Source organism: Pleuronectes platessa, chromosome 16 (genome assembly GCF_947347685.1).
Source record: "Pleuronectes platessa chromosome 16, fPlePla1.1, whole genome shotgun sequence".
In the NCBI taxonomy this organism is placed as follows: domain Eukaryota; kingdom Metazoa; phylum Chordata; class Actinopteri; order Pleuronectiformes; family Pleuronectidae; genus Pleuronectes; species Pleuronectes platessa.
In genome coordinates, this window is record NC_070641.1 from 12,357,806 (window position 1) to 12,487,696 (window position 129,891).

Genomic DNA, 129,891 nt, shown 5'->3' on the forward strand with positions numbered 1-129,891 from the left:
TTTGTCAATTACTTGTTATCATGTAGCATTCTAACCTCCAGTCTGATGTTTTTTGATACCTCTGCAATCTTATGGACTTGATACTGATTCTGAGCCTGATCCTGCCTCAGAGTCTGTGTTTGAAGCCCTTGCCTCTGACCAGTGTGATACACTGATGGTTTCCCCCTCCATCAGCTAGTTGATTGCAGTCATTTGCTCTCGGATTAACCTGGAGACCAGTTTCGCTCTTAGGAATAAACACACCAGCCATGCATAATAACTGTCTTTTAGCTTTTGTCGTTCACGTTCAACAAAAAAGTGGATTGAAAGCACTATTGTGTGTGTCTCTGTGTGTGTGTGTGTGTGTGTGTCACAGAGAGAGAGAGCTGTTTTGTATTGTATCGCTTCAGGAGGAGGATGTAACGTGGACGACTACTGGGTTAATGGAATTCTGTTACCACTGGATTGCTGCACATTACCATAGCATCACAGTTTGAGGAGCCAATGGGATTTTCTGCCGATTTCATTAAACATACATTAATTATGTATGCTTAATTTATTGGTCTACAATATCAACTTGTTTATCTTTCCGTGATTACTGTTTAATTGGTGATTAGATGATAACTGTGTGCAGTGATGCTCAGTGTCATTTCCCCCCCCCCCCCCCCCCCCCTTCATTTTTGCTCTTTTGATCAACGGCATCTCCTTAATTAACAGAACACAGAAAACTGAATTCACAGAAAACAACACAAGGAGGGTGTGACGGGCTAGATAACAATGTTTCAATGAGCAAATCTGTATTTCTGCAAAAACCGCTGGCTATCGAACTGTGTTGGTCATCTTGGACGACTTTCTTTTCATCATGAATATCAGAAGTAGCAATTATGCTGATCACAGGGAGCACTCGAGGATTTGCAAAGACACACACTGCATGAATCAGATCTTCCGGCGTAGTAAAAACTTCACACGGGATTTCGTGCGAGACGAGGACGGTCTGGGAGAGTGGCGACGGATGTGAAATCGACCTAACAGCACAGAGCAGAAGATTGGCTTCTGAGTCACAATTTATGAGAGGCTGCTTTTCCTCTCCTGAGGTGGTTGAAGGGGAAGTTCCTGATTCGGGGGGGGAAGGAGCATCAGATGAAATGATGACTCCTGTACGTGACTCTGGTCTGCAAGCAACGTAGGGAGCGAGAGTCATCGGGAAATTTGAGACCCACGTGTAAGCGAAGACATTTACTATAATGATTTCCCTCCTGTTTATGTGGACGGTATAATGGCAACAGTCCTTGTTTCAACTCTGAATTTGGATGGAGCATCGTCTCCGCTCCACAAAGCAGGTCAACACTTGAACCAGTTTAAGATTCATGGGGAAATTCAGCGGATGTGGAAATGAGGAGTCGAGCAGAAGAAGCAGAGATAAACGTTTATGTCTCGCTTGTGAATCTCAATGTGCTCAGTCCTCGGCGTGCGGGTTGTCCTTGGCAACCGGCGCACGCATTGTCCTCGTCCTCCGACCCGTCTCACACGTCCTCACACATGAAGACAACAGCAGAATTAGAGGAAAAAAGGTGACTGCGCCCGGCGAGGAGGGGATTGTGCTTCCTCCTTAATTTGGTTGCAGGTAAAGCCGCCATCGGATACATTTCCATGCAGATGCAATTGCTGTATGGATAAACGGATGAATTTATTACGAGATGAAAAAGATGAGCGCGCAGGGGGGGCGCACAGTCGCATCTCATTTTGCGCTTATTCCATTTTGTGGATATTTGTTTTGCAGCGATTCACAGCTGCTGATAAACTCTTACTGTATGTGACCAGTGGACAAACACGCATTGTTCTTTTGCAGGATTTAAAGCCTCAGCAGTGGGCACCTTTTTTTTGGGGGGGGGGGGGGGGGGGGGATTTGGAAGTCAGCGGGCATTAAAAAGAGAACACTTAGAGACTAATTCATAGTGGAGTAGAGAAAAGTTAGTTGTGGGAGTTGACACCATTGTGCCTCTTTACACAGCCGGTAATCATTCACTCAAATGAAGTGAAAACCAATTAGTTGGTCATAATGGAGAGTTCATTACTCCCAACGTTTTTTTTTTTTTTGCAAACATGTCTCCATAGCCAAACTATTCACACTTGTTTTGCTTCAAACTGAATTTTTGGGGCCGAAACCCTTTCATTATTCCTTTCAGCAGTATATAATTATAGATCGTATGAATGCAAAGTGAAATAAAACACTTTAAAGCAACTCTCACACACAGATTATACCCGTCAACTAAAAAACATATACGCTCTACTAGTGCAAATTGGTCCCACGCTCACACGGGGTGACCTTTTCATACCGTGAAAACTGTTTCAGCTCTTTGCCACATTGTCTGAAACGAATGATAAATGTGAGTTTGTAACAGTTTTTCCTTAAAACAACGGCCCTTACGTGACAGTTTGATGAGAGGGCGATGCTCGTTTATCATCACAGTCTCCTTCGCTTGATGCTGCGAGCACCGACAAAACACAGTGTGACCCCCACCGGGAGGAACACAAGAAGGACAGCTTAGCATGTCTTTCATGTGTCGTAGCTCTCACAGGATAATATCACAGTGCTTTGCCTGAACCGAAAACAAGCAAGAGGGACAAAGGAAAATGTGTGTGTGTGTGTGTCTTCTAATGCCAAGTTTTAACTTTGGAGAGGAATTCCCTCATGCATGGGATTCTGGAATTGCAAATGACGGTACAAGTGCATATTCATAGAAGAGCATAGTCCTCATCTGTCCAAATAGCACTGCAGGGGGCCTTGTGCGGTTTCTTTGAGCATCTCGACACTGAGGAGTGAATCTCTGGTTTGGAGGGGTTGATTATTCATGTACTAAAGCTTGGGGGAAAATGCTAATAAATAAGTAATGATAAAGGCTTTTTGTGGCAATCTCGAAGATTTCAGACATGGTTGATTTGGCGACACCTGTAGTTGCCGGTGGTTTAATACTACAGGTCCCAGAATTCTGTGGGCAGCCAAACAAACCCCTGTCATTTTAATAAAGTAGCAAGGCCTTTTCTCCACTGCTCTGTGAGCAACCATGATCTGATTCTGTGCTGCACACAGCACGAGTCTGTGAGCACGCAGGGCGAAGTGAAAGGAGTTGGTCTGCCTCTTGCCGAGAAGCTGGAGGTGTGCAGCCTGTCGCCTGCAGCTCTTCATCTAACAGCTCACTGTGGCTGCTCCTTCTTGTTCCATTACTGCCTGCAATATTTCAAACTGACCTGCTGATGGAAAATGCCAAAAATGACTGTTGAACGATAGCGGTAAGTGCCAAGCTCCACTGATAACCACATTGCATTTGCTGTGACTCTGCATAGGAAAAGTCAGGTTTTTCTCCAGATAAATGCTTTCAATGCATCACTGCAGCAGTAGGAACTATTAGCTTATGATCAACATGATGCAAATATTACATGTATATAAATATTACAATGCTTTCATCAGTGAACCATATGCTCAATGACCATTGTGTTTCCTCATTTGGCAATAGACAGTGACCTAACTGACACTGGGTGCATATAAAGAGGCGATCTGGAAGATTTTCATTTGAGTATTAGCGAGTGTTGCTTGCAGTTTGCTTGTCTTCATACAGAGAGCTACAGCTTCCCACATATCCCATATCGACTCCGAGGATGACGTGTGTGGTGAGAAGAAAAGAAAGAGAGGGAGAGGAGGAAAAAGTGCAGAGACACTGAGATTGTCAAGAAAACACCAAGGGGATGGCTGTTCCCAAAACAAAAAACTAAAAAGGTCCTTAAAGTGGAAGTTGTGACTGCGGGATAGTAAGACTCCAAGGTAAGTGTTCAGGCTTGGTGCTACAAAGGGCAGTATAGTGCTTACTTTGATTGAATCAATTGCTCTGTGTAAGTAGCTGCTGGTGCCGGCCTCCCCAGGGTGAAAGAGAGGTCTGCAGAGAGTGAACCAATCCAGCCGTCCATGACCAGAGAACAGGGCGGATTAACAGAGCAATGCATCATAGCTGTAGCAACCAGTGATGTGTAGCAGACTGTATTTATTGACTCATTGACTGTATTGATTGTCTCAATTGATGAAAAGTCCAGAGACCACACACAGACGCACAGCGGGTTATGCAAAAAAAAATTGAAAAATAAAGAAAATAAAGCAGAGATAATGGGGTCATGTTGATATTTCATTGCATGTAATTGTAAAATAGCATTTCACAGCAAAACCCTGTTATCTTCAGCACAAACATCCGCCCAGATAGTCCTGCCGATCACAAGTTACAGCACGTTTCCCTGGCAGACATCAGCTCACTCAAGTTAAGCACACACAGTAATTACTTGGTAATTTACCTGGGCATGTATGTAGGGTTTTCCGCATCAGCAAATTCTCTCTGACATTGACACTGTTCCAGCAGCGGCGCTTTTTTATTTAACACGCCATTAATCTCTAATGACAGAAGACCACGTCGCAGCAGATGTTTGTGAACAAAGCTCTGCTCGGTCCTCTGCCGATGCTCTTCACCCTCATTGACATGTATTACTTCGACAAGCCGAGGGTCACGGGGCAAAAACTCGAGCGAGAGAGTTAGCCGAGGTTTTTTGGCGCATTTTAGTAACAGGGAATTGTTTACTTTTTTTTTGTCAGGATGCACAGTGAGCCCTCGGTATTTGTCGTACATGGATTCGCTTGTCAAATTATGCCAAAACCACTGATACTGCGCCACAACTGAGTGCGTGGTCATCAGTATGCTAATGTTCGACTATGCAGTGAAGCAATCCAATTATTGGATGACGGCCACTGTACATCAGCTCCCTTATTGAATATGTGTGCAATTAATGAGTGCAGAGGAGCTAGAACGCTGAAACGGAGTAAATTAACACTTTGGTAAACTTAGACTGACAAAAGGAAATAAGGATTGTCACTCAGAATATGGATGGCTGAAAAGATGAGCACATGTCAAAGGATTATTTAACTATATGTCTTATTTTTCTCTCTTGTAAAGCAGCTGGACAGTGTTGAAAGAAAAAATACAAAGCTCTTATTGGCCTTAGACACTGAAATAGAACATTTTTCTGTACTGAATGCTGGTGAGTGGGTGTGAGGGCAAGAAACCGCAGGGAAAGTAAAGGGAAAAGAAACGGGCCGAGTTTACCCTTAGGTCTCATGAGGTAAGGACACTTAACTCATCGCATGCATTGCCATAGTCAACATGATTTTTATATCAGCTCTATGCTTTGAAAACAAAAGGAATAAATCATCTCCTTTTCACAAATATAAATATATTTTATGTTTAGTATGTACAATAATGATTTGTCCATCATGACCATTAGAGTTGAAGGGAGAGGAAAAAGCATGTCAGTAAACTCTTGCTAATGGGTACAGACACTGCAAAGACAGCCATGACGGATTGGTGTGCTCGAGCACTGTCTCTGTAGACGAAGCGGGACAAGAGACGGTGTAGTGAGAAGGCTGGTGGTGTGGCTGCGCCGTGCCATCCTGCAGTCTACTAGTCCTGAGAGCTGCGGGACTCACTGTCGTCCTCCAGCTCCCACTCAAAGTTCTGTCCGGTCATTTGGTAGAACATCATGTTAAAGGGTTTGTAGAACTTGTGCAGCCGCCGGATCAGGTCCGCGTCAATTTTAGGGTGAGTTCTCCCCTTGGACTTGCCAAGGCATCTGGGAGTGCTGCTGTCCTCGGGCTTCTTCAGACAGGGAAATCCTTTCGTTTTATTGAAGTAAAAGTGTTTGTCCGTGACAATCCGCTTCAGTCCCAAGAAGTCTTGGACTTTGGCCATCTCACCCGCGGGATCCACGATCAGCCGCTCCCCGCTCACAAAGTGCATCTGGGAGAGAGGGAAATACTGCATCCAGCTCTCCAGGTGGAGCGCATATATTCCTATACGCAACGCACTCCACGAGGCGTCGATGAGACCCAGCGTCCGGTTCTTAAAAGCCAGAACCTCGAAGGTGGGAATCTCAGGTTTCTTGGACAACGTCTGCGTGTAGTCTGAAATGGCTCTGGTGACAGGATTACGCACCACTATAATAAGCTTGATGTCCCTGGCCATAGTGTGGATGCGCTTCGGGGCATGGTTGGTCACAAAGTAGCTGGGTGTCTTCTCCATGGTGATCTGCCCCTCCAGCGTCGAAGGCATCAGGTCTCTGGGAACACAGACAGCAGAAGGAAAAGAGCAGCTTAGCATAGTGTTATCCAGAGCACCTCTCGCAGTGCAAGCGGAATACCCAAAGACATGCAAGCAAATCTGGTACATTTATTAAGCGGTGCATTATTTGAAATTACAAGTGAAAATAACGGTTATTATCACCGGACATTATGTCGCAAGGAGAAACATACAGCTAATTACATCCGTGGAGTAATATGCGAGAGATAAAAGAAAGAAGATGAAACGGCAGGCAAGCAAGTGTGCTCATTGCTTAATTGACTCCATCTGTGTTACTCCAGGAGCTGTTTTGGAACTTTAATAATGAGTTCACTGCATATCATTAATACCGGGGTGCCTGGGGTATTGTTTTGTCATACATTTATTATGCATGCTAGGCTCACACTCTGTGCAGGCAGCTTCCCCTGCAACGGGTGCGCGCAGCTCCTTTCTGCACTGCATTTATGGTTCGGGGCAGTTCATTTAAGGCAGGAGTGATTAATTATCAGATTCAAGGTGATAATTTGTAGCACAATAGAAATGTCCCCGCTTTAAGAAATTTATCTTGGGGATACCGGGAAGCCATTTGCCATTGCCACAAATATTATGTTCAGCTCGGCCTCTGAGAATGAGTTGTAGGGAACGACGGTGCGGAGGCAAGTACATTACATGCACAGAGGCACGTCTTGTTTCTACAGCCTCTATTTTTGTATCAGTAATAAAGCATAGCATTTGCCTCAAGCAAATCCTTATCAAATGTTTACACTGATGCTCTTTCCAATCCGTGCTGTTCTCTTTGTTTGTAGGCTATGCGATTCCGTGCTAAATTGGTACATTAAATCCTCTGCGAGACACGTCATTTATTTAACTACTAACAAATACGAGCGCAGGAGCTCCACAATATCACGTAAAGGGAGGTAGAATCAAAGCACTCTGACGGTTAATTTCCTCCCAAATTAAGTAATGTTTGCTTTGAAATGAACGTATTAAAAAAGGAAACAGCCATCCAAAATCTCCACCATTCCAGCCCGGAGACTCGCAGAGTTAGCTGAAGGAAATTCTCCATCATTTTGGAATAAAACCTATCTCCCTCTCCCTGCAATATATTAATTTTTCCCATTTGGCTGCCCTGCAACACAGACCTGTGGTCGTAACGATATAGTCACATCAATCATTTGCATCTTGGACATATTCTAAATTAACTGTTCTCCAGCAAAGAATCCAATTTACCCTGCAAAACATAAGAGCTGTTATGCACATATCGACCACCCTCACACACATGCACCCATGGATTCCCGGGCTGAAAGTCTCACAAGTGGCCTGGTAATTGCATCTCAGTAACAGTATTGCCTTCCTGATGGGTAATTTCCCTCTGGATTATGTTTGTTCCTCGACGGATAGAACTGTGGTTACTTGTGGGCCTGTAATGGGATATTAAACATATCTACAGATAGCATGGCGACTTGAAAGAGTATTAGTTTTCATTATATTCCATCTTATTCTACACTTCCTCCCTCACAATAATGAATGGATAAAGATTTTTGTAACCTTTCAAGGACTTCAGCCTCCGTCTGCCACTTAACAACAGAGTGCGGTTGGTGGTCCGAGGGCGCAGCGTCACCATGTACGGTAATAAACAAGATGCTCAAATATACCACGGCGAATCACCTTGAAACAACCACTATCCTACTTTATGGACATGAGCGCCGGCATCTCACTGGTAATGCGTTGTGCATCTTTGGAGCATATCCAATTGACAGGACAGATGTGCAATGTTCAAGGTTACCTTTTGGAAGATGCGCACATAACAAGCTAATGCCCTCATTGAGCTCGATGCTAATCATCACACGTTTAATTATAAAACAATGGGAAACGCACAAGCCAAATACTTCTGGTGGTTTTGATTGGGAATCAGTCATGGATCATCTGCATCTAAAATCTCTGTGGGAGGGCGAGGCGGGATGAAACAAAATCAAAATGCTGATAAACAAGCAGATTTCTCCGTGCGTGGCAAACGACTCCTCTGGCCTTGTAGTCTTGCGGAGCCGGAAAAAACAAGTTAACTCTCGCTTTTGTTTTTCTTCGCATCAGCTGCTCAGCTGAACACAGGTCATTCAGGTGGGTAGGTAAATAAAAACTGAAGCGCTAAAGAGCCCTGGCAAACCATCTGCTGTTTACTATCCTACTCTCTGGCATTTCCACTCATGTCCAAAGCTTTATTTACATAGCAAACGGAAGTGTGAAGGCACAGGCGCTTCGAGCCTGGAGTAACTTTTAATGATCTCCACTGTGGGAAACCTGCGGCAGTATGCCTACAAGAGGATCGTAACATTGAGGGATATAGGGAATTATACACAACTATTCATATCCTCCCGTGCGAAACATGCTCGGGATTCATCACTGCTCAAAAAAAAGTTACAATCTTCCATTTAAATATCGGAATGCATTTTCATTTGCGTTCTACAATTCGCAAAAATACTGACAATAAGCCAGCTGCATTAAATATAGCCACAACATTTACCCCGAATGCGTCAAATATGAAATAATACATAAAATCGATCTTTAAAACCGGTTGTATCGACGTCCATTTCACACCGAGCCACGCAAAGCTTCCAATCCAGAGATGCCCAGTCGTCTCTAAGGGTTGATTTGTCATTCAGAACGCGCGGTGAACCAAATCGCAGCAAAGTTTTGTGTTTGTTAAGAAGGAAACCAATCTTCGCAGATAATCATAACTCTTCATGCCAAGTGTGCTGGAACATGCCCAGGCATTTAACTCAATGTTTCATTATGCTCTGTCAAACTAGTGCAGGGGGAATAGTTTGAGGCATGATGAGGTGAGGGATCACACTAATTTACATTCTCGGATGCTAATAGGTCCAAGCTGTTTCTGGAGGAATCGAGTTTCTCCAGAGGAGCTTAGTTGTTTCTAATAAACTCTGGCAGAGAAATAAAAGCTCCCCCAGTCTCTCATTTGGATTGATCAGGGCCCGACTGCAGAGTATCAATCCGCCGGGCTCCCTCCATGTCATGTCAAATACAATCAATTATTCTAAAGGAGTCCACTCATAATAAGCTGCTGAGTCCTCGGAGAGCACGTTTTGAAGACAGTGCCAGAGATGTGGGCGTGACTGAAACCACTCTGATCCTCTAAGTAGTTCCTTTAAAAAATGATATGATGGTTCGGAAGTGTGAAATAATGAAGCGTCTCATCTTTTGTGTCCTGTCATCAATGACTCAGTAACACGGAGTAATGCTTCTGTCAGGAAGGTGCAAGAATCTCTCTGCTTTTGTGGAAATATATAGCTTATTTTAATTAAATGAAGGACATGTTTAAAGATGAAACCATCGATCATCAATTTTATGAAGACTATTCTTTGCAAAAAAGTAATGGTGTGACCCCCCCCCCCCCCCCCCCAAAAAAAAAAACTGTTTGAGGGCACTTTCTCACCGACCTACGACTTTGAGTTCAGTCCAAACCATACAACAAGAATGAGATCAAATATTGGGTCCAACAAAGAAGGGGGTCTCAGTCCAGACCAAACAGACCTATGGTTTGAAGCATTTGCTGTGTGATGACACTTTTTGGGATAGTTTGGACTTTTCGGACCAATTGGGACTGAGACAGCTTTAGAGAACCGAAGAAAAAGAAGCGGAAGCCGAACACAGGACTCTTCAAAGTCTCTCCCTCGGACGATATAAAGTTTGAACTGTGGGGATTTTCATTTTACTGGTGGTAGTAAAAAAATGATATTGCAGTGGCAACTGTATTAACAAAGTGAACCGGCTCATTAATCTTTCAACTGCTTTTATTCGAAAAACTTATTGAATTAAATAGCGGAATTGACAAAACGCCGACATCAGACACACCTGTCTACCAACCAATCAATGACAAGTGTAGGTGGATGCAGCCCATTCGGGTGATGCAACAGGACGTATCCATGTCATTGAGAAGTCTCGAACCTGCTCCCTAAATTGCAACGTGAATTTAAAACTGAAGAGATCAAATGTTTACAACTGAACAAAGACTTTCAGGTGTGAAAACGCCCTCGGAGAAGATTTTCTCAACAGAACGAGGCCGTAAATCTCAGTGCGGGCGGCCGACAAAGAGGGAAACAAATGGTAATTGTATTTCAGTGGAACTCTTAAGTCCGAATGCAAATGCAAACATCAGTTGATGGTGTGAGCGGCTATTCGTCAACAACAGTCAGTCCGGACATTTGAAGTGAGAGACGTGTGGTCAGTTTTGCAATGAATAATCCCATTAAACCACCCTGAGTGACAAGTCTGTGATTGCAGCAGCAGCACAAAGAACAAAAAGCATGGGTTTACTGAGCAGCGGAGAAATAAATAAATGCAATAAAAGGGAAAGAAAAAATGGGAGGTCAAATGAGTCAATCCTCAGTCTGCTCACAACAAGTGGATGGGTTCTTGTTTGGCACACAGGAAAACAAGCCTACGGGGCAGAGCAAAGGGTCCTCGCGGGTCTGTTGTGGAGTGGGAGGCATTGTTTTCGTCACAGTTAAGGTGCAACTCTTAGGAGGAAAAACAAATACAGAGTAGCTTGCCCTTCTCAGTGATCAGATCAGGCTCCAGTAATGGCGGAGGGTTACGTTTGTTTTTGTTTTTCCTCGATCTCAATCTGACCTTTTCACCCGAGTGCGGTGAAAGGATCCTATAATTGGTCTCGCCCCGGAGCAACCAGTGGCCCGAGTTCTGTAATATACATACACCTGCTGTAGGTTAAATCCGGTGTTGTATAGTTTTTTCTTCAGATGAACCTTTATTTCCGTTGTCAGTCAGAGAGGCTCCATGGAGGTGCTCGTTATAATGATTTCTGTCATTTCTAATTTAATCTCAAACGCGAAACAGGAGCGTTATATTATGTTTCATTATAACTTACTGATTCAATTCTGCCTTTATTAAACATCCAGTAACTGAATAAAAGATCGTAAAGCTCTGTTGGAAATTCAAATATTAAAAACCAACTCGCTGTGACACTGCTCACTCAACACATTACTTCTCCATATAGTCTCCTTTAAACTAAATTATGACATACATTCAATACCCACTTGATTACAATTATAGCTAAAGATAATATGTGTGTAATATAATACTATATAGGAATACCATGATCAGTGCAATACAACAGTCCTGTAAAGCTTTAGTCTTGCGTTCTCAGATGGTTTTAGATTAGATTAGTCCTGTTCTGATATAAAATATGTAAATAGCAACACATCCCCATTACATTAATATAAAACATGGTCCAGCCACGATAATGTTTCAGCAAACATATTTGCTGTTACCTTCCAGTTGAATATTGATACAATTTACAGGAGACAGGGTTGTCTTGTTTGTGTTGCTGTTAAACTGCCTCATACTGATGCATATGAAAGCCTCAAGCTACTTCTCCCATTGCTCCAGTGAGACTACCACATAACATTTGCATTTTCACAAGAACAACCTTTCAGGTAAAAAGGAACATGAAGTCTTCAGGACCTTTTTTAAGATAACCTTTTTTCTAGTTCTCGACTCTTTGAGCCGCCTGATCCTACGTGAACACAACATTTTCTGCCCAAGTTTAGATTTCTTCTCCTGAGAGATATTTCCACAGTTTATTTATGCTCCTCGCTCGGCTTTCGGTGTAAATCAGTACAATGATATCACGCAGTTAGGGTTGTGGATTTATCTTTGTTAGGTTTAGGCACCAAAACCAAAAGAACTTGGTTACATCTTATCGAACGACCACCATCGTCTCATCTACACAGGCTCACCTTGAAAACTCCTCACTAATTAAAAATAACACGTTGGGCCTGGTGGTTGGGTATATGCCAAATTATCCTCTAAAAAAAGTCATTAATCAACTTTATTACAGTCGGTGTCTCCTAAATTCAGTTAGTTCTACTGACAAGCAAAGCATGTCTGCATGACAAGAAGAATAAAATGGTGGGCTTAATTAAAATCACAACACAGCCTCCCCACTCCAAGTAAGCCCATTATACGTGCACTGCTGCAGGACTGTAGGCTTTCACAGAGTAGCTGAGGACAAAAATGACAGCTGGTCCCGATCAAAACCTCATTCCCAGCTCTCTTCTTGGGATCCCCTGAAGACTGTCCCGCTTCCAACTGTGGGCATCGCCAGGTACCGCTCCCCCCCCCACGTCACCAGACTGCCGAGCCTGTGTGCGGATGCCCTTTGGACATAAAACGTGGCGGCGAGGGAAACCACAAGGATGTTTGGAATGCTGCATCACCCTCCATCATTAGTCTGCAACACTGTATATACAAGCCTGAGAGTTAGTCTATTTTTAACTATTTTCAAGTCCATGGAGGAATCGATGCAATCTTATCTCAAATCAAAGACTCAAAGGACATCACTGGGTTCCACTCTAGTGTGTCTAGTTGTAGCGTTAGTGTGACTATCAAGAGGCACTGGTTCCTCCTCACAGACCTAAATATACAGCACAGACCCTCCATATAAAACAATAATCTTTCCTATTGGCTCATCGTTGCTGGGACAAAACAGCGGTAGTCTGCCAGAGCTCCAGAAGATGATTTGCTTCTTTTATTGTTATTTGCTTGTGTGTTTAGTCGCCTTTGGATGTGCTGATGCGTGCACTTCAGGCTACACTCATTCAATTTGATCACAATTGCCCTCAATATTCTGTTATTGATGTTGCCACTACAAAAACAAGCGGTGGCGATGTGCTGGTCCGCCGCAGCAGCTCTCAGAAAAACAAGACCTCGCCACTTTCAACGGAAAAAACGTTGACGTGAAAATCCAACATGAAAACTGCGTATTGTTTAGCGTGCTGTGTCGACTAATGAAATATAATATCAGTTTAAACATACAAAGCTTTGTTCAGAGTTTTTCCATCCATCTCTGCATCTTCCATAATTGGAAGTCACACCTGAATACGTCAGAGTCAAAGGCTAAAATTTACATCCGGAAAATGTTGCAGATCCGGCTCAGTTAAGCAGAACCAATTAATATGACAGTTTGAACATGATAGATTTCCTAGCCTCAGAAAAATGTTCGGTTTCCTGCAGAATCCAATCATCTCGCCGGAGCTGACCTCGTATAAAACCTATGTATAAAAAAGCATGAATCTGACTGCATTGAATGAAGCAGCATTTTACACAAATGCCACGGCTCACTGATGATCTTGTGACATATTTGTTTGAACTGAGGTTCACCTGAGGTAACAAGCCCAGAACAAAGTGTGTGTAAAATTCAAAATTGTCATTTTTTAATAAGAGCATTCCTGGTGTTTTTAATTTCCAATTACACTCCATGCACCAAGCCTGCAGTCACAGAATGTCTGACAATGAATCAATAAGCATGTGGGTGCAGAAGATGAAATCAGAAGCTGCTGGAATAAAACAGGTCACAGCAAAGTAGAGAGAATGTGTCATTCTCTGCAACAAAAAATAAATAAATAAAGTGAAAATGTCATTATCTCACACAGTCCTGTGTTGGTGTACTATGTAGTGTTCAGCAAGGTGAGGCTGTCTGACTCTTTTTAACACACACACACACACACACGCACACATATATATATATATGGATGCATGAGGTTATATTTTGGCAGCCCAATCTGTTAAACACCTAAACATGAACCTTCCAAGAAATTACCTATCACAGCCACTTCTTTCCTCCATTTTTTAGTACACTTCATTACGGAGCTGTAGGTCAGTGTGACACCACAAAGGAGGAGGCTGCACAACCTCTTTCCCTTTTTCTGTGCGACACATTAGTGCATATACATAGTGATAGAGACGGAACTACACTACAGTGAATCAGCTGAAACTTGGCAGCTTTCTCCTTTTCGAGAAATTTAAGGTGATTCACAAAATGTCAGGATGAATATCAGTGAGAAGTTACGGCAGGCAAACTGGTTATTTCTGGCACTTCTCATATCGCAGGAAAGGTAATGTCCTAAAACTGTTGGGAAAACTGTCGCCATGTCTTTTACAGACCGTGGAACAGTAAAACTATCACTGCTCTTTACAGATTTTAGGAGTTTTGACCTATTCTGACTATGTAGTTATTATCAGGTTAATGTCAACCTAAATTAATTTGTTATAATACCAGACTAATACTCAGACGGATTAGAATATCAAAAGCTCAATGCAAGAAGAAATAAATCAAAATTCACAGTTTAAGAGCATGTCTCACAGATGAGAGCTCACGGTGGCTCCAGCTCGACGCTCGGCAGGTATTTTATCGTCAGGAATTAGTTGACCAAGATAAACCGCTGCCATAAATATTCATAAAATGATTAAACTACGTGTTGTGTTGCCTTGCTGAGTGAACTTGTCAAGCCATAAGTTTAAATTCATATTAATAGGCTGTGGGATATATTAAGATTTAAGAGTCCTTTATCTATACGGTCTGCAGGCTGCAGCTCCATGTTTTACATCCAACAATGAGCTGCCTCCAGCATCCAACTCTCTTTGTTCCTGAGCCAGTGAACATGAGGTAAGATCTTGATCATTTCTAGCTGCTTGCATGTCTGGCGAAAAAAAAGAAAAAGAAGGAAGATTTACTAATGGTCTTTACGTCACCTCGTTGTTATGCATCCATTAGGATCATTACCACTATGGGCCTTTAACTCCACTCTTCCTGCTCTTCCCTGTTTAATTTCTTTCTAAATCTACTTATTAGGGTGATTTAATGAAGGACAGCAGTGGACTAATAACTGAATGAAAAAAATGTATTGAATCATAATTCTTGTGCCGTCCCACTGCAGGAGCATGTCCGTCAGCAGAAGTGCCACCGGTGCGTCGTGACTCAAGTTTGACCCCCTCGTTATAATGGGGCACATGTGCCACAGCAGCACACCGACACGGAATACCAGCGGAAAGTGTATTGATCCCCTTATTAGAATGTGGGTGCAACTTCAAGGTCTTTAAAATGAGTTTTAAAAAAAAAGAAGCAGTGTTTGGTCAGCAGTTTGCCGTGACAAACGGAAATTATTTTACTTTCCCCATGGGGAGGGGTGAGTGTGTGTTCTGTCGGGTGACCAGCCGCCTGATTTCTTTTAGATGATTTCAGGCGGTCCACAATCATCTTTACGATACGGCACCGAGAGCCCTTTGTAAACTGTGTAATACATTTTTACAATGGTGTACATCTTGTGCGATAACTTACTATATAATATTATGATGCTGTCAGTAAATTGTCAGGCTGTTATTCTCGCTAGTGTCGTCCTCGCCGAGCACTGCAGGTTAATACGTTTAAATGTCATCTAGGCTCTGGGTATTTTCTGGAATATTTCCCGCATCCCCATGGCAGGCGATAAGAGAGAAAGAAAAGAGAGGGAAAGAGGAGGCATGAAAGAGTGTATCTATTACCTCTGTATGTGAATTTTACCCATTTTCCTGTCTCTATTTCTCTGCACAAAAATCCCTTACATGGATAGAAATGTGTATTCTGGAGTAAAGGCACTGGGGAAAGTCAACCAGTCAAACACTGTGGCACAAGTTAAATTCCTTCCAGCAGCCGTGGCAGGTCGCCTGGGCAGGTCGGCCCGTCCCACTACACTCGCTGTGAAATATTAATGTTGGCTAAGGCGTTAGAAGAGAAATGGGAGAAATGGGCTGGGAATGTGTCATCGGTAGAAATTAAGAAAACGGCTAAAGTGTGGTAAAAACTGACACTGGGATGAAACCGCTCGGTGCTGATTTTAGAAGCAACGGAAGCTTTTTAAATTCGCGGTTAACTAATATATTATGTTAGCCAAACTTTGATTATTCATGCAGATTGTCTAAACAATAAAAGGCATTCGAGACAGGTTTAAGGATTCAATCATTTAAGTGTCAGCTTGTCTCTAGCTGGTGGAGCATATCAGCTCTAATATTAACTAAAAAGGGCCTACAATAGGTTTGGACCACTTTTGAAATAAAATTGTCTGCAAATATTTACAAAATTATAGTCCAGTTTTTTCCCCTCATTCATTTATATGTTGTTTTTACCTTCGCCATGGAGGTTATGTTAACATTTCTTTGTATTCAAAGGTGAAGTTATAAGTGTTGTTGTGATGCATGTAAAGACACTATGTGGCCAAAAGTAGGTGGACACCCTTGATTACTCGTGGTTCTGGGCTTTTTTCCTGGTTTGGGAGCGACCCAGCAGTTGTAGACAGTTTTCTTTCTTCCTTCATTGTGTCAGTGTCATTGTTAACAAAGAAAAGCACAGAAGACAGAAGTCGTTTACCAAGTTTGTTTTGGACAATCTTGATGAAAATATGTTTGTTTGCATATTTGTTCGCAGGATTACGCAGAAGGCATATTTATAGGACTGATATTTAGGAGTGTGGGCAACTTGGTGCAGATAAAAAAAGTAAAAATGCTGTTTCATAAGTGGACTTTTAGGCCCTGGTGGAGGTAGACTCATACTGACATTAAAGTTCAGTCTGATACCAAATGAATTACAAGGTTTAAGAAGAAAAATTTACTTTCCTATGATAAAAGGACCTGCCATCTTAATCAGGAATTTAATTGGTTGCGACAGATTACTCCAATGAGCTTCTGCAGCGTCAACCAATTATACTAAGCATCCATCCATTGTTCCTGGATGTTCTGTAATTCATACAGCTGCAGGATGTCCTGTAGTGATGTGCTGGGAACATATTATAAGTTGGTGATGAGGTCCAAGTGAAGTGAGGGCTCTTCCTTAAAGAGCGACAGTGAAACCTGCTATAAGAAGGGTTTCTTCTTCAGCTAGACCTCGTGTTTTAAAAATGGCTGAGCACACAACAGTTCACACAAGCACTTGGACTGTCATTTGCAAGAAGAAAAAAAAGAAGTAAACTATTGATTTTTCGAGTAATCTTCTTTTCAACTGATTTCCATCAATGGGAACGTCGCTTATGGACCTTTAAAACCTTTAACCATGTCTTGAACCGGTTTATTGATTTTGCTGCAAAAGCTGCTGGGTATCACATTGTACAATTATTAACAATACACCCTTGGATTCAATTGACGCAGGTGAGTGCAGTCAAGTCTACACACAAACACTGGTTTCTACAAGGGGGAAGGGGGTACTGTGATTCACCTGTAAAGATGGAGCTCTTATTTAATGCGCAGCAACAAACCGAACTGTAAAATAAATGACAGCTGACAGGTTTGGGAAGTTTGGGGAACGAGAGACATCCGTGATATTTAAATGCCGAGTGTGCAACTAAATTGAGCAGCAAAATAACAATTTACTGAAAAGGCATTCCAAATTTGGTAGCATTTCTAAATGAAGTGTCACAGCGGAAATGTCTTGATAAAGAAGTTTTGTTAGAGTTGACATTATGCTGCTTTGAATCAGCGAAGAGATGGAACAAGTATGTCCTATATGCAAAGATATGTTTTAAAAGAGCGTGCATCACTTTGTGTCCCTGTGATCCAAATTTGTTTGGAGCTTACAGCGAGGCATCGATGTTTGCACTGTAACATCTGGATGCAAGAAAAAAGGATGCTGAGAATGTTACAATCATGCAAACAAGGTCTAAGCTGCTCCATTACGGGCTAAGCTGACCTATCAGCGGGGCTTTTGCTAATCCAAATTGTGCTTCAGCCGGCAGAGATTGCTCAATTCAGACAGTCTGCTGGGAGGGGAAAACAGCTAAAAGCTCAAATAGTTCACCTGCCATATGAGCTATCATTTATAATATATTTATCTCCGAGGATCATGTGTGCACAAAAGCTGCACTTTTTTTCCTCCTCTTTTTTTCCAGCTAGAAAAGTTCATTTTCATGGCAGATATTCCATTTGCTCACCATATAAACGTCAGCTCTGACCAGTTCAGAGTGCCTTAAGCATGTTTCATTTCACACAAGCTTAATAGCCACAGCTGCCATACTTACATCATGCTTAAATGAGCTGAGTGACAGTTATATTTACTACTGCAGACAGCGCAAATCACAGGGCATGTTTTTTTCATGGAAGAATTTCTCTGTGTTTTCCCTTATATCGGACAGAAAGCCTTTCTAGGTTGCTTCTGTTTTGATGGTGCCACTGTTGGGGATGCAAAAAGGTACATAGCTCACCATCCTGTCTTTCTTTGGTTTCAGGGGGTCTTCCATTTTTACTGTGACATTTTTGCAGAGGCCAGACTAGGTCAGGTTAGCTGTTTCGTTCTAACGCTGCAGCTAATATCAGCCGCTCACAGTTGGCTCCACAGGTGCCACTGTGTTAGCCAGGCATGACACAGGGGAAATTAATTTACTACAACCATATAATGGTTAGTTATTTAATCACTGTTAGATTTAATCTAACACCCTAATCCCAGAGGGTTTCTTCTCCTCGTTCAGATTCATAACTGGAATAGACTGAAGGCATTAGAGACAGAGTCCACCATGAAAAGGACCCGACTCAGCGAGTGGGTTGAACCTGCTGTCAGGGAAAACACAGCCACTCCATTAAATCACTCTTTATAGAGGCATGATGGCATCGGAGCTTTGTTGGTTTCTGTCATGTATATTTAATGTTCTCAGGATCAAAGTGTGGCAAGTGCCGTCCTGCTCTCTCTAACTCAAAGACACCGGGCAAAGATCTCCACGTAATGCACTGAGAGCCTCGGTGGCAACCTCCGACCTCTTTACCGTGGCAGTATTCCGCAGTACTTACGCTGGTTACAGCCCCAAAACCTACAGGAAGATATTCTTTATCGTCGAGGAAATGGACAGACAACACCTCAGCTGTGAAATGGCTGCTGCAAGTCATTGAACATCTCGCTGCTTTTCAATACTCAAGATGGGAGAAGATACGAGGCTGTAATCCTTGAATGGATCATGGTATAGCCCTCAGCCACGAGCAGCCTGTTTGAGCACTTCCAGTAAACCCCTGCTCACACACTTAATCTCCCCGACAGAGGTGGTTTCACGCAGCAAGTGAACACGCCATAAACACACATGACAAATGCAGGATAATGTTTTAGAGATATACAGATTAACTTGTGTAATCCAGGCTGCCAAAGGGAGAGCTTAAAGAGAAATGTGTCAAATGTTTATAGATAGAATAAAACCAAATAATAAACCTTAATCTCCAAAGGCTCTTTTTTCTTTTGTCATCATCATATGTTCTGTTCTATTCTGGGAATGTAAGAGAGATCAATTAAAATTCAATTAAAAAGGTAATGGTGTAAGTAACGTCAATAAAACCCTTTTAATGAACTCCTGAAAAAAAAAGAATGAAATGACACATTTAACTTAAACTACTTTCATTCATCTTCCTGCTGCAGAAGAAGTTAATGTTCCTGAATCCCAAATCGTTGTGCAAATTGATTTGAATTTAAATTAACTCAAAAGACAAAATACTTTGGATAGCTGCCCTGTAGAAAACAACCAGGTACAAAAAACAAAATCCACTGACGGAAGTGAAGTGGTCTTCGTGCACATGGTTTTTCAAGTGATTTAATGAAATGACCGAGTGCTTCAGTGTCTCACAGCTATCTGCAATTCATTTAGAAGACAAGGCTGTTAAACACACAGTGTCCACTGCCCTAAACAGACAACAGACCATATTCTTGTGGGAGGATAAAATGCGCACTCACTCCACTGCTCTCATTTGCTGTAGGCTTCATTCCTGAGCCCTTTTTAAATCGAAAATAACAATCTATGTCCATTGTTTAAAATGTTTATGTACATTACTGACATATTAACGTGGTTTTGTGAAAATGAATCAAAATACTTAAGTATTCCGTCTAGATGGTTTAGGAGAGGCCATGTGGGGAAATAGAATGAATTTCAAAATATAGGCGATGATTAACTTCCTAGCTGAAGCGGTCACACTCGATCGCTCGCACAAAGTGCTGTGAGCATCGTGAGGTTGCAGTTCCGCTGAAAGCGAGTCTGAGGAGAGGAAACTAAAACAAGTGCTGTGGTTTCTGAAATGTCGGGTCTAAATTATAGTATGGTTGGCCACATGAGACAATTTACTGGCAGAGTTGGCGGAGAAACGGCTTTGCTGATACATTTGGGCAATCGGCACATATGTTTCAGCCATACCGCCATACAGCCTAGATAAGAGCAAACAGCTGAGGGGGCCATGTAGTATGTGGTGTCACTGTGCAACCCTGGAATCCATTATGCCTTCAGGCAACATATGGTTGATGCTCAGGAAGCCACCTAGCAAACCTGCCGCAGCTGCACCTCCTGCACCTGAGGGGGGGGGGGGGGGGTACGATTGTGGTAATCCATACTGTACCTCAACAGGATCAACGGTGCCTTTGGTAGCGTCTGTGCTAACACAGCTACACTGTATTTTTTACTAGTTTCCTCTGGATTAGGGATGGATTTTAAATTTCTGCAAGAAGTCCACGTTTTAGCCACAGCAGATATTCCCAACAGGTTTGGTTTTGGTAATGTTGGGACAGTGTTATGGTTCCAATTTGGCCTCCGTGCTAAAGCTTGGCTGTTCACTTGGCCCACGTGTCTGCCAAAGTAAATCCGCTGACTGGATAATGCACTGGGAGACATACTGTGCACACCACTGTCCCCATGCGCTTGCTTATTAACTGATAAATGCATGCAAAGCACCGTATAGACTCCATGGTCTGTTGAATCAAAGTTCCTGTTGTCCTTGTACCGTGTTTGTCAATATTTACTGTGTTAAAATGTAAATTATTAGTGTGTTCCTGAAACTCTGCTACTGAGCAAATGTCTGTACATTGATCGTATCTGAATATTCCTCACAGCCACAGGGGAATGGCCCTGATTTCGTTTTCTGATGGAATATATCTTAGAAGTCCACTTCGTTAGAACCTGTCTAATTATAACGCTGCTCCAACACTGCATCTTTCTGCTTATTTTCAAATGCCGATTCCAACCTAGTGCTGGAGATGAAAATCCCTGATCTACCACCAAGACTTAAAGTAGACACGCTCCCCCCACAGGGGATAGATGAGTTAAAGCAAACTGTCCATATGGGCTGAGTAGCAGGTTTTAATTATGTGTAAATGCGCCTCTGCTATATCTCGAGCTGTGTGCATTTCACATCAGTATTCAATTAAGCGCTGTGATCAGATGATTTGGCCGAGCAGACGGCATTGCGGCTTTTTATTGCCTCTCCCAGGGTAATGCAAGAAAAAAACTAAACACTTAAAGTTAATATTACTGCATTTATTAAATTAAGCTTGTACCCAATATGTAAAAACATTTTTTTTTAAGACATGTCATATTCAATAATGTCATTTAAATCAACTGTTTGCCTTAAACACTTGAAAAAGTCTGCATCTGTGAGTTTGTCACCATACTGTATTTGTTGTGCACACCAGCCACGACGGCCAATCCTTGAACTTGCAACGCTCCAGTTGACGTGGACCCTCCCCTTATATGAAAGACAGCTCAGCTCATTTGAAGAATATAATCCCACTATTAATCTCCTCTCATTAATCGAATCGGACACCAGGGTGTGTTAAACTATACACTAAATCTGTCACCTAATGATTCTTGTACATCCAAGCGATATATATACTCATGATGGCAGTGATGGGATGATGGGAATCTAAAAGGTTGAGGTCTTACACAAGCTGTGATCTTACACTGGCAATTCAGATATCAGTTGTTACACGTGTGATTTTTTTTTTTTGTCAAGATGTTAAAGCAGTAAACATGTGAAGAAAGCTCGAAATAACTAAGCCAGAAGCCGTCTCCAGTGACTTTATCAGCTCATTCAAGTGTCAGTGAGGAAAACAGTTTGTTTGTTGAAGTGACACATGATTATATGCTCCAGTAACATTTTGTGTAAATGTGGCTTTGGTGTGAAGTGCGAAAATGAGGGCAGGGATATCGGGCTGCTATTTCATTTCACAAATTAATCGGGTGTTGCACCTTTCTTTTTGTTTTTGAATAAACCATTACTGGGAGATCAGTTGATTGGGTTGATTGTGTTATTCATATAGCTATAGTGTATGTTTTTATTCCCTAATTTGCAGAATATGACAATAATTCCATCCAATATATAAGTTTTATATTCCGGGTGTGAATTTCTCCTTGCAAATGTTGGACTTTAATCCTAATTGATTCATAACATTCATTCAGCAAATATTAGTGTGGTTAATTATGATCTGGGTAGGATTTTTAAAGGTTTGTGTTTTAGGCAACTTCCAACTCTCACAATGCACAATCAGGTATCCACCACCCTTCCACCCTCCGATCACTCCCATATGACCAGAGGACAGTACAGCTCCTGCCTCAAATATCAAAAAAACATTCACAAAGCAAGTACTCTACTCAGTGGAACAGGAAGTACAAATGTACCTAAGTCATCTTGAAGATGAGGTTGCAAAAGACTGATCCTTGAAGAAACGGGTTCCCAGGTTTGGTGTGGAGGAACTTGACCGGCCGCTGCAAAGATCTCAAAGCTTCAACCTCTACAAACACCTTTGGGATGAACTGGATTTGCCGATTGTCTTATCGCCCAACACTATCAGACCTCACTAACGCTCTCATGTTGGAACCGGAGCAAATCCTTTCAGCCAGGTTCTTAAATCTCATGGAAACCACTTCACAGGAGAGAGGAGGCTGTTTCAGCAGTAGATGAACAGTAATAGTTTTACAATAGAATGTCCACGTATCCTCAACTTGAAAAATTGAAATACAGGCAATACTTTAAATCATATTCCACAATATTCTTCATCTTGACACAATGCACATAATATGCTTTGGGTTTGTCTTGTTATGTTTTTACCCTTTTTGTATAATTGCATTCCCAGTGCATTCATTCTTGTCACTTCCTGCAGTATCCCTAAGCAGATGTTGATATAATTAATTTTACACACCACACTCATCTTTCCCACAACATGGTTTAAAGTGGAAATGACAAACTCTTGGCCTCTCACACTACTTGTGTCTTTGAGAAATGAGGGAACTGAGAGCGACTTCCAAAGGGATAATCTCAGATGAACTGAAACGGGCGTGGAGTTATTAATGTTCTTAATGGACAGTTTTTATATCAGAGCATGGCAGTTAAAAGCCTGTCGGAAAGAATTTTCCCCTCAATTAATCCTCCGCTCAGTTGTTCACATGATCAACTTGGAAATGTGCGTTTTTAAGTCAACAGGCACCACTAATCTTTACAAACCCGGTTGAATGTTGTGTGCAGAAATCTGTGGCAAATTGCATGACTCACGTTAATATTCAGACACTGCAGAAGCATGTAATGCGTTATAGTTTATTTTATTTTTTTTCAGTTGTAACAAGCTCAAGCAGTGTTTTACTGTTGGGGGGGGAAGGTTTTCTGAGCCTGGAGTTTTTCAGGGCATATTACGAGAGACAATAATATCACGGGGTCCACCTGATGATTGCCTCATTATAAATGGTCTCCACATTAGTTTTACCACAGCGAGACAGAGGGCTATTAAAAGATGCTTTATTCTCTTGCTGGATGTTCCATTATTTCTCACAGTTAAGGCTGTTGACGTCTCAAACAAAACAACCTGAAGTGACCAGCCTCAGGCCTGTCAGAGGGAGTGGAGATAAGCCTGCATATGAATTCACCCTGTTTGTATTTGGCTCAAATGACCAAGAATGATGGGGTACCTTCATGATAATGTCATTTTTGCCAAGAGGCATATTTTTTATTATTTTTTGTCTAACCTGGAAGCACAGAAGAGGAAACAGACGCAGCTGCTTCAGACGTTTCTGGGACAGGATGATGAAGCCTGAGAGATAGACGTATATTATTGATAAAGATATGGTACGACTCCCTGTTGGACAGCTCTGTAATCATGATGACTTAATGCACAGCGTGTGACAAGCACAGCCTCTCTCATGACCAAGTTGTCAGGCATTCCCAATAAAGACTGTAATTATTAATGTTGCTTAAGAGCACCAAAGCAGAAGAAAAAAGTATTGGGTTTGATTTACTCTACTGAGGGAAAGAGCTTGCTAGACAGAAGTTGAGCTTGTTTTCTACCCGGCACAGTTGAAATCCATATAAACTTCAAAATGGTTTCCTGGGACAAAAACCAAAGGGCACTAGCAATACCAGGAAGTCTTCAAATTGTTGAAGGGTTGACTCGAGGCGAATACTTCTCAGTTTATGACACATTCAAACTGCTCCCAGGTAATTAGGATTTGTAACGCGTGTGTTTCTGCCCCTCCAAGGATAATTTTTCCAGCATAGACTGTGCTTTTTGTTGATGTCCCTGACATGCTAGTAATCAAACAGACAGTTATTATGTTGATCTGATAAGTATTTAGCAACTGAGTGTACCCAGGATATTTCCTTGTTACTCTCGCAACAGATGTTCAGTCCAATCTGATGGAGCACCACAGGCATCTAAAAGAAGCTGATGGAACTATTAAGCAGCTACGGTCTGCATATTTGATTTAGTATAGAGATATGTTGGGGAAATGAAATACAAACAAGTCCACATTCATTAAAAAAAATAACTAGCTGTTGCATTTGAAACACCTGACAGGCTCTTCCGTTTCCACACCACAGCTGGATTCCACAAATATAATTTGATTTACTGCATAAAAATGGAAATAATTGACCTTTTTAATCCGTTCATCCATTATCAATACCACTTATCTTTTTGAAGGTCGCAGAGGCAGCTAGAGCCCATCCCAGCCGACAGTGGGCAAGAGGTGAGCTACACCCTCGTCAGGCAACCACGCGAACGCCACACAGAAAGACCCCGACCAGACCGGCAGCTTCCTTACTGCAGGGCAACAGTGCTAACCAGCCGTCCAACAATTCATATTAGTAAAACTAAGCAGGCTCTAACAACCAAGGCCTTAAATGACTGAAAGGATGATTGATGCTCGCAGATCAGTTTTAGCCGTCATAAGTAGGAAATCATAATTCTGTGGCTCGGTGACTTTTTGTCATGTTTGGGGATGATCACAAAGGATGACCGGACACCGGCCGGAGCTGTCATTTCGATCCGTGAAACGAAGGTTCGGTGTGTAGAATTTTGGATGAGGGTGTCTTTGCATACTGCCCTATGCAACAGATCTATTACCCTATATCTATGGAAACAACTGACACAAAAATCCCCCCCCCCCCCCCATGCTCAAAATCCTAAGCGTGAAGGCTTACTGTGCTTCGTTTGTATTTTCAAACTATTACCGGACAATCACATTTGGGGACAAGGTTTAGCCAGTGTTCAGATGGATTACTTTATGTCTAAGCCCTGGTAACTTCACCCATTTGGAAAAAGACAGAATGAATAAATATTACAAAAAAATTGTTTTTTTTAAGTTCTCGTCAAGTCACTTTGCACAAACATCCCTTTCACTTCGCATTTTGTGTTGTTTTGGTGACACAACGCTCTATTGCAGTGTTTTCCGTTCGATGTTTTTTGGCCCCAGACATTTTTCCACCTCTGCTGTGGGCTGACTGACAAAGAATCCACCGTCTGGCTGTCATTTGGCCTGACCACGACAGAGAAGCCCATGGCTGTGGGCTGCATACACATTACCCTGCGCCGAAATCTGCCTACGACACTGACACTGCATCTCAGCCGAAATGAGCAGTGTTCAGACCCTGAAAGCCAACAACGCTTTCTGTAATAGAAGTTGTTTCGAGGTGCTTCTGAATACCTGTCAGGACACATCATTGTTGTTCTTTTTGGCAATTTTATCTAAAGCAGTAAGACAAGAAAAACAATAGAAGCTCATTCAGCCCAGAAAGACCCCCTCGCCCCACAGCTTACAGACTCATCAGCTGCTATTTTGGTGTATTTTTCATAAAGAAAATCAGTTCCCCTCACACTAATATACCCATGTCCCTGAGCATTCAGTTTCAGGAGCATAATAGCAATAAGAGCATAATAACAAACAACCTCAAATGCAGTAGTCTTTCATTACACGTCATCACGATCATGGCACATCCTTTAGTGTTGTAAAACACAAAAATAAATAAATAAATATTGTTCCAGTGACCTCTAAATTTGATTTGAATTCAATACATTGTTTGCCAGGACACACGCAGTTGTTGGCGAGCTTGTAACTATTACGAAGCTACTTGTGACTGTTTTGTTTCGATTGCCATGAGCTGTTCCCGAATTTGCTGAACACGCGGCTTCACCACCAGCACGTGGGCAATGCCTTTGAGGGCAAAATAATTAACAGCTGTGCTGACGCTCTTTTTCATATATGCTTCAAAGTAATTTAGCTTTGTCTTCGCCACTGAAAGACAACAATGTAAACATTTAACCATTTTGAATCAACACATGTAGTTTGGAGATGAGGATGCGGACCTCATACATTTGAACAGAATTCAATAACAGTATCACAACATGAATGTAGGATTAGATGTAGAGTTTTATATCCTCAGTGAGACAACAAAATAAATGAATTTACTGACTCACTCTGCCTTGAGTCTTCTTTTCACATTATTTGTCACCATACATCTTAAGTCTACAAGATCCAACACTTTCCCAAACTCTACCAACAAACAACCCAGGGCAGATGATGCAGTCCATTTAGGTTCAGGGGACAGAAGGGGGGGTGGGCGGGGTGCAAGAGTGCAGGAGTACAAGCTAAACTTCAGGCCAGCTCCTACAGGCCTGATTTGTTACACTATAGTAACTTATCAAAAGGGAACTTTTCCCAGCCTGAACTGCACTGTGATCATGACAATAGAGACGTGGTTTGAGCCGTTGCATGAGAGCTGGCAGGCCCCTATCGACAGGTTGGGCCGAAGTCTGTAAGAGCAGTGGCAGAGGAGAACAGCTGGTGTACTGGCAAACAACTTACCCGCTGTAGAGTACTTGATTTTGAACCATGGACCTTTTTCACCTACCGAGGGAGTGCCTTCATTAGCTTGTTCCAAATGTGGGTTTCCCAAGTTGAAACTATGGCTGAACAGTCAGGTTCACAGAGAAGCCCAAGGGCGGCCGAGGAGGAGCTTAGCACAGGTCTGAACATCACAAAGACGAGCACTTCAATGACAACAGCTCCTGCCGCATGTGGAAGGGAACAATGGCTTGCCACAAGGACAACCTCCAGGTAGAGACACTCTTCCAGACACACTAAACCAGGGCCTTTGCTCTTTTCCGCTTTTAAAACGGAGAGGTCAGCAAACATCATTCACTACCAGAGAAGAGCCAGTCCATAAACCTACATCAATACCAGGTCAGATCCACCCTGCTCAGAATAGACTTCAGCAGAGCAGCCGGACCAGATTCAGTCTGCAGACGAGTACAGAGGTATTCACCAACATCTTCAACCTTACAGAGACGTTCTGTCTCACGTCTAGGCTGCCGTTCGCATATCAAATAACTACATCGATAAACGCTAACTGCAACCAGACACTAAGGGGCAATTGAGATGATTTGGCCTCACTTTTGTTGAGCTGTCATTTTGTCTGTCTTTATACACACAGTCTATGGGTGTCGCCAAAACAACCTGGACCTCAAAACTAAGGCGATGACAGAAGACTTCATACGATAAAGACAAAATGACCACTGAGCTCTGTTTACTACACACTGACTCCCATGAGCAATAACCCCACCTCACACACACACACCCACACACACTAACACGCACGTGTGTTATGCACTACACACATTATAAACTTACTTACGTATTGAACTTTTATTTATACTTTATATAGCATCACATCAAAACAGATTATATAACAAAGACGCTGAATGGCATAACGAGACCTGTTCAAACATAAAATAGACACATCACAGGCAGTGACACAGACGGGTGCTGAGATGCAGTAAATATTGAGTTAAACAACAGCTCGATCTAATTATGTTTGATTTATGTCTGGATTTGAATTGTAAAAAAAAAGTCTGCCCACGAATACAACCCGAAAAATGAAAAAAACAAGGCCAAGGCCACGGCTGCTCTACTAATCAGCCGGCCGCCTCTCAAAGAGCCGAAGAGCTGCATCTTCTCTCGTACACAGCGCAAGAGAGGTTTCCCTTTGCACAAGCTGTGCACGTTACGTTTCCTCCCTACACCTAGTTATTTAACCGTATCGACTGCACCTGTCAGAGTCCCACAGTCATTAGAGTCAGAGCCAACTGAGACTAATCAACAAGCTGAGGATTTCTATAGTGAATAGCACTCGATCTTCACACAAAGAGATGGACTGAAATAGCCTATTCATTCCGCATAACAATTAGGAGCCCAGCGTATTTAAAAAAAAAAATCCCTCATGAGCTGGTGAAAAAAGGCGAGATATCTGCTTCTGACTTACAACCGTGTTTCCGCATATTGTCCCTCCGCCTGTCTTGTGTATCCGAGGGGCCACAGTCATCTGACATTCCTGCCTTTTTTTCCCCAGTAGGTTATCCTGTGTTTCTGTTCTCCCCTGCACTTAGATCCACTACTTGTTGTACTTTAACATTAGCATAAGTCATGTATGAGGAAAAAAACTGCTGCCATTCACCTTGAGCGGCGAGCTTTCAAAGGTTGCACACTAAAGATTGTGGGGCTATTATCCGCAAAGGCAGAAGTGTTGTGATCGCCGTCGTGATAGGGCGGCCTCGTGAAAGCTTTGCGAATAAGTGTCTGTCAACGCAGTTAAATGTCATCTAAAATACAGAGTAAATCGAGGCCTAAAAACTTCATCGCAGCCAATTAAAGAAAAATATCCCGCAGACGGATACGAGACACGTTAGGTTAGCGGGTCACTTCCATTTCATAGCAATTAATCTGCTGCGGAGTTAAAGTGGCTGTGAAGGCTGAGCTTCAGCGTGTGGAGTTGTGCAGACCTGGCACATGAGATCACTTAGCTCGAATCAAAGTGTCTGACCTTTGCTGCCTCCAAGATTGTCGACTGCTCGATCTGTGTAGCGCTCTTTACAATTGCAGCATGTACATACCAGAGCGAGGGTTGATCTCTTGACTTCTGGGCCAATGTCCAGGCCACATTCTACCCCTTCACTTGTTGATGTCCTTCATGCTGCCCAACATGTGGCCTTTTATAGAAAGAATAAAAAACCCACCTTGCATGACCTTTTGAATATTCTATCTTTGCCATTAAATGTACCCATAGCTTCAGTTATTTCCTTGTCTCCTAGTCCAAAAATAAAAGTTTAAGGACATAAAAACTCAAGAGTGGAGGACTAATATATCAACAGCACGCTGGTTGATTCAATCATGAATAAATAATCTCACATCACTTTCAATAAAGCTTCTATTTCATTGACTTTAGCAGAAAGATGATACGCTATGAACCTTGTTATCGGGAATCAAAATCCAAGCCAGGCAGCACGTTCATTTCCACTTTGTGCCTGTTCTCCTCCGTGCACTCCATTAACCTTTGCTCAGGTTTAAAATGTAATGCTAACATCGCTAACGTAGACACAGCAACAGCGAATGGAATTTATACAATTTGTAAAGAGCAGCGAGGCCAATGTAACATGGACCCTCTGTCCGTGTTCCGCGCAGTTCTCAGATAATGAATCCCATAGCGGTGATCACATATTTATGCTTCTGTGACATTATGCCGCTGCTGCTGTGGTAATTTAATCAGGAGAGACTAATTGAAAAAGCTTAATTCAATCAAACTATTCAGAACTTTGGCATCGGTTGCAGTTGAAGCGATTGCTTTGGGGTAGAAGACAGGACGAGTGAACCAGACTGGAGTGACAGTGACAAACAGTTGGTTTCAGTTTTGGTATTAGCGCCCCGAAGCCTGGGAGAAAGCTGCTGAAGCTAAAACACTGAGGGGACGCTGCCTTTCTGGAATTTGATCTGATTGGATAATAAGTCACAATTGAAGATTAGAGGAAAGTCGTAAATAAATGGGGTATGTTTTGAGTGATTGGGTAGAAAGTGGTCGACATTTAACTGAAGTGTTCGTTTGATTAAACCAAGTTTCCTTTTTCCAGTATTTTAACCAACACTATTTCTCAATTCTCTCTGTTCATGTACTTGATTGCCTTATTTCCTCTGCTTCTTCCCTCTTGAGTTGAAACGCAAATCACTGTCACTGATTTATAATTTTATGTAGGCTTGAATATTTTATATATGACTGCGTCGGTCTGCATATTTTATTCGTGATTGTCTTTGCGTCCGCTCCTGCAGGAATTTGTCTTTTACTCTTCAGGGTCCCCGATGCTCCGGAGGCTGTGACTGTATGTTATAAAACCTGATGTTCCCTGTGCAATACCAGAGTTTATGAAGTGTAGTCTCTACAGCTAAACAAAGAATGCAACATTAATCTGCAGCCTGCAGCATTCAGCCGCACCGGAAACTGAATTACCGATGACTTTTGTCGGCTTTGTGAGGCAGTCGTCCCGCTCCGCCCGGAGTTTAACAGGTTAATCACTCAGCCGCATAAAAGCAAAGGACTTTGGAGGTTGACGCATAAAAACACACACTTAAATTTGGATGATCTGATGCCATACATACAATGCACTCGCCGGAATGGGACTCTGGAGGGAAGAAAAGTTGGAAACAAACAATATCATTAAATATGGATGGTTTCTCCTCTCCTCTAAAACAGTGTATTTGACCAAGTAATGGATTGTTCACATAGCAATTGAGACGCAAAGACAAAGGCTATTCAAGCAAAACAATGCGTCCCTTTGAGAGGATGCGATTGCAGGGAAAAATACTGTATTTCCTACACATTACTATTACTACAGCGGGGGGGGGGGAGAGAGGAGAGTGGAAGTGCTCCTACTGCACACACACACACTCTCAAGGCTTGTAAGCACTGACACCGTTTGTTAAAACCTCTTAAAATCCTCTTTTACAACCTGTGAACTGAGGACATGAGGTTCCCCTTTCATTTCCATCAAACCACTAATTGCAATAAGTGAATAATATGACACTTATGGATGAGAATATATATATAGACCACAAGGTGATGACAGGAAAAGGTGTGCATGCATATGTTAGATCAGCTGACTTCTGCATGTCAGGCTGCTGAAAAAATAGCACAAAACCTAATGAATTTGTGCCTCCAATGAGTAAAAGCAGATTTGCTGTATCAGAGTCGCAACGGAGACGTACTGCAGTTCGGTTCAGGTGAAGCAGTCCAAGCCCAAAGGTCAAAAGTCAGTGCCATTAATATGGATTTATCCGCTATCCGTTACTGCCACCATATTTCTTGTTTACGAGGCGTGATATTTGTCTTTCTCGTAGCAATTTAATGCACAATAACAACCCATCCATCTGGATCATGTTGAAATATTCTTCCTTTTACTATCACCCGAGAAAACAATGGTGCTTCTTCTGAATGCATCCCCTTAATTTCGTGTTTCAGCTCTACTGTAAGACCTCGTCTAAAGTGTGTAAAGCTGCAGGGCATTTGTCTTTTTTTTGCTTCATCTGGACTCGTCCAACATCGAGCTCCATGCCAGAACCACTTTAAAACTCGTATCACTTCATCTGGGCAGGAATGAAACAACGTGATGAAGTGATAACGACAGCTGAGGATACGATAACAGACGCTCGAATACACAGCGCTGACACATGCGGCCGTGCTTGTAAAAAGCGTGACTAATGTTTGTTGGTTTTTTAAAACAAGGTAAACACATATCCTGTATAAACAGTATATAAACCTTTTTAAGCCTCATATCCACCAAGAGCATGGCGAGGGATAAGTTTGTACCTTCACAGCGTGGTTACCATGGTAACAAAAGGAAAGGATCATACCGGGGCCATCTGTGTATTGGAGGGGGGAAAACAAAGGCATGATGACAAAGAAAGAAAACAAAAACAGATTGAAAGATACATGTATTATGAGTGGCATGAAAGATGCAGCGGACGTGGCTGAAAGCTAAAAATATAACGTGCCTGAAAGAAAATAGGAAATGCAATTTACAAAGGTGTAGTAGCTCAGGGAGGGATATATATAAGTAATCAATATTAGAAACGCAGTTACACATTGAGTCTCCATTTTTATAAAGTGTACAAAAAAGGCAAGAGTCAAAAGTTGTCCACTTTTATAAACTTTTATGGAACTAGTGTCGCTGAGTGAGGCCGACCCTCATATGGAGGTACACTGTAAAAAAAAAAATCCTTTTCGATCATAAAATGGTGAAAAACTAAATGACCTGAAACTGTGAATTAAGCATTCTTGTGGGTTTCATTTGACCACACATATACCACTGAAACTTCCATAAATTTTAATTAAGCATCTGTTACTATGAACTTTTTATATTCACGGTTTAGTGCTTATACACTCAAAATGTACGCTAACAAATGCAAATCGGTAACAACACAATGGTTTAATTACTTATACGACTCCTCAACAAATTAGCTCAGCGGAATGAGAGAATATTACAGCTGTTGTGGGAAAAGTCCTGCTTTTTCAGCAGTAAAGGTAAAGAAGGCTCTAATGACCCACGGGACCTTGGAAAGAACAGGCACTAATAATTTACGCACTATAAAATTCAATATTAAACTACACTTTTACTGGCAAGGAATCATTTTATTAAAACATTTATGGTTGTTTAAAGTCAACAGAGCTTTACTATCAGCTTGATACATAAACCATCTTTTAAAAAACAATAAATTACATATTTATTTAATGAGTTATGTTAATGAGAAGCTTTGATCAATATGCAATTTTGTTTTATTTTAACAGGGACATAAGCAAAGACTATGCATTGATTCAGCAGAAGCCACATATCATAGCATTGATAGCCTGGAGCTAATTTGCAGCGTCTGTCTCAACCTTGCCCTTAATTGCTAACTGCTGCTTAAATGCTAACACTATGAATTTTTCACAAACCATTAATGAGCAATAGCTCAGAAAAGGCATTTAATGGATCGCAGTTGAATTCTAAACCTTCATGAGTTTATTTATGAGTGTGGCGATGAAGGATACGTATGAAATATATATTTACATTTACTCCGGGTAGGATTATATTCCAGAGGCCAAAAGGAAAACACTATCATTTCTCTCAAGGCTGAATTATGATGGGAATAATCTTGTCTCTTTGTAAAAGGAATGGGTGTGCGGATGCGGCTGAGTCATGAAATGATAGCTTACCCTTTTCAGCCCAAATCACCTATGGTTACTATCAGCGTTTCATTAATCTTAAATAATATTCCTGTCTGGACAGATAGCAGGAGACGTAGTACGAAGAATGGCTTCCCTTTCCCATCTAAAACAGGATTTGTTTGACAGTTGCATGCAGGTTTTATTTTTCAAGGCACTGCTAAGCATTTTTTGGGGGGGGAGGTGATGTTTTTGCCAGTGATACATAACCTCAATAGATTAACAAACATTAAAAAGCAGATTAAAACAAGAGGCAGTAAATATCAATCATTATAAATGCAAAATTTGGAAATCTTAGTGCAGCGCTGAGCCGTGTAATCCTTTAAAACCCAACAAAATCATGGAATTTGGGAAACTAATGCCGAGCTTGACCACTCGGATATGCCTCCGCTGCTTTAGCACAGTGAGCACAGGCAGTTTTGACGTCTGAATCACTGTTCACCAGCACATACGTGGAGACAGTCGGCCGCGATGTGCAGCTACAACAGTGCATTGGAAAATATGTAAGACAAAAGACGATCATCAATTCGCAAAAAAAAGGTCGTGCCATGTATGCCGTAATTATTTGATTTGAGAATGAACCGACAGTAATCATTATTAAAATGAACGACGGCAAAAACAGACAAACTAATTGAGCATGTTAAGTGTCCTCAAACCAAATGAGGTATGACTAAATGCATCCTTGGAAATATGAAGCCGCATTAGGTTTGGGAAAACAAAGAGTCATCGCATTCTTCACCGAACGCCGCAGCGCGCAGAGGCATGTGATTTCTGTGCCTGATACATAAAATCTGCTATGGGCAGAAAAAAAGAACTGTGTGCCAAGGAACGACTCCATGATTTCTAAATGCGCTGTGACTACGATGGAAATCCTAAATAAGCTGTGTGCTGTTTGCCTGTCGTTTCCATTACACAGTGATGTGCTGTCTGTTAAGCTTCAAACAGCCTCCGACAGCAACCAGACACAGGAAGTACAGATGAAAATACCATCACTAATTTACAGGGCCCATGTCAGACATCTGAGATGAGCCTGACGTACACCGAGTAAGAAACACTTTTCCTCCAGATTTCCATACCGCAAAGAAAATACTAGTCTCTTATGTGTTCTATTAGTTTTATTTCTTGGTGACTGTAAAAATAGACGCAGTGATCAAAGGCACATCTGGGACTGGTGAGAACAAAAAGAATTCATCAGCAGTCACGGGGAAAGTGGGTCTGCGGCGCACGTCTGTCTAAAAGCAAAGGAGAAACTGCAGCGCGGCGCCTTGCATGTCTCCTGTGAGAGCCAGGTGCTCGAAATCACCTGAGGTCACCCAGCTCTCCTCCCATGTGGCCATCAATGCCCTCTGCAGGCGCTATCAATGTTTAAAAGCTTTGTAAGCGCGGAGAGAGTGAGAGGTGGAGAGGGCGTTTGTCATATAAAACTAAAAGCAAGACGGAGGGAGCAAAAAAAAAACTATTAGACGATCGGGGGAAGAAAATCCTGGTTAGAGGGATAGAAACTGGATCGAAAAGAGAGGCAGAGGTGATCGTTTTTTGTCCACTTTCCCTTCTATATCCCCAGAACCCCTTATTTTCTAAGACCCAAAGTGGGTCACTCATTTTGGACAGTATGTGGGAGGCAGATCTAACAAAGGGGCTAATTCCCGTCCTCAGTTAAAAGCAGACGAAGACAGCGGGTATGAAAAATTGATGGGAAACAAAAGACAGCCCTTCCTGAATACCACTTAAATCTCCGGCTCCTTGAACTCAGGATACACACATGAAAATCAACACACACGGTGTCTGCTGAACACTGGACCATAAGGGCTAATTTTGTCTAAACCTCAAGTTACCCAGAAGCAGGAATGCCTTGCAGTGTACCATTGATATAATTAAATACTCATTTCCGACATATGCAGCAGGTTTAATTGTTCCCCAAAGCTGTAGATGAAGGGAGCACCGCTTCTTCTTCTTTTTTTTCTCCTTCTGTGATGTAGCAGTTTTGAGGATGACTCTCAGCTTTGGTGTTGGGCCCAGTCACCATGTACTACGGTGCATTGTGATGTGCACGCCTCACACAGAGAGTCACTACTAAGCTTAACTGCGATCCAGAAACCTGCGGTGTAAGTTACAACGACCACAGCCGTCGCTAGAAGTTGGCCGGCAGGGAAAGAGCATTACTTGAGTATGTTACAAGACATTACTAAGTGCGAGGTGTATTCCTGGTAGCAAGCAGCATGTGTGTGAATAAGTGCGCCGGATTTGGGACAGCAAAATGGAGAGGGATAACAGTCACCGTATGTTTCCTTTTACTGAGGCTGAATCACAGCTTCTGTCAAACCTTCAGAGGGAAGTGTCGAAGGAAATGTTTTTTTCATCCATTGGAATACAAAGCAGTCACTCAGAGTTTGAGCCGATCAATTTTGTGACATTACAGGACATTTTCCTGCTGACACATGTTATTCAAAGTAACTGAACACTCTGTCAGGTCTCCATTCCTTTACTCCAATAAATAAATAAAAAAACATTCTCATGAAAGGTTTGATGCATTTTATCATTAGATTTTTTTAGACCACATATAAAAAGATGAAAACAAGTGTCTGTGGGCCATTTCTCTGGACTGCTTTGTCAGATACCCAAAACACACAGTAAATCAAACCTGCTCCAAAATCTTTAATGACGGATGGAAGTTTAATAGTCAGTGTCCTAAACACAATTGACAGAACACGAGGTTAAAGATGTTTTAAACCGAAACATAGATTTAGTGTCTGAAAATCTCTAGATCCTGTTGTTTTTAACCATGGAGGAAGGTTGAGTTAGATATTTGCCAGACTTACATAGTGAGGTGTGTACAGTATTTATTTCTGTCTGTCTTTTGTAGAAAGTAGTAGGTCCATGCATTGTTTCTACAAAAAGTAATTGCTGCTATACTTGTTATTGTTGTGAGCAACATAAAGTAAAATTCAATTTACTTCCGATGTCACTTGACAGCTATCAAACTTAAGCAAGGAAAGATATTTTGCATATTTCTTTTTAAATAATAAGGAGGTCAGCCCCTTTCCATGAAGCTCCCCTGAGCATTATATGACAGAACATGTTGCATTCCTGACTTCCTCCTTAACGTGAACATGAAGCTGTGGATGTAATTATGGAAATGAGAAAGATGAGAAGCTCTGAAAAGTATATTGATCCATGCTCTATCGTCACCCTGTCCAATACCAGCTTTCTGCATATTAAACATACGGTAGCTTGCACGTATTGAATGGACGTTAAGTAGCGCGTCATCAAACTGTGCCTCATTAACAGCAGCATCATTAGGCTGCAGGCAGCTTTGGGAGCAGTCCTCAGCCGCCTGACAAAACCGTCAGGGATATGAGGTCCGATTGCGCTTAATGAAAAATTTGCATCTCAAAAGTAATCTCTTCCTGCCGGGGCGTTTTATGTACATTCCCAGTTGTCAGTGTTCGCCATGTCACTTTCCCAAACGCAGCACTGTGAAAGCATCCCACTGTGCTGAAAACGAGACGAGATGAGCCCTGTTGAGAGGTGGCTGCACAATCTGTCTCCTTTTTTTTTTGTGTGTGTGCCTCTGACCTTCTAATGATCCAGCCGTGGGCCCCGGGATGGCAACCTTGTCTAAAACTGCAACTCAAGCCCGAGTCTGAGGAGGCAGATATGAACGGTTAAGACTGAGGCGCGCCGAGACTCTTTTCCTAGCACCTTGCGAGGCTGATAATGAAATCCCTCTGACATTAGGGAGCGAGCTGCCCTCCCATTTTAATTACCTGGGAAACTGCAAGCCAAACACTATTACTATAGCCTCTAGATTTGTTGACGGCATTTGTCATTTTAGAGAGATAGGAAAAACTGTCAAGTAGGGCTAACCCCTCTCTAAACTGGCACATAGATTTTCCCCCTAATCCGGGTGAGAGAAGGAGACTCGATGGACAAACACTGAGTAGAACTGAGCAAGCAAACAATTTTAGCTTCTGCTTAAAGCTAGTCTTAAAGCAAACAGCCCTGCCAAAGCAAGAAAGATCTTCCTGAATTGTCGCACCTCGAAAACACAGGACGCACCAGAGTAGTTTCACTCAAGACGAGGTGGAAGAACCGGGCAAACCAGTATTTGCTTTTACTTATTTATTGCGCTGTTGTACTTGTAACCGGACAGGGAACCTTTTTACAGACGACGCGGCTCCAGAGAAGGGCTCAAAATATCCACTGAATAAGAACGAGTCTTTTATTTTTTTGAAAGAGAGAATGTGTGTTTTGCCATTGAAAGCAATACGCTCGGGGGTGAAAAGGCGCTAAAAGCCAAGGTTTGTTCAGCGCTCAGGTCTGATGTACAGTATGCTTAATGGGATGGAAACACTCCGGGTCAGGACTGGTATTTCTGTAGGTTTGTATTGGTAATGGTTGAGCATCCCCCATCGATATGTGCTTAATGTCAAAAATGCATCTTTTACAAGTTTTAACATCTTTAAAAAAAAGACTGATGGTACAATTTACAGATGGTTTATACATTAAACAAAGCCAATAGCAAACAACTCTTATTCTCACAGCACAGATATGATCTCTCTTATTATAATTATCTTAATATATCCACACAGTTCGCATTTTCATTCACTTTGACAGCTTAGCTTCAAACTTCATCACGAGAAGAAGGATGATACAAAAGTTCAATCAGAGGATTATTCGCTCTTTCTATTCTGAAGAAGAACTGGGTAATTATTGGATTTTATTCTGGCATCACCAGACCCTTCACTCGGATGCCCTACATTGCCCTACAAAAAAAAATTACACTGCGTTTCAGGGCCAGACTTCATCACGATGTGCACCACGTGTGTGTTTCCATTATTCTAATGTCTGCAGTGACTTAGTGAAATAAAGGAGATATTGTAATAAACAGATATAATCACTTAATTACCCTGGTTTCATAGAGCCGGAATGTTTGAAAAAAGTCGTATTCTAAACAATAATCGGTGTTACATATTCCAGGACCGTCTGGAGTTTAAGTAGCACAGCGAGGTGATGATGAACGATGCTGGAGGAGGACGCTATTTTTCTCCTTGATCAATGTTATCTTTCTTTTTCGCTGTTTTCTGCTCTCTGCTCGTGTCCACTTGCACCAAGTCTCACTTGAGATAGTGTCACTGCAAGGGTACGGCGGGCACTTTAACATCGCCTCTGTTCTGAAGACACTCTTCGTCTCCCATCAAGTGTCCAGCCAGACGGGGACAAGCACGTTTAAAGGTTATCCGTGGTCATCGCGTACAGCCATTAAAGATAACAGCACGATTCGAACAAAGTTATCTGGGCGACGTGAAAGCGAAATTTAAAGACGTAGAAGCAGAGAAAAAAAGAAGGCATTGAGGCTTAAACTCGGTTCTATTTGTTCCATAGCAGGTTTCCTCCCAAAGCGGTGTTTCTACCTCAGTAAACAACACCCTCAAACCGTCGACTAAACTCTGTGATTTTCAGAAAACTGAAACGAAATATGTCTCGGGAGAGGCGAGGAAGAGAAGTGGGCTCATTTGATTTACTGCAGAGACGGCAAAGGAAGGAAAGTTGAAAGACACAGGTTTGCTGTGAGTGAAGCGAGGCTTCCCCCGGCACACACTGTGAATTCTTATCTTTTTTTCACTTTGAAACGTAGAAGCGGAAAGAAATGTATGTTTCATGTTTCCTGCAAGAATTATTTTAAACCTCACTGAAACACATGAAATTACTGGTGCCACCATCATCACTGATTAAACAACAGAAGTTCCTATTGTTGACCTTATGTTATGTATATGTACTTTTTATACCTTGAGCTGTAAGTCAAATATTTACCTCCAGTATTTATTACAACATTTAACAAAGGTTGTTGTTTTTTTGTTGTGACATTTGGCAACAGTTCTGAAGCTCATTTTTACAACTCACAGGTTTGTGATCAGATGCAATAAAGTCTTGAATAAAAGGGCTACCGCTAAATAGTGCACTGAGCGAAGCCACCTGTGTTAAAATGTTGGTACTTAAAACCCCCTGATGACTATCAAGATCGTTTCACTGCAGATCGAAAGAACAGTGAGTATTATTGAAGACTATCTAGTTCAATAAATGTTTGAACGTAGTGGATACATTTACCGAGAATTTAAATAATTATATCATCCTGAACTTTTATTTAATGAAGTACATTCTTTTAAATATCCCTTCGGAGGATGATAAAGAAAATAAATTTCCTTTGATGAATTGAGATTCCTCTGTGGTGATGTAGCAACTGTTCTACACATTTAACACTTTACATGAACTGCATTTAGAAAGTAGATACAGAGAATAGCATGAAAGTACAAGTTTGCACATGCTCCTGTTTCAAATTGAATCACCACAGTCTGATGTATACAGCAGTAGATACTGTATATTCACCGACCTAATGTTTGGTACTGAATCTTTCTGCAACTATAAGGCAGGAACTTTTTACTTTGTAACAGTTTAATGCTTTAGTTTTGCTCTCCGCACTTCAATTCATCAACAGGATGAACAAAAAGACAAAAGTTGATTAATCGTTTCTAACAAAAAGTGTTATTGTTTTGTACAGACAAATTATCATGTAAATATGGGGATAATGTTGTATTTGAAAACATGTAGGTGTCTTCCGGAAGACATTTATAGTGTGTGTGTGTGTGTGTGTGTCTGTGTGTGTGTAGCTTCTCAGCTGGGCAATCATGTCGTGAACTTCGGCTCAGTGGAGCTTTAATGTTTGCATGTCCGCATGTTTGCACTAATTAATGCGAACATGCTCAGAATAATAACAGATACAATGATCAATATTAAGCTACGATTGTTTGTTAATCAGCACAAGGAAATACACAAAATACAAATAAGAATGTAATGAAAGTATCAAATGATTTGTCAGATGCAAAATATTGAAGGCACCAGAAATGTACCTGATGGTGGCGCTACGTTAAAAAACTCAATTGTTTGCAATTCAAGGGGACATTTCTTTTATTTATGTTTAAATTATTTCATTAAATAACTGTTGACATATATTTCACAAGAGAATGTCGGTTGGATTCATCATCTGAGGACCATGAATATCGGTAAAATGTGCCAGTGTTTTCAAACGCGTTTGTGTGTGTGTTGTTTCACTTGTGCCCTATTATTGATTTAATAAGCAGTGTGTGCATATAATTACTCTAACTGATAAGATATTTTGACAAGCTTTAATAGGATGCAATTCAGAATAAATATTCAGCAAATGTAAATGTGCCTCCACAAACTAATTAAAAGACGGCAGTGGGTTATACGAGATATAAATAGTTGTTCTGATAAACAAGTGTGTTCTACAGAGAATATCTGAGGGTCCACTTTTTAGAGAATAAAAAAGGTTTACTTCTGACCAAACAATAAATAAAAAATGAACGTTATCGTCGAGTAACAACGAATGAGTCCTTGGTACCGGCCGACTTCGCCTACACCGAAAGCTGTAGCTGCAGTTTGAGGCACATGGTCAGTCGAGGGGGGGAAGGCAGAGATAGTTAATTTTTAACATATCTCTTCATTTATTTATATTCTGCATGCGAGGTCCCTTTGTGTCATCTATTGCTGCTTGAACGGAGCTCTCCAGTGCACCGGCACAGAGAGCCAGTCACGCAGTGTGTTAATGTCAGAGCATGCAGCAGATAAGAGCCGGCCCTTGTGACGCACAAGATGTTTCGACATGAGAAAGTAAAGTCTGCACAGTGCACAGGCCACGACAAACGACTCTTGGTTTAACGAAATTCAATAATTTCGCAACAGAGGCCCACAATGATTCAATTATTGGTCAAATGTGGATACAGTTTGACTTAAAGATAAACACAGCAGTTACACAACTGCTCATGTTCTCTCTTTTCTATCTCATCCTTTCAAACCACCTCTCTCCCGGCATTTATCTCCTCTCACCAGCACCGGTCCCTCACCCTGGTCCCCTACCCCGGTCCCTCACCCTGGTCGTTCACCCTGGTCCCTCACACTGGTCCCTCACCCTGGTCCTTCACCCTGGTCCCTCACACTGGTCCCTCACACTGGTCCCTCCCCCTAAGTCTGGTCCTGTTGGACGTTTCAACCTGTTAAGAGCTGAACTATTTTTTCTCTCCACTGATACCAGCTGTTTGTTCAGTGTGGAAACTGATCTCTTTATCCTTTTAAGTTCTCCACCTCACAATGTTAAGTGCCTTGAGAAATTGTACGTTGTGAGTTGTTGATATTCAAATAAGACTGAATTGATTTGAATAGGCTAAAAGCACAGTTCCCTCCATAATTTACACAATGTGCAATGTGTCTAGTTAGTAATCCATCGAAACGACTGCAAATGCATTTGAATGCAGTCCTAAAAGGGTGATAATTCCGATGTGGGAACATATATAGACACATGTACGGCGGAGGGATAATTGTGAGCTATAGAAATAACCGGTCTCACCTTAGCACTGTTATTACTTTGTCATGATTTTCCTGCCCAGGCATTAAATCACCTCCACGTTCGGCAAAGTGTTCAGATGTGACTCCTGAAATAAATCATGTCATTTTAGGTCACAGTGAGTTGCTGCATCAGTTTGAGTATTCAAAACAGGAAATTTGTGAGGGAGCATGTGCAAACAGCATAAAAACAAATGCATAAAAAACAGCTTATCGTGCTATTATGAGGCAATATATTAGACTGCATGTTGTGTGAGGCTGTAATGAGTTGTCACAGAATACCAAGTCGTGAGCCTTCCACACAGGATGAGGACAAAAGACAAAGGGATAACAGAGCTAGTTGTCTCCGATATTGGATATTACACACTATGCCCGCGGAATCGCTAATGAACTTCCTCCAGTTTCATGCTAATGGTTATCAGGGTGATTTCATTCCCACCGCCTTTGTGCGTAATTATTGATTGTCCCAAGAAAGGTGGGGTGTACAAAGCCCGGTAAACAGCAGGTAATTAGTATTTCTGGACCTCTGGCAGGATAATGTCCTGTGTTGCTTGTATTTGTATGCATGGAGGCAGACAATATAACAATTCTTTTCACACACCAAGATAACTGGGACCAGACTCACAAGCTGCTACCTGAAGCCTCATTTTATCTTCCCATTGAAATGTGTTAAACAGCTTGAAATTACAATTAGAAGATACTCAAGTTTTCAATTAAAGCCAGTTAGTCTAATAATCTGTTAGGAATCAGAGTTTTCCACTATAATCGGAGTGGTGCTCCCTGGAAAACATATTCTATTTAATTGTGCTTGAATGCCTGAGAAGGAATAGTGTTACATGTTATTCCAAAATGCCAACATTAGTCTTATTATCATGATCCTACCTAAAGCTTTTCAAGAAAATACAATATGTGAATGCTTCCCCTCCCGGAGGATAATGCTACACACTAAGTATAATTTAGGAAGTCAGGCTTTCATATTCACGAGGCGTCTCAGCTTGAGGACCCAGTGGTGCTATGTGTTATAATCAACATAGGCAACTGCCTACGGCCCCGTTGCCTGGGGTGGTGCACGGAGAAGGTGAAAAAAAATGTTTGCCACTCCCCTCGCACGGTTTCTTTTCATAACTCAGTCAAAGCTGAACACACAGACGCGACACACATATAAAGTCATGGAATAGTTACAGTTTGCTTTTTACAGGCATATATTACATTATCATTGCAGATAAATAAGATAAATATGCTTGATTTGAAAAAAAGACGCCTCTCATAACTTTAGATCTTGCCCCATTATCATCATGATTAGAAATTACCTCCCGCTTGTAGCACTGCAACAAAAGATCTTTTTTATTATGATGATTTTTTTTTTAAATCTTCTGTTCTCTAAAATGTTGAAAATATCCATTGAGATTTCCCAGAGCCAAATGTGACACCTTCAAATGTCTTGTTGTCCAACCAACCGTACCAAAACCCAGAGACATTCAGTTTAGCTCTATGTGTCAAAAGAAAAGCATCTTTCTTGAGACTCTTCAATGATATTCTTTACTCAAATAATCAACTAGAATGGCACTTAGTAGAGGCCACGCCTCTGCCAAGGCCCAACTGTTCCTTCATGGAGCCACTCATAACACACTTATAATTGATCTCTCCCTGAAACAAGGCAGATTTTTCATCAAGATCCATTAATTAATCTGTGAAGTCTCAAGGGAAAATTTTTAAAATGCCCGGTCTCACAAAATTAAAGGTTCAGTGTGAAGAATTTATGACATCTACTCGTACAGTTGCATGTTGCAGCTGAACACCCTTCACTTCACCCCTCGCTTCCAAGCATGACAGAAAACCTGTGGTAGCCTCCAGTTGTTGTAAAAACTAAAAAGGTGTTTGGTTTGTCCAGTCTGGATGTAGAAAGCATGGCGGCCTCCGTAGAGAGGAGCTGCTCCCAATGTAAATATAAAGTATTTAAATATAAAAGGCCTAGGTTAAAGAAAACAATTCATACAATTCATATGACACTCACTAGTTTATTCGATTATTTTATATTCAATTTCTGCTAATAGATTGATTCACCTTAATCTTACACACTGAACCTTTAAAGAAAGTGAAAAATGGATCCATCCTCTGATTTGAAGGATGTAAATGTTCCTTTCTATGACCCATACCACATCCTTCCATCAGGTTTGGTTACAATCTGTAAAGTAATTTTTGCATAATCTTGTTCACAAACAACTAAACCAACAACAAATTGACCGGGGTGAAAACAGGACTTCCTCAGCTGAGGTAATAAACACATACACATCCCTGGTTACATTTCAACTGCTTATAGCTTGTGCAGCAGGACTGTGCACAATGCAAATTCACCAGATGATAAATAGGCCACGGGAGAGGGTGGTGATGTAGCACCACCGTGTTGTAAAGACCAAAGGTTTCGCCCTTAACTCTTCAGTCTGTTGAGCATCCTTTGCCCTTTAGGCGCTGGAGCTGTTTATCCTGCAGGAGTCTATACAGCCGGAACAAATTCTCGAGGTCATATCCACATTAACCGGCTTTTTTCTTCCGCAGCAGAAGGAGCGCAGTGATGTCTTGTTTCAAAGCTATTATACTCCATTTAATGGCTCTCATCCTCCAGTCCTAAACACTGATTACCAAACACTCAGCAGGTGGGGTACACAGTGCAGTCTGAGCACCAGTCGAGCATTAATTCACCATCATGGCAGTGTGAGACTACGGCCGTGTGTTTGTTGTGCACAGGACATGGGAGTGTATTTCCATCTTGGGAAGCTGCCACTTATCAACCCGGAGCCATTTCTAAACAGGCTCGTTCATGCAGAGAGAAATGGAAAGCCGACTCGTGCGTCTTGGTGAGGCGTCACCACCGCTGGCATGGTCCAAATGACTCCTGTTGGACGGCGCTGATGCAACAGACTCCCGTGTAACGCACCGTTGCCAGACGTTTGTTGTGGATCACTTACTCTAAAATGTCAACACGGTCGCAGGCTGCCACCGTTTGTCTTCTCCCAGTCCTGAGAGCGAGGCGACCCGGGGTCAGCCTTCCAGAGCGCCCGCAGCTCTACATGTGTACGTGCATCATTCATGGGCTGGCGACAGCACACACACACACTACAACTTATCTCCAGAAGAAAAAAAAAAGGGGCATTACAGCACTTTATGAAGCGATGGCTGTATGTTTAAAATCGAGAATCGTATAGACACTATGGTAGTTTCATAATCCAGTTCTTCAGCAAGACCCTCGTGCTGCAGTTTGTCCTGGACCTTGTGTGTGGGTTTTCTGAATCCAAGAAGAGATTTAAAGGGATTTCTTATTTTTTTACATTGAAGGCCAAATAATCTGTTGCTGAATAATGTCAGTGGGTAATAATCTGGTTAGTATGTGTGTATTAAGTGTGTCTTCTTCTACTTTAATGATTTTTATAGCGGCAAAAAACATGTCAAATCTGGTGATTAGGACATTTAATATGTTGGAGCAGAAAATTATTTTTATCTCGGCAAAGCGAAACCTGGTTGAAGGACGTGTTATGGGTCAGGGAGGAAACCATTAAATCATGGTGTCGCTCCAGATCAGGGGTGGAGCCAACATTTAAACTGTTTGCCCAGATAATATTTCAAGGATCGTGATTAAAAGCAATCTGGCGTATTTGAGATGTGAGTGTGTGAAAGTGTAGTTTGTGCGTTACTTTACACAGCTACAGCAAAGAGGTGTTTAATTGATACTCTTACATTTGTCTAATTTTTTGTTATTTACTTCTATAAAATTAGGTCCAATGATCTTAAAACAAGTCAGAAACGAGTCCTCAAGCTTTACTGCATATTTTGAATAGTTCAAGTGTCCATTTTAAAAGCGGGCTGCTCAGTGCCTCTCCACTACGAACCACTTTTTTTCAGTTTGCCTTTTCATTTTTCATTTAAATTGAATTTGAACAAGTATCATTCACTTACACTCCACCAACATTTGATAAACTATGTAAACTTATAAAAAGCGATGTCTGCACGAGTGGCCTCTGAACCGGGTTGAGCCCGTTCTGATGTGAGAGCTTCAGAGTGAGCTGCTAAATCTTTCAGAGATATTTGCAAATCCTCAGAGTGGAAGCACAAAAACCTCCTCTTCTGGATGTGTGCACCTGATGCATTATTTAACCCCCTCCTAATGGTGCTAAGCGGCCGCGAAGAATTGAATAAACTTCACGGAGGAGAAGACTAATTAAAACAACCTTTTCATTTATGCACGTCTATGGGGGTGGCGCAGGTAGGGTGCTGGCTTGGGACGGCTGCCTTGCTCCCTGACGGACACACTTGCCTCCGGGCTCGGCCGTCTCCACCCTGACACAGAACGACCTGATTGATTAGGGCCACTGCCAGTCTCCCTGAGAACTGCCAATACCCGGGCTCCTGCCAAAATAAAGGCCTCAAGTGTGTATCTGCGAGCACAAAGCAAACATTGTTTTGCATAAGTGGACTGAAGGCTGAATCCCACCTGAAGTGTGAAATTTCATATACTCCAGGCTCCGTCTCTCTCTCTTGACTTCGGGGTTCATTTCAGGAGGATTAAAGGCATCAAAAGCCTGATGCTGCTTTTGGTGAAGTTAAAAGAGAGCAAGATAAGCTGGAAACACGATGATAAGAAGCTATCCATAGAACGCAACGAGGGGGAAAAAAAGCTTTTCAGCGTCACCAGGTATAGGATAATTACCCCAGGTTTTTTATTTATTTATGAAAAAAAAATCTTCCTCATCCGTTTTATCCACTGGAGTTTTAGATGTGGCCTCCGACAGGGTGTGGAGTCCAATGCATCATGAAAGGAGAGGTAGAAGTCATACCTGAGCACCTTCAGAACTCACTGAGTGTTATATAAGGCTGAGAAACACACTTCATTAAAAAGACAAATATGAGCAGTGGAGAGATGCGAACAAAGAACAAGCGCGTGCATCAAGTCAACAGCCCTCTTTCTTTATTTAATTCTGCCGCACAGCGCTCACTATAGCATCTCAGATTACAGAAAGTAAATTGCTGTGTAATTACATGCTAAAAGTTAGACCATTATAGCTGCGCTCTCTTCTCTACAGTAACAGCTGCATAATCACATGCAAATTAGTCGCGGTGCCTGTTATTTCCTACCTGTGTGGATGGCCTGCTGATATTACCAGGTTGGGTCTTGAATGCACAAAACACTTAAGGTTAAAAAAAAATGTCTGGGGTGTGATTACAACAATTGAAACACCCTGATCTAAACGATGACAATTTAATATTAGCAGTCGTTGTGTGTAATGCCGGGTTTAGTTCCCGGGGCATCTTTCTGATAAGAATATGTAACACACGGCCATGATCGGCGATCATTTTTACCATCTTTTATTTTTTCTTTATGGGAAGGGGAACAGAGCGCTGTCCTGTCGGGTGCAGGGGGAAGACTTCTTTTCAGTTTCTCCGCTGCTGCACCTCCTGGCAATCACTTATCAGCAGGCAAATCAGCTTAGTCATTGACCCCGCGCCCTCTGGCACTCATTAGTGCGGCGTGCGACAGTGATGGACGGGTGGGCTTGTCCGCCAGCACACAGCACACGCTGGGAATACACGGGTCACGACTAGTGGGTGGCCAGATTAGTGTGTACCAGAGAGACGTCTCTGGTGCGCTCTGCCCCCGGGCGAGCTTTTGCCTGTTTTCTCCCCCCCCCCCCCCCCTTCCTCATGCCAAAACCTTTCTTCTACCTTTTTCTCTTTCAGTATATTTTTTTTCTTTTTACCCTGGAAAACAGAGGCGAAACGAGAACTGGAGAGTGGCTGCACTGAGTGATGTCATATAGCTCTGGCTACCACTCAAGGCATTATGGCCCAGCCTGCTGAGTGCACTGAAATGACAGAGGATCATCCGCAAAGTTCTCGCTCTTTCTAAAGCATCAAGGGGCCGTGCAGAGTGTGGCATCTCTGGAGAACCCCCTGGGTCACGGTATAGTCAGTGTGGTATGGGTCAGTGCATATGCAGTGCAGTTATTTTTGACTAAAGCCAGGCAAATAGAACGCTGCACCTTTTAATTAAAGTACACAGAGGCGGACACAGTAAGTAGCTTTAAATATAATGCAATCAAATACAGTGGATCATCTAGGAAACATATTTCACACGTCGACGTCAAATTCAATCCATACAAATATATGATTCATGGTGTTTTTGAATAAAGTTGCATAATAGTGCAAAGTATTACAGTAAATGTCCACTCACAGCCTCTAGTTATGGCTCATGATACAAGTTATCACCCTCTAAAAAAAAATGTCAACCAGTTTAAAAATAAAAATGATCAACAAAGGAGTGTTACCTGCAGGGCTCGTGTTTGACTGCAGAGGATTATACATTTTTTAGCCTAGAAGTGCTTTCTTGTTATATTGTTGTCAATTCACTGGCCTTCAATGTCAACCTATCACTAAATTCAGTTCTGAAACACAGAAAGATGAAAAGAAAAAGGAATCCACACTTCCCCCTCCCACCTCCTCACAGCTCCACCTGGGGACTGGATTCTCACTGCTGATGGTATTGTAGGTGCAGGCACTGACGCATTTGGAGGCTTCTTCCTGAAGCCCTGGGTGTTTATTGGCTGCACATCTATAAATAACACAAAGTGCGATGTTAACACTTCAACAATTGAAATAGTGTAATTACCGTGTGCAAAAGAGACAATGTAAGGACATCGCAGAGAAAGAAAACAGTTGAGTACGTGGGAAGTGTGGCTAATTCCATTCTCTGGTAGAGGCTGGTGTGAACGCCACGGAATAGAATCACCCACTTACTGTATTGTCCAGATTAAGCTGGATGGACAGAAGCTCCTGTGATATTTAATCAGCTTCCCCAGGCCATTACCTCGGTATGGGGGAGTGCAAACACACAGTATTGTCTTTTCTCTAATATCTGTGCTATCTCTTATTAAAACAGCATGAGCAGACATGGGAACGGTAGAGGTGGTGGAGCTGGTGCATGTGTATGTGTGTGCGTGCGTGTGTGGTTGCATGCAGCAGGGTTCGCTCCTGCAAAGCTGTAAGGAATGACAAGAGCCAGGAAGTCCACAGAGAGAAGGTAAATAAAGGAATATCTCAACCTCTAACAAGGATTTTAATTGGCTATTCAAAGATATAATTACACAGACTTTGAGTAACAATTACTCCAAATATATATGACCTTCAATGCCGTTAACAGTAACCAAATTAGCATTGCAACTCTATAGCTGTGGTGTCCTCGGAAAGGAATTATTCAATAATGAAATTATACTCCATTATAAATGATAAAGGACAAGAGTGTGAAGACGGGAGGGGGGGAAATGGACATTTCCTTCATCTGCTCCTCTTTGACTTTGCTTCCATTTGCAAAACCGACATTGAACCAAACTTTGAACAGCCGGTGTCCTCGAGGAAAGCACTGAGTGTTTATATAGCTTGAAATTTAAATTTTCCCCAATTCAAAAACAGGAATAAAAAGATGCAGTATTATTGAATTCTTGGTGCAAAGTGGCCTCACTGAAATGGAGATGAGTCACCGTGATGCTTGGCATGTCCTCTCACTGGAAAGGCATTAACATCATTATGTGCCACTTAAGGCAGAGATGTAAACCGAGCTGCACACTTTTTTCAAAGTTCAAGAATTAAAACTGCAGTTTTATGAACATTTAAAAGGGACGTTTGAAGTGAGCAATACGAATGACTTCATAATGTGTTTGCATCTGGCTGAGCTAATACTAGGCTAAACATTTGTTTTTCACCTTCACTGTTAAAGCAGATGTTAATAACCAAAGCATGAAATACCTGTGTTTAAATCAATGATATGGGAATAGGCGTTTACAGTGACAAGTCAAACATTTCCTCAACCGAGATTTCTCTGCTTTCCTTTGGTTCCCCTCAATATAAGCACACTGCATCTGAACCACAGAGCAGACAGAGGAGGGAAGTCAGCGGCAGTTAAGACGTTGGAGCACAACTCACTCAACAGATCAAAGCGCGAGGCTTTGTCCGGTGTGAGCTCCGTCTGGAAAAAGGTGACTGGGGGCCTGGCAGACTCAGCTCTTTCCCTCAGCGCCCGGGTTAATACAGCTGTGCCACTAAACCTGTCAGATCCTGATACAGCAGGGCAGATGTACAGCTGCTAGCTCTGAAATGCTATTATTGGCGCCACAGTCGAGAGCCATATGGAGAAGCCACGGATACAGACTGCGTCATTATCCTAATGGTTTAAGAGAAACCAGTTAGCATTAAACTCTTTAGCATCGTTTGCCAGCTGATGTGTTTTATTTCATGGATTGTTAACTGACTAAGTAAAGGAGGAATTCTGCCAATGTTTACTTAAATTTGACATAAATTCCAACTAGTTGTGTAAATTTGCTTGAGTTTCAGAATAATGATGCAACGATCGTGTGCATAGAGCTCAGAACCCACAAAGCTGCTGTTACATATAAAGATTCATCCACGTCTGTGATGTCTTCTGGTGAATCTTTGTTCCAAGCCGAAGATTTGAAAGCTTGAATTGGGTCCTAAAGCCTCGCAAACACTTTCCACCAACGGACCACACTCTGCGTCACGATTCCATCTGAGACGGACCCACTTCACAGGCTCCGTCTGCACAAACGCAGCCACAATTTAAAAGGAGTGTTTTGGTGTGCAGAGCTCCATCCCAGTGTGTCCCAAACGAGGACACACGAAGATATCATTACAATGCAGACAGAAGCTACCACAAGAGGACACCGTGCCCCAAGAGCATCTTTTTTTTCCCCGCCTTCAAAACCATTTCTTTGTGTAGCCATTATGTTCTTGATTCTGAGCCCCTGAGAGAGGAAGACAGAAGATTTACTTTGTTCAATACAATGTAGGCCATGAGCCTGAAAGCAAGGATCAGGACCGGCATTGGTGAAATAATAACTAGACCCTCTCTCGGAGGGAAACAGAGAAAAACCCTGACTTGTCCTCACTGTACTAAGTTATTACAAACGGTAGTTAGATAAACAACACCACAAGCTTACACAAATAATTGCCTTATGCTGTTATGTAAGAAACATTCCCCCCATTTTAGTCCCTCTTTGTTCCGGAGTTAATCTTCCTTTTTTTTTTTTATTCTTCCTGAATAATATGAAATATTTTATGGTATTTTGGCGGCATTATTTTACCAGTAGCTGTAGACTAAGGAACGTACATAAACTAACTAAAACCTTAACTGAACCATCAAAGCCAAGATGAAATGTTCTTATACATCATGTATGTAGATGGTGGTAATAATGCTGAGGAACGGGGGGGTTTCTACAGACCATTTCGTATATTTTTTGAAAGAATGGTGCTGAAGTTGGTGCTTTAGTGATTACGCATTTGGTGGGAAGCTAATTAACAAACTGCACTAATTAAAAGTGAACCTCGTGTTGCAATCTTAATTCAGTCCCACTAACCAGTCGCTGTGTGCAAATGCATTCAAACATGCATTGCAGAGATATTGTTTTAATCAATACTTTATTGTAGCATAGTCTAAGATAACATGTTAATCCCAGGAGGATTAATGTTTAATGAATAATTTATCGGTCATTGCTAACACACAAATACAGTTTCAAACGGGCTCTTAATTACACTTGAAAGCCTCCTTAAATAATTCGGCCATGACCTTCATATTGACGTAAGCAGTCGGCGACAACAACATTTCCCCTCGGTCCTGTTAAACGGACACGTGGACATTGTGAAAGGCTCAAATACGACCGTTCTCTGAGATCGCTTGTCCTGCAAACTCAGTAAATCATCACTTTTGAGAAGCCTGCAATACGTCCATGACATAGACTCATGTTTACACCTTCACCAGGGCTTGCAGCGTGAAACAAAAATCAATGTGGAAACATCTAGCAGATGGAAGAAAACAGACTTCATTTGTAGACCCATTGTTTGAAAGTGATTGTGAAACAACGAGTCTTTAGTTCCAAAGCCATTAAATTGAATTACATCAAAACATAGATTACTGCAGTAAACAGATTTAATGTTACTATGGTGAGTTAATAGACAATACTTAGGCTTATTGGAGAGCGACATTTGAGTTTTTTGCTACAGGATTGTTGATTATTTGCACTAAAGATGGGCTTAAGATTATTTGTATTTTTGGGTGATTCTTCATCATTTGAAAGGAAAAAACTGGTTTAAATAAACAACAAAAGACCTTGGTTTACCCACAGAAGCTTAAACATGTTTACTAAAGAGTTTCAAGTCTAGTCCAAACCATTCATTTGGCTCAGGCAGTAGTAATAAGTACATCTATAATGCTCTCCCCAAGGATTCCAAAAATACTGATGAATGCCATCCCCTCAATCTTCACACCATTATAGGAAAATTAATTTTGACTGCACAACAATTTACAGGTGTCTGGATTGACTCGGTTGGGTGTACATTTGAAGTGATTCCTTGGAATTTCAGCACATTTGCATTCATACACATTTACCCACCATCACACAGTGGCAAATTACGTGAACATTCTTCAGCTCCGTAATGTCGCAAGCAGAGAAACTCATTACTTCCCTTGATTCAAGGGTAGTTCTTTGGCTAATCTGTTGTTCAGCGTCGAGAGCTGATTCTGATTAGATGGCCACGAGAGCGAGAAAGTCGGTTTACTGTTGCCATGGAAAACTGAGCTTCACACGATGATCCTCTCAGCATTTCAAAGAGGAATTTCTTCTTCTTCTTTTTTTTTGGCGGGAAAGTTCAAACGACTCTAAATCAAAGTCATCACGATGATCAACACATTTACAGCGTCAACCAGATGCTCTGGAAATAAAAGACTGAGTAATAGTTGTACTGTGTTAATAAAGACTTAACAGTAATAAGGTTTCAGTGAAAGTTAAGATTTTTTCTATGATCTAAACAACGGAGAGTGCAATTTTTAAGAATCAGACTTCTCATAATTTAACTTTACATCCAACGATTTATGAAGAGTACAATATTAGAATATACCCTTTTTTCATGTGTGGCAATGGGCCCTTATCTTAGATTAATAATGATAATAATAATCTTTAACTCTCCTGATTTACTGTGTTTATTGCAATTGTTTTGTCTTTTCTTCAACTGAGGACAGTTTCAAGTCGGTTCTATATCGACAAGACTCCACTTAAAGGAATAGAGTAGAATGTACTCGGTAGAGTGTTCCGCCGCCAAAGGCCATCATTCTCCTCATAGAACCAATGAAACCCCATGAATATTTTTGAATTATTAAAAGTGTTGAAAAAATCTGGATCCACAACAGAATTTAGAGGGTTCTATCCTTGTGTCATGACACACCCCTCCATTAAAATTACCTCTAAAGCAGTTGAGTGTTTTTTGCGTAATCCTGCTGAGAAACAATTGCAGATGAAAACAGAACCTCCTTGGGGGAGGTAATGATTCTGCACTGCTCTGTGTTTAACAGGAAGCAGAAGCTGGTGATGTCTCTGAGAGGTTTTAGTGCGTCCCACCTCTGACTCTGCATGGACAGAGTTGCTGTTAACAGTGTGCGGGTGTGCAGGCTTCTATCAGGGATGCAGCGGGCATTACAGCAGACAGGTATCACTGCAGCCAGGATGAATGAGGACAAGAATGAAGGTGGATATTAACATATTGTCTCATTAGCATATTAACATTGTGCATGAAAATGTGGCCCCTTAACTTACCTCAATTAAACTCCAGTTGAATACCAAGGTCAAAGCTACATTAACTCTGGTCCCTCAAAAAGTCTAAAGAAATTTTTTTTTACCAAAACATGTGATTTTTTAAATATAAATGAGGTCAGAAGTGAGAGCGTCTTGTATCATCACATTAGACTCAAACTCTTCTGGACTCTTCACAGAAGTTGAACACAGAATCATTCAAAAATGATAACGGTGTGATTAAACGCTGCTTTAGAGAGAGACGTCCCGTGGTCATTAGGGATGTCAGGGTTAGAATAACTACATTAAAGTTGAAGCTTCACAGACGGATTTGTCACCTTTCGACTGTTTTGGAACAGCAGAGTTTGACAGATGGGGAGGCCTGAGCTGAGCGTAGGTTCACACACCCCAACGCAGGTTGGTAATTCCCATATCTGTACAGAGGCACACTGTTTACATAATATTCTAAGGGGAGTTATGAACCACATACTGCATGCGACTCAATATCAAACACTCCTCAATTTTCCCGATTACTGGATATGCAAACAGCTCACTATAATCAGTGAGTCATACGGTGTATAAATAAAGCATGAGGGTAAAACATGCAGTGCAGGGTTAAAAGGTTCAACAACTACTGAATCGCTAGAGCGCGCAGGGCGTGCGATCGCAACTTTTAACGTGTCGTGAGCGTTAGTAGAAACAGCTGATCTTCAGGGACTGTGACGCCGTGTCCTTTACTGAAAAACTGACTCGATAAACCAAAATAAACATGTACGCAGGGCTGTGTGATGAATTTAACGGAGCAGGACACACATGTCAGGCTCAAGAGTATCGACTAACCATCCAAACACCACAGCTCACCTAAACAACGCCGTGGACTATATTCATCCCTTCAAGGCCAAAGTCAACAACCTTCTGATGGTTACTTAAAGCAGGATGACACACTGTCTGAAAATGCTAACAGGGACATGAACTTGACTTCACTTCAGCCCCGGACCGCCTGCCTGCGCAGCCCACAGATAAACACAACACAACACCTCGGAGAGCAAACAGGCTCTGCTAGAAATCTGCACGAACGGCACAATGCTGTCAAGTCCCCATGCGCTACATTAAAAAAGACCTCGTAAGATGCATTTCTGAATGCATCTGCCTGATGTTAGCAGGGGATCACGACTGCTGTACGAGCAGTTAATACATCAGAATGGTAGCATAGCCAAAAATGCTAATGTAGATGTGCCTGTAGTAAACTGATCAGATAAACCATTTTAATGTTGTCATTCATTTTTAAAGCAACCATTTGGACAGTATTATGTGTACTTGCCTACTATCAGTTATCTTCATTATTTAAACAGATAGGCTACCTTGGGTGGCGGAGGTGACCAGTAACATCATTCCTACATTTAATGCTGCATTGATTTCCACAATAACATTGAGGCCCAAGTGTTGCATAAAAGCAGTGTCGAACCTGCCATGGTCTCACTCACTCAACGTGCGGCTACCTTCCTATATGTTAAGCCTATAAGCTATTTGCACTATGACACTTACATAAACCAACTAAGCATTATGTGTCCGACAATAAAGCAGAAGTGTGAGATTAACAAAGTTCCGCTCCGTTTATAATCTATCATGAAATCCACAATCCCTCAGCCAAGAACTCAATAGGTTCGCAGCAGCAGTTCCCTTTTCAAAAAATTACTGCTTCCATCAAAAAGCGCAATTTATACAAACAACACATTACTGTGATTTATATGTGTGTCAGCAAATGATAAAGGAGGGATGTAAGCTACATCAACATGCATCAATCTTCTCGGTATTTGATTAGAATATTTCGATGGCAAGGAACCATCTGGGCACAGCCGTGGGTATGGAGGTGCATCAGCTGAAATTATTGGTTTACACCATGTCCTACCTTTGGGGTGATTGGAGAGACTTTTCTGTTTCACTCCCATCGGTTTCTTATATCGACACACATATATATACACATATCGACAAATTTATTTGTAACTTTGCATGTGCAGTTCGGAAACATACACACCCACATGCGAAACAATAAAACAAGGGATAAAGCATAATTGCTAAAATTGCCAAGATGCATAGTCAGCTATGAATGATGAGAATAAACATTTTTCGACTCTTAATTGTTGCGCGCAGTGTGCAAATATCTCTTACAACGCATCTTGTTTCTTTCGAATATCCGGTGAAATTGCACATTTGCCGACGTGTCGCCCCGACAGGCTGTCACTTTGACGAATGGCTCGTGGTAGTCATGCCCGTGGGCAGCGCGGATTGAGCTGCACAGCTGGAGTTATGTTAAACGTAAGGCGAAGTGACAGAAATGCTAATCAAGTATCAAAACTGACACTGCATTCCCATCGATGCACATCAGACCTTCAATGATTTATTAGTCAAAGTGAAAGCATGTGTCACTGTGTTGAGTGCTCATGGGTAAACACGGCTCTCGCCAAGGTGCACCACTTAGCAGCCCCCCCCGTCCCCTGCCCCCCCCCCCCTGCCTGCCTGCCCTTCGAACGAGAAGAGCGCTCTTCACGAGGGTTCGCTGATAGCGCACCAACTTTTGAAACAGGTTCGCCACATGAAGCGTATCTGAGCGAGTCACTTAACAGTGTACTAAAAGGCTATTATAACAGCAGAAGGTAGAAGAGAGAGTGTCCCCACTTCAAATGGTTTCTTCTGCTGAGTAAGCCCTGCCCCCCCCCCACCCCCCTTTCCCAGGATCAGAGGGAGGACAGAGAGCTGCAGCGGACCCCAATTATCTGACCGTCACTCACAATCCTTCATTTACCTCCTCAGTTGTTGCCCACCATTGCATTAATTTCAGTCAGGATATTCCTGCCAGAGCCTTTGGGGAACTGGGGGTGGAGAGGTTAAACACTCCGCAGAGCAACTGAGTTTTGGCAGAAGAACCAAAGCGGGTGAGACATTAAAAAGAGACTGAAACCTACTTTTTTTCCCACCCCTTCACAGGAAATTATTTGCATCGTGGATAGAGGAAGGAAAAATTCGTCTGTTTGCCGCGGTGCAACCACTTTGGTGGTGCCAATTAATTCTGGATTCTTTGTGAGTGGATCACTGGAACGGGGCCTGGTTTGATGGATAAACAATGCTCCGGTGCATAATTTAGTTGAGCGTGGAACGTGAAAACATGAGATCAGTTCACTCTCCGCTCTCCCGGCTGTATTCTTAGCATCCACTTAAGTTGACTGCAGGGTTGTAATGAGAACGTGTGAAAGCTGCTACCTGGACACTCTTTTGGAGGTTAAAAAACAAACTGGTATCAACGTCTCAACAATAGCTTCTTCAAATATGACATCACGATTGTTCCACCCAATGCAATAAAGAATATGACATATAATGATAAATATTGAAATGGCTGCTTTGTGCATAATTCATACCTCTTAACATCTGAGAGAATGCCCGCCCCCGCTGAGACATCCCATTGGCTGCCAGGCAAATCAAGATAAAGACACTGTTGCCAAGTTTTGCAGCTATAGCGTGTGTGTTCATTTTTAATAGCGAGGGGGGGGGGGGGGGGGGGGGGGGGGGACATATAGAATGGCTAATGATGTTGATTATTCAGCCGGGCAGAGGAACATGTTTGCTTTTCCTTGAGAATAACATAAATCACCACACGAGCATGGACTTCCCACGTGGAGGAAATTGACCTCATGCCAGCACACACGTGGATACACAAACACGTGTGCACTGTTATTCTCCAAGGACCTTATTTGCATTGAGTCCCTCCAGGAACTTTGATGGTGCATATCACCATTAACTAGATTCGTTTGTTCATGTATGTAATTAATGCAGACTCTTTGATTACTTCTTCTTAATTTCTAGAAGAAGCAAGAGTTAATATTCTACTCTAGGCTGAATCTACTCCCACAACATCGTGATTATGCATAATAAAATGTCTGCAAGCGTGAACAGTGGTGTCCTATGCATTATTTTATCTTTTTTGCCTCTTCCAAACTGATTCTTAAACTCTTGGGGAGTCTTCCATGAATACAGAGCCCCCCCCCCCCCCCCCCCCCCGTTACAGTACAGACAGTATGAATCATTGTTGCATGAGAGTAGCCTGAAGCAATTTATGCTTTCATGTGAAAAGTGAAGGGAGACTGCTGCATGAGATTAATGGCACATAAACAATATAGATGACTGTGTAAGCATAGAGCCGGTGTCCTGTGCATGTTTTTTTTTTCCATCTTCATGCTCTTATTTATATATTTATCCAATCTCAGGCGCTTCTTTAAAAAGCAAATGGCCTGAGAGAAACCTTGCCAAGAGGTTTACCTCCCCGATGTATCTAGCACTAAAGTACGCAACCTATCTCGCACATGCAGACCTTCACCTCGGTGATTCAACGTTTGCTATAAATTTCTACCTTAAAAAAAAAAAAATTCAGGGAGGACATGTTGGTTTTTGCAGCCACAGTTAGAACTAGTCCAAACTGGCTTCCTGGTCCAATTCGGGTCGGTTAGGGAAACAGAGAGCATCTTGTGTCATTCTCTCAAGACTCTTCTCCTGAAGTCTCCTGGTGGCCCATTTTTAGTCTTTTCACTCATTTAAAAGAAACAGCAGGACACAGCTTCTCTATATAATCATTTAAAAATAGCGTGTGCCTGTGCCACAAATAAACCGACTGTTACAGCCAGCAGGAGAAGATGTTTGGAATCATTCAACGTTTTTTCTCAAAAGACACATGAAGGTTTTGAAGGGCGCATTTGCACTTAAGTAAAACGAAAGGTGCTTGCTGGGTTAAATTGAAAATGAAGGGTAAAATTGATCCCGAGTTATTCAGGGAAAAAACATGCTCTGTATGACCACGTCTGCTTTATTGGACGATGAAACAAAATCTGATACGTATGTGCAGGACTCAGGCTGCAGCCGAGGCACCGCTCCCTCGGCGACTCATTTCACATTTCATTCCACGCATGTCACAAACCTGAATCACACGGTCAGCTTCAAACGGTAGGGATTTATTCACACGTTGGTTTGTGTGTTCAAACCATACATTACATTCCTGATATGTGTATGTTTGTCCACGTTCATTAGAAATGGACAAATAATAGTTTTTTGAAGAGTTTGCTCAGTGAGTCAACATTACATGGTCTTTTAAATCTCCCACAAATCACTTGGAGGCCCTCTGAGGATTTATATTGGTATGCAAATGTGAGTGTCCAACAGGGAATGGTAACTTTAATTAATCTGGATATGGACCACATGTTCTGGACTCGGGATTGAGGTGTAAACAGATGAGTGTTTGGTGATATACTTCCTCTATGTCATAAAGATGTCCCCATAGCGCTCCCAAACGCGTTGATATATATGCAAGTGAGGAAATTCACAGTGTGCCTTGATTTATTTGCCGTTATTAATGAGTCGGCGTTGAAGGAAGTGGTCTGTGGCTACCAGCACGATTTCTGACCTCTGAGAGTGCATTAAATCAAGGCATTAGGGAATGCGGTAATAAAGAGGCCAGCTATGGCACCGAACCTGCTCCAAAACAAACAAACCACAACACCAGCACAGGGGAGGCTGAAATCACACCCAGATGCTTCTCTCGTGCAGAGGAAGCCAGCACAGAAGTCCGCCATCATTTGTCAGCACAACAGAAGCAGCTGTTTGCTAATCCTTTGAAAATGCTGCGAGGTTTGATATCATGTAACGCAAAACCTCTTTTATTCCCTTCCTCTACAACAACTCAAGGTTTTTATATCGAGCAGCTGAATTGTATCATCTCTTCTGTCGTCAAACCGTGTACAATTGCTAACATGCTGCTGCTCAGCACAATCAATGTTTACTATCTGAGTTCTGCTCGATAGCATGTTGCTATTTGCTATTTAGCACCAATTTAAATGCAAAGTGTCGGCCCATACTCATTATAGTGTGGATACCTGATGCAAGCTGTCGGGGCCTGGGTTGGAGGTTTTGTGATCATTTTATAATCTCAAGGAGACATACACAAATGTAGAGGTGGTCAACCTGTGGCAGGTTCAAACCCTGGTGAACTTTGACCCGCATCATTAACCTGCATCTGTGCTCTAACAGCAATGTAGCCAGTGTAACGTTGGTATCTTTTGAGCCCCACTAGCTGGTAAGCAGGCAGATTATACATTTCATCAAGGTGAAGATGCATGCAAAGTAAATTTTGGCCTTTATAACTTAGCAGAAGTTTCACCTGCTTACAATGAAACGTTAAAGGAAAGAGAAAAAAGAAAAAAAAGAAAAAAAAAGGTGCAATTTAAACTACAAAATCAGAAAGGAGCCAACACTGACTGCAGAAAGCCTTGGCCTGATTAGACACTGAGCATGGAGCAGTGCCAATGTGAAAGGAATTTAATCTGTGTGAAGCATTGTGCAGGTTAAACTATTGATTAAGTTGTGTCGTCTACTGGTTGTTGAAGCAGCAGTTTCTCAGATGTAACTTTAACATGGGGCTGAACTTTTATCCTCCCCTAAAATAGTTTAAAATGCCACAATATACATGATATTATAAAAACCTGGCAACAGTTTATATATTTGTAAATTCTCAACAACATTCTCCCTGAATCCCCAAAAATGGCTCAAAGCTCAGTATTCCGGTTGTGTCGACTTAACAGCGCCATCGTGTTGATTTGGTTTCCTGGAAGACATTTTGCTGCTGGTGTAAATAATGGGATTATTTACGGGGACTCTTGAATTGAACCGAGCAGGGATAATGCTAACAGGAACACCTGGACCTCAGTCGTCACACACTCGCCATCTGCTCCACAACCTCTCTCCTCACAGACTCTATCGTCACCGTGGGCGTGCGTGAACCCAGCAACTGTACTTCCCCTGAGCTGTGTCACTATATGCAAACAAAGGCTGCCGGTGCGGCGCCCCAACTAGCCAGACAGTCCATTGACTCCTACACACATCTGCTTGACCTGTCTGTCAACTCACAATGTTTGCAGAAACCTTTTATTGTCTTATTAGATGCACCAGAGACAGACTGCACCCAGCATTGGGTGCGTGTTTCCATCTACTTTACTGCAGGAAAGAACAGAAACTAGCTAGCAACCTAGTCTTGGAAAATACTTTGATTATGATGTGTATCATGCAGTCGCACAGTATACTTATATCTCTTATTGTTGAAAATATGTAAGATTATACTGTCAAATTTATTATATTACAGCAGAACATGTATTTGCTAGCAGCCCACATGTAGACCAAGCCCGGGCCATTATTTGACTTCCTCCTGTTTGATATGTTACTAGTTAATTTCAGTGAATATTGCCTTTATAGTTTAGATTATATTATTCTGAAGTTAGTGTCTAATTTCCTGTAACAGTGTGTTTTTTCTCTGAAGATTGTCGACCAGATGTTTTTGGACGAGAAGAGTCTTAATGGACCCAGTTTTGATTGGTCGGTTGGTTGCAGAGAAAATAAAAAAAAACTCCACAGGAAGCCGGAACACTTAGTCAACCATAGACAGGCATCATTTACACTGTAATAACATAAAATAAAAAAGGAGGAAATAAAAATCTGTTTCTCTCAGTGATTTTTCCATATATTTGTTTTTATGCACGATTTTGTGAATATAAAGTGAGTGAGTGAGTGGAAATGTTGGCTGAGGTGGAAAAGTTGATGCATCAACAAAAGCAAAATGAGACAAACTGCAACAGACCTGGCAAACAAATCATGATGTAACACTGAGCATTGGGAGCTGGATGTTAACTGAAGCCTCTGCTCAACTGAAGAGACAATAGTGACAAATCAGATCTGTGTGGAGCGACACAGACACGGTTACCCTCCGTTGTGTCATATGAATGGATGAACTAGGGTCGTATTATTTATAGTATAGTTATTTGAACAGTGAATGAAAATCTGTTGACAATTATATAACTGGAAATGAGCTTAAATTTTGAGATTTACTTAGATGGAAACCCAACTAACCATCATCTATCCACTTTGCCGTACATGACCACATGTCAAATGCAGTGTGCCTCTTCCTCTGTGCTGATATCACGTTTATCTGCATATGCCAGGAGATTGTGAAGTTGCCTTTTTGTAAATTATGTTCTGGAGCACACAGGCTTCATATAATTCATTTTTATGTTGTATATCTTCACAATCTACCACACTGCAAACTCTTTACTGTCCCCCTACACTTCCTCCAGCCAACAGAGGTAGAGTTTGACATGCTCATTGCTCCAAGAGCTGCCCCCCTCTCTTTTTAATGTTTTTTTTTTTTTTTTATAATATTAAAAAGAGAAAGGTATGAAGTCCATGATGAAAAAAAGTAGCCAACTTTCCCCTGTAATTTCCCCAAATAAAAATGTTGGGTTCACCATGAACAACAGTGAGAATTGTGCAGAGAGAAGATGTGAGAAGATGCAGCAAACGTTTGCGTCGAAACCGAACACGCAGCCGCCGCAGAAGGACTCAAGCCCCCCCCTCTCTCCCTTTAAGTGAGCAACAGGAGGCTGGATGATGACGTACATTTTCACTGCCCAATATCTCTGGTGCTTTAGAAAAACTCACAAAAAAAAACAACGGCCATTGTTGTGTTTTTTTTATGAAGCTGAAATGAATGACTCAGGGAACGATAGCAATGAAGTCATGGAGGGAAAAGGGCCGTGTCTGACTCTGTGGGTTAGCACTTATCCAGGGCAGGGGGTTAGCCTCAGTGATGTGTCTGCACACCTCACTGTCTCATAAATCAGAAGCATGTGAACTTACAGGATAGACTAATACATATATACATTTATGATCACTTTTTTTTATAGTGTCCTTCACCTTTATATATGTATATATATATATATATATAAAATGTTAATGTGAAGTTCAGTGTTTAAGCTGCAATTATGTACTCGTGTAATTCTAAACCGTGCTTTTAAAAGAGAACATTTGCTGAATTGTTGGAGAGCAATTAGAGTGAATGGGATTGGACGTAGATGAGTGTCTAGGATGAGTGGTTGGTTCTCGCTCCAAGCCTCCGGACCCGACGGCCCGCTGCTTCCCTCGCTCTGAACATGTAATCAGGAAGTGGTTTACACCTGGGAGGCCAGGTGAAAGCAATTACCAGCAATCAGCTAGCTGGCGGGATAAAGAGACGCCACGCCGCCGCGCCGCGAAGACCGGCGCCGCATTCAGCGCCGTCCAATCTGCAGCAAGGAAAATGGAGTGATGAACGTCCTGTTGGCTGGGCTTCGCTGTTCAGATGTTTTTTTTGGATTGCATGGTCGCTTGTCGGAAAGCACGAATGTTCTCTGGGAAATGCCGATGCTGAAGATACGTGATGCCGGGACTCTAACCGTGAAGAAGACACTGCAGGTATTTCTCCGTTGGTAAAAGATAATGAAATGAATCTGAAATCAACAGACAATGTGAAAGTAATCTGTAGGAAACATCCTGTTAAACACTTACTTTGACACGAGAGTCTCCAATTATCATGTCAGTGCTACACACGACGCGTTCACACGGACACATTGAAGATAATAGATCCACAAACAGAGTCATTTTGTAACAAGTGGCTGCCATTGTGCCTCTGTGTGATGATCCATCTGTTCAGACGTGACAGTACAACTCCAGGACCATGAAATAACGTGAAGCAACATATGCCCATTACAACCAAAGTAAATTATGCCGTATATTACGAAACTCAAGGTGTGAAATTCCGTCATCTGGCATTCCTCCGTTGCTTAACTAATTATCACGGCACATTAATTTCCTAAACCCTGAAGCCTCGGTTGAGTTTACCCAATGTGCAGAGTGTACGTGTTTATTCCGGTATAAAATGAGGCGTCTTGCAAATTTAAAAGGAAAGCTATCTGCTCCGACCTGCGACACACAAGCTCCTCCTTTTGTGTTGTACAGATTCTATCAGGAATTATGGAAAAAACGTCAACAGGAGACAATACGCTAAGAGGCAGATGCGGTCTGACACGCAGCCGACATAATGATATTAAGGAGGAATTAATACAATATGCTGAGGGTGAAAACAGAATGCCATCCTCAATCCATACACATGCATAATAGATGAAAAAGATAGCGCTTGAATACTGAACGTTTTACTCGGACAAATACGCTGGAGTGCTTTTGGGCTGACACATTGACACTGCTTCCCTGCATCCCACAGTGGACATGTTGACAAAGCCCTCATTTATTACAGATTCCCAGGCCAGCGAGCGTAGTCCCAGCGTGACGCTGATTAGAAGGCTTGTACGAAATAAGCTTGAGAGCCCCATTTCACCACGAACCTATATTCATTTAGTTCTGCAGATTTATACATCCAGCTATCTCGGCACGAAAATCCAGCATGACATGAGGGTGAATTCTGCCCTTTTGTAGAGGGGGTTAATCTCTCTTTCTTTCATGAAGAAACCTCAATCTTACAGTGACCAGCATGTCTCATATGATGCAGCGGCTGGAGCAATAAATTGAATTAAATAAACCCATTAGTCACAGCAGCTACCTTCTCACCTCGGCCCAGATACACTTTCATGGTAAGTTGGTCCTTTATAAAGACCAGAGGACACAGCTTAAGGCTGTGATGGCAAAGTGACCTTGAGTCCAAAGACAGAGAGCATGTCCTTGTCCATTCCATCAAAAGAATTAGGACGGCCTGTTTGCTGCACGGCACAGCCCCAGTGTTCTGCAGGTGTTAAAAAGTAAATGTATGCTCATTCAAAAATCAATTCATACTTAAGATTCTCACTCTTCCCGTCGTGTAGACATGAAACAAACTAGAGGTCGATCAGAGAAGAAAGCGGCTGTTGGGAGATTCACCCTGTGAATGCTTAAAATGAAGAACCAGATGCAGTCGACATACCGTATGAAGAAAGAGCCCAAAATAAGTCAAGGATCGTAATTGTCTGAAAGAATCCTGGCATGTTTGTATAGTTTTTTCCCTCACAGATTATTGTAATATCACTGAGTTTTCTCCTAAGTTTTTACTGCGTCTGTTTAATCTTTCTGTATTCATGAGTAAGACATTTAGAAACAAAGTAGTTTACTTTTAGATTTTCAGCAAACCCTTTTTCTTTGAAAGTCATAGTTCCTTAGTCACAGTGAGGAAATGGTAAAGGTCAACAGAAGGGGTCAGAGGGGTCCGAAGGCATAAATCAATAGTAATGTTTCCACAGTGTAGTTCATAGGGTTGACATAAGCTTTTCAAATTATTCAGTTTCTTATAAAATGATAAAATAAATCAAAATGTTTTTGGTGGTTATTTCGGGAATTATTTCATGACTCAAAGGAGTTTTCGGATCGTTTCAAAAGTGTTAAAGAAAAACTGATCTCACTTCGGTAACTTCTAGTGGTCGTTCTAATTCGGGCGCAGAGAATGAAAGGACTGAAGAAAACAGACTTCAATTTTCATATCTACTTCAATTTTACCATCATCATAATCAGAAATATGCTGCAAAAACTGTACACATTGGTGCTTTAAAGTGGTTTTATACTGTTTTAACAAATCAATGAAGCTATGTTAGTGCAAGGTTTTGGCAATGAAGAAGAAAGTGTTGAACAAAAAGGTCTGTGGTTCTTCTGCATTGATCTTGAGAATTTTGTGAGTCCAGCAATGTTATAGAGTGCAATGCTAAAATGGTGCAGTCTGGCTTTTTCAGGAATAGTCAAAGGTTACAGCTACGATACAGACTTTAACCCCTTGTACACAAAATGCTTACTTTGTTTTAAAGAATTTGAACAAACAACCCACAGTAATATTGCAATAATGAGTCTTAGCTCAAGCCTTCAGTTCATTTGTTTACAGGGTTATGTTAAGGTTGGCTATGCGAGGTTTGTCATATGTTAACTTCAGAAGAACCGAACTGAAAGACGTTTTTGTAATATTCTAAACTTCACCATCACCTTCTCCATGCTCAAGCAGACCAACCAGCTTGCAGGGATTCCACCGGGACTGTGACTGCACCGATCAAATTCTAATACCCACGAAAAATGTAGTTTCTGATGTTCATGTCCTAAATAAACATTTAAGAAACTAATAAAATTGGAAAGAGAGGAAGTGTCTGATTCCATCAGTATCCGTTGGCTGCCAACGGAGTGCTTTGGCAGCAAGCAGAGCTGTTACCATGATGTAAAAAAATGATAATCTAAGTGTTTAATATATGATTCCAACTCAGTTTTTTTATTTCTAAAAATATCCGTTCACAATTTAAGTCCTTTCAAAGAATATTGCATTAGTGTGGGTTTTATATTTTGGGATAACTTTAGTAAACATGGACTGTGAATGTTGGCTTTATGAAAACATGATAAAAAGAGGCTGTGAAGGTCTTAACAACATTTTCCCATCATCCCCGCGGGCAGCACTAACGCTGTATTTTGAGAAGTACTTCAACAAAAAGTGATTTAATTGTGTTTAGGTGCTATACAGACAATACTGACAATATACAATATAGAGAAGTATCACACATTTCAAGGGCCCACATGGGAAGAGTTGGCTTTATAATTGAGAGGAAGTAACATCCTGATTATAAAAGCAGAACACGTCGACTCTCTCTTAAGTCTCTAACGCGTAATCCAAATTATCCAGGAAAAACAATCACTTCCTGATACAGCAATTAGCAATTAGCATAATCCCTAAAACCGTCCTTTTTGCATTTCACTTGTCTAATCCAAATCTCACGGGAGTTTGGCAAATGCCACAGCTTGTGTTAAGGACTTACAACTTAACGAACCCGAGTGCTGGTGGCAGAGACAGCAGCAGTATGTTTTTGAACACGGTTATGAAATACGGCTTTAGCTGATAGAAGAGTCGCTCTTCCGAGCACCAGTCGGGTCCAGCACAGCAGCGTCTCCCTCTGCATGAACGAAGTGTTTCTGAGTGCAGTTTACACGTCTAATAGTGAGCTCACGCATTGTTTCACACTGTGCTAAAATTATTCCAATGGAATACCCCATGGTGCTTTGAGGGAGAGAAAGAGCATGAATAAGTAAACAACATAAAGCAATGAGAAACTTCAAAGGCAATGGGACAATTACAGCAAACAAGATCCTGGAAGCCAATAAGTGTGTTTGTCTTTGTTTGTGACAGTGACTCATGGGTGTAAACAGAGGAATTAGCTCGCACCTCCGGAGTCTCAACGCATCACACGCCCAACTGTAGACACTTTAAGGAGCAGGAGATGGGTTTGGAACCAATGGTCAACTCTATGGATGGTTCCAACTTATTGTTTGTGCTAAGTTCTTGAAAAAGAAGGTAATTGGTGAAAAAGGAGAATCCTGAAGAATTGGCCTGATTTGCATATTTGTTGTGCAGCATGCAAATTTCTGTGCCTTGACAAAATAGCATTTTCTTCATTAGAGGAAAAAAATGACAATATCCTGCATATTTCTTCATATATCTGCTCTGTAATGCTCATTTGATAATGCCACCTATACTGGTGGGAAAACCCAACATTTCTATTCTCCCCATCCCTCTGCATTGCACACTATAGAAGCACCGATCAGCTCATGGACACACATTGGAAACGAACTCCCAGCAGTCCCTGTATCTTGGCTCTGTGACCATCCCTGTCAGGGTTTTCCCTTTGACTGAACAAATGCATCAGCTTGTGTCATGAGACCCCATCCCTCGCAGCCAATAAGGAGCATGAGCAGCGTATCTGCTTCAGGAGATGAGGAAAGAGAATTGGAATCTTGACAAGTATGATTGACATGCGCATTTGTCCCACGGTAGTCTTATTTGCCGAGATTTAAAAGACGTCTGTAAACCAGCATTCTGCCGAACAGAATCATTGTTCCGCCAGACTAGAAGCACATCACGGCAATTCTGTTGCATGCAAATGATCTTTTGGGAGAGATGAATCCCTTTGAGCATAAAATGACTTTAGCTTATACTTTATTTTGGGTCCAAAATAAATTATTTACCAGATGAAGCAGTGTCTTTCATTTGAGGGAGAGAAAGACAATCTGTCCATGTCGTGGAACAAAAACACAAGCACAATTCCTCCCTTCTATCCCGGCCACAGTGGAGGAGTGGCCTGCTCTACATTTTATGTGGCTCTTTTGATGGACACAAAAATAAAGTTGATATGAGCCTTGATGGCGGACCATAACCCACGGCCACTTCACAGCAATGAAAGTGGGGTAAAAAAAAAAACAGTGAATTAAATTCTAACCATAAGTAAAATAGACTTCCACTTGAGAGCCTCAGAGTATGGCTACAGCAGGGCAAGAGAAAGAGATGAATGTGTGTGAGAGAGGAGGAATGCACATGAATTCTGAGCAGGACCAAAGGCAGGATGAAATTGGCTACACCCATTAACTGCTCAAGAGGGTTATTTTTTTTTTGTCCGTATGCAAAAAGGATGGAGCCACGTTTCTCCTTCCATAATTCTCACGTTACAATACAGATCGCAAGAATGAGATCAAACCAACCTGCACTCCTGAAATGAAATGGAGAGAGAGAAAAAAAGGAGTCTCTATTCAAGCAAAACAAAACACGAGTGAAAGGAAAAACCTCCTGAAAGGTAATTCAACACTGAGCTCTACTGTAGGTGTTGATCCAGCGTATTGGGATATTTGCTGCATAAAATATGAAACCTGGGGAGGACTGTGGTAGTAACACTAATTAGCTGTGCTGAGATAGTTGCAGCTTCGTGGCTGCACTTGTTAAAATCCGAGTCTACAGAGAACTACAAAGAGGGTTTTCACCTGAGATTTACGAATTCAAAATGGCACGATGTTAATATTCTTTAAAAACCTGTCTGCGGGCTATCTGTAGAAAGGAGTGATTTTAATTGGGACGGTTCTGCCAGTTCAGCCCTGCCAGCGTTTTGCTGTTCATATTTAACGCCACAATGAGGAAATGTTTTTTTTTTAATGAACATAAATGTCAAAATGTTCACACTGACAAATAAGATGTTCATAGAAACATTTGATATCCACCCTGACACGGCATCATTTACGGATTCACATAACTGGGTTTAAACTTAAAGGGATAGTTCACCCAGAAGCCAACACTTCATCCAACCCTCCACCGACATAGGTGAGTCGATTTTCTCACTAAGAAACAAATGGGAAGATTGATACCATTCTCATCTCTATATCGTAACCTATTTACCTGGAGCAAGATGCTAGATAGCCTAGCACAAAGGATGGAATTAGGGGTAAATTGCTAGTCGGACTCCATCCAAATGCAGGTCAACAATATCCACCTCCCAGCATATCCATTGAGTCGCTATGACAAATTGTTGTCAACACTTGAATAAAAAAGTAAATACAAAGGTGGGCTAGCTTTTCTCAGTGCTCAGATTTTATGCTAAGCTAAGATAATTCGCTCCGGGCTGTAGCTTCATATTGATACCATCGACATGAGTGCTAGACCATAAGCATACATATTTTCAATCTACACCCAATTCTCTAAAATGATGTTCTCTAAACAGGATGACAACTCATTTACACACATTCCATAAGTTGTAACTACATTTGCAACGAATGTCACACTGCAACTGTTGAATGTATGTTGTATATTGTATTCAAGTTTTATGGTAAGCTCTTAGTACCTTGATTTTATTTGAATTATTGCACTGCTCAGCTGACCTGTTTCTTCATCATACTGTTGTTCCTGTGTTAACGTGCACATAAAAAGTTAAACTTGAAACTGATACCAAAATGACACTGATAATCCCGAAATCTCAAAAAGACCAGAAACTGATTAAAGTTCAAGTTAAAATGAAATAAATGACTGCAAAATAGAGAACTGTTTTTAAAAATGTTTTAATGAAAAGGTCAATCCCCACTGGGTTTCTAATTAATGTGTGGCCCAGGGCACGAGCACGTCCAGCAATGCCCTGCATCTATTGAACCATTCACCACTGTATATATTAAATACAATATAATAATATATTTTTCACATTAATCATAGAAGCCATATAATTCAGGCCCCATATTATAATTACTATTAAACAATGTAACTGAAATGACATCAAGTGGAAAATGTGCATGTGCTGTGTATATATCAGCTGCACAGACGATGGCATGTTTACAAGGAGTCTTCTTACACATCGGGTGGATGACACCATTGTTCTGTTGATTCAAGACGGGGGACAGTAATAACGTGGAAGTGCACTACTGATCAATACATTGATTTATAGGGTGTATGGTTGTGTGTGTGAGAGAGAGATAGAGAGGCAGAGCTGAAGTAAAAGGCTAAACCCTATCGAGCTGTCGGGTATAATAAGTACATTTTCTGTGCCACGCTACATAGAAGTTGCTGCATACAGGAGATCTCAAACAAGAAATAAACATGATTGCTCCTGTGGTTACTGGAATCTCCGAGCTCCTCGATGCTTGGGAGTTTAATCAAGTGGAAAGAGGGGTGGGCAATGAGAAAGACCTAAGTGAACTGGTCCACTCTCTTGACAGCGCAGGGGTATGCTGCTAATTAAAAAGTTTAATTCCTCAACTGCGGCACTGGCATCAGAGCACTCAGAGGTGCGTCCTTGTGAGTCTTGGCACATTCTTATCAGGCGTAGGCAGATTCTGCCATGTTGGGAAGGTGCAGGACAGGGAGGCACTGCAGCAGCACACAGGCCCAGCTGGAAGGGATGGCATCCTGCCTACATAGGGATCTGGCCCACCTTGGTCTTTTCCATCTCCCCACTGAGTGGAGTCACAGGCTCCCAGTCAGGTGGCAAGAGTCAGGGGCTAAGCTGCCCATGGAGCAGCTGAGAGTGGGAAAGCAGGGCTAAACAAGGGATAAGCACTGGATTTAGACTTTCTGCTGCTGGGCCCGGCAGTGGATCCATGTCTACATCACCCACCTCCTGTCACCATGTCCTGTCGTACGACTGGAGGATGCAGTTAGTTGAGATTGTGCAGCAGCACACACTGTTCCTTCAGTGTCCGACAGCAGCTGAATCAGACATGATACACTAGCACTGCCTCCATGAGTAGACTTTAATATGATGAAAAAAGGAGCTGAGACGTTTTTTGCCAGTGTAAAAAAGGATCTTTTTGATGAGGTGACGTGAGTTGTGAACTGACTTTCTTGCATGGCCTCGCCGGAGGGAAAAGTTCTGGAGCCATTTAGGATCTATTGATGAGATCAGACTAACACAAAGAGAAAAGTCCTTGAAAATGGCAAAGCTCATTACGTGACATCCTTTGAAAATGCCACGTCTTATGAAGCATCAAGAAAAGATGATAGAAAAGCAGCTAGTAACAATACAAAAAAAATTTCAGTGTATGCTAGGATAAAAACAAAGTCGGCTGGGACTAATCACCATGGAGCTGGAAGCTATCGCCGATTCGTTTCTCTGCACGGGGACGCAGCCTTGAAAAGAGTAAGAACCCTGTTCCCAAAGATTTATAGTCACATATCCTCAGCTTTTATTGCGTAGGGGGTTAAAGTGTCATTTTAATAACACAGAGATATTAGAGCTTGCAAACCTCAGGAATACTTTGGTTCTGGTTCACAGTGAGCTGATTTATGTTCAAATGGCCTTTCAGGGGGATAGAGAAAGAAACGGTATGCACATGCAGGCCTCGCTGGATTAGTTTTTATTGCAATTTGTAAATCAGGCAAGTCAAGTTCAGGGTTTTGTCTGATGAAAGTTAAACAACTAAAACTAAATGTGTTTGGATCAGGATTGGCTTCTGTGTTGGATTTGTCTTCATGAAATGTGCTTTTAATGTAATTTGGCCAAGCACCGACTGTGGGGCTATGATTTTGGTAAATGATGTATCACCTAATAAACAGGTGAGCTGGGCAACAAATCCTTTTACAGTGGGTCAGATCCATACAGTCTGGGATGAAACTCGGTTTTAGGAAAGGTGGCAGCTGCTGGGTGTAAGCAATAGGCTGACGGAGCCATACATTGTTTAGGACAGCTACCAGTGTTTTTAATATGCATCTACATCATGGGTGGGGAAAATCCCACTTCTGGGCCCAACATGGCCTATAAGTACATTCATAAATACAAAACAGCAGTCATCAGTTTTCTGTACAACGAGCTGATCATGCGGTCACTGCTGTCTTTGGTTTTATTGCCAAGCACGACATTGCACAAGGTGTTTTTTTTCGCCAAAATCCACTGTGAGTAGCATCATCATCATCATCATCTGACATCAGTAGCCAAGCCAAAGAGAAGCTGTTCCAGCCATTATATCAGAGAGGTTGGTGTGTCAAATAATTGAATTATTAAGCAATATTGTAGTAACAGGGTGTCACAAGGGCTTGTAAAATCGAGGCGGTGAGCTGAATGTACCCACACACACACACACACACACACACACACACACACACACACACACACACACACACACACACACACACACACCAGTGACAACAACCCAGAGGAAGAGTTGCTAGAAATGTTAAGATCTGTGATTCACTGCCACACATACTCTTGATGAAATTCTGTTCTGTGTTGATGCAACTCTATCTCTAACTCTTGAATTTGCACCCTCACAGATATGGATACTGAAATCCTAATGTTAGAATATTTATACATCTTACCCCAAATGCATTGTTCTTTACCTTGAATTGTAGCTTTAACTGATATAATCTTAAGATGTTTTAGGACATATCGACTATATTAAAAATAACGTAATGACATATTTAGCTAATTCCTTTATTACCTAGAATATTCCTCATTACAAATCCAGGTTCTCTCAGTGTGAAAGAAGCCATTCTCATTCCTTATGAAAAGACAAATATAACTGTTTCCACTTTACTGACTGTCCAGTTCACACATCAATGCAGAGCAGAATTCCATTGAGCCTCAATAGATGAGCCCCCTCAAGCCTCCTGCTGTATTATTTGAACTCGTCACACACGCTTTTCAACTCGAATTAATCTAAAACGACATTTTTCAAAATGGTGTTATTTTTCACAAGGTAGAAGGCAGATACTGCCACTGTTAATCTTCCAGTCAACTCAAACTTCAAAGTGCTCAGAAAATACCTTTTTTATTTTCCTATTTTGTAATTAATAGTTTAACCGTTTCTAAATCAGAAAATAACAGCTCTGCCAAGAAGATTCAACTGTAATCAATCACGCCATGTTTTCTCCATGACCCTGACGAAGGTTTTCAGACGCCTCTTTTTTTCTAGATTCTTGCTCTGGAGGTCACTCTGTTAAAACCCTTTTTTTTTCTGGCGCTAACGTAAACATCATTTGTCTGGCATTCTGCAGAGATGCTCGAAATACCAAGTAGTCATCCTTACTAATAAGCCCTCATTAGGGCCAGTCCCTAACTAGCGTGAATTCCTGCTGACAACGCTCGCCCACAGAAAACGTAAATCTTCATATATGACTGACAATCAATGACATTCTTGAGCTCAATCTATTGGGCCAGCTATCTTCCCTCGAAAGTATCTGAAAACTGGCAGGGAGCTGGAGTTGCTGTATTGGTCATCATGCATCAAATGTTTCCTATTCCAGGACGGGCATTTGCACCGGGTTGAGGCAGGCTCACGAGAACAGATGAGTTGAATCCTTGCGGTGGTGGCTCATCCTCTTTGCTCAGAAATGGAGGCAACATTAGAAGCGCCAATTGGCTGATGAAAGTCCTCTGTGTATGGTAATGATGGCACTACATTGCTAATTGCTTGTTCAAGTAAGCCCAAAACACACTGGAGAAATTGTCCAAGAGTGCTAAAAACAGGAAGAGAGCACCAATCACCCATTTGGGCCCGTCTTTGGGGGCTCACACCAGACCCACATTCAACCTGCACTGCTGATGTGAATATTAGATGTGTGCCGGATTTAGGAAAATATGTTTATGGATGTGGATTTCTGCGGCTATACAGGAAGCTATAATCTTGAAGCCACATCCTTAAAAAAAGGAAACATGTAGCTCATACTCTACAGAATAAAGCAAAACTCTGTTAGTATCATTCCTCTTTGGCAATGGGAAAATTGTAGCATTCCAACGTCTGGCCCAATTTCCCAGTGGCCGTAGATCTTGGACTTCACTGTGCATAAATCACAGATTTCCTGATTTAATGTTAGTAGGTCAATCTATGTTTGCTCGGACTATGCTAAAATGATTTACTTATTTTGTAGGATGAAGATTTAACCCATTGTTACTGTAAATACAGCATTGAGCTATTTACACAATTACAATCAAATATTCACAAGAAAGGATATGTACATTTTTGGCAAAATGAGTATTGATTGACAGCTGCAAAAGAATGGATCAGAAGAATTCTCTAATAACCAGATATTAAATTATTATTTGATTAATCAGTCATTTGACAAGAACATATAACTATAATTACACAAAATTCAAGAAGAAAATAATATTTGAAAAAAACTAGGCTTCTTTTTTTTCCTATATATCTTTTATGTTTGACTTTTAGTTAATGAAAAATCATTGTCAGATTAATTGCCAATAAAAGTAATTAGTTTCAGCCTTCTAATAAGAACACATTCAATTTGCAGTATCTCATTTTTATGAAAGTATTTTATGAAGGTATCACTCATGAAGGTATATTACATTTCAAGTTATTATTATCTTTTATTTTTTTTACTTGATGAAGGCCTTTTAAGATTAATCTTTCAGGATTGCATATAGAGAAACCTACAAGTTCCCAGCTGTGTAGACTTCAGCAGCAGTCTGGTGGCTGCTTTACCTCCCGGCGTCTGTGTTGCCTACATAAAACAGCACGTATTTTCTTTACCGTCACGACATTTGACCATTTCCAACATTTTCCAGGATAATGGCAGCATCCTTAGAGGACCGGACCCTTTATGATATGTGTGAAGGGGCATCTACTGTACAACTCCCCAGGGAAAGCTAGTGTGGCCACCACCTCTGACCTTCACTGAATCTCACAGTGCACTGCAGCAGCAAAGGCTCCGGGCGAGCTGGAAAACATGTAGACTGTACATGTGTATTTGTGAATTCTCACTTCAAAGCATCAGACTCAAATGGAGCTTCTTTTATGTTGTTTCCTTTCTTCCAGAGTTATCATGAAAAAATGATATAGCAATTCCAAAAACTCAAAACTGTCATCCCAATTCTTCGTAAAGATCATAGGCCTGAATAAGTGAAGAATAGATAGTAAATTATTTCTGTCCGTACGGTGCAATAACACCAGCATCTGCATGAGGTTACTAAGAATCCAAGAATCACATTGTATTAGATTATTGGTCCCGTTCAACTACAATGTCAAACGGTTGAATGCTTTCACGCCCATTAAGTGCACATTAGACAGAGCATCGCAGACAGAGGAGAGTGCTACTGTAAAATGCATAATTTAGACACAAACAAATAAGTGAATAATTATATCAGTTCATTAGAAACGGTGATTCAAGTTATTTTTAACCATGTCACTTTTCACTTTCGACCATGAAAAGAAGCAGAGATCTCAGCCTGGTGTATCCTCCCCACTTGTGACAAATACTGCTTGTATCTCTGTGTTCCTCCCTGAACGCACCATTCTGAGGTGATCATTGCACACAGGACAAAGACAGATGTAAAATTAAGGCTCTTTTAGGGATTTGTTTGGCTCGGGGGCCCTGAAACACACAAGCACACTTACTATTATTTATGTAAGCATGTCATACTCCTGTCTAATGAGCCTTTCACCGTGAGCGTAATGAAACAGCTTGCATTAACACAGGCTAAATTAACAGCCGAGAGCTCCCATGTCTATGCAGCAAGATGAAAGCAGATGCTCCGCAACCCAAACACGGGGCGTAACAGACCCGGTTCTGCGGAGAAACAGACGGGGACTTTGATCAGCCAGTCAGTCATTCTCATCAGCTCATTGACTCCATTAGAAAATCCTGAATTCCCCTGGACATCATTATGTGAGAACAACGCCCAACTGAGCCATGACCAACTGACCATGAATGAACCCTCAAATTGATTTTTTTTTTTCCTCCCGTAAACAGGGCAATGATAAACAGGTTCTTCTCTGCCTAATCAACCTGGACTCAAAGTGAAAGTCAACCGTCACACACATGAGAACCAGTGTCAACAATTCAACCTCCCCTGAGAGCCAGTGGTAGAGCTGAGATCAAACTTTTTATTTTCTCCAGAAAACAGAGAACAAAAGGTCACTGTTAGGAGAAAGAGCAAACACCAGGAAAAAATACCTTACTAGTTCTTCATCTGTCCAATCTGCTTCACACGGACACAAGCGATATTCTTATGGAAGAATGCTTTTCCTATGACTGCGTAAAAGATACTGAGGAATAATCAACAGAATAATAAGCCAAAGAAACAGCTAAAGATGACCAAGACACATAAGTGCTGTCTCACAAAGTGTCGTCTATTTTCATTTTTACCATAACAAGCCAGAAAAAGCCTGAAGGGTGAATTTGTGAGGCAAAATGCTTAAAACTGGTATCGTTACTCTTGTCCGTGTGTGTTTGTCCGGTACACTCGGCCTGAGAAACAGTCCTGAGGGAAAGTGTAATTTTCCCACAAAGAAGAAATACTGCTTAAGACTTAAGTGCATCTTCACATGGGCTCCAACGTATAATAAATACACACCTTATAATGTAGGAAAGATGGATTTTGAATTTAGCTGCTCAATAAATCACCAAAAAAAACATTGAACACAACATTTCAATTCTACTCATTTTACTCAACCATTTTGCTAGAGAATTCAAATGATCACAGGGGAAGATCAGAGTTATATAATGATTTAGAGAGAGAGTCACTGTCAATACTGTGTGCATTTTTGCAACTGTAACCACTTTCTAGAACTGTAATTGTACACTTTTTTTATTTATTATTGTTGCCCCAGTTTGATTCTGTCATTGCCTCATATTTGTGTTTGAAAATCAACTCTAGAGACTGAAAATGTCTTGCATCAGGGAGATTCAGATTTGTTGTTGTGGTTGTGGTTGCAGCTTGGTTTTCTTTTACTTCCTTTTCCTTTTCCAGCTGCAGACTGACTTGGAGAGTTTGCATGGCAACACTACGCATTAACTTTGACAACCTTGAGAGAAGGACTGATGCCGACTCTGATTGATTATCTCATCTCACAGGGGATTCAAATCCATCTTGGGAGCTGCTTTCCTAACCTCAGTTTAGATTAATTATATCTAGTAAAAAATCCAAAACACAAGGGCATACTTTGGAAAATATTCAACCAGGAGAGTAAAGCGCACGTGATTGGTGCTATATTTTTGCAACAACAGAAAAACATGCGCACGACACTTGCGCGTAAAAGCAGTAGTTGTCCTTGAATAACTAGATCAGAGAGGGAATGGTAAAAACTCACTTGTACCAGTCCAGCCCCTTCTCGTAGTTCCTGTCAAAGAAGTGCGGCTCGTTCCCCACGGCTCTGACGTCCGGGTGCACCCGGAGCGCCTCCAGCAGGGCTCGGGTCCCCCCCTTCTTCACCCCGATGATGATGGCTTGGGGAAGTTTCTTCTCCCCGTAATCCGAGGTGCAGTTCACCCTGAGTTCGCTGTCCGTGGTGCTGAATTCCTGGTGCTCCCTCTCCAGCGCGGTGGTGTGATACGCAGCAGCCGCCACCGCCGCCGCGGATTTAGTCGGAACCGCCTGCGTCCTAATCCACTCCACCGTCCTCTGCTCGGCCTCGGCATGATCCCTCACGGCGGAGACCGCGGTGGTCCCCTCGGCCTCCGTGAACTCGGCCAAGCCCTGGGAAGCGGAGTAAAGTTTCTCCCTCAATGTCACAAAAGTTGTCTCCTCCGTCACCAGCCTCCCCTGATACGCGTAGTTCTCTTGCAGGGGGAACTGCAGCGAGTTGTAGCAGCTCATCAAGCTGTAGAACAAGTAGGTGACAGAGAGGGAGAGGGTGAACATGAATAAGATTTTCCGGGGCACTTTAGAGGTGAAAACCGAAGTGCTGGACCAAAATGCCATCTCTGATAGCAGTGATCCTCTCAAAGAAGTGGCCAGACATGTTTCCACCCCGAGTCTTGCATTGACAAAAAATCCAACGGCAATAATCAGTCACTATCAGCGCCGGTCCAGCTACGAACGCGTGAAGCTGGACCAAAGCAAATCCAAGCGAATCGCATATTTATAAGGATATGATGACGGGGGATGAATAGATCGTTAAGATTCCGGGAAGAATGCCGCGTTCCTTTTCCCCAGGATCGATTTTTTATTCCAAAAGCTGACAGACAATGTCACAATTTATTGGACTGAACTTGCAGATTTGAGAGGCTGGAGGTCTGGCGTCCTTCCAATTGAGCAGCCCATGGCTTGAAGTGGACAGAGGGTGATGGACGAAATCCTGACATTTTATGAAGAAGAGGAACAAAGAAGAAAAGAAGAGCGTTTTTTAAAGTGGGATTCTTCTCATCAGCCGCTCAGCTCCGAAGTCCAGTCCAGTCCAGTTGGCGATTCTCATCCATTCACACAGGCTACAAATCCACGGAATCTCCCCAACGATACGCACGATCCTTTACGCGTCTCTCTGTTTAGTTTGTGCGTAAAAAAAATCCCACAGCAGCCTTCGCACAAAAGCATCCACTCTTCACGATGCCTCCCGGGGCTGCTGCTCGCCGTCCTTGCGCCTTTCTCACATTGGCAGGGTGCTACGACGTGCGCATCGGCTGGGCGAGCTCATCTCAACTGAAGCACTGTAGAGCCACACAGTACAACTAGTGTGTACACCCACTTCCCCCTCTATGTGAGACCACGAGTAAGGGCTATGAACGTCAGATTTCCAAATCTCAGATGCTCGTGTGTGTGTGTGTGTGTGTGTGTGTGTGTGTTAGTGAGAGAGAGAGAGAAAGCTGCTTCTCCCTCTCATCCCTGTGACTATTACGCAGACAGGGCATCACACAGCTTGAATGTAGAAGAGCTGATCTCATTGTGGAATGTTTCTTACTGCGTAAAGTTCACTACAAAACTCCATCTCCAAGATTATTTTTGATGGAGATGATATTTTTTTTTTTTACAGAAAGCTCATGTCTGCACCCTGCTGGTTTTCTGTGGAGCATTACATAAGTTAATTTGTATATAAAACACACAAAAATAAGTTTATCGAGATTAAATTAAAAATAATTGAACTGGATAATGAGCAGTGAGGTTTAAAGGAAAAACTAAAATAAAGGCTTGTGTTGGTTAAGGGTCGGAACGCAAGAGAGCACATCCAGAAAACAATCCTGTGTTCCGGCAATATGCTGAGGATGGGGCGTAGTATACACTGAATTTATTATACATGGGTGCAGACTGTAATTACTGATGGGAATATTCACTAGACCTTAACTTGTACACTTTGTTGCCGCAATATGAGGAATTTGAAATTGCACGCCATCGAAATGTCTCCCCGCATTACAGAAGCTCATTCATCACACACCTCCAACACGCCAGAGAGCCGGCGTCCCACTAAGTACTGGGTCACAAATAATTTGCCGTTGCTCGCTCTCAGAACAGCGAGCCACTGTTGTGTATTTCAAGTTGTGTCTTTGAAATATAGCAAACATTTGTGTTTAAATGTCACAGACCACTTTTCCATTCACTGCCCATTTATGGCTAGCTCCTATTCAGAAGTGGTCTTATATTTTTGGACCCAAAGTAAATGCTATTAGACCAAATCTATCTTTTCTAAAACACAAGTCGTTTGAATCCGATTAAAAGAAAACAACACAGCGAGGCACCTCTTCTACATTCAACCAGTGCATTGCCAACAATTCAGAAACTGTCTTTCAATCATCCTACTGCAGATTTTCATTACGTCAAGATCTTTTTATAACGTAGTGGAAATAAATTATTTCCTACTGAGTTTAACATGATTTTATGCCTTATTCACAAATCAAACCATCATGTCAATCTTACAGACTAATAACAGATGTGTTTTGAGAAGTAATATGTCTAATCGACAGTATGCACTATGTCCATGTAAATCTACTTTGGTGAGAACTCGATTCGCAACCCGGTCAACTGAGCTGCATTTGTCTATTAAGTAAAATAATAGATAGTCTTGATTTTTGTTCCAACTTTATTTCTCAATCAATTTGAAATATCGAAAATATCATTGGAAATCCAGACCTCCACGTTTGCGACGCAGGTGACTGGGTGAGGGGGAGTAGAGTGTGGACAAGTGCTTGGAGCACAATGGTTGCCGGGTGTTTGGCAGTCAAGAGAGCGTAGGAGAGCTCGATGGCTTTGTTGAAATTGTGTTCGTAAATTGCCACTCGGAGAAGGGGAGAGCTCTCCAACGCAAACTGCCCCGTTTGTAAATGTCCCAGTGTTGTTGGACTTCCTGCCTGCCTGTCTAAGAGTCCCCCTGCAAGAGATCCCTGTGCCTGCTCGGACGCTGCATCCACGGGGCGGTCCCAGCAGAATGTTTCAGTGCTAACAACGCGAGTGAAGTGGTATTCAGACGGCTGCTGCAACACAAAGCTGATGATAAACTATTATAACAGCGACCGAGCAAATGTATTGACCCGTTTTATCTCCCCTTTGTTGTGTGTGTTATCTGAGCCGTTCATAAATTGCCCAGATATTGTCCGTCCCTCTGGAAGCTGAGTACTCTGAATGTGTCTGTTTACATTCACAAATGAGAAGTCACTCAGGGAAATTGACTTTGCTGAGGTTTAGTGTGAGTCCAGACAGCTGCAGCATTAAACAGACAAACTGCTTGTGTCAAAGAGGCCAAAATCCAAAAGGTATTTTCTGTCCTACCTGCGGGCAACAGGTTTTCACAGGATTAAAGTCAAGATGACGAATCCAAAATGACAAGGTCTCTCAGGCCGAGTAAGCCAACAGTAATACACTCACTGCGGGAGGTTAAAGATTAGTCTCCCATCTACTTGTTTCACGTAACGATGGTGCAAGCTAACCGCTCCAGTCACAGTCTGCCAGCACAGATTCAGTGTTCATCAGGAACAGAGTCGGAGCCACACGCAGACGAGCCGGCCCCTCTTTGCAGCTCGCATTAACATTCACCGCGCGTCGAGATTCTATTCTGATATGAATTATCCATATTACACCTGGAATTAAAAATGTGTCTCAGCTATCCAATGCGTCTGCACTTCCACTGCAATTATGGTTTTCAATCCTTACAAAATCCCCTCTCTGTTGATGCAAAATTATTCATCTAACCGGTATCAAATATCATCTCCCAGGCCGAGCCCACTGTATTGTGATGCCTGACATTGAGTTTATCTTTTATACTCTCAACGACATATGTGGACTGCAATGTTTCCATGCACACAAATGCCATTTACCTTCTCCCCTGTTTCTGTATATATCACAAATATACTATAACAAAGATAAGTCAAATTCATCAACGGATTGTAATACATTTGCAAAAACAATATCACATCAGAATCAGTCTTATACCATACATAATGTAAGTTTTCAGGAATTTGTACTTTTTAAAACAGACACACACTCGGAAAATCAGTGCCCTAAACATGTCTGAATTATGTTTTCTTCGAGATCGATTAGCTATTCTCTGGAAAATCAATGAAAATGTTCCTGGACCTGGCCCCTGATCCAGATCTGCACCAGTAGTATTTGCACAATCCTGCTGGTAAAACACAGACAAAAACATAATCTCCTCAGTGGATGTGACTATCAAATTAAAGAGCTATTTAAACAGCATTATAAGACGCAACACAAAGGATGCAGAAGTCTGTTTTACACTAAAACACTGAGAAATGTAAAATATGTTTCAATACTTATTCCATTTTACAAAATGCACAGCACATAAAGCTACTGTGGTATCAGTGCAAAACAAAAAAAAAGATTCTGTTCATCAAGCCCCAGGAAGAGTCTCATACTAGGTCCAGCTCTGGAGCCGCTTCATCACCTTGAGATTTGGGTCTTCTAATATGAACTGACCTGATTCTGAACCCTGCCACAGTCTGAGCCTGTCTGCTGGAGCTAAGACGAACGGACATTGTGGGGAGGTTTTGGCAGGTACAGCTGTCTGGACTGGAACAGTGTAATTTGAGTCACAGTGCGGCGGCGGCCAGTGCTGCTGCTCCACTGGGGCAGACGACAGAGATTGTATATCAGGCTGTAATTTAACAGAAGGTGGCAGAATGGATGCAAGCGACCGTCACTGCATCAGTCGAGGGACCACGGACAATTAGAAATGGGACAAAATGCAATATATGAAGGAGATTCCTTTAGGAGCAAATACAGCAATCAGCACACAAAGTAAGAATGATCAGTATTTGAGTGTTTTTTTTGCATCAATTTAAATTCTGCAAAAAACTAGTCATAAAAAGGCAGCTGAGACATATTTAAAGTAATATATATATGATAATAATACAACTGTTTGGATCCATGAATATGAGCAACATCATATCGGGCTAGATCAGGTTCAGTTGAGTCTACAGTTTGGTTGCCTGCATTTAATGAAGATAACAGAATTCATGAGAAAGATCCCTCCCAGTGATACTTGAAGGCATTTTCCTCATGAATTTCTTTGAAGAATTTCAGCAGGAAGACAAGGGAAGAATATTTCTTACATTCGGCCACAAGTAGAAGGAGGGCTAACAGATTTATTCTTTAAATATGTAAGGATCGCAGAGCACAGGGATCTCGTGAGAGCAAAAAATGTATTTCCATAAAAACCCAGAACAGGAGCTGCATATTCATGGCAGCAAAACTACCTTTACATCCACCAGCCCAATTAGTCCCATGCTTTATTTCCGGACCTGGCAAGTGCTGTTGGATCAGAATCACACGGACGTCTTTGGAAGGCATTTGGCTTTTGTTAGCAAACCAAATATGAACAGAAATCTGGTTAATGCATATGTGAAGGCAAACTGAACAACAAAATGGGTCCAGCAGAGCCATGAATTCCATGCATCCAGAGACTTGTAGCCCGAGGCCCTGGATATAAACAAAACCTGAGATGTATAAACACAAACACAGTGTGCAAATATGTCTGCCGCTCTGCAGCTGTACATCACAGGTGTGTACTCTACATTTTAATGTGGAGAGAGTGTTTGGATACCTCTGATGACAAAAAAGACCTCAGCTAATGAAGGGAATTTCAAGTTTTATATTTACTGTGTAATAAAACACAATGTAACCACTTCATTCTCAGACATAAAGCAGTAAGTATTTTTCAATTTGAATTCACATTTTCTATTGACATTCCTAAATATTTGTCAAATCTAAATAGATTTTCAATGGACTGCCTAGGTTGTGGAGTGATTTGTTGTGCAGTCATTAATTTGGTTGCCAAATGTGGAGGAGTGTTTGAATTGTGGGATACAACATGTTTGTTGTAAATAATTTAGAAAGTCATGAGTAATGGCAGTGAGGGAGTTGGGGATACACTGGGCTGTGAGCCCATAACACTGAGCTACAACCCTGGAATTACACATATATGCTCAGGTCATCACCCTGTTTCACATTTAATTATCACCTGATCTAAAGGCTTTTGACACCGTGACACCATCCATTTGACTTGAGCTCATATTGCTCTGAACAATTTGGATGTGGTCGCTTGATATGAGTTTTATCTGAACAGAAATTAAAAAGCCAGTGGAATGAAACTGGAAACAAAAATTCAGTCACGCCTGGACATGTGTTATTCAAAATGACGGCTTTACCACAATAAGGAAGTTGTAATGTTTGCTCCCTCCCTGAGTAACTCATCATTTTATATTTTTGCGCAAAACAAGGTGCAGTGACAGCTGTGGGGAAATTGCAGAGTTTGACAAGGAGGTGGAATTTAGACTGGTTTTGGTCATGGTTGCTCTTCAAATGTTTTACCAGTCTTCAACAAACATTCTTTTAAGACTGACACGTTTTTGTGCAAAGGCCCAAATAAGCTTCACAAATAATTTGCCTCATAGTGAACAGAGATTTAAATGGTGTGGGGTTAAGATAAGATAAGATGCATTTATTCGTCCCAAACACATGCACAGTCATGCAAAGGCACACTCATGCAGGTAGGGAAATTTAATCTCTGCTTTTGACCCATCTGGTGCAGTACACACAGAGCAGTGAGCAGCCATGTACGGCGCTCGGGGAGCAGATGTTGGGGGAGTAAGGTGCCTTGCTCAGGGGCACTAGACAGGGTAGGGAGACTTTTGGATTTTTGGACAGATCAATCCAGGTTCGTCTTTTGGTTGTCTCTCCGTGGAGTCGAACCAGAGACAAACCAGAGACCTTCTCTGCCCATAGTCCAAGTTTCTGCCACTAGACCACCGCCTCACCTAGGTTGCGGTTGTGCGTGTATTCTCTCGGTGAAATTAAAACCCAACCTGTGATAAACTGGGGCATTAAAAGTAATACCAATGTCATGCTTATTGTTGGGGCTATTTATTTCATTAGGTATTACGCTTGCTCCTGTGTAATGTACAATTACATATGATTGTGAATCGTAACAACAATCGTTTGCACCAATGAGATCATTTTGTAAATTAGGGTTTGATCCTCGGTCATTCTACGTAAATAGTCATGCAATGAAAATTCCACTAACCCTGCATTTAATAGAAAAAAACAGTCTAGGAGCTTATTAAGCAGAACATGCACATATTCCACACTGGATAGTTACACTGTTCGCTCTTCTTGATGTGATTGCTGCGTCGATGCAAAAACTTCCTGAGTGGGCTGTTTAAAGCCCAATAAGTTATCTGTCATGTTCACCTATTATTGCTCCAAAGCTGTTTTTGAATCTCTGAAGTTGCCAGCACAGCTCACCAGGGTCAACTGTCAGAATGACTTATTGATGCTGGGATTGACAGTGTAATTTAGTATTTTTTTTTTCTGATCTCAGTAGAGAGGATACGGGGCCGTGTCCCAATTCAGGAGCTACCTTGACAATTTGCGTTCCCAAAACCAAATACATCAGAACAGGTCGTCAAGCCCTGTCTCATTTCAAACAGTGCTCCAGATGTGGCCAAGAGGGGCAGCCTCGTTCAGCTGGATGTGGAGGACACATCTCGAGGACCAATCAATCAATTCTACCCTGGCCAATCTTTTACAGTTGCGTTGATGCAATCCTTGGAAAGTCTGGAAACAGCACATGGAAGTGTCTCCAGCACCAGACTCAGATTTAACCCACGACCTTCATCTCTCTGAAGGAAAAGTCTTGCAAGCTTACCTTTGGAAACACTTTATCATGTCACATCCTCTTTGGCAGTATGGAATTTGCTGTTGATCCTTCCGGTTGAATCATTGGCCTTACCTTAAAGACTAAATTTATGGTATCCCGTTCGCGCATCTGCTTCCTGTTGCATCTTGGCTTTAGTTTTCTGAGCAGTCCCTCTGGGTTAAAGCAGGATTTACACTTGTCATAAAGCCTAGCTGCCTGGATGGGACTCGTCGATGGATGCAGCACCGGTTAAGCCAAAGTGCTCTACAAACATGAATAAGGAAAAACAATACAAGTAAAAAAACACCTACTGATAACAACAACGACAGTTTTCTCTAGTTTGAGGTTATGTGCAGTGAGTGGAGCTTCACTGAACTTTGAATAACCAGGGGAGCAGCTCTTTGTGCAGCAGCGGTGGTGAAGCTCCAGGATTCTGTTGGACTGAGCCCTGCAGCCGGTCTTTACTTGCTGTCACTCAAACTACTGCAGGTCACTATTACAGTTTCAGAAAGAAGGTTGTAACCACCACCTTCATCCAAACAGGCATGTTTAGAACAGACACTGCACTAGTACATAAAATGATGGATGTAGGTGTTTTTCCTGAAGTTATGCACCTCAATCTTTCCCAAAATAATAACCTGCATGAGATCAAATAAAGAAATGTCCTTTATTTTGTGCTCTACGAAGGACAGGAGCTTTTTTAGTTGTCTATAGAATCACATTATAAAAGACTATTCATGTTTTGGACTGTGATCTCAATCAACCACATGCCAATATTTATTTGCACATTTCTTGAAGCGTTTCTCTTCAGGTACCTACAGTACCCTTCAACCTTTACAGCCACGTTCAGATTTTACCTCAGATTGTTACTTCAAACTAAGGCGACACTATTAGGAGACAATTTTTCCATCCTCTTCTCGTGTTAATTATCCCAGCGGAACAAGTCTATTAGCCGATGGCCTAACCGAGAGGAACAAACAAGCGACCTCTATATTTCGAGTGGCCTTCATGATTCTCATCGCTCTTGGCTGTGACTGCATTGTCCCAGGCTGGTTTCAAACGGTGCCGTCGATGCTGAGGGGAAATGATAGATACTCTCCCTTACCTGATCAATAAATCTGCTTCCCTACAATGTTGACCAGGCTGCCACACCACGGACTAATTAGATGATAAAAAGTGATGGATGTGTATTAAATTCCGTTGGCCCTTAAGAGAACTCCTTTGGGCTTTGTCCTATTTCCAGCTGACCTTTTGGATCCTAACTTTATTGTACGTGGATGCAGTTATATCAATTTGTGGGATGTTTGTGATACAGCGACTTGGACTGTGTTGCATTGATTCTCTAAAAAGAGAGAGATAGATAGATAGATAGATAGATAGATAGATAGGATTTCCATGTACCACCTATATGAATAAAACAAAGCCTGAATCCCTATTGATCCTCATTTCCAAACTTGACATAATGAGATTTCACGAATTTGCTCCTGGATAATTCACAATGGCTTTGCTGCGAGAAAAGGGACAAATTATGCCGACTGGAGTTTGAAGTGCCAGAGAATCCAATAACCTCCATGAATGGGTCATGTGCTCAATAGCATCATATGAGGACACGAGGACCAGTCGACCATTACCGGAGGGAAAATGAAGACGGTGTAAATCAAGGCGGCCTCGGTGTGCACATGGATCAGGTTTTCCCCACAGGATCAGTGAGAGGCCACTCGAACGCCCAATAACAGGGTAACTGCAGAATGCATTAAACGCAGACTTTGTCCCTGTCGGAATAATCACAGGGATGCCCGGATTTTCTCATGTCCGAATCAGGTTTATAGAAAAACACTTTGTCGTCACGAGGGCAGGAAGCTAAATTCGTTTTTTCCAACAAAAGAAAATGAGCAGAATCTCTTTTGGAGCTAAATCTCTTTCCAAGACATTTCCAATTTTGGCTAAGTGACAAGCTATAACACCTTGTGCTATGGCAGTACTTTACATTGTGAATATCTAAAAGAACACAAGCTCCCTACCTGATTTGTTGCCTTTATCAACTATTTAAAAAATACTGTCAATGAGGACTATCTAACGTCAAAACAAATACTTTGCTGAGGATTTGATGTTTTTCTCTTTTTTCCTTGTATTGTTTACTCATGCGTTTTGATCAAATTCTCTCTCCTTCTACTCATCCTGCCTTTGTGCAAGTGTTCTATCTTTAGGGTGTTGATGTTAGACTGATGCAACACTTGGCCTGCTGTGCCTTTCTCTCTAAACATGTCAGCCCACAGCCAAGTGATGGCGTACAATTAGATCAGTGGTGAAAATGTTCTATCAGAGGCAGCGTCACAGGCAAAAGGAACAAGGTCTGGGATGTTCTCTTAGAGCTGCCCTAAAAAAAAATCATCTTCCACTAATGATCTATCAGTGGAGAAGTGTCTCAGCTGATGACGTCCATTTGCCCTTTCCACAACTTGTGCTTCGGTAGTCACTCCCGGCTAAAACGTCCTCCACGGAGCTGCAGAGGCTCACTTCTCCCGAGGCATTAGAGCAAGGCTCTGGCCGGAGCAGCACGGAGCGAGCAGCCCGTGGAGCGCAGACCTTCCCCGGAGTCGTTGTTCCTGAGTTAGCAAGACGTCCCCCCGGTGCCTGCCAGGTGTGGCTCCCTCAGCATAATTAAGGTGGGATCTGCCAGGGCTTCTGGGCCAGGGTCATTCATCAACTGGATCACCTGCAAGATTAATGTGCACTTGCTGCGGCGCTTCCAACGGATTGCTGCCACTTGCTGAGATCATTAGCGTTGGCCTCCGTATGACTGCAGAGGGCTCCACTCAGTGGACGGGGAGATTTGCAGCTTTGCATACTAAATGAATAGTCCATCATTGCCTAATTAAGGGATTATTTGAGACACTTGTGTCCAGTCCCCGGACAGTATACCATAACTGAAGGGCAAACTAGATAGATTAGCTCCACCTGCTTAGTGGCAAAGTGCAAAGTAATGAAACTGCTGACAAAAGTAAGCTTGGGAGGGGAACGGGGAGGGTGTGCGCCATTACAAGAGCATCGAAATCCCCGGGGGGTTACTCACGTTCACTGTTTAAAAGTTCAGTGTCTAAGATTTGGGTGAAACTGGGATCTATTGGCAGAAATGGACTAAAACACAGTCCTTGTGATGTTTTCACTAATGGGTTTCATCTAAAGAGTGCAAATTGTTGTTTTCTTAACCCCAAAATGAGCCCTTTATATTTAAATACTTAATATTTACATCAGGAGCGGGTCCTCTCCACGGAGGCCGCCATGTTTTTCACGGCACCTTTTGAGTTTTTATGAACACTGAATACTAACACATGTTCTCTATAATGTTTGGAATTGGAGGGTGAGGTGAGGGGCATTGAGCTCGACTTGAAACTTCACCACCAATTTCTACACACTGATCCTTTAAAGAAAAGTTTTTATAAGGTACGGAGTCGAGATAGCAACATTTTTCCCGAAGCGAGCTCAGCCCATCACTGATCCTGCTGATAGCCATGTGTTAAATGACAGCCACCTTCTACCGCACAGCAGTAACCTTTGTACAGCATGAACATTATCAACACGTGCTTTACTGAAAAACTGTCCAGATTGCATCAGCATCAATTTTATAATCAGAAGTTAATAGAATGAAGCCTGTCGTCTATGTCCAACGTGAATACAGTTATTACATTACATTACTCAGCATGCAAGATTTTCACATTTCTTCCCCAGCCATTTGTTTACTGTAGCCTACATTGCTGAGTCCTACTGCTGGGCAATACAGGTGTGCCTTATTTTGTTGGCTGAAAATAGCCTGGAAGCAGCAGGGCAATAAGAGCCGGGAGACTCAACTGTCTATGTGTGGCCTGGTAAACCCAAACAGATGAAAGCAGCCAAAACCTGGATAGTGCCGGTGAAGTGGATGCTATCATCACTCGGTTCAGTTCAACATTCAATCTGAATCTACATTGCTGAAATGTTCATAACATTTTTCCATCACAACAATGTTGCATTTGGCAATTTTTGGAGACATTTTCCCAAAGGTGAGGCTCAGTAAATACATCGGACATTCAAATGAACAAAATGTTTTCATTAAATATTTAAAAGGATAATTAGTTTCTGCAATAACACAAAATGTTCAAATCAAGGGAGCATCCACTTGTTGTGTAAACCACTGTACAGTTTCGCACAGAGAGGCGTGGGGAGGGCTGAGCACTCTCTCTCTGGCTGTAAGCCTCCCCTGTATATGAGGCTTGTTTTTCATTGACTGTGTCAGGAATCAAGAGGGCTTATCCCTCAGAGACTTCAGATGAAAGTTTGAAAAGAAATAATGAAAGGCATACTGCCTGAGGGTGCATATCGGGGTGAACGTACAGCAAGCTGGAGAGAACAGCAGCGGCGCACGACACGCAGCAAAGGAAGAACATAACAGCTTCCCTCGCTGCCACCCCCACCAGTCTAACTATAAATCACATATTCTGTCTCCAAGACATAAACAAATACGCAGCAGAGCACATCAGAACCTTGGCACAGCATGAATACTTATAAGATGTAACATTTTTCAGTGTGTAGTTTTAACATATCTGAATGATCCGTAAAAATGACTGGAGCCTTTATAAAAGGGAACAAGAGACTGCCTTCCACTATTGGCTCAGTATCAAACCGTCTATCCTCAGTGTTTAAAAAAAAAAAAACCTTCCAGTAAGAATCATTTGCATATTTTGTGACTAAGATATATGTAATTACAAGGATGTGCTCTCTGTATAATACAAAGCCAGTGAATCAGATTTGGCAGCTATGTTTGGAAAAGGGTCGTCTTTGTGTGGTTGTGCGTCTGTGTGTGGTTTTGCGTGCACGTTTTTTGCATTTTATTTTTCTGTGCCTGTGTGGGTGCATGAGTGAGTGCTACGTGGAATCGGTCCACATTGTTATGTGGTGGATATGAATTTAAAGACTAACAAAACAATGCACTGAAAAAGTAATTGTATTATACCTGATATATGATTTGAATGTGTAAAAAGACACCCTTTCTACGATTATGCCTCATCACCTCACTATGAACTGCACGTGCTGCTTTAATAAACTGACCCGTGGTTCACGTTTAAGTTCGTGCCAGTGGGAATGACACAATATGTCGCTTTCATCCCTTTGAGTCGAACACTAAACAGACTCACCGAGAGGACAGTCGGTGTCAGGCGTTACCAATTCCGCCTTGCCACCACCTCCGATTGGTTTTATGATGTGTTTCACAAACAAATCATTCCCGTGCTCTCGACTCTTGCAGCAGATGAGACATGCAGACTCTTGACTTGGGGGCTTGAGCTGCACTGAGTGTACACCATACCCCTGAAATGACCAAATTAGAATGCCACACTGTTCACAGGCCGTGTGCAGGGAATGGAGAACTCACCTAATAGCGCTGGCAGAGAAAAGCATCTGCATTCTGGTGGTCATGCATATGTAAATCTCTCTTTTACCCCCTCCACATAGTAATGATTTGTGGCTATAGGGCCAGTCAACTTGTCCATTAACCCATACAATTATTAATGTGCAAATACCCTTTTTATGAAAGATGCTATTGAGTCTATACAAATCTCAATTTATTTAAAGAGATCTGTTCGGGTGCTCATAATGGTTGGTATCACCGGAGGCAGAGTAGTATTCATACAGGCTTAAACCATTGCTTATAATTGAATTCCTCACAAACATCCATTCAGCTTGGTTTGGATTACGTTGTAATTATTGTGGACACAGTAATTAAATGAGCCATAAACCCTCTGCTTAATTATATACTTTCTCAACAATTTCAACATATATTTCAGTTTTAATGGCAACAGAGGCAGACACTGTGCAGTCTGCTCTCTGCGTATAATCTGCGTCTCGCCCAGCACTCAGCACAAAGCCAGCTTGTAAAGAACAAAGGTAATAATAATGCTTTCCGGTGCAATGAGGTTTGGTGTCAGCGGTCAAATCAGCTGCTTCAAATCAAATGTTTCTGTAATAGCACACTGTGTAACCCTGTGTGGACCCACTTCCTAAATTATGTCTCGGTAATATGGAATCTTAACCTTGGATAATCGTTTCTTCTCAACCACCTGGCGCCCTGCTGTTTCCACCGGTTCAGCACCCAGCAGGTGAGAATAAATATGTAAATATGAGATATAAAAGGTTCTTATAGTTTCTGTACCAGTTGAGCTGAAAGTTCTGCTGCAAAGTTTGAATTTTTAAACATGTTAACAAAACAAATGAGAATCAGAAGGGAGTCAGACAGTCAAGGTTTGTGATGTCACAAACCTAAGAAACGAATCCTGTCAGCTTGAGGGTGGGGCTCTGTAACTGGAAAAGGCTTCTCCACTACTGGTGAGCTGTGACATGGGGAGACGGGGAGGGTCCAAAACATTTAAATAAATTTCTTTCATGACAATCCTTTTTTGATTAAAAATTTTGGGGAACAATAAGAGTTTCACAGGGACTAATAAGCTACTGGTGTGGTACTATAATGATTTTGATTGAGTCAGTTGAACTACTGATTTGATCCAGACTGAAAACACCTTGAAAATTTTGAGACGTTAATTAAATTTGTACGGATAATCATGATGACCACCCCTAATCTTTCCTCCAGCACCACCACCAGGTCAACGTTTTCACTTATCCGATGAAATACCAACCTATTTGATGGGCCGATGCCTCCATTCAGTTTATATAATGACTGGAGCGATGCTTGTGAGCTTGTTCAAGCTTTCCACGCAAGGTGCAATCCTCTAATCATATGACACGCCTAACGCTCCAATCAATCCCCTATCATACCCTCTCTCCTAATTTGGCAGTCGTATTTAAGCCCCAAATATTTCCCATCGCTCCCTTTGCTTGTCGATGCCTCTGCTGCCCTGCGTCAGCGCGGCTGCCTGTCGATTCAGCCCCTGCACCCCCCCAGCATCCACCTGCAGGCTGCGACAGGGGAGTTAAAGATATTTGCTCATCACTTCTTATTATATCAATGTAATTATATCTGGACGAGTGATACATTTGGAGAATAGACGCCAAACCTATGTTCTGCTGCTGCAGTAAACAGTTCAAACCCGTGTTGTCTGATTTAACACATTTGTCTGACTTTGTTTATCCATTTTAACATTTACTGGCTAAATTTAATACAACTGTCCCAGAATGTATATCTTTGTGAACATGTTGGCATTCTGACATTAGCATTAAGTTCCAAGCAGCACTGTGCATGAACTCTCATCTAATCATTGCTTATTTGTTCCGTTTGTTACCTAGGGTTTGAAGATAAAGTCTTGGCAAACATTTGAAAAAACTCATAATAATAACAATATGATGATGATCCAGTTTAATATGCGTTATAAAGTTCACTGGAAAGATCATGGGGCAGCTGTCACCGAAATGACACATCTTCTTATCTGTTTGAATGTGAACAAGGCCGTGTTTTCTGAGAGACAGGGGCGGAGATCAGCCGTGAAGAGCGCTGCATATTTGAATGCACGGAAAGAATAACGGAGGCAGCCTCTCTCCGATTCTCCACCTGATTTACCAATAACTGACATGCGGAGCGGGTGTGTGCACAATTGTTCTGCTCTTCTTGGCTTGGATTTAGTTTTACAGATTGCGTTCGATGTCCGCAAAAAAACACCAGAAAAAAAACAAGAGGGGCAGTGGTTATTGCAGGCATCAGACTGAAGTCTACCCCTGGGTGCCTTCATCATCAACCCGAAGCTCAGCCTTCTCAACACCTCCTCCTCACTGCCGTTCCTCCGTGTTACACAGAGTGGTTGGGCATGAAAAATACAAAGTGAAGACGTGCTTTCTCTGGGATGACGTCAAATCAATGTGCTCTGACCCTCCTCACGTTACTTCTTAATCAGGGTTTAAAGCTAGAACCTCTGTGCTCCTCTCATTCCGGTGAACACTGATGGGTGATGAAGCTTTAACTGTGGCAGCCCTGAGACTGTTTAATAGAAAATCGGTCCTCGGAGACGCGGATCCACCGATGGTTAAATTGTTCCTAAACCCTATTACAAGTCATTAGCGTTTCACTGGGTCTAGTATGTTCTTATTTTTCCCTGATGTACCTTTTTAAGCTTTTACCCAGATGGGTTCTAACCGTCATGTCTTAATTACCCTGCTGGAGTTTGAAATCCTCCGTGTCTTTGCCTTTAAAGTAGACATTTCTAATTATTCAGTGTTGATGAGTTGTAGATGTATATATCTGTGTTGTTGTTTTTTTCTAACTGACTGGAGCTATGTGTATGTATGTTGCTGCTCCGGAGGAATGCTCGCACCACATTTCAGTGATATTTCTTTTCCGTGCAAATGGAGAACTGCAAGGTTTTTTTCTCGAATGAACAAGCCCAGAGTAATTTAAAGGATTAATCATAGGCAAGACATGTTGGGCACTAAGGGAACATTTGTCCAGATGTGAGATTGGGGATATACAGTAGGCCCTACCTCTCCATTCAGAGAGGACCAGAGGGTAAATGTTCACATGGACAAGAAATATGTTCCTGCTCACTGGAGTTTGATAACACTCGGACAGAGGTTAAGTTTATCCACTATGTCGAGAGATAAAGATGCCGGTTGGGTTTTTCCATTTCTTCCAGGATATACAGAGTTCTTATCGCCAAAGTGGGACATGGTGGAAAAACAGAGAGCCCTAAACTTGTCAGCGTTGTCCTCGGAGAAGCTGTGTTGTTGTTTTTCTCTCGGATGTTATAAGACCACACTCACTGACCAGATTCAATTTGAGCATGTACAAAAACTGCAAATGTATGATATTTACAGTTTGTTTAAAGTGATTCATTCAATGGCCATTTTAGTCAACAAGGAATTTTATCAGATTTGATTGCATTATCACTATGCATCCTCCTCCTACTAGATTATATAGGGTTACTACAATGTTGGAAGATACAAAATATATAGAAAACACATGTACATATACTGATTTATTTTACAGTACTCTGCAATCTTCTCAAGTGTATGCAATCAATGAGGTTGATGTGCACAAATGACTTTCATCTAAATGTAAAGAAACATGAAATATACATACATTTGCATATATTTGTATTACATTTTCAAAGAAATCCCCTCGTGCTTTTTTCCTCACATTGGCTTGGACGTTGAAAGCTTCCCTGCAAGATACAAATGCGGAAACAAATATTTTGGGGTTTAACCAAAATTTGCGAATCAGCTTATATAAAGAGGAATTAATTTGTTCCAAGCAGAAACAGAACAAAAAAATATTTTAGCCCCCTCTTATGCAGCCGTTAATGATCATTATTATTAAATGTATGATCCCCACATATCAGATCAGTGATTAGTGCATCATTTCAATATTTCTTGCAACATCAGAAACCTCTAAAGACCTTTTATCAATAAAATCCAACCAACCACTGCAGAATTTAGATGTCATAGTAACATAGTGGGATTTGAAATACCTGAGCTTAATATCTGTACTTTGAATGTGTGGGTGAAGTGAATGGAGCACTCACTGAATCCCCCCACGAATTGAAAGTGAGAAGAAGAAGAAAAACATAAACATTATTCTGAAGCCTGGTGAAGGTCACAGGGAACTCTTGAGAAGCTGCAGAGGAGACCTTTATCCATTCGAGCCACGTTCTGAATGAAAAGCAACTCAAGACATTCCATCAATTCACGCGCCACTCAACTGTCCAATTAGTCTTATCTGCGCTTTGCAAGAACACAAATGTGTCTTTTAATAGAAAAATGGGACGGAAATGTGTGAATTCAACTGTTCAAAGAACCAGGAACAGGATATATCACCTGTTTAGTACTTAATTATATAATAATTTCAAAGCTCTGCTTGCGTCAGTGCCGGTTTAATGTGTTGCCACCCACGGCACCCACAATGACAAACAAAGATTTCAATTAAAGATGGCTTTCAAGAATGAAAATTATACTGGTCCGTGTCCTAGACAGTGTTATACAGTCAGTAGGTGGGTTAGTTAATCCCTAGTGCCACATCAAACCACAGGAGGAGGTGTCATATGAACGGGATACTGAGAGGAATCAACCTCCTAATGGGCGGCACAAACATTTTGAGAATAGTATTTATGACCAGGTTTGGTTTGACTCACACTTTAATGTAAAAGCAGAGACAAATTAGAACCATTTTACTCACCAGCATGTCTGTATCAAGTTCCATCTGAAATGTTACTAATATTCAGCCTGCTGGCACATGAGGGGATGTCTTTTCTTTTGAGCGATGGCAATGTGACTAGAATCAGAAAGTGAGTGCAGGAGAACGACCGGTTGTAAATAAGACAGCGTCGTCGCCAGATGATGGACGAGTTTGAAATATGTCCCAGGCAAATGTTTGCACGGTATTCCAGGTGTTGAATTCCACACAGCAAACGATGTCATTACGTGCGCTGGCATCACAAGGACACCTCTCGCTTGAAACAATCCCACACTCCTCCGCGGGCGAGTTGTTACTTCTCGGCAGGTGCCTGTAGCGATTGGAAGTGTATAAATCATAGAGCGGGAAGGCTGTCAGCCGCGATGACACTTCTCATAAACACTGCTGACCGCTGGCCATGGCATTGTACTTCTTCATCAGCTCCCCCCCCCATCACAGACGAGTGCTGAGGGCACCATCCGCATCCCCACTGGAGGGGGGAGCACCAAAAGTCTCTCTCGCCGACAGAAAACAGCTCTTTGCTCTGGAGTGCAAAGCTTTGAGTTGCGGTGATGTTTCCTTGGCAAATTCGAGGCCCGACGTGCCCCCGGCAGCGAGGTAGAAAAACAAAATTTGATTGCAGCGAGTTTACATCACACTGTAATGTGGCGCAGGCTTTTATCAACAAAAGCAAGCTGGGCCACTATGATTGGATGTTTGGTTCACATTAATACTCCTCTCAAGGCTATTATATTAATGAATACGGAAGAAAACTACAGCCTGTATGTAGTTCCACACAGTTAATGCAGGATGACGATAATTCACCGAGACGGCAGCAATTTTGATTTAATGGTTTTCAGATATGTTCTGCAGCAGAGATGCAGCCAAGGTTTACTCTTATGCTCTGGGTAATTTTATTTCTTCCAAAATAAACTCAAGTGTGTATCTAGATAAAGTGCATTCATAACGGCAACAGTAAAATGATTGAAAACAGCAACAATTCTCAAGAGAGATGATCTGAATGCCTGTATCATCAGAGGCAGAATGCTGCTTTGATTGAAGGACTTTGAAGTTACCTGCTTTGTCATCTTGTTGCTGAATGGTTTCTGTTCAATTTTAATTAATTTTGCCCTCCAGCCATACTAGAGCCGGGGCTCTGGGGTTTGCAGTGTCGGTCAATTGTTCCGGCACATTGGTCCAGACAGAAGACATTCAACGCAGATTACATTTTACAGGGACATTCATTCACTGATTTTGTTGATTCCCGGACTTTTTCTCTACTACCAATCATAAAATATGCCACATAGGCTGATGTGGTACAGAGGCCTTGTCCAGTTCTGCAGTGCTCAGTACCAGAGACAACCCCTTACCCACAATAAGCTCAAGATCACACCCAGACACGGCCCAATCCCTCAATATACATCCAGCGACCAAAACCCTAATCTTTGTTGTGAATTCAACAAACAGACCACATAGTCACTCATCCAAAGTGAAGATAGCCTATCCCTGTATGGTATTCACCCGTCCACATAGCCAATACCGTTGCTTTTAGATCTGCGTCCTCGTCAGGGAGGATGAGATAGTGGAGCAGGTTCTGTGTGGAGTTTGCACGTTCTCCCTGTGTCTGCGTGGGTTTTCCTCTGGGAAGTGCAGCTTCCTCCCACAGTCCAAAGACATGCAGGTTAGCTTAGTTAGAGACTACACTGCCTGTGGGTGTGAATGTGAGCTTGGATGGTTGTTTCTCTCTATGAATTGGTTCTGCAATAAACTGGCAATCTGTCCAGGGCATACCCTGCCTCCCTTTCAAAGTATTCAGAGATGACCCTCAAAGGTTTTGGCTCAGCGGTTAGGGGTAGGGTTAGGCAAGTGGATATGGTTACCCTAACTCTCAATACCCAATATCCATGAAACTGTTCTGCTCTTATGTTACCCCCTTTGTAAAGTGTAGCTGTGGCCGACAATAGACACCAATCAAATATAGTCTTGTAAAAAACAAGTTTGCCTCCTGTTGAACCCTGGAGAACAGGTCTACACACCATTGACCATATTGGTGGTACCTGGAGAGCCAAGATGGGACGTGCTGGGAATCATCGCTGTAGAGCTTTGAGTCCCAGTTGTCCGTGAAGGACCCAAAAGATACAACTGTTGACTTTCCTGAGTTTTGTAAAAACAATCCAAACACCAACAAATATGTTGTATTATTTTAGCCACAGGACAATAATAAATCACAGTTTTCTCAAAGCCATGTCATCTGATGTCGAAGCTGTGACAGTCATTATTTTCATGTTTCCCTCCTTGCGTTAAGAGTTTGATTTCAAGTATATACTTTAATAACTCCCCATCAAATAAATGAGATATGGATTGCGTTAGCAGTAGCTGCCTCTTCCTCGGGGTATCAGGGACAAAATGCCCGTGATTAATAATTCATGCAATCTGCTTGATCTTCATCATCATAGAAATAGTTTCCTCTAGCTTAATCCCCATCAGTCCCAAAAAACTGCTGTCTCTGGAGGACAGTACACCTCGCCTCTCCTCTAATGTCTCTATTGCACTCACCACTTTGATATGAGCTACATTTCTATGACTATGTGTTGTGAGGTGGAGGAGGGAATATCAATTCAGAGCCGACTTCCAAGGATTAGATTTCAGCTGGCAGGGTTGTTAACAGAAGTACCCCTCTTGTGTTGGAGGCACAGAAGGGAACTGACTGCAAAATGAACGCAGGCCTAACCAGGTTTCTGCCCGAGATTTATTCACTCTGGGGGAACATTTCATCCAGCGCACCTCAAGGACCTGGGACATAGTGGAGGGGTTGAGGATGAAATGGACTGTAGAATGAAAAGTAAAGTTTCATTATGAGGTGTGAGCATCATATCGCCGACTGCCTTTATGCCAGACACTGTTGTTCTTTTGAAATAGTAGATCGTGCTGCTCCTCCTGCCTCCACTCCCACTTTATCCTGTTATAAAAACAGCTTTGTTATTTTCTGTTAATCAATTCAGCGCTACTTATTCACCGGAGCCGTGACACATGTCTTTTAATGATTCCCGAAATGCGCCAAACTTAATGTCCACGTTTTCTCAGGCTTAATGGAAAGACATTACGCGAAGGCAGCAACAGAGGATGAAAACAAATAGATGCATTTGTTAAACAGTCCGAACAGGGTCTGTGGCGTATTGGTCAGCTAGTAATCATTTTAAAGGCCTCGGTCAATAAATGGCTGTGGAAATTATGTGTCGGAATTGGGCGATCTCAATTTTTAAACAGCAAAGTGTGACGGTATTGATTGGTCATCCGTGCACTTAATCAAAGCACAGAGCAATTTAAACTGTGTGGGCGCATGTTATAGCCGTATTTTTAAGGCTATAACATGTGTAGGGAGCTGCAGTGTGTGCTAATCAATGGCTGATAATACTCCTTTGACGTATACAATAAAGCTGTTCATGTTATGTACAGACCCTTTTCACATTATGGATTTAAAGCAGCTCCAAAGATTCTTTTTAGATTTTTAAAAACATTTATCAAAGACAGTAGGGCTCACACATATATTTCTGTGTTCTACAAACTAGAGCAGTGGCCGTTCTCTACATGTCTCTACATATGTGGAATGGGCGGTTTGCCTGGACTGCGGTGATGCCGGTTGCAGCTTTCCTCCTGAGACTGTAAAAGTGACCTGCGGTAATTGAGCCGCAGTAAGAACAGGCTAGAGCTTCAGTTCACAGAACCCCGATGTCTTGGCACAGCTGCTGCGCAAAGAGCTGTTCACTTATTCATACATAGTTAGGTGAAGTCCGACTCAGTATGCAGAACATCGAATAAGCAAATCATTAGTTGCTGCCGTCGCCAGTGTGCTGTTGCAAGGACAACATCACTTGCGTTGATGAGTCACAGACGCTGCTATTCTGCTATACAGGGCTCGTCTACTGTTCAGGTAAAGAATATTGAACACATTGTGTGTCTATATACATCAAATTTCACACTGGACTTTTCTGGACATGCCAAGTGTGAAGCCGACATGATTAACCGTTCTTGAGAAAGGCTTTCCTCATGCACACAGACAGAGACTTCTGGGATTAGCTGATAGATGTTTGCTGCAAAGTAAACATGTCACAGAGCCACTAATTAAATGAAGTGAAGCAATAAAAAAAAAAAAATCATCAAATCTACCTTTCATTTCGAATGTTCAAACACTGATGTTGAAAATATCAAACAGCGCCTCAGCTTTTATATAAAACGCTTTACAATTGATGATAAAAGAAACACCATATACAGTTGGAGGGCACCGCTACCGAGCAAGGTTTTCATGTTTTCCCAGCGTTATCGCTCGCTGAGAAATATCAAAACACCCTGAACTCCCTGATTAATGTCAAGACCTTTACAAATGAGGGAGCGTGGAATTATAAAGAAGTGGTAGGCACAGTTATTATGTGGGCTTGCTATTCCACCATCAGCGCTGCGACACACCGAGCACCCCCTCCTCCATGATTTATGGAATATAATTTTCTGCAGAAGCTGAACAGTTTCTTAGAAAACACAAGAGGTCTTTGTGTTTTATCTCGGAACAATTTATCTTGTTAAAAGATAAAACATATATGCAATCTCCATTGTTGCAAGCGATCACATGGGAGGTCACGGCAGTTTGTCCTCACGCAGTGAAATCAAATTATGAATCTGAGATAAGAAACCATCTTGAGCATCACAAACAGAACAAAAGCTGGTTTACACAAAGTCACAGATTGTGTTGTTGATATTATTGGTTGTTGATTCTACATATTGACTTTGTTTGCGACTCACTATTTTAGAGAGAGATTTTACGAGATGCAGTATTTCCACATTTGTGCAAACACTTTCCCAACACAGAGCATGATAGAAAAAGCACAACAGTGTTTTTTCCTGTACTCAGTATATGCTAATGCTACACTTAAAATTGAAACATGGTGCGATTGAATGGCTGTTCTTTCATGAAATGACTCCGCCAACAGCCACCTACACATCCAGCTGGGAGCAAGCATAAGCGTGTGTCACTAATGGGGGAAAAATATCTGCTGATGTTGCAATCTAGGTCAAACAGAAATGACTTGCTAGTGGTTGTTAGTGTGAATGAAGTTATAGTTCTGATTTTAATGCTATGAGAAAACCATGGAGAAAAAAACGGTGTCTGTGTATTTGAGGCTAGAGCTGATTGGGGGATTTTCTATACTTTAAGCTCGGGCGTATATAATCTCTCATAGTTGCTGAGCTACATAGAAGTGCTCTATAAATAAGTCTGTGCAGATTTGCAGCAACTTCAAGGTACTGAAACGAGTAAAGTGCTTTCGAGAGTTAAAATCCGGTGTATATGAAGCAGTCCAGCATACATGACTCGAGCAGCCAGACAGTTGTGTTAGTATTCCTATTGCTACAGTGTCAAGCTGTGAAGGCACCCCGATCCTCTATGTATGGATTGTGCAGGGGCCCGGATGCAGTTGAGCAGCCGAGAGGAGCTGACATGCACCTTTATCACATGGCTTAAGGAGACAGAGGCTGAGGAGAAGACAGCGCTGGTGATGAATGGGCTGCGGGCCTTGCCTTCCCCTCTTCTTTTGACAGAGCCGCTGTAATCTGTAACAGAGCCGCCGTTGCCTCTATTAACTTCTGACACATGCACACCGGCACACTCACTACCACTGACCTTCCACTCCTCTGCCTCCAATCCCATTCATTCCGACTCCGAGGCGAGGGGACGAGACGGAGCGAAAGCGAAATATCTGAATGTGTTTACCCTGCGTGCTCTTTTCAAACCCATGTTAGTCATGAGGGCAGCGATTTTCTTTTACCCCGAGCAAAATCATTTCTTTTTATCAAAAAATGCACATTCGCAGCAAAGGGATGTTTATTTGTAACTCTCAGGGACACAAATAGCCGCTTTTCAGTCAACAAGTTGATTAAACTGCAGGGTTAAAGACTTGACTCATCGGAAGCACCGCGAGAAGTCTGCTTCTACAATCAAGGTGATACAGACTCAAGGGAGCTTGCCTTTGTTTGTCTTGGTTTCCTTGATTTCTCTTCCTCAGGTTTTTGGAAACTGAAATTATTCTTCTGTCAATATCTCAAAAACATCACCAAGCAGTAAAATAATCTAGTACTGATGAGAGGAAAACGACCGACTTCAAAGACACAGCGAGCATTTTGACTGTAAGAAAAAGGCAATTTTATTGTTGAGTAACATTGTTGTCTTATTTAGACGATTCAATCCAAAAACTAAAATGGCACTCAGTAGAGCACATCAAATTGCACCAAATGCTCTCACTCATTGATATCCTCAATATGCCTTTTTTCATCAAAATAGGCTTCCACTGAGTTGCATGGTAGTTTTTGCGTAATCTTGCTCACGAATGAACCCCCATACAAACCAACTAACAAATAAATGGACTGAGGCGAAAACATAACCTCCTCGTGGATTGAATCAAACACCATCCCCTCTTGTCTTTTTAACAATTGATTATTGCATGTGCTGAATCATCTCTCATAACTTCTATTCAGATCTCATTAATAAGATTTATGTTGCGTTTAATTTGTGTTACTGTGACGAACCGGCCGGACTGAACTCTCACTTTCTGCTGCATTTAGTTTAACACTTCCTCTCTTCATGGCCTCCAGCTTCACTTCCTCCCATTGTGCAGTTCGCCGCCACGTCACTCACCACACCTCCACCTAATCAACCAATCAGCCGCCCAGTGTATATAAACCTTCTCACACACACTTCCCTGCCACATTGGCCCTGTTCTGTGTGTTGAGCTTTCCAGCCGTCACTCCTTGTGTAGCCCTCCCGAGTATGACCATTGTTTGTTGTCGTTTCCAAGACAGCTAATGCCCTGAAAGTTTTGCTGCCTTGCTTTGGTTTGTTTGGGGATTTTATGTTTTTTTTTCTGTGCCTGTGGCTTTCCTGTACCCTGGACACTGCCGACTGCCGTCCTGTGTATGAACTCTGCCTGCGTTGAATCTGAGACTGTTTTGATTCAAACCTTGAGTTTTTCCTGAGTCATCACAAAATGGTGAAAAATGCTACATTGAAGAAAATGGAATGAGTGCTTTCCTGACTCATAGTGCATCGTTCCATGGATATTCGTGGTAATACGTACAGCAGTTTTTGTGAAATCTTGTTCCCATTGCAGCCAACAAATAACCTCCTTGGTATCACATCTTGTCTTCGTTTGATTAAAAAAATTTGCTGAGTCATCCCTCCGTACTTCTATTCAAACTTCTTTAATAAAACTTGCTGTGTTTCATTTACGTTATCCTCCTTCCTACACGATTTACTTCTTTCAGTTATAAATCAAACGCAATCAAATTTCACATTTTAAAACAAAATGACAAAATCATCACCTGTTTTACTCGACCACAATATTTAACAAACAAAACTATAATTGAAAGGCTTGGACAGATAACATATTAGACATTCACGAACCACTTACTGTCACTCTTAATCTATCCACTTCTGTTACTGAGCCGGCAGTGTAGCTACTTTGCAACAAAAGGAGCGGAGGATCAAAAGCCGATAGCAGTCGAACGCTCAGCACCTTATCTGCTGTCTTAATGGGACTGAGAGCGTATCCATTACTTATATAGAATTGCGACAGGGTCAAGGAGACAACTATCAGAGAGATCTATGTAATGAAATCTACAGAAAACACAATTATTTTGCTGCGGCGCACTTTTACTGAGACATTCACCTTCGATACATTCACAGTGTGATACAAAGTGAAGCTGATGTGTTGTAATGCATGATCATGTGTCTGCCTCCATATACTGTGGATTTGAAAAGAACAGATTTCTTAAAGTGTACAATTTTATTTAAAAAAGCAACAACAACAAATGCATCGAGGGCATACTCAATTTCCCCTAAATAAAAGGTATTAAAGAACTTTTGCATTAGAACAATGAAAACAAATCAAGAATATCACAATGTGAGGTAAAAACAGGATCTAGCAACATTCAAATGAAAAATAAAATTCATCTGAGAAAGTAGAGTTAAAATAATAACAAATATTTAAAGTAAAAGCACAGTTATATAAAACAATTGGAAGATTTAAGATCACATCTAAAATTGCCAAGGGCTGGAAGTATAATGTAAATTCACTTCTGCGAATACATTAATTCAGTGCAGTTTACCTAAACCCAAGCATTACAGTGAAATGTGCATAATGTTGTTTTCATACACCCTTTGATGGCTTGTAATGAAAAGATATAACGAGATGCAGAGCGGGTGGTGGAAAAAAAAAGAAGCAATGACATTGTGATTTGCGAGCACAAAACAGAAACTGATTGCGAGGCTGCTGGTGAGAAAGGAAGTCATGCCATTTAATCGCTGCATAATTATGACAGCGTTGAAGTTTTCAGTAATTTGAGCCCCCCCCCCCGTATACATACACCACAGAAGTATACAGACTCGGCTCATCTACTCATCTACCGGGTCAACCTAATCCCCAAAGCCTACACTGGAAGTCAATCACATTGAGTAGGTGCAGCAGCTGCAGGTTACGGAGGCCACTCCCTGCATTTATTTACAGACGCAGACATAATTAACCTGAATGTGAACTTGGGTTATTGAACTCATTCGGTTTCAGACAACGCTGAGATGAGCTCAGGCTGCCGAGTGAACCGATTCGCTGATAGAAGTCTGCCACCACATTTAATCCACAATGGATGGAAATATTGGAACACTGAGCCCCACACTGACCTCTCTGTGTCTTCAGAGCTGACCATATAATAGAAAAAGTCATCCATTGGTGGCTTTGACATCATGTCGTAGCTCAACGCAGCACAAATCAATGTAGAAGCAAATGTAGCCCAACAGTGACACACAAATACAAATCTCAAAGGAGGATTCTGGTTTTTACAGCTTAGAACTTAATTTGACGTGTTGTGTTGGATCCAGAAATTCAATTACATTATTTAACTGATGACTTAATTTAACTAGAACTTGACTAAGTAGAGTGTGTACATCCCCCAAAGCCAAACTCCCCCCTTAAATTAAAGCAGGCCTTATGGGTACATTTTTATTTGAATCTGCATGTAATTGCAGACACTCATTGATACCCACCCCGAAGATGTATTTTTCTTTTTTTCAGATTCACACATTGGTCTCTGCCAAGTCAAGGACAATTTTATAGAGGTTAAGTCACATGGACTCAAATTAAAATTGCTTTGAGGAAGCTGCTGTTGCTTTGGATAATTGCATTAGAGAGTAACTACTATGACACTGGTGGCAGAATGTTAGTTAAATGCAGATTATTTCACTTAATTCGTATCAGTGGCATAAAAACACATGAAAGGCTACTACAAATAAAAAGGTTATGCAAACTACATTTGGAATATATCCGACAAAATTAACAAAATTAACACCTAACAAGTAAAGTTCTACAGCGCCTAAACTTACCATGGTTTTGCGCTCACACTTTTGATTTGCAATGAATTGTTATAAGCAACATAAAGTGATTTTACTTTCACTTTTACCTCCAACATAAAGTGGCCCAGATAATCTGTCGTCTTGCTTTACAACCCGCGTGACTTTTATTGAACCTGACGGCTCATGCTTCCTCTCCTGTCATTGTTTGCTGTCGCTCTGTCGCCACGTTCTCTGCAATTAACAGTGCGGACAATGTTATCATAAGTGACAGAGATGATGACCAAGGCTATGGAGATAAAACCCTAAGTATAATAAACTGAAATGAGCCAATAAAGCCCTTGTAACCGTTTTGTTCTCATACAGACGCTGGAAAATCGATTTACATTTTACCCACGGTGTATTTATTATTCTTTACTGTGCTGTCGGCGAGCAGGGAGAGAAAGATCTGTTAAATCACCGTCGTAAACGAGGAAGACAAAAAAATGAAAGTGACACATTTTTACTCCGTGACAGAAATGGATAGATGAGGCGCTGACAATCATTGTTTCTCCTCGGCGGTAGAAATGTACACATAAAGATGACAGACGTGTCTATCCCGCAGTGTGTCGGCCACCGGCCACATGGAAACACTGATAAAGACTGCGAAATCGATAGGCCACCTAGTGCTTTATGATCTTTGTGGAGCAGGAGTGCTTATGTAGCATCTGGCCTCTGACCCTCAAGTGAATTTCCAACACTTGCTTCGTGTAACCGTCTTTTATGTAGTCCACAAACCCTACAGGCCTAACATCTCGAGACATCAGAGGTCTCATTCACTTTCACTGCGGCCAATTTTAGTTGAATCCAATCACAAGTGAAGAGGGGTCCGGACCCGCCCCCTGGGGGAGCGGTGCTCAAGAGCCCATAACAACCCGGGCATCCTACAATGAATTGTTGCCTCTAACAATGTTGCGCACTTCCTGGCTGTGGCAACAAAGGTGAGAGTTCATTTGTTTTCATGAGGTGTGTCCAGGGGAGGAGGAAGACAAATTGCAGCGCGGTGTGGAGTTGCTTTGTGGCTGAATGCCGCCTCCTGCCCCGCGCCTCCCCAGAGTGTCCTGCTGCTGGCGTCAGGGTCTGCGAGGGGGGGAGGGCCGAGAGGGTATCAGCTCCTGCCCACACAATCAAAATATAACATGCAGCCGTCCTCTCAGTGATTGGCTCAAGTAGCCCGGTAATCCAAAACTCACCGTCGCGCAGATCATTAAGGTCGTGCTCTGATCTTCGAGACGCAACAAACAATTGGTGCTGGCAGTGTGATGTGGCCATGTTTCATCGTGAGGGATTTAGCTGTGCGGCGCTTGACAGGACAGACAAACTTCGAATCCAGACAGGCCTGTAAATCATTGGCTCAGGCCCGCATATAAATCTTTCATCCCCTGTCTTCACCAGGCCTTTGGAGATCATGTCTTTTTCTTTAGGTTGACCCCTAATTTGTGGCCAACGTTGACTTGGATGATTGGCTCCCTGGAAATATGCAGTTAATTGGCTTTGCTTTAAGCCGGCGCTGTGGCGTGATTTACGGCGCGTGGTCAGATGTGTGGATGGATATGTCAAGTGTAACCACATAGGAGTGTCTGCAGGATAAGGGCATGATGCAATATTCCCCGTGCTTTTGTGTTCTGTTGAAGCAGCAGCATATCTTTTTTTTTTCTTTTTTGTCTTGTTTGATGAAGGCCCAGACTTTTATGGAAATGAGCAACCCAGCCACAGGGTGTACATGCTGAATGGTTCACGAGGATGGAGTCAATCTATATTGGCTGTTCATCATCTTTCTTTTTTCTGCCCCTGTTTTAACTTCCAATTTGAACTTTCTTCAGCTCGGCCTTTCATCTCTCCTGGAGTTGCCGCAATTTACACTTTGTCTTTCAATTCATTCCCGTCTGATGTGGCGCATGGTTATCAGTTCACCTCACGCCTCTGCCTCAGTCAGCCTTCTAAAAGCCCACTGGATGAATCACGCGAGGCATTCACTCCGCCGAATATGAGGCAAACCCTCCTTTTCTATCAGCCGCCAAAACAGCCTCCTCTTTATTTAATGTCTGGGCGCATGTTCCATTTTGTCTCAGACTGCAGGCAAGGAGGAATTTTCCCGCTGTTGACATCATAAATCTGAATTGGATTAAAAGTACTACTACACTGTTGGGGAGGCTCTGTGGTCTCATCCGTCACCTGTGGAGGAGTGGAGATTCAACACCAGAGCAAAAAAAAAAGAGAGAGAGGCAAAGCACGGCTCGGTTGCGTATGCCTGTTCACCTACTGCCATCTGCAGTACGCTAGAGTCACAGCCGCCTGACTGCTCCAGGAACCAGTGCAGAGGCTCAGTGATCAGTGTCTATTATATGCAGAACCAACAAGCATGAAATATAGAACAGCCCACACTAAGTAGACCTCAGGCGTAGTCTGCAGAGAAATACCTCACAGCTACAACAAACACTTAGCAGCCGTGACTTTGTCTCGGAGAGGACGCGGAAAAACAAACAGCCCTTATTATGTTTATTCACTGTGTCAAGCGAGTGTAATTTGTTAGTGTGAGCAGAATGAGAACAGACGTGACCTGTAATGGTTTAAGAAGGGCAACTCATTGGGCATCGCCACCGCCGCCTTTACACACCTGCTAAAATCCAAGAACAAATACATGAGCAGGGAGGACTAAAGATGTTTATTCGGGGGGGAAGAAATTCAAAAACTCATGTGTCAAACGACAGAGGCATATCCTTGGTTCTCTTTCCTACCCTCAAGACTCACAAATCAGGATCTAAAGCAGAAGACAATATAAATTTTCAATTTATATTCTGTCTGTCACAGAAATGGGACCACAGTGGCAATGCTGTGAGGACGCACGAATCAGAGATATCTGGCTGAATAAAGCCAAAATTGTCTGAAAAATATTCATTGTGCATGGGTCCTTGTGCAAATTCAGCTCAGTGCCTGATCTCCCACTTAAAATTCCAACTATTTAGTGACCTTGATGCCTCAGCTTGATGTTAATACAATAGTAAAACCCTTAACCTTAACCGTGTTGCTCTTTGACTATGAATGAGCTCAGAAAACAATAAAAAAAAAGTAAGAGTAGCTTTTTCAGGAAGTTTAAAGGTCATTAAAATATGAAATAGCTAAGTGCCTAAAACATGATCGCTTACAATCTGTGCTGCTGTAAGCCCATGTGGGTTTGATCTTTGTATGTGTACACGTTTCGCTCCAGAGAACAGGTCAGCAGGACCACAATCCCATCTAAGTCTGATAAATCTGTGGAGCAGCTCGCTGTCTGACTTCAGACATTTCTGGCACCTCTCTCTTTTTTTTGTGGATTTAAACCCTGTAGCCTGGATGTGCTCCCTTAACCTCCCCCCCCCCAAAAAAAATCCCAGACTGCACACACATTTTACAGACCTCTGATCCGCCAAACATGCCGTACATGTGCTTCCTGTCACCTTCGCATTTTACACCTGTTTAAATGTGAAAAAAAACCAGTGATAACACCACTTGTAGCGGCGGGGGGTGAGCGGTCAGATGTTGTCTGGCGGTTTGGGGAGATAAGATCTATGTTATTCATTGGCTGCAGAGTCCTGTCACCACCAGAATAACCAACACTTCTCTAACATCTGCTCGACCTGACAGGCGAGCGGAAAAGCGCGGGGTGGGGGGGATAAATAAAAATGGATATTATAAAATGAATTGTGGGTTCTCAAATAGTCCTGCACTGAAATGTTTCACTGAAGCTGTATAAACACACAGTGTAAATCAGAGGACCAAAACAATGATTACACAGTACTCATGCAGATAGGCGTCAGTTTGAACTTTGCTCCGCACCAGGTTTTTGCGGGCTTCCAGATATAATCAAATTCCCTGACTCATGCCAGCCCTCACAGATTGAATGAACAAGCACCTGCTGTGCCAGTCTGGGAAGGGGACGGAGCTGGCAGCTTGTAGATTAAATTAAGCTGTCTAGTCTGTGCCAAGGTAATGGCTTCTCAAACCAGTGTTAAATGCAATACTGATTCTGTGTCAGTGTTGCTTTGTTGGATAACTCTGTCCGGGGCATTGGACGAGGAGAGCACTGCACACATTGCATGTAGGGCTCCAGCTGCGATTGTCACCATCCATGGTGCTCCAAGGATGTTCCCCTTAGTTTCAAGTGTGCACCACAGCATCTGGAAAAAAAGGTGTTTATCATAACCTTTATACAGTCAGTGCTTTGGTTGTGCAACAGCTGTTGGTTATTTTGAATGAATCTTAATTCAGTGTTACTTCTTTTCAGTTTTCACATTAAATATAAATGTAGATTGAAAAAAATGAAAAATAAAAGGAACAAACAGAGCAGTCTAGTATATTTAGACCTGTTCTTTGCAGGTATTAGCTTTTGGCATCTTGTCAGAAACACTGCAACACCTCTTCTCCGGTGCCTGATCCTGATAGGCAGAGGTTTTGTATTTGGAAATATTGGGAGAAACAGGGTGTTCACTGCATCCCACACATTTCCTGTCTAAAAAAAACCCTGAGAGACGTATTATAAAAATGTAACATGGATTTAGGCTCCTTATGTTTGGCTTGTTCCAGAGAAGATGGAAAATGGGCCGGGAACATCTGCTTTGTGTCACAGGCAGCTTACGTGAAAACATCAAACATGGCGTGCGTATTTATGCATTTACAGCTGCAGAGGTTCAAGTTATGCATTCATGTATGAATATTGTGAAATGATACAACTATTTCAATCTGACACTCGGGTCTGGTTCACACTGAAAAACACTTATCGTCAGCAGAAAATGGAATTAATGTACTTTGCGTGTTGTCTAAGAATAGAAGGTGGTAATAAAACATTTACATGTCAGTTTAACATTTTCAACACATTATTATTTTGTTAGAGTTTTTAGTCATTAAGGAACTGTGGCAAAAAAATAAGTTGAATAATTAAGCAGTCCATGAACCAGTTTTACATTTTAAAGGAATCTGTTTCCTTATAGATGTTAAAATTTACTGGTAACAGCATCCCAGCAAAGCCACGAGGAAACAGAAACCAATGAAAAATGGTGACACTCGCTCCCACCACCCAATTCCTGCAGGTCCGAGACCCCCCCCCCCCCCCCCCCCCTTTAAAGGTCCCAACAGCGACTGTCATGTCGAACCTCTGAAGTACTGAGCAGGGTCGACCAAGGCCAAGATTTATGAAGCTGAAATTCAAAATTCAAGAATTGTACTTTTGTTTGGTGTTTAATGACCTAAATTGCGGAAGTTATGTTTTCAACCGTGTCCATTTGTTGGTATATCTGTTTCCATTCGTACGCAAAGATTACTTACCACCAAGCTTGATAGGGTTGTGGCCTGGGCCTGGATCCGGGAATAACCCATTAAATCATGTTGTGAGATCAGTTATTTTTTTCCTGCACATCTCTCCAGACGATCCTGTGTAGACTTGTTCGACCTTGGTGGAGGTATGTGCTCGAGTGCCATTCTTGTTGTTTCGGGCTTCACCAGAGAACATAAGCAGAGTTCCAGCAATGGATGGCAGAGCTGGTGAAACAAATCATGGAATGACATGCCACCAGCTCGATCGCCTGAGGCTCTATTAACTCTCTTTCTTTTCCACCAGCATTGACTGTTTTGGTTTATTCATGGTCAAGTTGCTCACAGGCAGATTCTCTCGTTTGGTTCTCGTGAGCTGGTCAAACCCCTCGATTCATTTAAGATGATGCCTTTGTATTGTGAAAACACATTGTCTTACTTGTAGTCATTCGCATAATGAGGATAATGTCATTTGTTAGCATACTGGCTGTATTTAATTCCTGTTCTTTGTCATGATTGCATCGCAGAATCCTTAACATCCTGTAAACTACAGCTCAATGTACATCATTATTTCTCATAGGAGCTCCTTGACCTACACATACAGTACAATTGTTGTGTCTAACACTGCGATCAAAATAATATGGATTTATATTTTGGAATATACAACAATAATATGAGAAAATATGAAAGGAATTTAGTGCATCGTGTCTACTGCTGTCACTGGATATAAATAAGTGCATACTTTGGGAATGGTAAATATATTTCTGAATAAAGAGATCACATTTGCTGCAGTAGCAGTAAAAATAGCTGAGGAAGAACACCAAGTCCGTGACAGATGATAAACACTTGAAATGCATCGAGTGATAAAGTCGTTTGCTCGGTTGCTCACTTTTTGACACACAGACACGCTCATGTATCCTCGGTCATATCTTGATGAGGCCATTCACTTTGTCAAAACACTGCCATTTTATTTCTCCTTGAATCAATTTCAGCTGAGATATGGAATGCAATTTCTTATTTCATGACCACACGCTGGTGGCTGCCATGACAAAGAATCAATCCTAAACTGTAACAAATGGCTGCAATTCATAGAGGGAAATGGTTCCCATTTGTCCCCAGCTGGTCAATACACATTTGAGGTCCAGCCGAGAGCTCTTTAATGAATGTGTGTTGGCTTGTTTACCCTGTGGAGACAGAGACATAATTTCTGACTGCATGTATCTGGCCACGTTGCGCCTCAGCTCCATGCCATGATTGCTGCAAAGCCGGTTTTCTAGAAAATGCTCTGGCCTGATGAGGCCTGTCCCTCTGGCACGCTGTATCACATTCGCCACCAGGGTAAGGGACGGAGATAATCACCGCAGCTTTGTATGCTTTACTCGCCTCTCCGTTCTTTAAAGGGCAGCGCTTCAGTTGGCTCACCATAAAGACTTGCACACAATCAGCAATACCAAAAATAGATGTAGAGCTTGACCTATACTGTACGTTCCTCTCGCGGTGATAAAAGGACATAAAGCTCTCGTTGCATATAAACCAGTGAAGTGCGGCGAGCGGGTTCAAGGGCAGGGGCAGATTCATAATCGATAACTGCTAAAGATCCTAATTTAGCACATTATTCATGTTGACTACTCTACTCTATGGTTATTGATCGATGGACAATGTCGTAGCGATGACAAAGACAAATAGGTGAAATACGAGGACTGATTAAACAAGACGCCAGAATCGCCAACGGTCCACTGGAGTCCATATGGGAACTCACTCTCTTAGTGTGCTTCTTCATTCATACTTCTGTTGTTTCCCCTCATTGTTTATTCACGCAGACACGCCGCAGGGAGGTCTCTGTTAATATTATCGAGCTATGATGTCGAGGGTCGGTCATCTTGGCCTTCACACTACGGTTGTCAATAAACATCCATTTACTGAGGCATCCAACACATGGGGAAGGAATTCAATTTGCCAGCTTTCATTCAAAACTATTTTGTTCTATGGTCTCACTGACATCTACCATCAAGCAAAACCAATGTGGTGGAACCCACCGACCGGCTGGAGGCTGACAGTGAATTCTCTCCCCATTACTGTAGGAAGAGATCAATCCACAGCCACTATGGAGGAATCGCAGACAATAAACTATAAATATGTATGTTTTTTAGGGAAACTAGTGCCTGGCGTGAATATGTTTTAAGATTTGATTGGTTCAAGATGTGTTTAACCCTTTTAAGTTATATTATTATAGACTAAGTGATGGGTCAATAAATGAAAAGTATAATAATACAAATGGCACAATCATACAGTAGGCTGTAAATGCTAAAATTAAAATTTTAATTTTTTTTAATTTGAGCATATAAATATCTTAATTAAATAACACACTTCCTGTCAAATAAAACAGGCTATACTGCAACCAGTAACATATCAGGTTTACTGTTATACCCATAATAGTCTCAGAAAAGACAGAACATGTATAAGACTTATACCACCTCACATTGGCTCTGCAGCGGTAACATTGTTTGGATTCATTACGTATTTCTGTCACACACCTCATGGTGACTGCAGTCCCTCGTGTTGGATCCACAGTATAAAACATATTGCAAACATGGTGCTGCTGTTAATTCCTCAGCCTGGCGTCTGTGTGATTACCATCTCCACTCACACACACACACACGCACACACACACGCACACGCACACGCACACTGCAGATGGAGATGTAATATATTGACCTGTCTATGGGTGGCACTACATCTACATCAACAGCAGAGGAAAAGGCCCTGGTTGCAAGCAGGTGACAGTAAATTCTGACCTTTCACAACACACACACACACACACACACACACACATCTCACAAGAACATTCTCTACACCACATTAAAATGCCTACATCATATCTTTACTAGCAGAATAGGATTTATTGCCACTTCTATGATAAACACTCACATCAGAGACACATTAAAAATCAGAGACATATTTTTAAAAACAAGAGAAGGTTAAAAGGAAGGCATAATCATGGGAACGATGATAATAGCTTAAGTATGTGTGTATGAGTCTAAAGTGTGTTGCAGGGTAGCTAATTAGAATCCATCAAACAGTCCATTAAGCCACTTTGCAGCTAATAATTCAAACTGTCTAATGACTCAGAGCCTGGTTAATGTCTATAGGACTATAATTTGTCATTAGAATCTGAGGCTTTGGGGCAGAGGAGACGTGTTCTTGTTCTGTGTTTAAGCTTCTGCTGAGGAAGAGCTGAGCAAGACCCTGAACCTGGACGGAAATGGGTAAAAAGCAGTCCTGATATTTAATCACATGGATATTATCACAAACATTCACTTACACTGGCAAATGGTGCCTCACACTATTGTGATGTAATTACACTCTGCAGACATATATTGCTCAAGGTCAGAAAGTCAAGCTCTGTTGTAATATCAATACTTTCATCTCAGTTTGTACTGACAATACTTGTATTGGTATTTGCTCAGCTGCTGTGTAATCTACTCGTGCAGCCTAACCGTGCTCAATTTTCAATGGACTATTATGTCAATATACTGTAGTTTTCGAAACATTAAAACAAACTATTGCTGGGCCAATATGCACAGAACTCGCAAAGTTATGGCGTATTGAAGTGAGCGGGGATCTGATACGCTGAGGCCTGGTGTCGTCTCAGTGAGCATTTATTTATATTGGCATCTGTATGAAGGAATGCGGGGGCCTGGGATGCGGTTGCAGGGGTTATTTCGAGCTCAGCCGGCTTTGATCGGGGAATTGATTAGACGTGAATGAACCCCTGCAGAGGTCGCTGAAATCAACACAAGGACAACTGAGCTCCTACACTTCTAGGCCATCGCTCTCAGCCACGTTTCCAACAACAGACGCCTCACTCCTCTAGTGGGAGCCTGCTTTTATGTCGAAATGTAATACAAATATTAGACACATAGTATGAATCATATGTTGAAACACATTGTTTTTCCCAATCATTAAAATATATACTTGCTTTTAAATGTGCATGGCAAAAGACAAATATTGAACACAGAAAAATCATAGGAAACATTGATAAGTACCTCAAAGGTCATGATGTCTGTGTGTAGTTCAGCCAATCAGAGAGGACAATCAATTTGAATGCCATTGAATCGTATTCAATGGCATTGTGTTTATGTAGTTGAATAGTTGTGTTTATGTAGTTGAACTGTACATGTCAGTGTGAAAATCTTAAAAAAATACATCGCTTGATTCACCAAGATATAACACCTATGAAAAAGCCACACATCACATGCACAAACTAAAGTTTATCAGATGAAATACCCAATTGCTGCTCAATCGTTCATGAAATTACTTCTATAGAACTTTTTAATAATTGGCCTCGGCTCCTATTTACACTGACTGATATATATATTTATTTAGGTATAATGTATGTAATATACAAATATAATTATATTTGTTCTACTGTTCTATTTTCTCTGCTCATGTTACATTATTTAATTATCATTGTTTCTCACTTGTAATGCATGTTTTAACATGGTTAAGTAAAGTCCACTGCAAAAGAGGTGTTTTAATTTTATAAGTGATATTATTGTAATGTTTGTTGTCGTTATTATTGTGTTTACACTTAAATCATAAAAATAGTGTTTATCTTATTCTGCATGCTGGACCCACAAATGTCTAACTTGGGCCAGTTTTGCAGGATGGAGCACATCATTTGAAGCCTTTACACATTTTGTATTGCTCCAGTAAATGAAAAGAAAATAACTAACACTTAAGTATATATGTTATGTCAGTTATGATGTGTGACACTAGTGGACTCAGAAAGTGTTATGATCTGAAAATTATGAAATTATTTCAGGAAAAATTTATCATCAGTCCTTGTGATATATGTTATTTTTCATTGTAAGGGTAAAAGAGGATGTGAAGTTTTGCTCAGCTTCAAAGCTGCTCACTTTATCTGACAGGAAGATTTAGAGAGAAATTCAGAGTTTGTCCACCAAGGGGCTCCCTTCTCAAATACTGACATGACTATGCAAAGCAGCAGGTTCAGTCATGGTGGGATGTTCATATTCATAAGAAAACCATGATCATGACTGTGGTCTGACAGATCAGTTATATAAGGCTGCAGAAAACATATTAAACCGGAAGTGTGAAAGTAATGAGGTCATTTTTGTCATACATTTTAAAATGTTGGAAATATTTTATGCTGAATGTCTGATAGCAATGATTCTGGCATATATGTTTAATTTCTATTTATCTGTCCATCGGAATACATGAACCCTCTCCTTCCATGTTTCCAAGTTTATTTTTTTAATTAAATTACATTGTGTATCAGAGGCACATTAAAAGGTACTTTAAAATAACGTATTAGTACTATGATTATCTGTAAAAAAGAATGTTTATAGGATAGAATGGAATTGTACATCCTGTGGTTGCATTCAATTATAACTCATGTCCTTATTATGACTTACAAACTTTATGAAACTGACCTTGTGCCTTTCAAAGTGATTAAGTTCTAATGCAATTTTTTAACTTAACACACATCCTTACCAAACCACTTCTATGTGGTTTGAAATGTTATTTCGACACTTCAGCTGTATGGACAAAAAAAAGTACAGCTACTTTCTCTACAGTATTTCAACAAGTCACATCAGTGCATGGGGGCACCGGATCTACTGCAAAGACACGTGGAGAATATCACATGTGCTTGTGCATCGGATTGATGGAATCAGATTGAGCAAACAGTCGACGAGATATAGGAAAAAACATATTGTTTTGCATGAGACCCACGTCCACTGACCTTTCTTGATTGAGTGTAATAGCATACAGAGCAAATGCAAAAAGGTCACTGCTGGAGACAGCTATAATATTATAATTGGTACTTCTTTTTTTTTTCGACCAGGGAGACAGTTCAGTTTGAAGGAGCTACAACACACACACACTGTAACATAATTCGGACATAATGCTTGCAGGACTGTCACATCCAGGCGAGATGGACCACTCGCTTACTGACACAGATAAAAAAACGAGAGCGGCTACAGCAGCCGTGTAGTGAACTTGTTTTTCTCTCTCTTGGCATTCTGAGAGGCGCCTTTGTGTCCTCACCAAGGCTACCCTCTTATTCTGTATAATAGTCAAGGACAGCATGTTTTCGGCTGGAACTTGAATCCATTTAAGGTGGAGTATGCAACGGGGGCACGATGCTAAGAAAGATCAAATGACTGCGCTTAGCCTGACATTTGCAAAGGCAGCGCGGCTCCAACATGTTACCACTGTCATCCTCGGGAATAATCATCCACCACGCTCTTCGGGTCTAAGTCGGGCTAATCAGCGCGGGAAAATATTGTGTTCGGTGACTGTTAAGCACCTTCAAGCATTCTCTGACTGCCCTCTCCTTGTGCCATAATGATGAGCAAGCTGTCTGCCCAATTTAATCACTGTTATTCAGGCAGGATAGCTTTGTACGTGGGCTACATTGTAAAAAGCCGATTCTCAAAATACAGAGTGAAGCACACTGAGGAAACATCCGTGTCTCTGGGCTGGCTCTGTTTACATTGTTATCCACTGGATCAAATAGGCTACTCCGCCGCACTACAATGTGTGAGCTTTTCTTTTTTTCTTTTTTTGAAGGACAGAGATTTGCGTTAGAGGGTTTTTGTGACGCCTGTAGGATGAATTGAAAAAATAAAATGCAAAACTTGCAGGACATACTCCAGAATGTCAACACCATTGTTTTTTATTTGAGTGTATCAGTGGTTGAAAGTAAAAGATTAAATCACCGATAAATATATTTTTTGGAATGGGTTTTGCCAGATCATGATTTAATAAGTTCAAATTATTTTAATAATACAAATGTGAAAAAAACAAACACTGTGTCTTTTCCCTTTGTAAACACAAAGTACAGCCTGTTCTCTTCGCCCTAATGTGGCAACATTATAACAGCAGCATCAGTAGGTGGAGTAATTATTTCCACAGAAGCTTTGTAACAGGTTTAGCTGGATGGCTTATTTGTTCTGGGTTATGTAAATACAGTGCATTCTAATTAATGTAATTGGGTAACCAGGAAGAGATAATTGGGAAGCATCACACACAGCAGTCGTGTGCCTCAGTTAATAAAAAGGTCACGAACACAGACTGTACAAACTTGGATGCAGCATAAAAGGCCGGTTACCTGATATTATTCTTTATACTTTGGCCCTGCTCGGATAAATACTCTACTGTTTGGACATAATATGGAAATGAAAAAGCTCAACAATGTTGCAGTCGCTGTAGCTGCACTTGTGATTCAGACCACAGTGTCATGCAGCATAGTCTGGACAAATGGCATCATGGCACCATCTGATAGATAGGATTCAGTCTGCAGATGATTTGTTAATGATTGATGGGCATGTCACAGAGCTCTGCAGTGACTTTTCCATCGCAAGTGCTGTCACTCTGCCGCAGGAATCTCCACACCAAAGGAGAATCTTATATCATATCAAGTATTTCTGTCTATTATATAATCCCCACTTTATATATTTTTATAAAAAGTACAATGAGAGAGTTTTAACTATTTACATTACAAATAGAAGGTTATTTTAACAGGATTTTGCAGCCACTTTTCTTATTCTTTAGTTTTTCATCATATTGATTCTCCTTGAACACTTGAAACAAGTTTTTTTGCCCATGGATTTGCCCAAATTCTTTAAACCTGGCTTTACACTTGGCAATGACTTTCTGTCTATCTGTCGACTTGTCCTCTAGCGCCACCATGAGTTTGACATTTTTGGTTATATAGACTGTTGACAATAGAATAATGGACGACAAGACAGATCCGCAAATGTGAAGTCTGTCTTAAATCCTGCCTCTATGTATATCCAAGTAAAGTGCAAATCAATATTTATCATTATAGGTACTTCTTATCAAATTGATATGTGATCACTTTTTACGCCAAGTTTGCTTTTAATTTGTTATTCGATGCTATAAGAATCGGGTGAAACATCATGATTGACAGATCAGACTGACTCGTGATTGGTGGACCTGGCTACCTCACTCCATCTCCTTATTGCTACTCTACAGACTCCCAGAAATGGGATCCTGGATATAATGGTTTAATTTCTGGATCATGGGAGGAAGTGGGTCATCCATCTTTATATACAGTGTTTGCTGTAGGATACATTTTTTTTAATAATAATAACGTAGCACGACTGTAAATGTTGTCATGTTTGAAGACAATGAGACTTTTGGGACTCAGGTTACTACAGGTTATGTACTTAGGTGATGCATATGTAGAAAGGAAACCCACATCAAAGACATCTCAAAAGCAAATGGTAACAAAAAGAAAAGAAATGATGTATGACTTTATAATTCAGTATCATTTTCAGTCTGTAGAAACAAAAGATGTTAAAATGTCTCTGCAGGTTGATTCATTTCACTGAAGGAGTCAGGGTCAACTCTGGATGTGACAAACAAGTGTCTGTCTGCCCCTGTAAACCCCCACATGCTTCTATGATTGTAACATCCAACATATCCCTCTCAGTAACACATTGACATTGTCCAGCCGAGATCTTCTCCAAGACGGCTTGATTTACCAAACCCCTTGAAAGGGAGAAAAAAAATCTCATTGAGGAGACGGATTGCTGAGAGGGCTCTCCAGCAGGCCTATAAATCATTCTTTAATCAGAGCGCACTGAGAGTGAGGTTACACACTCAGACCCCACATTAGCACCGCTGACTCTCGGCTGTCTGTGCTCCTGCACTCTGCCTTGCAAACTCCTTCTTTGCTCCTTTACCCTCCATCTTCTCTCATCCCCCGGCGCCCTGCAATGTAAAGCAGCGTGTCATTTACTCAAACCTGAGGGAGATGTTGTTTGGGGCTAATTAAATATTTGGGACGGCGAAGTGCTGACGTCTGAGTCGACTCAATATTTGGACATCAACGGATCCAGTCATTGCTTTGCTTGTGGAATTATAAAACAACGTGGGAGGTAGACGTGTGGACTGGCAGCTTCAATAATAAAAGAATAAAAGAGTATTTTCAGCTGCAGCGGAGGAACTATTTTTTTTGCATCTTGCCTTCCAATTTGTAAATGAAGATTTTTTGTTGAGGCAAGGGGTTCCAACCAGGAGTTTAGGCCCCATGGAAAGATATCCTTAAAACCTCCGTCGGAGGAGGAAGGAGGATTTGTGTGTTTTTACAACCGCAAATCTGACTGTAAAAACAAAAATGCACCTGAATAATAAAGTCCACACTTTGCATATGCTGAGCGACATAAAAAACACCAATGATGACGTGGTGTGATGAAGAGCAAGGGCTTTCATTTCCTCATTAGAAGCCTAATAAGTGTGTGATTAGCTTTTTGTTTCCTCAGGCCAAAGGGATTTTTACTGTTCTTTTGTTCTCTCTAAACTTGACGGCCCCATCTCATTTCCTCGCAGCTCGCCATTGACTAACCGATTGAAGACTGCCATTAATTCAACAATTAAATTATGAATATGTGCCCTTTTGTGTCCCTCCTGCACAGACTGACACTCAAAAGAGGCCAAGAGTGCCATTGTGCTGCAGCGGGAGTGGAAAGTTTTAATATTTCTTATTAAAAGAATAAAATTAAAATAAAAAACACTATGTTTCTTTGTTGCCAGATCTGAGTGGCATTTAATGGATCTTCAATTAGTGCCTGGATGGGATTAGATTACTCTTTTGGATTTTCTCTACACTCTGTAGATTTGTGTATGTAAACCGTTTTTTTCAATTCAGAAAACATTCTATTTATGTGAGAGCCATGAAAACCTACTCATTAGTCTGAAGGCTGTTTGGGAAGAGAGGTGAAATATTAGCATCCTCATTAAGTTTGCTGTGTACCCACCCTCGCTCTCAGTTTGGTCACAGATGAGGACCCGGCTCCCAGTCATCTCTGGATTTAACTCCTTTCAACTCACTTCAAAAAAGCAGCGTTGCACTGATGCCGTGGCAAAAATTCAAGCTTCAATACGGGAACATCACAGCCTGCACTCTGCGGATGTGTCAGCTCCATCATCTGGAGCCTCTTAGTTGTCATCTGCTTTAAATAGGATGTGTTAAGCTTGCTTAAGACAGGGAATAGAGAGGGCTGCATTTCAGTCCGTGCATTAGGAAGTCGTCGGTGCACAGTTTGAGGGTCATGCAACTTCCTCCTGGTGCACTCATTTGCAGTTTCCCTTTCAAGAGGGAAAAATACTGTACGTGCATCCTACAGTGTAGCAGCGCTATGACGCACTGGTAATCATTTTCAGATGGTAAAGTAATACTTAGGGTAGCTCTCTCCAGCCATTCGCACACTGTAATACTTCAGTGATAATAGCCCTGTATTGAGCAACACATTAGAATTACAGGTAAGGTCCTTCTGAAGGACATGTTACAACTCATCATTCGTTTAGTGTGATTCTTTTGGCCATCTATTGAATCTATACGTCCAATATTCATACAATATCTGCTCAAGTTTCGGTCTCTTTGGGCTTTTCTGCAGCCAGATGGCTAATGTTCATCAGCTGCAGTCTCTATCAGTGTCTGTCTGCAGCTCGGTGCTGAGTGGGTAGACTACAATGAGTTTTTAGAGCTTAGTTTTGCAGAGAAGTGCTGACTGTGAGAGCGCTGAGAATGAACAGAAGCTGGAAACTTGTTGGTCAAACAGCAAACAAAGTTTTGAGAAAGTTTTGAGATATTTACTGGAGTCCATTGAAAAGACCAGGAATTTCCTCTTGCTTTCCTTTTAACTTTTGAAGGAAGATGGAGGAAAATACTTTTATATCAGAAATGCTTTCATTTTTACAGTTGCCGATTTATTTTTTATTTTACTGCGCACTGCAGTCAGTACCTTGATATTTGTTATAAGAGCAGTAAACCTTATTTCACTACCTCCAGAGCATGTTTATTACACTCGGTTTACTGAGGTATGTGTGTGTGTGTGTGTGTGCACTGTTCCAGTTCTTATAAAAATCCTTCTCTTTTTGAATGTCCTGTGTTGGGAAAAGTGGTCATTGCCATAAAATAAACCACCCCAGTTTACTTGCATTTTCTTTCTTTGACGTGAAGGATTTGAACATTGTCACACCTAAGGGAATACAAAACAAATATTCCGGTCAAACTTCGCCATTGCTACATCCTCGTATGTGTGACTCTGTCCTTATGCATTTCGGTTGCTTGATGGTATCCTTGTACTGATTTACAGTAGCCCATCATTATTCGTCAAAGAAACTGAGCATGTAAAAAAAAGGTGCTTGCTTTTTGTGTCTTTAACTCTTTTAATATGTAATTTGTGTATGTGAAAAAATACAAATACTCTGCAGCTTCCGTATTTACGCAAAACGCCACAATAGCAAACAGCTAAATAACTGATTTATGACTCAACACTTGTTCTGAGAGACTCTCTTTAAGTTGTGTCAGTCCAAAGATGTGATGTGTCCTGGAAAGTTTCTTCATCTTGTGGATACTGTTGATGATGCAGCTTTGCAGGTTCACTTCATCAGCTACAAGCAGCAGAAAGCTATATCCAGTGCGTTTAGGATTTGCTGTGATGAGTTCATCCATCTCACACTGCAGCGCTGACCGGATGGATGGAGGGCGCATCACCCCCTCAGTTTGCAAGATGTATTTTATCTAACAGGTGTCAGCAGGGGAAAAAGACAGAAGTCATATGTGGAATCCCATTAGTCAATAATTAAATATCCTGTATAACATCATGTCATGCTGAATAATTCAGTTATATCACTGACGTGCTCTACATCAACTAACAGGCAGCAGATGAGGGAGGAACAAACTCCTGTCTCAAATTTTCTGAGGACAAATCTACAAAAAAAATGTAAACGTTACATTTACATTGAACTTCTTTCGTTTTAAATAAAATCTTTAAACAATCCCTACTGTATATTAGAGTTTGCAGAAATGGGTATAATGTCAACGGTTGTGTTTTCAGTGACATAATCTATCACTGATGTGTTTCTCATTAAAACACAGAGTGACATTACTCTGTTTAAAAGCAGCTTAACTAGCTATTCATTTGATATGCGAGCTTGTTGTTGTTTTTCATAATAGATGATTCATCTAATTCATTTAAATTTTGTGAAATCAACTTGACAGAGGAAACATATTTGACGCCGTTTTCCGTCGTTTCATTTAGTTTTTTCTTCGTTGTGTTCTGCAGTTTGTTGTCCCCGTTAGTGTTCTGGCACAGAAAACAACAGAAAGACAAAGTGGAAATAAATCTGACACTTCTGATCTCGTGCTCCTGCGAGAGCTTCCCCAGAGCGCGGTGGAGTTCTGTCTACCATGCAAAATTCTAACAAATAGCCCAAAACATCTGCTGCCATTTCTTCAGTTTTAGAACTGTTGTTTGTATTCTGGATCTCTACCCCTGCCTGTGACAGTGGTGCAGGAAGAGGTTGATGAATGATTGAAGCGTCCCTCTCCTCTTGTATTTTTTTCATTCTTCTATAGGGTGGCCACACTATCTCCTCTGACGGTTGTCGTCTGTGTGTGGAGTTTACCCTCGGCAGAGCTGGGGTGGTATATGGATATCGAGTCTGTAAAAAGACAAACTTGACAGAAAATTGAACACCTCCATCAAAATTTGCCACAGTCAATATGTTTTAATGGAATATTTATGCGCCCGATCCCAAGGCTTCGTGTGGATACAGCTCAGCCTACGTCATGTATGTGGCTCCGGTTTAACCGAGCTGTGATAAGACGTGCAAGGCTTTGATGGGAACTTGGTGAACACGATGTGCTTTTAATAAAAAAAAAAGAAAAAAAGAAAAAGCACTAAAAGCAATGTTACACAATCTAATCATTCCGCCGTCTGTGCAAGAACACACGGATTGTTACTGCTGCATGTTTCCATGGTCACTGCCAAGCACCTTCCCTCTCGAATCCTCATCCCAATCCTGATAAGAACAGTAATTGAGACGGGATTCCTGGAGGATAAAAGGCGCCAAGTCTGAACGGATGAGAGTAAATGACTTCTGAATATGTAGTAGGGACCAAGAAGGATTTAAATATGAATTATAGATACCACAGATATTCAGAGTGCTCTAAAAATTCTTCCTCACACTTCAATAATAGATTTGGTTCAGTGCCCGGCTGATCCATATGGGATCCACTTCCATACACTGGCGTTTGTGAGGGTTAAAACAAATAATATCTATTCCCTTTTTATGAATGAGAAAAAATAGTAAAAACTTTTTCCTGCCGAGTAAAAATAAATTCACAACGCTGTATTTGATTTTACACCTCAGCCCTTTGTAGAGTAATTAAAGATCTGTAAATGTTAACAACTAGATAAGTCACTTGAGCTTTGCCACCTGTTTTCTCTGGGAAGATGTGGAACGTCTTGAATCACATCTGCATGTTCGGAGAGGGACTAAGAAAAAAAGCACATTTCAGACAACAAAACTCTTGAGTATATCAAACAATATCCCACACAGCACTGAGACATGAGGATTTGCTCTCTGTGCGGTTGCAGGAGATTGCAGGATCTCTGCAATATACAAGAACATATAAAGTAACTTTTTCACAAACACCTTCTCAAACAGCTGCCGAAAGCTGAGGTCTCACTTTTGCTTTCACGGCGGGGAGTTCTCAAGGAGCCGAGGGTCTGTCTCCCGCACCGACAACGCTCATTCGCCGAGATGTCTGATGAGCTGCGAGGCTCCACGGCAAAATCTCCCACAAAGCTACTGTTCTAGGAGGAGCGGTGGCGGAGGGGCGCCGGTATCAGGTCATTTAAAAATGAATGAGTGTGTGAATACAGGCAGATAGACGCTCTGCCTGCCTCCGTCCCCTCAGTCAGTACAGACGAAATGTTCAGCGTTTTGAGTGGGAGCTGATTTGTGCAGGAATGTGGCTAAAAGTCACACGTCTGTTTTTATGATTTTACTGTAAATATACTATGCACCTATACTGTTCATGCACCATATTGTCTTGCTGCTTCTTCACTAAAACCTGTTATGTGGACTTAAGCCTCTATTGCTACAAATATACTGCTACGTCGCTTTTTCAATGTTGCGCTCTTCATTGGTAGCCGAGGCTAATGCCGGGGTGTTGTATTCTGGTAGAAGGTCATGTGATAGGAGCCTGACGAATAAGCAAGAAAAGCTACATCGTGATCAAATAGACCTAATCAGCAAGTGGTTGTGTGGATACATCATCCTATCCAAACATTTCTGTTTCTGCTCATCCAGACTAAAATCCAGCCTTGGAGTTTTCAAACTAAAAGCACTCAGTAGTGTTTCCAAACGGATGCAGTATAGGACAATAGGTGTATCTGTGGCATAGTTGATTTGATCGTATTCTAAGGAAAGAATGGAGGTGTGCATGTAGCGTGTTTAGAGCCATATGGGAAGTATGGAGGACCTGATGGCTCACTATTAAAATGGTTGTTTGTGATGCAAACATTCAACATCTAATTGGGTCTAAAAATAGACAAATATAGGAGAATTATAAAAAGCAATGAATAATAGCATAATTTCCATTGTGAAAATTGATGTGACCCACAGCCAGAGGGAAATCAATGATCTGAGTTCTACACTGCATCAGCTGCTAAAATGACAGTGCCTCAATTAAGATTAAACAGCACCAAAGAACATGAGGAGTAACTACTTGTTTTCCTCATGAGAGAAAGTCTGAATAAACTCTGATCATCAGCTTGTTTAGGAATTATCTCTTTGTCTCTATGTCTGTGAATGTGTGTGCAACAAAGCCAAACCTAGAGTATGAGTTGGGCAAACGATGAGTATGTGAAGTGTAGCTTGTTCTCAAAACCTAACTAGAAATACAAGAACACAAGAGAAGTACTGTTTGAAACTCTGGTGTGTGGACGTGGTTTGGGAATGTCGGGGGGCAATAGATTAAAGAGAAACCAACAAAGTGCCTGGAGGGAGCTTCTCTGAGGGGATTGTGATGGAAACTCTTTAAAAAGAAAAAGCCCGGGGACTTTCTAGGCCCAGTTTCTTTCAGTCGCCCTGATGAGACACTTTCTTTCCACGCATTCAATGCGAGATCGAAGAGGCGTCCCTGCATCAAAGGGACTCTACTGGTATATCAGTGAGTGACTGCAGTGGTCTGTTAACTTCAAGTGATATTTAGACACATTCTAAGTTGTAGTATTGTTATACTTAATATCTCCTTGATGACCAACAACACTGGTCCTCAAAAGTGAAGCCAAATCATCTTGATCGCCACCTGTTGGCTGGCTGCAGTACAGTCATACATCCCATCTCCTCCCTGTGATATGGATTTCTGAGTCTTGTCATTTAGAAATAAGTAACAGTTTGCACATAACCCTGTTTTTTCCTACACTGTAATTATAAATTAAACCGACTTAATTTCAACAAGCCAGTTTTAAAAAACGAAGATATGATTTTCTTATTCGACTTTTTGCTCTGCTCATTCTGCCTATTTAGGAAAATCTGGAAAACCTCTAATCGCTTCACGTCAGACTGTGTAAAAAGAAAACACTTCACAGTTTGGCTCGAAGCAGAATATCATCAAATTAAATATTCTCATCTCTGTTTGACAAAACACGCCACAGGACATTCAAATCAATATTTGTCACTGCTAATTCTCTCTCAGGGCTTTAAATGAGACAGGTAAACCTGAACCGAGGTGTGTTAGCAACAGGCGACATTTAAAGATATCGCGCTTGACTGAAAATTAAGCATTCTTGAGATGGAACTGTCTCTTGACTTCGATGTAGAGTAACAAATACTGAATGAAATCATCACATTAACTGGTTAAATGTGTCCTCATTCCCATTAGAAGCTGACAAGTCATTTTCTAAACTGAGAAACGTCAACAGGGTTGTTTGCCAAGAGAAGATCTTGCATCCTGTGTCATTATCTTTGCTTTTTCCCATTTTCCAGGCCAAGCTTGTTCTGTGATAAGGAGCCCCACTGAGGAGCACTTCTCATTTTGTTTGGATTCAGGGTTGTTGAGCCTCAGAATAACAGCAGGGATTAGGTGCCCCCTGTTTATGTGCTTTTCACAAGAATCTGTGGAAAATGCAATCGGAGAAAAAAGGGAATCGGAGAGCCACTGAAAGGACATCGGAACCCACTTCGCGACCATCAATCGACTCGCGGCGCATTTAGGAAACAGAAACAGAGGTGTAGCCGTCTATGCACAGTGATCAATCACTCGCCGAAGCAACCCTTTGTCTGAGTCGCAGAAACCTAAATAGAACGCACAAAATCCATCAGCCATGTGGTTTGTCTCAATCAATAAGCGGCTGTGTTTAGACAGTGCTCACGGCTAAGTGAACAGCTTCATTTTTAACAACACTCATCACTTCCTCTGATGGCAGCTGTCCATCAATCACATCAATCAATGGAGCGTCAGTGACAGAGGTGTTTTTCTAATTTTATTGTAAAAAATATTAATATACAAATCTGAATATAATCAGCAAAATCTACTTGGAAAAACTTGGAATCAATCGTTTCTATTTTTAACGAAACATTTCAGAAACCTTGGTTACTTACCAGCTGGGTCACTGCTGATTGAGATCTTTGTAGTTTATCATCTCTCAAGAATTGCAGCCGATGTAGTAGGTCCATACGTTAAATATTGAACGTATGGACCTACTAATTAATGAAATGCTGTGTCTACTCCTCCTCTGGGCTCTGTATGTGGTGGTGTTGCCCTTTAGTATCTTTAAGCGTTATGTCAGAAAATATAAAAGCACACACGTTCAAACTTGAAACACCACTAGATGCTGAAAGGAAGTGACTAAAACCAGAGAAATGTCTGCACACCAGTTGATGCTCCGATAAACTTCTTTATTTTATCTGCCAGGTAGGTAACGTGTTGAGCAAACACCTTTCTTAGGCCACCGTTATAACATTATGACGCCTGTTGGACTTCTCTATGAGTCGGTGCTGCTGTGGTACTTTAATGGTTAATTGTTAAATTGGAAAATGGTGATTTAATTTGTATTTTGTGTATTAAAGTGGCAGTTTGGTGCAAAAGTTGAGGGATTAAAACACTCAGGCTCCCTTTTCTTTCAGTTAAAGTTATATTTAATTTGAATTTTCTTTTACTTCCCGATATATTAGATTTCTTTTTTTTTCTTGCCTGGTGGCAGCCGGATCTCTCAGGGTGCTGACTCTACCCTCCGTGCAAGAGGATCAGAAATTTAATTTGCTCTGTTCAGGAAACTGCTGAGCCCTGCCAAAGCCAACTGTGTGTTAATTAGACTATAACGTAGACTATCAAGACGCTCAGCGGACGGGCGGAGAGGATGGCATTTGTAAACCGCGTCCCCTTGTTGAGAAGAAACAAAGAAAGCAGTGCATAAAAATAGTTCTGATTTTAACAACATGGGCAAAATGTCAGCAGCAATTAGCTGACACTGCGGTTGGCAATGAGAGAGGTAACCTGCTGTTCAATGGCCTTTAGTCAGAGCTTGACTTTTGTTATTGTTGCCTCTTTTTTACAGCAGCAAATACACAGAGGAGGAAGAGGAGGAAGAGGATGAAGAAGATGAAGATGAAGATAAAGGCAAACAAGAATAATTAGTTGTAGCAGGATTTGTGCTGGCAGCAAAAGGAAGTTTAAATTTCATGAAGAGTAGAAGTTATTGGAGAAACATAATTGACTTATTAATCTGAATCAAGAATCTGGATAACTTAGATATCCATTTTCATGCCTTTATAATCAAAGTTAACCATGTCTTACAGTTTATAATTCACCATGTCACAAATGTTCAGCTGATGAATTTGAGAAGATCCTTTGATGCAATCATGAACAATCTCAAAGAAAATGTCTTTCATTTACAACCTTTAATACATGAATTACATGAATCCCCTACGATGCTACGCAGACGACACCCAGCTTTACCTGTCTTTAGAGCCCGGTGACAATGGCAGCTATGATACAGTTGAGTCTCGAAAGCCTGGATGACAAATTACTGTCTTCAGATAAACAACAGCAAAACAGATGTGGTCCCTCTAGAAATAGTTTAGGACCTCTCGCACCTCACTCACTAACCCAACTTAAAAATCAAACATAAAGCCAAATGCAGTGCATAGGGAGTGTACGTTCCCTGATACAGTTTTTGATTATTGTAATTTTTCCTTCTCATACAAGTCGGTAGAAGATCTGTCCTCGATGAACTTTTAAGAACCAAACCCTCTGTCCCTTTTTTTTGTGAGAAAAAAAAAAAATCAATCCCAGAGTATCTCAAACTAATATGAGGCTTCAGCAGACAGAGCTGAACAAATCCAGCGGGTTTCTTTTTAAAGCCTTTTTAAGTTCTGAAAATATTCTTTTCTCCACCAAAGTTCAGCAAGGAAACACTGCTCAGGGAAGCACAAAGAAGAACATTTGAATAAAAAAAACTGAAACTTCGAAAGATCCCCAATTATTTTGATTACCTCCGACTGGTGAAGCCTCGTGGGGGATGCACGTAAGCTTTGTAATGTATTTTTGCGGCAGAACAGGACAGTGGATTTATCCCGTTACATTAACATTAGAAGTGTGTTAGGAAATTATCTTTCAAATTTAAAAACATATCCTTTTAATCATGCATACTTTACCTGCCAAGCGTAGAAAGCTCCTAAACAGGCACTTATAAGGTGAACAAATTTTAAATGATAAATATTGATGAAAATAAACATTATCAAAAAGTGTGCTTGGAGCTCAGTGTTTTTCTGACCCTAAAACCCCCATGTGCAGAAAAGGATCCAGTAAATATCGCTCTGATATAAATTTTGACGGCGCTGCATAACGACTGCTGTAAAGATTTGTTGGTTTGAAGGATGCTTTATGTTTATGCCCTCTTCTTTATTTACTATCATTCTTGGGTCTGGTTTAATTGTTGGAAATGTGCAGGAGTGAGTGAGGGCAGAAAAAAGACGAGGCTCATTTAAAAAAAAAAGGGGGACGATTACGGCTTCACTCTTCTAATGGAGGCAGCAGCAATAGGATCATCGGAGTTTGCCCACATGTTTTTCACTGCTGGGACATTTCATTGAACTGGGTTTGTTCAGTGCTCGTATAATTTGGATTCAGTGGAGGCGAATAAAACATTAGTGCACATCGAGCCTGCATTTTTATTTCCAACTTAAATGTGACGTTCAAATTCAAACGATTTCAGTTTCCAAATGTCTCAGACTGATTCTTAGGTCGTGAAGATACACCGTCGACTCTCAATCCGATTTCCATCAGACAGATGGGAATCGTAGGAAATACTGAGTGGGTGTTTACCACAAATAAAGATGAGTCATTTTTCACTCGGCAACGTGAATTGTGAAACTCATCACGGCTGTCAAACTTAATTTTTTCCCCCCAAAGAAACAATTCTTACTCTCCTACCCTGGCATCTTCAGCAGCCTGCAGTGTGCCACATAATTTAGCAGGACAATGTCAGGTGTTATCACGTACAGTGGGTGGAATAACTAAATCCTGTCAAGTCCTGATATCATACTGAAACTGTGATCCTGTAATCTCTGCATAGGCGGGGGGGGGGGGGGGGGGGGGGGGGGGGCAAACTAAAAGAGATTTCCTGATATCCCTGGTATTATAGGACGGGAAGATGTTTCATTACTGCATCGCTGTGCAAGAGCTTGGCAAGGTTACATATCCTCAGTGGGTCAATTTAAAAGGGAAAGATTATTTGAATCTGCAGGGACAATATTCCCTGCTGGAAAGATTAGCTTCAGTCAGGGCAGCTCGGCAGCTTTAATATCGCAGCAAAGAGACACTCAATTATCACAGAGCAGCAAGTGGTCAAGTGTTGCTTTTGATTGCTGTGTTGATACAACATTGACGGCACGGCATGAAAGTCAGCTCGCTGCCCTACAAATGTCATATTCCTCCGAAGGCTCGCGGCACGACAAACTATCACGTATCGCAGAAGCTTGTGATTAGGGGCAATTTCTGGGATACCTGCACACATCCAGCAAAAGTTTGAACACATTCTGCTCTATTAGTCATACATCCGCACAGAATACATAAACTTCAGCTTCATCAAAGTTCTCCCGACTGGGGGAGCGAGACTTTCTTTTTTGTAATTCCTGAGGTATTATGGAACACAGTTCAGGAGTTATTTCAGAGTTCATTGGATCCTGGAGCCGTCCCCGTTGACTGTTAGTGACACGTCTTGTTCAGGGAGGTGTAATGGAAAGTGTCTGCTGCTGTACATGTTACTACTAAAAGAAAGTTACGTTTAGTTAGTGTGCGTGTGCATGATTTAATGCCAATTATTTAACCAATTATTATGAAAGAGGAAGTCCAAGAGAATGAGAGAAATTACAAAAATCCGAACATCCACCAAGCAGATTTTTTTCATTTCTTTTCGTGTCTCTTGAATTTCTGTTCCGAGCCCATATTCATTCACACCAGCTACAAATATGAGTGTCCTTGTGGGTCCAGGGCCACTCTCTCATGTGCATGAGTGACACATCAAAACAAAGAAATATGGAAGTTTTAGAACTGCCTCCACTGCAGTTTCCATGATTTCCCACTCCTCACCATCCCTTTGAAATGTAAAACTGTTCCCGTTTTGTATTTCTGTCATTTCGACCTTGATAGACTTCAAGTGACCTTGGAGTGATTGACATGTTTGCTGACCGTATTTTACAGAGGACAGATTCACGTGGCGTTAGTCAAAAACTGAAATGCTTATTTTCTCACAAAAGCATTTTTGGTGGTTTTTACTGCCAGATGTGTCTATCTACGCTTATCCATCCATCAATTATCAATATGACTTATCGTTCAAAGGCTCGCAGGGGAACTGGAGCCTGGGCAGGTTACCAGTCCATCCCAGGGCCGACTGACAGAGACAAACAACCATCCACCCTGACATCCACAGTTATGTAGTGTCTCATATTAACCCAAATCCCCCAAAAAGGTTGGATTGAAAGAGGAAAAGATGCAAACTCCACACAGAAGCAGGATTCAAACCAGGAACCTTCTTGTTTTGAAGTGGCGATCTTTGAATTGAAGGCAGACAAACCGAAAAAAAGGTAAAAGCAAACGGAAATGGAGCTGCAGGTGAAACGATGCTG

General features: G+C 41.6%; 1 protein-coding gene across 1 annotated transcript; it reads right to left on the minus strand.

Moving 5' to 3' along the window:
- Positions 1 to 5,474: 5,474 nt before the first annotated feature.
- On the minus strand, positions 5,475 to 76,896 carry hs3st4 (heparan sulfate (glucosamine) 3-O-sulfotransferase 4). Its single transcript, XM_053443812.1, has 2 exons — positions 76,286 to 76,896; positions 5,475 to 6,129 (listed from the first exon to the last, which is right to left on the minus strand). The coding sequence occupies exons 1-2, from the start codon at positions 76,894 to 76,896 to the stop codon at positions 5,475 to 5,477; spliced, it is 1,266 nt and encodes a 421-aa protein (XP_053299787.1).
- Between the last annotated feature and the right edge of the window lie 52,995 nt (positions 76,897 to 129,891).

Bases quoted from the DNA above. Each gene is read 5' to 3' on its own strand.
- hs3st4 (XM_053443812.1), bottom strand. From the start codon at position 76,896: ATGGCATTTTGGTCCAGCACTTCGGTTTTCACCTCTAAAGTGCCCCGG. The intron at 6,130-76,285 runs GTGAGTTTTTAC...CTGTGTTCCCAG, and splicing joins AAGGGGCTGGACTGGTACAA to AGACCTGATGCCTTCGACGC.